This window comes from Mobula birostris, chromosome 15 (genome assembly GCF_030028105.1).
Source record: "Mobula birostris isolate sMobBir1 chromosome 15, sMobBir1.hap1, whole genome shotgun sequence".
In the NCBI taxonomy this organism is placed as follows: Eukaryota; Metazoa; Chordata; class Chondrichthyes; order Myliobatiformes; family Myliobatidae; genus Mobula; species Mobula birostris.
The window spans coordinates 22,769,195-22,872,709 of record NC_092384.1 but is presented as its reverse complement, the minus strand read 5'-3'; the positions used below and the strand labels follow the sequence as shown (position 1 = coordinate 22,872,709).

The following is a 103,515-nucleotide window of genomic DNA, read 5'->3' as shown; positions in this document are numbered from 1 at the left end:
ATTTGATCTTAGTTTTAGACTATTTTACAATGAGAATGATGTGTAAGTACCTAACTCAGAATCACTGAAGGCAGATCTTAAATTGTTAGCAAGTTTTAACTGTGTGTACTAAATGTAGCAGTTTAACTGAAAAATCTTGAAGTTGTATACATAAAATTAATGGTGTGTTCAATTTATTGTGTGTTTGTAAATGAAGGATCAATAATGAAACTTGGTTAAACAGACTTGACAAGTTTGAGCATTAACTTCCTGTGCTACAGGACTACCCTCACAGATGGTGGTCATAACTTGGAATATGCTAGTGAGATCATTTACATCATTAAAAATAAGCAATTGCCCAATTTCAACTCCCTTCCTTTCCCTGGTGCTCAACTTTTCTTCCTTCAACAATGTAAAACACCACAGGAAGAAATGTCAGATTTTTGGCCCTTAAGTGTGAAGTTTTAGAAGTCTGATGTAAGAACAAGATAAGGGAACTTTTATTGAAGGACAAAATTCCTTCACGCTTTCTAGACATGTATATTTGCAGTGGCAGGGTGAGCTCTTGGATTGTGTTAGTATACATTTACCATGTTAACCAGCCTTTAAAGTTATAACATAGATAAAACTGTTCATAGTAAAGCAATTAAAACAAAAAAATGCTGAATGAATTTCAAATAACAAGAAAAATTACAAATGAACTATTAACAAGCTTTCATATAGACAGTATAATAGGTTAAATATCTGAAAAATAAATCTCAATATTGTTTTACTAATCTGTTGTCCAGTTCTAACCATGTTTAGAATAACAGTCATTTTCTTATAAGGAAAAGGTTTTACTAGTTAGAAACAGAAATTTGGTGAGATCAGATTTAAGTTTCATTTGACTTGAACAAGATATAAATTAAGCTGGTGAATAAAAGTTAAGCATATTTTGTAACCTTCTGGAAACTAATGTTTCTACACGCTTTCCTTTCATTCCACAAGATGGGCTAGAATATCATTGGTACTTAAGATCTCCATCTACTGAAGCTGTTTCCTAAGTAAACACCTATCACCAAAAAGACTAATCACATTATTTTTTAAAATAGTTTTAAAATAGTGACAGAAAATCACTGCATACAAGTACAACAAATGTAATAAAATAGATTCATTTCTGTTGCCATTTTCCCCAGATTAGTTCCCTAAAACAGGAAATGAGACTGATTTATAATATCCTTTCTTCAACAATAGTTCCATGCAGTGACTATATTTTCGAGCAAATGGTAAAGTTAACTGGAAAACACAAAGGAAGTTCATTTAATTTTAAAGAACAAACTGGAAGACTAATTATTTTTTATTCCCTTTCAACATGTAATTTTGGTTTCACATGCAAGAAAAGTTTGCATTAATCCTTATAAACATTACTATAATCATTCCTTTCACAAAATATGATTAAAACGCATGCATGGCCATAAAATACTCACACCATTATATCTTCTGACAATTAATATTTAATATAAACAGCTCTCCTTGTAGTTCAGTTATTTAAAATTTATAAATGTTTATCATCAATTCCTTAGCAAAATTTCTTTCTATTTGCATTTCCTTCATATTTCACAAAATCTGCCTAGAAACTGTAATTTCTGATCCTCTTCTAATCTAAGACTTAACTATTAACTAACATTACTTTCAATCTGGCAACAAATAATTACGTGTTATCATGCATTAACATCAGAAATTCTTTGTGCACAGATTTCCATTTTTTTTAATCCAAAAGGTTATCTGCACAAACTCAACCTACTTTTAGCAACTAACTAGAATCACTGAGAAAACTTTAAGATTGGTAAGCTCTGGTAATATTGACAAATATGTTGAAAATATTCCAGTTCTAAAATTTATTTACTATAACTAGAAAAATGATGAATTTCAGTTTGAAATTAGATTCACTAAGCATTTATTTCTATTAAGTAATGGAAGAGGGGTTAGATTGATCTTGGAGTAGGTTAAAAGTTTAGCATTACATTGTGTGCTTGAAGAACCTGTATTGTGCTGTACTGTTCTATGTTCAATGTTCTATTAAAAATACTTTGTTTTAAGTTATAGTCTGTTCCAAACAATTTTGAGAATTACTGAGAAAAGATACGTACTGAAGTAAGATTTTAAGGGTATAGAGAATTCAGTAGCACAAACCTTGCAATGCTGTTGTATACTTGCAAACAATCAGAGACAAAATTAGAAAAGGTAAATAAAAATAAACTATGGAAATGCACACCAAAACAGGAAAGGACAGCTTGGAATGACCACTGTTACTACCATTCATAGTACTGCACAAAGCTACCTTATTTCAGGCAGTTGGCTGGACAATATGATCCACTCTTATATTTATCATGATAATGTGTCAAAAACACCAATCAAGTTCAGGAGCTCAAAATATGTTGATTCTTTACTGTGCTGTCATTTGCAAGGGGATGCAAGACTTGTACTGCAGTTAGTTTATGATAATGATAAACTAATAGCTCAAGGGAGAAATTAGGATTCCAAACCAAACTAAAATGTTCTTTTAATAGTTAGATACCCATTACTTACATTTAGCCATTTAACCAATTTGTCATGTGACTGTTTATGATTCTTGAAGGCCTTTAGGTTCAGCAGTTTTGACACAAATGTTTCTGGTGTTATTTGACCTGTCTTAAAATTAATTTTAAAAAAAATTAAGCATTATATAGATGCATATTAAATGAGAATCATGTTTCTGTTAGTTTGGCAAAACAATATGTGTAAGTCTTACAAAGTTACTGAGATGGAATAAATAGTTGCTAATCAATACATGTTTGGGATGTATAATACAAACTGTATATAGAAACCTGGGACAGAAAGTATAGAAAATCCTTTTTCAAATGACAACAGATTCAAGCTCAACATTCTGATTTATTGCAGGATAGAATAGATTTCACTTATTTTTTTTAAATCAAATTTGTGACAACTTCAGTGTCTCCTAAACTAAAGCCTAATGTGGTGTAAGCAGTCAATTTGCACACTGCAGGCTCCTATAAACAGATAATTTCACTTCTCAAGGATTAAATTTTCGCAATTTGTATATTAGAAGTGCCACTTAACTGACTTCTGTATTTGTATTGCAGTTTAGGTGCATTCATTTTTAAAAAAGCATATACAATAGGATCTCGTTATGTTTTTATGTAGTAGTGAGTTTTGAATACAATTCATTTCTTTCCTTACTTTCAGATTTATTTACAAAATTCTGTCTTTTTAATTCTAGGTCATTCATCTATATTTAATATATTTGTATGATTAGAAGCAGGATTCTATATGTAGCTTATCATGATTGTGTAATGGCTGTCCATTTCTTACCTTATATTCTTTTCTCCCATAAGTTTGGAAATGTTTACTTTCTGTGTATACACTTAATTCCCTCACTAATGAAGCTACAGCTAATATCTTTACAGATAGTTGAGATTATCACAGCCTTTGTGTAAAAAAAAAAAAAAAAAATTCTTACCTCTCATATGTGGTAGTCTTTTTTTTTAATGTGCCCATGCGTCCTCTGCTCATGGTCCCAATGGAAATAGTTCTCCCTCCCCATTTACTTCACCAAATCCTTCTCCTCATCCCCAATGGCATAATGTAGTATAATAAGTAAATGTAATTAATTAACCCATTGGATAATGGACTGATGAGCTTTAAATTTAAAAATAAAATACAAAAACTTAAAAAAACAACCAACGGTGATGGTCTTTTCATATTGCTGTAAAGATACTAATATGCCATACCCAAAGAAAGTTTGTTAAGTGCAGTATTTCCCACGTTGTTTGTTGAGGATCCTTCAATGTGTAAGAGTCCAGAATGATTCCAGTCAAAAAGTGATTACATTCCCTGGCATAAAATATTTCTTCATATGATAAATTAAAGATGAGAGATGCTAAACCTACAACAATATTAAAAAGAGTGTTTCTACATTTTAAATTATTATCAATACAAACATACAGTCAAGCTGTGATAATCTGAAATACAATTATTTAGAAATTCCAATAGTTTGGAATCTGGATCACTAAGTAATGCTTTCCATATTCCCCTTCCAACTCATCAAAGCCCAGGTTTTCACATTTCCTTAAAGCTCACAGGGAAAATTATAATTAATGACATTCCATACTCCAGACATACTGTTAATTTGACACTGCCAAAGTCCTGAATGTGATAGATTATTGGAGTTTTGCTGCCTGTAGAATATTAGACATTAAAATAATCAAGGGATATGGGGTTGGTCTAGGCAAGTGGTGCTGAGGTAGAAAGTCGTTTTTGAACTTTTGAATGGTGAAGCAGACAGCAAAGTACTATTCCTGTGTTATATTGGAATTGCACATTCCAATTATCAAATCACTTATCCATTCTGATGATGCTTTTAGAAATGCAACATCAGTTCCTTATCCCACTACACTTCCTCATCCTAACCATTCTCAAAAATGCAAAATGTCCTCCAGCAAAGAAAGGGCATCTGAAAGGCATCACAGAAGACATTATTAGTCGGGGCAAATGTCACAGCAAAGCTTAGACAGGAGAGACCTAAGGCCTTATCTACTGAAGCTATATTGTTGGAACTGAGGAATAAATAAAGGGATGATTACATTTATGGGACCTTATTATAAGTCATCCAAAGGTGGAATTTAGAGGAATAATTTTGTAGAGATAGCAGACAGTGCAAGAAAAAATAAGGTTGTGATATTAGGGGATTTTAACTTTCCACATATTGACTAGGACTTCCATATTATGAATAGGATAAGGTTTGTCAAATATGTTCAAGAAAGTTTCCTTAATCAATACATAGAGATCCCAACTAGATAGAGTACAACATTGGATCTTCTTTCTATTAGGGAACAAGATAGGGTAGGTGACAGAAGTGTATGTATAGGGGAACACTTTGGATCTAGTGATCATAATTCCATTATTTTCAAGATAATTATGGAGAAGGATAGGGACATTCCTCAAATTGAGATTCTGGATTGGTGAAAGGCCAATTTTGATAGCATCAGAAAAGATCTAGCAAGTGCAGATTGGGTTAAGTTGGTTTATGGCAAATGGCTTAATGTCAACAGTGTGTGTGGAAAGCTGTCAAAACTTACAGCAGGGTCTCAGCCAGCTGAAAACATGGGCTAAAAAATAGCGGATGGAAGTTAATGCATTCAAGGATAAGGTGTTGCACTTTGGGAGATCAAACCAGGATAGGTCATAGTAGGTCATACACAGTGAACAACAGGACACCAAGGGATCTGGGATACTGATCAGTAATACCCTGAAAGTGGTGTCACAGGTAGATAAGGTCGTAAAGAGAACTTTCAACATATTTGCCTTCAGGCTAGGGTTAAATCAGGGGTTCCTTGGTGGCACAGTTCGAAGGGCCAGAAGAGCCTATTCTGTACTGTATCTCTAAATAAATAAAAATAAATTAATCAAAGTATTGAGTACAGGATTTGGGATGTTATGATGAAGTTGTATAAGACATTGGTGAGGCCCAATTTGGAGTATTGTGGACAGTTCTGTCACCAAACTACAGAGAAGATGTCAATAACATTGAAAGAGTACAGAGAAAATTTACAAGCATCTTGCCGGGACTTGAGAGCCAAATTATAGGGAAAGGTCGAATGGTTAGTACTTTATCTTTGGAGCACAGGGGAACGTGGAGAGATTTGATAGGGGAAAGGCAAAATATTTAAGAAGAACTACACTTAGATGTTGGTGTGAGTGTGGAAGGAGCTGTCAGAAGAAGTGGTAGATGTGAATTCAGTTTCAACATTTAAGAGAAGCTTGGATAGTTGCATCGATGGGAAAGATATGGAAGGCGGGTGTGGTCCAGCTGCAGGTCGATTGGAGTAGGCAAAGTAACATTTAGGCATGAATTAAAAGGGTCTATTTTTGTGCTTTAGTACTCTATGATTCTTGTGATGGTCAAATTAAAGCTATTTAGTTATGACTTTCAGGTGTTCAACTACAGTCAGTTTATGGCATAAATTAATCTGGGATCCAGGAGGAAACAATGCTTTCACAAACTTTACAAGACAAAAGTAGAGTTTTTTTATAACTACTTCATAAAATAAAATGGAATATCCAAAAATTACTTCAGGTGAACAAGGTTAAGGTTTTTTATGGAATAAATGAGAAGTACCTGTGATTTCACTCTTTTCTGAGTGACCGAAATGTGCATCAGCTGTGAAGAAATACGGAAACTGGTAAATTGTGCAAAGACAAACTCCCAATTTAATGTAGAATACTCTTAGTTTAAAACAGTATAATTGTGAATGCAAATAAATTAGATAATACAGTAAGATGGTGAAACAATATCATTAGGTACAATATATATCTACATCAACAGATGTAGCAGAGCAATTTAAAATATTCCTTTATACAAGAGAATGTCCTGTTAAGTATTCTTTCCTAGAAAGTTTATTTAAAGAGCACAGAAAGAGCCAGATAGCACATTATTTAGTTCTTTGATCCTATTTAATTATAGTTTTCAAATCTTTTCTGGAGGTATTACAATATTTTCCTCTTCAAACTATTAATCCAATTCTCTTCTGTATGTTTACTGACTTCATCAGCGCCACACTTTAAAGTAAGTGCATTAGATTGTTGCCTGGTATGACCTATGCTGCCATTCAATAAAATAGCTGATTCTCTACTTCAAGTCACCTTTCCTCATTCAAACTACAAATCCCTTGTTATCCTGAGTGTTTAAAACAGTGCATGTCATCTCTAGCAACACACATCAAAGATGCTGGTGAACGCAGCAGGCCAGGCAGCATCTCTAGGAAGAGGTACAGTCGATGTCTCAGGCCGAGACCCTTCGAAGGGTCTCGGCCTGAGACATCGACTGTACCTCTTCCTAGAGATGCTGCCTGGCCTGCTGCGTTCACCAGCAACTTTGGTGTGTGTTGCTTGAATTTCCAGCATCTGCAGAATTCCTGTTGTTTGTATGTTATCTCTAGTTAGTTTGCCAGTTATCTTAAAACCTTGTCCTTTTATTACTGACCCTTCCTCTGTTGGAAAGTTTTAAATTAACTTTCTCTTATCAAAACTTCAGATTTGAACATATCTATTTTTAATCAAAGCCAAATACTTTAATACAGTAAAAGAAGATTTTAAGAGCTAGACAATTAGCTTTATCATGCTAATACAAAGTCAGGAATGCTAAAGTATCCAACAGTGTAATTCACCAGACCAAAAATGGCAACTTTACCATAATTGATGTATACAAAATGAGAGCTCTTTGTACCTATGTCCGTGGTATAGTTCATATATAACACACTATCTGTATAAAACTCCGAGTAGCCATCATTTCCCAGGAGGAGAGGATGGTGGACTTTTATTATGAATCCAGTGTCGTGTGGCCAACCATCTAAATAATTACAATCCATTGATTTATCAACTTGTTTACCTGTGACAAACAGATCAAAATTTATTACAAATTGCTATGTCTACATTTCACATTTACTTCTATTATAACAAGTTACAATATCCTTCCGAAGATACATTCTGATTTCATGAACTTAAATACCCAACAGTTGCAATGATTTGCAACACACTGACACACTCAAAATTATCCCAAGGGCCTGTAAATGCTATTTATTCTTTAATTTCTAAACTCACCATGTTGTGTATTTAACATTTCAGTAATATTGTAAAAGTATTGTTTGATTAAGCATTCTTGTTGTTTACAAAATGCTTTGTGGGTTATCTGTAAAAGTATGTAAATGGCATTCGGCATCACACCACCATGTGACATGTGTGTGTCTCGCTTCCTGCAGTCTCAGAATCAACTCCTACAACCAACACAGAGGAGGCTGTTTCACATCCACAAGTCCCACCTGCCAAGCAGAATGAGCCCCTTGTCAGGAAAGACATTATCCCACAAGAGTAAGAAAGCCTCCATAGCAATTAAATCTTTAGACCTGAATGGTACAATTTAAAATTGACTATTCTGTGAATGTCTATATATTAGTTGTATTGTAGTATATTGTATATTGAGTTAGAGTTTATAGATAAGCAGAGAGGAGCGTTGTGCATTTAATATTTTAAGTAATATTTGAATAATATTGTAAATATATTGTTTAATTAAGCCTTGTTGTCTACATAATGCATTGCAGGTTATCGGTAAAAGTACATAAATGACATACATCGTTACGCCATCACGTGACACATGCACCACACATACAGTAAAAAGTGAAGTTAGACTCATATTCCTGACTCTTTATTTCCTGTAAATAAGTTTTAGGTTTTGAAGTTACAAGACTTAACACACCACACATATCCAAAAACACCTTTTATAGAAACTTTTGTGAGCTACAATTTTTCTGTTATACAATCTCATTTCTCACTGGATGGGAGAGCTGAAATAAGGAAGTCAGCCATGCACAAGTGAACAAACATTCATAATTTGTTTTACAATCTGCAGCAAAATTGTCAGTAAGTATTATCTGTTTAGAGTTTTTGTAACAAGAGCGTATGTTAGAAACTGTGTTCATTCGTAATATGACATAATGTACCAAAACTTTCCTGAGATATAGGAGGGAAAGGCTCCTTTATAAATACAGTATGTATGTGACCTTTCCTGCAGTCTGGACAACACCAAGTGGGCAATTTCCAGAGAACCCAGCACATTCTTGTTCAGTAGTGATTTTCTCAGATAACACCGCCAGGAGGAAACTTACCCACCAGTTGTGGCAAACAAGTGTTTGCCGTTAATGGATGGAAAATAATGTGCAGCTCCAATAATTTCAAAACGAGAAGTCAACAGAACTCAGTCAACTCAGCTACACCATAGCTTTAAATTTTCTCATAAACCAATAATGTATTTTCCTTGATGGATATTCCTGTGACTTATGCATATGGTCTTAGAAAAATACTGTCAGAAACAGGCCCTTCGGCCCACCTAGTCCATAGTGAACCATGTAAACTGCCTAGTCCCATTTACCTGCACCTGGACTGTAGCCATCCCATTCATGTGTGTATCCATACTTCTATTGAACATTGAAATCAAAATCGTATGCACCACTTGTGCTGGCAGCTTTTCCCACAACCCTCTAAGTGAAGAAGTTTCCCCTCATGTTCCCCTTAAACATTTCACCTTTCACCTTTATTCAATTATCTCTAGTTGTAGTCACACCCAACCTCAGTGGAAAAAGCCTACTTGCATTCATCCTATCTATACCTCTCAATTTTTTTTTTACCTTTATCAAATCTGCCCTCAATCTTCCATAATTCCAAGGAATAAAGTCCTAACTGATTCAAACTTTCCTTTCAACTCAGGTCCTCCAGTCCTGGCAATATCCTTGTAAATTTTCTCTGTATTCTTTCAACTTTATTTATATCTTCTGTAGGCAGGTGATTAAAACTGCATACAATACTACCAAATCAGGCCTCACCAACATCTTATACAACATCAACACAGCATCCCATCTCCTGTACTCATTTATGAAGGCCAATATGCTAAAAGCTTTCTTTTGACCCTGTCTACCTGCACCACCACTTTCAACGAATTATGGACCTGGATTCCCAGAACCTTTTGTTTTCCCACGCTCCTCAGTATCTTACATTTACTCTGTAAGACCTACACTGGTTGCTCCTACCAAAGTGCAACACCTTGCACTTGCCTGTATTAAATTCCATCTTCCATTTTTAAGTCAATTTTTTGAGCTGGTCCAGATCCCACTGCAAGTTTTGATAGTCTTCCTTGCTGTCCACTACATCCCCAATCTTGCTGGTCCAATTAAGAACATTATTATCCATCATTGATATAGATGACAAACAACTACAGACCCAGCACCAATCTACAAAACACAGGCCTCCAGTCAGAGAGACAACCGTTTCCCACCACTCTGGCCTCTCCCGATGTCCAATCCTGTTTACTGTTTCATCTTGAATGCCAAGTGACTGAACCTTCCTGAACAATTTCCCATGCTAGATCTTGTCAAATGCCTTGCTAAAAGTTCATGTAGACATCATATACTGCCTTGCCTTCATCACCTTTCCTGGTAACTTCCTCAAAAAACTCTTAGGATTAGTTAGACACGACCTACCATGAACAAAGCTATGCTGACTATCCCTAATCATCATTTAGTGTCATGTCATATGATGTGGGCGATCATGGTCTGACATCTGTTATGACTATGAATGTTGTTGGAAATTTTTTGACAGAAGTGGTGTGCCATTGAATTCTTCTGGGCAGTCCATTTACAAGATAGGTGACCCCAGCCTTTATCAACACAAGTGGTCTATGGTCACAGAACCAGGATGTGTAAAGTCCAGCTGCTCATACAACCATCACCACCTGCTCCCATGACTTCATGTGACCCTGATCAGGGTGCTAAACAAGTGCTACACCTCGTCCAAGGGTGACCCGCAGGCTAGTGGAGGGAAGAAGCACCTTAACACCTCCTTTGGTGGAGACATATCTCCATCCCGTCACCCTTATCCCTAATCAGTCTATCCAAATACTCATATATCCAGTCCCTTAGAATATCTTCCAATAACTTTCCCACTATTGCTGTCAGGCTCACCAGCCTATAATTTCCTGGTTTTAGAGCCTTTCTAATCAGCTGAACAACATTAGCTATCCTCCAATTCTCCAGTACCTCATCTGTTGTTAAGGGTGACTTGAACATATCCTCCAGGGAGCCTGCGATTTCTGCTCTTGCCTCCCACATGGACCAACTGAACACCTCATCAGGCCCTGGGAATTTATCCACCCTGATTTACATCAAGATAGCAAAACATCTGCTCCTCTGTAATCTATATACGGTCCATGACCTCACAGCTGCTTTACCTCACTTCTATATCCCATATCCCAAGTAAATACAGATGTAAAAAAAAAATGCATTTACGGCCTCCCCCATCTCTTTTAGCTCCAGGTGACCAATTTTGTCCCTTTCAATCCTCTTGCTCTTAACACATCTGTGGCATCCCTTAGGATACTCTTTCACCTTGTCTGCTAGGGAATCCTCAATCCTTCTTTTACCCTCCGGATTTCTTTCTTAAACGTTCTCTTGCACTTCTTATATTCCATAAATACCTCATTTGTTCCTACTTGCCTATACCTGCTATGCACTTTCTTTTCCATAATCAGGGACTTAATATCTCTTGACACCACGGTTCCATGAACCTGTCAGCTTTATTTTTTATTCTGACAGGCACATTCAACATATGTACTCTCAAAATTTAACTTTTGGAAGGCCTCCCACCTACCAAGTACACCTTTGCCAGAATGTCCCAATCCACACTTGCCAGATCCTTTCTGATACAGTACTGTCAAAATTGCCTTTCCTCCAATTCAGAATCTCAAACAATATATAAAATCTATCTTTTTTCTATATTTCCTTGAAACTAGTGGCATTATGATCACTAGATGCAAAGTGTTCCCCTACACAAACTTCTGTCACCTGCCCTGTCTCAGTCCCTAATAGATCACATACCACACACTCTCTCACAGGGACTTCTATGTACTGATTAAGGAAACTTCCCTGAACACATTTAACAAACTCTATCCCATCTAGTCCTTTTACAGTTTTAGAGTCACGGACAATATGTGGAAAGTTAGAATTACCTACTACCACAACCTTGTGTTTCTTGTAACAGTCTGCGATTTTTCTGCAGATTTGTTCTCCTAAATCCTGCGGACTTTTGGATGGTCTATAATATAGCCCCATTAATGTGTTCATACCTTTCTTATTCCTCAGTTTCACCTACAAAGCCTCACTAGATGATTTCTTAAGTCTGTCCTGATGGAGCACTGTTGTGACATTTTCCCTGAAGTAATGCCACCCCTCCCCCTTTAACCCTTCCTGTTCTGTCGAGCCTAAAACAATGAAACCCTGGAATATTGAGCTGCCAGTCCTGCCCATCCTGCAAACAAATCTCACCAATGGTACAATATCTTAATTCCATGTGTTGGATCCATATCCTGAGCTCATCTGCCTTTCCTACACGATTTCTTGCTTGAAATACATGCAGCTCAGAACATTGGTCACACCATGCTCAACCTTTTGGTTCCTGACTTTGTCTGAGTTCTTACCAACATCTTTCTTGACATCCACTCCACTATCTGTTCTGGCACTCTGGTTCCCATCCCCCGTAACTTTCGTTTAAATCCCTCCATGCAGCACTAGCAAACCATCTCTTCTGTAGAGGTCCCACCTTTCCTGGAAGAGAGCCCAATAACCCAAAAATCTGATGCCCTACCTCCTACACCAATCGCTTATCCACATGTTAAACTGTAAAATCTTCCTAGTTCTGACCTCACTAGCACATAGCATGGGTAACATCCCCGAGGTCATAACCCTGGAGGTCTTGTCTTTTAACTTAGACCTAACTCTGAATTCACTTTGCAGAACCTCGTCACTCTTCCATCGTCACTATGCCATTGTTACCTACATGGACTACGACCTCTGGCTGCTTCTCTTGCACTTAAGAATGCTGAGGACTCGATCTGAGATGATCCTCAGATCTTGGCACTGAGGAGGCAACATATTATCTGGGAATCTCGTCCTCATCCACAGAAACACCTTTCTCTTCCCTTAATTAACAAATTCCCAATCACCACAGCTCACCTCTTCTCCTCCCCCCCCCAACTTCCCCTAAGTCGCAGAGCCAGACTCAGCGCCAAAGACCTGACCACTGTGATTTTCCACTGCAACATTGGTATACCTGTTGTTGGGGGGAGGGGAAATGGCCACAGGAGTACTTTGCATCAGCTGTTTAACCCCTTTTCCCTTCCTGACTGTCATCTAGTCTCATGTATCCTGCACTTCTACCTCTTGATATGTCCTATCTATCCCCATCCTCAGCCTTTAGAGTTCATCAAGTTCCACCTCCAATTCCTTTGAAAACTATATTTTAAACAGTTAATAATTTGGTGGGAAAGAACTGGTCTTGAGAATAGACATTGGGAGTTGTAAGCAGCGGAAGGTGCAGACCTTCTCACTACTGCACAGACGAGTTCCAGCACTGGCATCATTAAGTATCCCAGAACTGGAAAAAACAGAGCTGAAGAATATCTATGTGGCAAATGTAAATTACCCATCGTGTAGGCAATTAGTAGGGGATTTGCAAGGGGATGGGGTTGGTAAATTTATGTAAGAGAGAAACAAGGGGAATAGAATTGATTGAGGATTAATACAACATTGTGAACTTAAGGCTGGATTAATGTTTGTACTGCATGACATTTATCTCCATTAAACAGAATTATTGCACACTGTAAATCTTTACCTGTTAATAACTTTTCCATTCAGCCTAGAAATATCCTCTTAGTATACATGCAGTTGTATAAGTTACACTATGAGATGTTTGTTTTTGTTCATATCTATTTTAGTACAAAAGACAAACTGCAATAAAGGAAACACATTCACAAAAGACTCCATTAAAATAAATCTTTTTACAGAGTTGAATTCTGCAATTTCTGGGAAGGAAGCAAATTTTTAAAAACCTGATCTTCTGCTTCAGTTGGTTCATGAAAAAGTAAATACCATGCATTTTACTTCGAACCAAATGCAAAGTCTGCATCAGTTCTACTGCCTGATTTTCTAAAAGTATGTCAGAGGAATCTAAGTGGGACTTGAGCTACTCAATATTACTTGGGTCTTCCTCTAGATTACAAATGCCCAATTTGTGTACAACCCGTACATTTCAAGGAACATTTGGGAGACTGGCGGGTTGGGTTTGCTGGCTTCTGCGGGGCTGCAGACATCTTCAGCTGCCTGGGAACTTGGTTCATGGTAACATTTCCAACCTGCTGATTGTCTAGTTTAAAAATAGTTCACAGCAACAGAACTCAGCCATAACCTGGGAGGACCTGTATAAGGCAAACCATTTAAATTAAAGCAGGCTATACTGAAGATGTAACAGATCATATTCCTGAGCTGCACCCAATGCCACCAAGCACCTTGTACTCCCTTTATTGTCATGTTAAATATGAATAATGAATAAGTTCAGTGAGCGTTTTGCTCCCATTACATTTTTCACAAGGTACTTCTTGAGTTAACATCCCTCCACATTGAAAATAACCTATTTATTCCAGCTCTTGATATTCTACATGAGCTTTCAAACCATGCCAAAGTTCCTCTATTATTCTCTTCATGCACCAGTTTCTTTTGTGGTACTCCCAAGGTGAATGCAGCTCCTTTCAAACATGCCCTTGATTTTAGCCTGCTGCTGGACTGAATTTTTGAAGAAGGATGATGGAAATGCTTTAAAACTTTTCATCACTATTAAATTACTCTCTAAATATTATGTTTCTAAACTGGGAGAACCAATCCTCTTTGTCATTCCTTTCCCAAGGAGGATCATGTATAAAATATAAAGCCAACCTGAACCCATTCTGAGGACTTCTTATGTTTGATATCTCGCCCAATACACAGTTGCATTCTGTTGGGTTCAAGTGAGACATGCAGGCACTAAGTAACGCTTTTGAGCTGAAAATCCTGAGGATTTAGAACTTTATGATCCTTCAACTCATAGGCCAGTTGGGCTTCAGTACAGATTCCAGGCTCCAAAAAATTAAATTATTAAATGTGGCTGTAGTGTTTTACCTTTAGAACCAGCACTAGACAAAAATCCAGCCTTCTCTGTGTCATTGTGCTTTGATCCATTAGCGAACAAAATTAATTTATCCACGAACACCACTGATTCTCTCTGTCCATTACGATGTGGTTTGACTGTTCGTTTTTGAGGTGGACTTACTGAATCATCCAAACATACTTCATTGTCTGGAGCACAGGAATCCTCACTAACTTGCTTCCCTCCAACAAGAAATGTATTTAATTTACTTTTTTTTGCTTTACGAGGTGAAGAAGCTGGACTGTGGCTCTTAGCAGCTCTATTCACGGTCACAACTTTTGTCTGAGTTGTCTTATTACACCAGGTCACATTGATCATTCTGCATTGATCTATTTCAGTATTGTTGTTGCAATGGTACTCCTGAGAGAAGTTTAAAAAAAAGGTTATTTAATCACTTTTGACAAGAAATTTAGTACTTACTATATATAATTGTAATATAACACAAACTTAATTAAATATGTGTGATGACTCAAATTGGATCGTAAAAGCACCCTTTTAAGATCCACATAAACAGAATCAGAAGGGTTACACTGGGGAGACAGGTCATTCAGCACATCAGGACTGCCAGCCCTATACAATTACAATTTAACTAGTCCTCTTTCCATTTGCTCTCCCTCACTATTTTCCACGAATAGAAAAAGTTTCATTCTGTATTCTCAAGACCCATCATGATTTTCAATACCTCTGATTATGTTCTGATCATTCTCTTCCAACAGGTACAACCTATCTTTCCCAATTTATCCAGGAAGAATAAGTAAGTCCTTCATCCCTGGAATCATTCCATTAAACCTTTCTTGTACCCACTGCAGGGTGTTCAGTAATTTTATTTTTGAGGTGGGGTGCCTGAAATTGAGCACAGTTGTGGATAACCAGTGTTTTATTAAGATTCATTATGACCTCCTTGACTGTATGCCTGTATTTATAAAGTTCAGAGTACCAGGCTTTTATTTTAAACTACATTCATTATCTGTTCTGCCACTTTAAATGATTTATACACTACACTCCTTTATCACTACTTCTCTATTGTGCTTTCAAAATTGTGCTCTTTTTATTGCATTTCCTATTGAAATTTACACTACAATTTTCTGGATTAAATTTAATCCAGCACATATCATCCCATTTCTCCAAATCGTCTACATTCCCTTGAAGTCTATTATCATGCTTCCAAATTTTGACTACAAATTTGGAAACTGCTCCCTGTGCAAAATCTGTTAATTAAAAAAATAAAATCAAGAACAATTCAAGGACAATGTGCAAGGCTGTAGAAAACTGTTTAATTCAGAATCAAATTTATCACATGACATGAAATTAGTTGTTTAGCAGCGCAGTGCAAAGACAAAATTACTAAAAATTACAATGATATATAAATAGTGCAAAAAAAAGCAAAAAATTATTTAGTGGTCACAAGTTCATGGACCGTTCTGATATCTGATGATGGAGGGGCAAAAGCTGTTCCTAAAATGCTGCATGAGGTCTTCAGGCCTCCTCCCCAACGATGATGAAGGTCCTGAAGCACCACCTCTTGAAGATGTTCTCAATGGCAGGGAGGATTGTGTCTATGATGGAACTGTCTGAGTCTTAAACTCTTTACAATCTCTTGGATACTGGGTATTGGAGCCCCTGTACCAAGCTGCGGTGCAACCAGTCGGAATTCTCATCCACCATACATCTATACATTAAGGCAGCATGGTAATGTAGTAATTAGCGCAACATTTTACAGTACCAGTGACACAGGTTCATTTCCCCAGGCTGTCTGTAAGGAGCTTGTACATTCTGTCCTTGATCGCGTGGGGTTCCTCCCATATTTCAAAGATATCCCAATTGGGAAGTCATCTGGTCATTATAAATTGTCTCGTGATTAGTCTCAGGTTAACCATAAAACAATTACAGCACGGAAACAGGCCATCTCGGCCCTTCTAGTCTGTGCCAAACTCTTACTCTCTCCTAGTTCCACTGACTTGCACTCAACCCATAACCCTCCATTCCTTTCCTGTCCATATATCTATCCAAATTAAATTTAAACAACAACATAGAACCTGATTCAACCACTTCTGCTGGAAGCTCGTTCCACACAGCTACCACTCTCTAAGTAAAGAAGTTCCTCCTCATGTTACCCCTAAACTTTTGTCCTCTAACTCTCAACTCATGACCTCTTGTTTGAATCTTCCCCACTCTCAATGGAAAAAGCCTAACCACATCAACTCTTATCAATCCCCCTCATAATTTTAAACATCTCTATCAAGTCCCCCCTCAACCTTCTACGCTCCAAAGAATAAAGATCTAACTTGTTCAACCTTTCTCTGTAACTTAGGAGATGAAACCCAGGCAACATTTTAGTAAACCTCCTCTGTACTCTGTCAATTTTACAACATCTTTCCTATAATTGGGAGTTGCTGGGTGGCACGGTTTGAAGGATCAAAAGGCCCTATTCTGCACTGTGTCTTAATAATAAATAATCAGTACAGTGTAAAAGTCTTAGGCATCTAGATTTTTAATATAGTTTCAGATGTATAGCCTCCTGATCTTGACATCATTGATGCTGTCTGGGATTACCTAGAGAGACAGAAGCAAGCAAGCTGCCGCCAGTTCTCCAAAATGCTTGGAACAGCCTACCAGCTGGTTTTAAAAGTGTATGAGTGTACCTAAGAGAATTGATGCAGTTTTAGAGGCAAAGGGTGATCACACCCAATATGGATTTGATTTAGTTTTTTACTCTACTATTCTTCATAGTAATTTTTTGGTATTTAGAAACTTCTAATTTATTAATTTTGAAAGCATCTTTGCTTTATAGAATTTTTCTTTAGTGTGCTAAGACATTTGCACAGTTCTGTAGCAACTTGTAAGAATCCTTAATGATATACTACTAAATCTCCTCAAATACCCAATACAGAGCTGCTAGCGTGCCGCCTTTATGGTTGCATCAATGTGTAGGGCTCAGGATAGATCCTCTGAGATGTTGACACCCAGGAACTTGAAGTTGCTCACCGTTTCCGTTGCTGAACACTCAAAGAGGGCTGATGTGAGTTCTCCTAGTTTTTCTTTACTCAAGTCCACAATCAGTTTTTTGGTCTTGCTGATGTTGGGTTTGAGGCTGTTGTTGCAACAACATTCCACCTGCCAATCTATCTCATTCCTGCATGCCTCTGTTGCCATCTGACTACCAACAACAGTTTTCCTTTATTTTTCTCATTTGTATCAAAGGCATAGAATGTTCTGTGGATTGAGGAAACTTTTGAAATTGTATCTCTAGTATATTAGACTCTATGCTGGGTCAGAATAATAAATATTTCAATTCAATTCAATTTTAATTGTCATTCAACCATACATGACTACTCATGAATACAGACAAATGAAACAGCATTACTCTGGGGTCAAGGTGCATAACACAGTGCCAACAGTCACACAGCACAAAGCACACATAGCACAGAAAAATAGAAAGATACAGCCACTCAATAACGAAGACCAAACTCAAGCCATCCAATGCCACTGAAATCTGCAGCCAACTACAACGGAGCTTGCCTTCTGCCAGGTAAATACTGGGATTTGGGGTGGGAGGAGGGCAGCACCAACTCCAACCTGGACACCTACCGTACCACCACCCCTCCGATGGAGCACACCGGTTTTGACGCCTCTCCCTGGCGACTGTAAACAGACAACACCATAGCTTGAGGCTTAGTCCTCACACATACAAGGTAGCAAGTACATATAGGATATCACTAAATACAATCACACAAAATATATGCATATATAGTCCAGACCCTGAATCCATTGTTCTGCCGAGCAAACACTGGTGGGGGTGGAGGTGGGGGGGCAGGGGTGGTGGCAGCACCAACTTCAGCCCGAATGCTGCACCACACCGCAGTCCCCAGGACAGCACACTAGCTCCATGTTTCTCTCCCAGTGGCTGTAAACAGGCAACACCGTGGATTGAGGCTCTGAGTCCAACTGAATACAACCAAAACCTGCAATTGACCACAATACAGCTTGTGTTCTGCCGAGTGAACACTGGGGGGGGGGGGGCACCAGCACCAACTCCAGCATGGACTCTCCACCACCCCTATCTGCCTGGAGGAGCACTGCTCTCCTAGTGGCTGTAGAGGGGCAACGCCACGGCTTGAGGCATAGTCCTCGCTACAACCAAGGCCACACAGCTCCCCGACCATCCGACCCTGCTCGCCATCAATAAAACACGTGATATTCCACATTAACAATGACCAAAAGGGTCTTGCGGTCACAAGGAAAACAACCAAGATGGTGACTCGCCATTAGACTGTGAGTTTCCTTTAACTCAGGCAACAACAAATTGCACAGCTCCTTCATCTTCTCTGCCAGTAAGTAACTTGCTGATGGGGATTCTTAATATTCAGCAGGATCTTGTGACAAAAATATGTTTAAGTTCAACTGTAGCACCTTTTGTTTACCCTACAGAAGCCGCCATAACTATGCACCACCATCTTACCAGAAGATTTCCAAGCATTTATGATTCATAACAATTGTGGGCAATTATATTTTAAAAGTCCTGAATGAGCAGTGCAATATATTAGTACTGGCAGATGGCACAATTCTTAAACTAAATCCTTAAGAGTTGTTTGTATCTTTCCATTTTTAAACAGCCACTAGTAACTCAATTTCTAATCAATTCCCTGTCTCAAGATGAAGTTATTTTTTTCATTTAAAGCTCATTATATTCATTGAACTGATTAAACTAAATTTCCCCGAACTATATTTTCCCTCCTCTAACAAGTTATTTCATTACACCTGCATTAAGGAAAATCATTGAAAATAAATGATCAACACAACTGCAACAAAACAAATGATAATAAAACTTTAATACAGATAAGTCTTCTAAAACAAAAGGAGAAAAGTTATTTTGAGCTACAAGCATGACGATGTAGAATCCTTATGGTGGAGTTAAGAAACTGCAAGGGTATAGAGACCCTGATAAGACCATAAAACATAGGGGGCACAAATAGGCCATTTGGCCTACCAAGTCTGCTCCACCATTTCATCATGGCTGATTCAATTTTTCTCTCAGTCCCAATCTCCTGCCCTGACTGATCAAGAATCTATCAACCTCTGCCCTAAATACACATAAAGATTTGTCCTCCACAGCCGCCTGGGGCAATGAATTCCACAGATTCATCACTCTCCGCTAAAGAAATTCCTCCACATCTGCGTTCTAAAAGGATGCTCCTCTATTCAGAGGCTATGTCCTCCGGTCTTAGACACTCCCACCATAGGAAACGTCTTCTCCACATTCACACTATCAGGGCCTTTCATCATTTGATAGATTTCAATGAGGTCACCCCTCATTCAACTAAATTCCAGTGAATACAGGCACAGAGCCATCAAACGCTCATCATATGACAAGCAGTTTTATTCTGCAATCATTTTCGTGAACCTCATTTGAACCCGCTCCAGTTTCAGCACATCCTTTTCTAAGGTAAGGGGCCCAAACCTGCTCATAAGCCTCACCAGTGTTTTACAAACTTTCAACATTACATCCTTGCTTTTATATTCTAGTCCTCTTGAAATGAATTGCATTTGCCTTCCTCACCACAGACTCAACCTGCAAATTAACCATTAGGGAATCTTGCACAAGGACTCCCAAGTCCCTTTGTGCCTCAGATTTTTATATTGTGGCTCTATTCAGAAAATAGTCAACCCTATTATTTCTTCCACCAAAGCGCATGACTATACACTTCCTGACACAGTATTTCATCTACTTCTTTGCCCACTCTCCTAATCTGTACATGTCCTTCTGTAGCCCATCTATTTCCTCAAAACCACCTGCCCTTCCACTTATCTTCGTATCATCAGCAAACTTTGCAACAAAGCCATCAATTCCATTATCCAAATCATTGACATATAACGTAAAAAGAATCTGTCTCCACAGACTCATGTGGAACACTATTAGTCAACATAGCCAACCAGAAAAGGCTCAAGAGGCTCCCTTTATTCCCATTCTTTGCCTTCTGCCAACCAGCCACTGCTTTATCCTGTAATACCATGGTCTCGTAGCTTATTAAGCAGCCTCATGTGTGCCTCCTTGTCATAGGCCTTCTGAAAATCCAAGTACACAACATGAACCGATTCTCCTTGTCTATCCTGTTTGTTACTTCTTCAAAGAATTCCAACAGATTTCTCAGACAAGATTTTCCCTTGAGGAAACCAGTTGATCATGGCCTATTTTAGAAATATAGAAAACCGACAGCACAATACAGGCCCTTAGGCCCACAAAACTGTGCTGAACATGTCCCTACCTTAGAAATTACCTAGGGTTACCCATAGCCCTCTATTTTTCTAAGCTCCATATACCCATCCAGGAGTCTCTTAAAAGACCCTATCCTTTCCGCCTCGACCACCGTCGCCGGCAGCCCATTCCACACACTCACCACTCTCTGCGTAAAACAAAATTATCCTTGACATCTCCTCTGTACCCACTTCCAAGCACCTTAAAACTGTGCCCTCTCGTGCTAGCCATTTCAGCCCTGGGAAAAAGCCTCTGACTATCTACACGATCAATGCCTCTCATCATCTTATACATCCCTATCAGGTTACCTCTCATCCTCTGTTGCTCCAAGGAGAAAAGGCCGGGTTCACTCAACCTATTCTCATAAGGTATGCCCCCATATCCAGGCAATTATGTGCATGCAAGTACCCTGAGATTCATCCTTAATAATCAATGTCTTCCCAGCCACTGAGGTCAGACTAATTGGCATATAGTTTCCTTTCTTCTGCTTCTCCCTCTCTCTTTTTGAAGAGTGGAGTGACATTTGCAATTTTCCTGTCTTCCAGAGCCATTCCAGATCCTAATAATTCTTGAAATATCATTACCAATGCCTCCACAATCTCTTCAGCCACCTCTTTCAGAACTGTGGGATGTGCACCATCTGGTCCAGGTGACTTATCTACCCTTAGACCTTCCTGTTTTACAATAACCTTCTCTTTAGTAATGGTAACTTCACACACTTCATGATCCCAGGCACCTGGAACTTCCACCATACTGCTGGTGTCTTCCACAGAGAAGAATGATGCAAAATATTTATTCAGTTCATCCACTATTGCTACCTCTCCAGCAGTCTGATATCCACTCTTGCCTCTTTTCCACTATGTATCTGAAGAAACTTTTGGCACCCCCCTTAAAATTATTGACTAGCTTACTTTCGTATTCCCCTTTTGCAATCAGGTTACTAACCTGATTTTCCCAATTTACCTGCATATTGAAAATCCTCATGATTATTGTTACATTTGATGGGAGAACATACAGGCCTCTGAACAGTAGCTAGGATGTGAGATATAAATTACAACAGGAAACAGAAAATGCATGTAATAAGTGTAATGTTATGATGGTCATGGGGGATTTCAATATGCAGGTGGATTCAGGAAATAAGTTTGGTGCTCGATCCTAAAAGAAGGAATTTGTAGAATGCTTACAAGATGGCTTTTTAGAGCAGCTTGTGGATGAGTCCAGCAGGGGAAAGGCAATTCTGGACTCGGTGTTGTGTAATGAACCAGATTTAATTCAGAAATTTAAGGTAACGGAACCTTTTTTCCATGGCTCAAGTGCATTAAGTGTCAGGGTCTGAGCCCAAGCCCTACTGAAGGTCAGGAGAGAGAGCAAAAAAAGAGCAACTTTGGGTAAGGCCGGTTTTTTAGCTGCACAGGTGTGGTAAATGTTGGTGTCAGAGGCCAAAACTCACAGCAAATAAAAGAAGGTAGGGTCAAGTGGAGCAGTCATTGTCAGAGTGTACCAGTGATAGATTGCGAAGGCTTTGACTTACCAGGCTTCGGCAAAAACAGGCAGACGCATAGATAAGAAGAGGTAAGCTTTTTTAGTACAGAGTAATCAGGATGGAATGCTCCTCCTGCCAGATGTGGGCATTCATAAGAACATAAGAAATAGGAGCAGGAGTAGGCAATCCAGCCCATCAAGCCTGCCCTGCCATTCAATAAGATCATGGCTGATCTGTCCGTAAACTCAACTCCATCTACCTGCCTTTTCCCCATAACCTTTAATTCCCTTACTATGTAAAAACCTATCTAACTGTTTCTTAAATATATTTAGTGAAGAAGCTTCAACTGCTTCCCTGGGCAGAGAATTCAACAGATTCACAACTCTCTGGAAAAAAAAAATTCTCCCCTGAACCTTGAGGCAATATCCCCTAGTTCTAGTCTCACCTACCAATAGAAACAATTTTCCTACTTCTATCTTATCTATCCTTTTCAAAATTTTGTATGTTTCTGTAAGAGCCCCGCTCATTCTTCTGAACTCCAGAGAGTATAGTCCCAGGCGACTCAATCTCTCCTCATAGGTTAACCCCTTCATCCTTGGAATCAACCTGGAATCAGGATACCTGACGGTTTCCCTGATGACTACATCTGCAGGAAGTGCACCCAATTTCAGCTCCTGACTGATTTTGGGTCAAGGAGTTGGAGCTGGAGTTAGATGTACTCAAGATCATCCAGGAGGCTGAAGACATTATAGATGAGAATTTTGAAAGTGGTCACACCCAGAGTACAGGCTGCATGATGGGTAACCACCAGGAGAAGTAAGGGGATTAAGAAGTCAGTACAGAGTCCTCTGGGAAAAGGGCCTAAGTAAAGAGTATATAGAATTAGGAAAGAGGTGGAAGAGAAGGAGCTCCAAGGTAGGAATCTCCAGATTATTCTTTGTGCCACAGGCTAGGGCAGGTAGGAATGGTATGATTGCACAAATGAATAAATGGCTGAGGACATGGTTCAGGGGACAGTTTTAATCTCTGGGATCATTGGAACCTTTTCTGGGGAAGGGGTGACCTGTACAAGAGGGACAGGTTGCACCTGAACTGGAGGAGAACCAATACCCTGGTTGGAAGGTTTGCTAATGCCATTCAGGAGAATTTAAACTAGTTTTGCAGGGGACAGGAAACCGGAGCACCATGTGGATTAAGTAAAGGATCAGACAGGTAGAAATACGCCAGGGAAAATTTTGAAAGGCAAAATCCAAATAACAGGTATGATGGGTCAGATAGATTGAAGCACGTGTATTTTAGTGCTAGAAGTATTATGGGTAAAGGTGATGAACTTAGTGCATGGATCAGTACATGGAATTTGGTTGAGAAAGGGGCAGCAGTGGGTAATTAATGTATCAGGTTTTGTAAGTTTTAGAAACGATAGAGAAGGATTAAGAAAGCTGGGGCTAGGTGGGGAGTGGGTGAAATTGCACTACTAATCAGGGACAATATCACAACTGCACTCAGGGGAGACATATTGGAGGGTTCAGACACTGAGTCCATTTGCATAGAATTCAGGAATAAAAAGATGCAATCACACTGATGGGATTGTACTACAGATCTCCTGATAGCCACCAGGAGATTGAGGAACAGGTATGTAAACAGTTAAGGAAATATGGAAAAATAATGGGGTTGTTGAAATATGGGATTTCAAATTCCCCATTATAAACTGGGACCTTCTTAGTGCAAGAAGTTTAGATGGGACAGAATTTGTTAAGCATATCCATGAGGGTTTATTAAATCTATATGTGAACAATCCAATGAGAGGAGAGGCAGTACCGGACCTGGTGTTGGGTAATGAGCCTGGCCAGGTGACTGACCTTTCAGTGGGTGAGCACTGACCACAACTCCTTAACTTTCAGGATAGCTATATATAAGGATAGGTATCGTCCTTGTGGGAGAAATTTAAATTGGAGTAGAGTAAATTACGAGGACATTAGGCAGGAACTAAGAAGAGTTAACGGGGAACACCTGTTTTTTTGGCAAGCTCACATCTGACTTATGGAAGGTGTTTAAAGATCAATTGCACAGAGTATAAGAAAGGTATGTTTTTGTTAGAAGGCAGAACAAGGATGAAAAGATTAGAGAACTTTGGATATCCAGAGAGGTAATGAACTTGGTCAAGAAGAAAAATGAAAAGTACGTAAAACTTAGGAAGTAAAGATCAAATGCAGAATACAAGGATTATAAAGAAGTCAGAAAAGAACTAAAGAAGGGAATTAGGAAAGCCAGAAGGGGCCATGAAAAGTCCTTGGCAAGTAGGATTAGGGTGAATCGCAAGGCATCTGGATCAGATGGACTACACTCCAGGATTCTGAAAGAAATAGCTGAAGAGATTGTAGAAGCATTAGTAATTATCTTTCAAAAATCACTAAATTCTGAGATGGTTTCGGAGGACTGAAATACTGCAAATGACACTCAAATCTTTAAGAAGGAAGGAAGGCAGAAGAAAGGAAATTAAAGGCCAGTTAGCCTGACTTCAGTGGTTGGAAAGATATTAGAATCCATCATTAAGAGGTTTCAGGGTACTTGAAGGCACATGATAAAGTTGGAATGTGAATATGTCCTTCAGGGGAAATGTCGCCTGACAAGTCTGTTGGAATTCTTTTAGGAAATAACCAGCAGGACAGACAAAGGGGAATCAGTTTACGTTATTTACTTGGATATTCAGAAGGCCTTTGACAATATGTCACACATGAGGCTGCTTAACAAGATAAGAGCCTATGGTATTACAATAAAGATACCAAGATGGATGGAAGATTGACTGACTAGCTGCCACTAAGTAGTGGTGTTCTGCAGGGCTCTGTATAGAAACCGCTTCTTTTCACTGTATATATCAATGATTTGGATGCCAGAATTGATGGCTTTGTGGCCAAGTTTGCAGATGAAACAAAGATAGCCAGAGGGGCAGGTAGTGTTGAGGAAGCAGGTAGTCTGCAGAAGGACTTTGACAGATTGAGAGAATGGGCAAAGAAGTGGCAGGTGGAATGTAATGTAGAGAAGTACATGGTCATACACAGAAGGACTAAAGGTGTAGACTATTTTCTAAATGGGGAGAAAGGGGACTTGTGTGTGGTCCTTGTGCAGGATCCCCTACAAAAGGAGGAGTCAGTGGTAAGGAAGGAAAATGCAATGTTAGCATTCATTTCAGGAGAATTTGAATATAAGAGAAGGATGTGACCTTGAAAATTTATAAGGTATTGGTCAGACTGCATTTGCAGTATTATGAGCAGTTTGGAGGCCCATTATCTGGGAAAAGTTCTGCTGGCACTGGATGGGTCCAGAGGAGTCTTGGAATGAAAGGGAATGAAACACACGAGGAGAGTGTGGTGGCTCCATGTCTGTACTCGCTGGAGTTTAGAAGAACGAGGGGAGAGCACATTCAAACCTATCAAATACTGAAAGGCCTGGATAGAGTGGATTTGACGAGAATGTTTCCTTTTATGGGTGAGTCTAAGACCAGATGGCATAGCCTCAGAAAGAGGAATGTCCACTTAGAATCAGAATTAGGTTTATTATCACTGGCGTATATCATGAAATTTGTTAACTTAACAGCAGCAGTACAATTCAATTCATGATAACATAGAAAGAAAAAAATAAAGAAATCAATTATAGTAAGTATATGTAATATACTTAATAACTTTCTGAGGCAGCAGTCCTTGAAGTTGTCTTGGATACCTTGGAGGCTAGTACTCAAGATGGAGCTGACTAATTTTACAACGTTCTGTAGCTTCTTTCAGTCCTGTGCAGTAGCCTGTCAGAATGCTCTCCATGGTACGTTTATAGAAGTTTTCGAATGTTTTAGGTGACAAACCAAATATCTTCAAACTCCTAATGAAATACGGCTGCTGACTTGCCTTCTTTATAGCAGTATCAATATGTTAGACCCAGTTTAGATCCTCAGAGATCTTGACACCCAGGAACTTGAAGCTGCTCACTCACCACTTCTGATCCCCCTATGAGGATTGGTTTGTGTTTCCTCGTCTTACCCTTCTCGAAGTCCACAATCAACTCTTTCATCTTACTGACATTGTGTGCAAGGTTGCTGCTCGACTAGCCAGAATATCTCGCTCCTGAACGCCCTCTCATCTCCATTTGAGCTTCTACCAACAATGGTTGTATCATTAGCAAATTTATAAATGGCATTGAACTATGCTGACCCACACAGTCATGGGTATAGAGAGAGTAGAGCAGTGGGTTAAGCACATACCCCTGAGGTGTGCCAGTGTTGATCGTCAGTGAGGAGGAGCTAGTATCACCAATCCACATCGATTGTGGTCTTCTGGTTAGAAAGTCAAGGATCCAATTGCAGAGGGAGATACAGAGGCCCAGGTTCTGTAGCTTATTGATCAGGACAGTGAAAATGATGGTGTTAAACACCAAGCTGTAGTCAACAAAACAGTATCCTAATATAGGTGTTGTATTGTCCGGGTGATCTAGGGCCATGTGAAGAGCCATTGAGATTGCATCTGCCATAGACCTATTGTGCCAATATGCAAATTGCAGTGGGTCCAGGTCCTTGCAGAGGCACAAATTCATTCTAGCCATGACCAACCTCTCAAAGCATTTCATCACCATAGATTTGAGTGCTACTGGGCAACAGTTATTAAGGCAGCTCACACTACTCTTCTGAGGCACAGGTATAATTGTTGCCTTTTTGAAGAAGATGGGAACTTCAGACCGTAGCAGCGAGAGGTTGAAAATGTCCTTGAATACTCCTGCCAGTTTGTTGGCACAAGTTTTCAGAGCTTTGTTCGGTACCTTTTTGGGGCCTGCTGCCTTGTGAAGGTTCACCCTCCTCAAAGACAGCCTGACATCGGTCTCCGAGATATAGAACACAGGGTCACTGGGTGCAGCAGAGATCTTCACAGCTGTAGTTATATTCTCCCTTTCAAAGCGAGCATAGAAGGTGCTAGCTCATCTGGTAGTGAAGCATTGCTGCTATTCATTCTGTTGGGTTTCTCTTTGTAGGAATTAATGCCCTGCGAATCCTGCCAGAGTTGACGTGCATCCGATGACCTCCAACCTCGCTTGGAACTGTTTCTTCAATCTTGAAGCAGTCCTCCGCAAGACATACCTTCTTTTCTGGTACAGACCTGATTGCCAGAATTAAATGCCGCAGACCTAGCCCTCAGCAGATGATGAAACTCCTGGTTCATCTATGGCTTTTGGCTTGGGAATGTAAAGCAATACTACAGCATACTCATCCAGATTCGAAGACGAATCCTTGAATACAGTCTAGCTCATCGATTCAAAGGAGCCCTGTAGGCGCTTCTGTGCTTCCCTTATCCATACCACCATGGTCCTTACTACTGGTGCTTCAGTACTCAGGAAGTAGAACTACAGTCAGGTGATCAGACTTTCTAAAGAATTTTGAACAGAAATGAGGAAGAATTTGTTTAGCAGACAGTGATAATTCTGTGGAATTCATTGCCACAATTGGCTCTGTAGAGGCCCAGTTATTGAGTATAAAAGCAGAGATTGAAAGGATCTCGATTAGTCAGGGCATCAAAGGTTACGGGGAGAAGGCAGGAGAATGGGATTGAGATGAATAATAAATCAGCCGTGATAGAATGGCAGAGCAGACAAGATTTACTGAATGGCCTAATTCTGCTCCTATGTTTCATGGTGTTACTATATTTCCTCTATCAGGGAAGACTTTACCGATGCCAAATGTTGGGATATAAATAAATGGATAATTGATACCTTTTGTATAAAATTACTTAACACATTTCCCTTTTCTGCTAAGCTTCCATGCAGGTCCATGGATGAAATTGACTTTGATGTTTCTACAGGAACATTAACTGTTTCTGCTGTAATTGTCTTCTTATTCTCTGCATACCAAATTCTATAAATAACAATGTAACATAATGTTAGCATTGAAGCGTAATTCAGAAGAGAGCAAATACAATGCGATAAATGTTGCATTATCATTTGTCAGCAAAACACCAAAATAAATCGAAATACTTCTCAAAGCTGTTTTCTTTTTGGTAATGCCACATCTAACAGGCATTAGTTGTACATAACATAGCTGTGACTCCAAGTCTAGCTCTCATTTCTATTATATGGTCATTTTCATTTTTATTGTCCAAGTACATTTTGCTTATCTTCTGTCAATAATAAGGGCCAGAATAAATGTCCATGAATTAATTATATAAAACTGTGAAATATGCTGATCAAGAGAACTTATATGTTTTTAACAGATTTTCAAAGAGTAATATTACAACAATCTCAGCAAAATTCATGAAATTCTTTTCCATTATTTATACCTGTATTGTTCACTATCTTGCAAGGCTTCAGTAAGTGCAGGAATCTTACAATCTTCTATTTCTTGACAAAGTAAAGGCCATTCTCTGTGATGTTTAAGAGTACAAAAACAAACAGCAAAAGCATTGTTATTAATATAAGCAACTGATGTATTTTGCAATGACGACAACACAAGGAAATCTGCAGATGCTGGAAATTCAAGAAACACACACAAAATGCTGGTGGAACGCAGTTGGCCAGGCAGCATCTTTAGGAAGAGGTACAGTCGACGTTTCAGGCTCAGATCCCTTCATCAGGACTAACTGAAAGAACAGCTAGTAGGATATTTGAAAGTGAGAGGGGGAGGGGGAGATCCGAAATGATAGGCGAAGACAGGAGGGGGAGCGATAGAGCTAGGAGCTGGACAGTTGATTGGCAAAAGGGATACAAGGCTGGAGAAGGGAGAGTTTTGCAATGAGTTACATTTATAGATTTAAGATAAAACTATGCAAACCCATTTCGTATTATAGGCTCCACATTATACTGTATTAGTATAATAACCAATTTAAGCTCCTCTATCTTACTGTGCTAATCAAATGAAAGTAGTCATTTGGGCTTCGGAGGTTAGGTCAGTGGTTGCTTCTTCTATAGGGTGTGGGAGAATGGGGACACTTCCATTGAATACACCTGCAAGATGCATGTACAGCTGCTGTGCCTGGCAGACAGCCTCGAGCAGTTAGTAAGTGGTCACTCAGCAGGTACAGAAAGAGATAGGTGACTGCCAGGAAGGGTACTCAGGAATGCAGGACTCTCCTATGGTCATTCCCCATATTAACAGGTATGCCACATTGGATACTGTTGGGTTGGAGGATATCACTTACCGGGGAAAACAGTAGCAACAGCATAGTTCAAGGTACCATGGTGGAGGTTGCTGTACAAAACAAAGGAAGGAATGAATAGGACTAAGAAAACAATAGTGGCAAGGGATTCTAGCTTGGTATTTGTGGGTGAAGGTACAGAGTGCCAGATAGATATTGTATGGTCGCTAATGAGGCTCGAGTTTGCTATGTTGCTTCCTGGGTACAGGGGTCAAGGATGTTTCAGAGCAGCTGAAGGACATTGTGAAAGGGGAATGTGAACTACCAGAGGTCATGGTATGTGTACTGCAGTTAACGGTGACACAGGTAAGAGGAGGGATAAGGTCCTGCAACACCAGTTTCAGGAGCCAAGTAGACATTTAAAGAGTCACAGGCTAGTGAATATAGGGATAGAAGTATGGTTGAAGGGATGGTGCAGGAATTTGGGTGTTAGGTTCTTGGATTATTGACACTGTTTCTAGGGTATACAGGACCTGGACAACCAGGAGAGGTAATGTCGCCTATAGGAGAAATAGTTAAAAAGTCCATTAAGCTGAAAAAGTAAGTTTGTGAACATCAAGGGAATTAAATGCTAAATTGTATTTATTTTATCAGAAGGAGTAAAACTAAAAATGAACTCAAAACTTTAATACAGGGGTCTATGATATTGTGCCTCACTGAGACATAGTTGAAAGAAGGTAACTCAATGTCCCAAGATATAGAATTTTCAGGCAAGTTAGAGGTAGCAATGAGAGGGGAGGAAGTTAGTCAAAGTCTGCATTACTGAGTGAGGATATATTGGAAGGTTCCTCACAAGGGCTATATAAATCAAAGTCAGAAAGAAAAAGGATGCCTTCAACTTGGCTGGGGATTTATTACAGACTTGTCAACAGACAGTAGAGGAATAACAAGAGATACATTAAAATAGGGTTAATGTATTGGGGTTTCCAATTTCCAAATTCAGTGGATTCCGCTTAGCCATTGGTTATTCAGTGCAGCCAATTATTTGGGACAACTCTTAAAGGACAAAAACAAATCAAGAAAATGGCCAGGATTCCCTTTGTTTATGTGGGACAAAATGCTACTTAATTAGGGCAGGAGACTATTGCCAATCCTTCTCTAACTAGTGTCAGTCTTGTGCACATCATGTGGTTGTTAGACACTACACCATGCTTAGAGCAAAGAGTTTTTAAATAGTGCCAGTTAAGTGTTTTGTGTGTTCAAAAATCCATGATTTTTGTCACTATTTGCTGACAAATATGCAGTAAGAAAATTCAGGACTGTTTTGTTCACTGAGATTTCAAGCATTCACTCTTGGAAATGCCAGAAATGGCTGGGAATGAAACTATTTCAACAAGTTAACAACACTAAAGAATTTGAAGGTATCAACAATCATCTTGAATGTTACCTTTGGTCCCCACCAGACACTAAGCTGTCACTTGTGGCTCCAAGTAGCTGCTTTCATGTACACAGCTTCGACAGGCAGGCTAAACCAGATGAAAGCACTGGCCAGATGAGATCTACCATGAGATTCAACTGCCAGGAAGGTGGTTCTAATACTTCATGGAGAGCGAAGATTATGGCGAGGCACAGAGAAGTCATAGTTATCCACAGCAACCAGGTAAGACCCCAGTTGAAATGATGACTCCTCCCACCAGACCTGGACTTCCAAGGTCGGGAGAGTGGAACTGCCCCAGCACAATGGTTTTTCCACTTTAAAAACTCATGTCAGACAAAATCTGCATCAAGCTTTTGCACTAGAAACATATGAACTAGATAGTTTCTAATGAGAAAGGTCAATGTAAATTTTGCAGTAACAGCACAGCAAACCAATTTCCTGTTTGCAAACCAATATCATGGAGTATATATTGAATCTAATCAAGGAATCTTTAAACTGTATTAACTGAAATTGCAAGAGTGAGAACAGTGACATGCTGCGTTGGCAATTCACTTGTTTCTTTATGAGATGGTCCATCCAAGATTGGACTAGTTCTGATAAGTATTCTACTGTAAGGGTACTGACCAAGAAGAACAAATGGGTCATCAACAGAAGAGTACGGTGGCCATAGAACTGCATAAAGGTAGGCATAACCATTACGAAGCTTGAAGCCAATAATTGAAAAACTCTCAATTTAATTCCCTGACCAAAGCCTTTTGTGATTTTGCATCCCATCTAAGCAGAAGCAAGTATAAAACAAAACCAATCAGGAGGGGCAGACTATGGGAGTATAAATGCCCAGGCCTGTTGAGGATAGCGGAGATTGTCATCGAAATGTCAGTTATAATTGATATCTTTATCTGGCTGAGAAGTATTTATTCATCAGAACCAAGTATAGTGTTGGCAAGTAAGTGTGAATATGTAATGCTTCCTAAGACAATGATGAGATTACTACTTTATTTTAAGATTCCCAAAATCTCTGTGCCATATCAATAGAATTTTGTCAAAATTGCATGTATTATTGTAGCAATTCCTTAAAATCTATGTGAAGAACTCTGTTGTTGGAATAATGAGTAGAAACTCTTGCTAAAGATTAATAGATGGACACTACTCTTTGGTCACCTCTTTGGTAACAGCTCTCCTTTCCCCTGGTTAGTGCTTATCACTTCAATTAGAAACATAGAAAACCTACAGCACAATACAGGCCCTTTGGCCCACAAAGCTGTGCTGAACATGTCCTTACCTTAGAAATTACCTAGGGTTACCCATAGCCTTCTATTTTTTAGGCTCCATGTACCCATCCAGGAGTCTCTTAAAAGACCCTACCATATCTGCCTCCACCATCATCGCCGGCAGCCCATTCCATGCACTCACCACTCTCTGCATAAAAATTTGCCCCTGACACCTCCTCTGTACCAACTTCCAAGCACCTTAAAATTGTGCCCTCTCATGTTAGCAATTTCAGCCCTGGAAAAAAGCCTCTGACTATCCACACGATCAATACCTCTCATCATCTTTTACACCTCTATCAGGTCACTTCTCATCCTCCATTGCTCTAAGGAGAAAAGGCCGAGTTCACTCAACCTATTCTCATAAGGCATGCCCTCCAATCCAGGCAACATCCTTGTAAGTCTCCTCTGCACCCTTTCTATAGTTTAGATTAGATTAGATTATGAGGACACACAGTCCTCTTTTATTGTCATTTAGTAATGCATGCATTAAGAAATGATACAATGTTCCTCCAGAATGATATCACAGAAACACAAGACAGACCAAGACTAAAAAAACTGACAAAAACCACATAATTATAACATATAGTTACAATAGTGCAAAGCAATACCGTAATTTGATAAAGAACAGACCATGGGCATGGTAAAAAAAAGTCTCAAAGTCTCTCGAAAGTCCCATCAACTCACGCAGACGGTAGAAGGAAGAGAAACTCTCTTCCTACCATGAACCTCCAGCGTCGCAAACTTGCCAATGCAGCACCCTGGAAGCACCCAACCACAGTCCGAAAGCTTCGAGCCTCCGACAAGCCCTCCAACACTGAGCACCGAGCACTATCTCTGCCAAGCGCTTTGACTCCGGCCCCAGCAACAGGCAATAGGCAAAGATGAGGACTTGGGGCCTTCCCCTTCGGAGATTCTCGATCACGCAATAGTAACGGCAGTGAAGCAGGCATTTCAGAAGTTCCTCCAGATGTTCCTCCATGCTTCTCACATCTGTCTCCATCAAATCAGGATTGTGCATGGTACTTAGTTAACAAATATGATATCATTTTGGAGCGGCTGCGCGCGCTGCGACGTGCCGCCATCTTCTCCTCCCTACCCCATCCTTCCACATGTTTCCACATCTTTCCTGTAGTGAGGTGACCAGAACTGAGCACAATACTCCAAGTGGGGTCTGACCAGGGTCCTACATATCTGCAACATTACCTCTCGGTTTCTAAATTCAATTCTACATGATTGATGAAGGCCAATGCACCGTATGCCTTCTTAACCACACAGTCAAACTGCGCAGCAGTTTGAGTGTCCTATGAACTCAGACCTCAAGATCCCTCTGATCCTCCACACTGCCAAGAGTCTTACCATTAATACTATATTCTGCCATCATACTTGACCTATCAAAATGAACCACCTCACACTTAACTGGGTTGAACTCCATCTGCCACTTCTTAGCCCAGTTTTGCATCCTATCAATGTCCCACTGTAACCTCTGACAACCCTCTACACTATCCACAACACCCTCAACCTTTGTGTCATCAGCAAATTTACTAACCCATCCCTCCACTTCCTCATCCAGGTCATTTATAAAAATCACGAAGAGTAGAGGTTCCAGAACAAGTCCCTGAGGCACACCAATTGTTCTCTCCAAAAAATATTTACTGTTTAACAAAGCACTTTCAATACTATCTCATTATCATATCCCAAAATGGACACTTCCAAATGGGGCTTGTTGTAGTGTTTTTGAAAAACTAAACAGCTTTTTGGTACTAGTTGCATTTTGTTAGAAGCATTGCTTAGTATGTATATGGTAACAAGACTAATATGGTATATCACAGCAGAGTTGATGTGGTGTGATGTAGGTCACTAAGTACATGATCTTGAAGAAACCTGGTTGAATTGGAATGAAACTCCCAGATTCTCCTGCCCTTCAACTCACTACACCCCAATTATTTAGAAGACATGTTTTTAAAGCTGGAAATAAAACGGAGGTACTTTTCTGGAAGATGCAAGCATGTTTCCTAGAAAAATGCTGCCAGAATTAGGATATAATAGAAGATGCAGTCCTACATAAAAGCCAATTCACAAGTAAAACATAAATGTGACGTAAATCATATACTCTTCTTATAAGAAAACAAAAACAAATGCAAAATCCATTTTAGAACAAAGTGATCGGAGTGGTCATAGTGTTGCTAAACTGAAGTGGTGATTAGCGTTTTGCCAGTTGGTTTAAGAGTGAAATGGTTGAAGAAAAGAGGCTGCCTTGGTAGTGTGCGACTTCAGGCTTCTGTACTTCATGCCCAATGGTAGCTAAGAAAAGATGGCATGGCCCAGATTATGTGGATCTTTGATGATGGATGTTGCCTTCCTGAGATAAAAGTCTCCTGTAGATACTACCTATGACGGGGAAGGATATCCCTGTTACGTATTGGGCACAGACCACTACTTTCTTCATCTTTTTGCTTTCCTGCTACCTTACCAAACCATGATTCAACCATTCAGGGTACTTCCAACAGTACATCTGTAAAAGCTTGTTAGTGGTCAGTGATGAGCTAATTCTCCTTAAACTCCCAAGGAAGTAAAGATACTGGCATACTTTCCTTATGATTGCATTTAATATGTTGGGCCCAGGACTGGTTATCTGATATGCTAACACCCAGGAATACTGACTCCCTAGTGAAAGTTAGGATTAAGTGATCCTTTTTAAGGTGCTTCTTAGAATAAGAAAAATGTTCTTCTATAATCTACACATCAGAACTGTTGAACACCTGTCAACAAAACAAAAATCACTGCCAAGTATGCAGCTTGCATTGTGTTAAGAAGCAAACAATCTGCTGAAACTCAGCAGGACCTGACCCTAAATACCAACAATTCCTTTTCCTCACCACAGATGCCCCTGGACTTGGCAGTTCCTCCAGCAGACTGTTTGCTACTTCAACTTACAGAATCTTCTGTCTATTGACTTTGTACTACCAGATAAAGCAATCCATATAGCATCAGTTGTCAATTTTTCAGTTTGACTACTTTCCTCTAAGTGATATCAGTAATTTCAAGATCAGTGCAGTTTTATATTTTGGAAGTCAGAATTTAACTTGTAGTCTACAAATGGACAAAATGTTCATCTTATTAAACTAGTTGGATTTAAATATTTTGACGTATGTAACTCTTTAAATATTAGAAAATCTATATGAATTGTTTGACATTCAAATGGCTAAAATATGAAGTATTGCACTCACTTGAATCCTGATGGAATACACAGTTTGTCGAATCTCAGGAAGTTGATAATATGCCTAAACATCTGACCATCTCCAATGATGAAAAGTGTCTTGCCATATGTGATCCATTGTGCTTTGTTGCGATTAAACAGCAGTTCAGGATACTAACAGACATGAATCTTGTCAAAAAGGCTACATTGTTTATTTAATTATAGTCACTCAAGAAATTATAATCATTGCCTTAAAGACTCGTAAGAACGTATATTATCACATTAGAATTAATTTGTTAATTTTTTTTCATATCATATGCAAATTTGGTGAAATAATTCACCAGAAGAAAGTCACATCACAGTTTACCACAGCAAATCACTGGTCCTTTGAACTAAACAGATATCATTTTGCATCACTTTAGCATATTTCTTTCCTCCCATGTACTAATCTAGTTTTCCTTAAATATATCAATGATATCTGTCTTAACCACTCCATGAGGTATAGAGTTTGTCACTTCTTGAGAAAGAAAGTGGTGCACAGTATATTCAGAACTTCCAATCACAACACAATTCATTAGAATACAAGCATTTATAAAGTTGTCCTTTTAAGTTTTACAAAGCAGACTGACATAATTCTAGATATATTCGAGATTAATTTACCAGCAGTATAACAGTAATAAAACAAGAAACTATTTAATTGGGCAATGTGTTACTTTACTAGACTATTCAATTTCTAGTCAAAGCTGAATCAGAAAATTCATGAGCTGTAGCTCTAACGAAATCTGGCATAAGACCATAAGACACAGTGGTTTCAGTCCGGAACTATTCTAGAATTTCTTCAGCTACCTCTTTCAGAACCCGGGGTGTAAATCATCTGATTCAGGTGACTTCACTCAACTTTGCCCCCTGACACTCTCAAACTTCTGGCATACTACTAGCAACTTCTACAGTGAAGACTGACACAAAATACCATTTCTTTGTCCACCATACTACCTCTCCAGCATCATTTTCCAGTGGCCCAATATCCACCTTCTCCCTTCTTTTACTCTTCACAGATCTGCAAAAAACCTTTGGTACTCTTGCATATTATTGGCTAGCTTATCTTCATATTTCATATTTTCTTTCCTAATTTCCAACTAATTTTTGCTACATTATATGCCGTCTCTTGCTTTAATGCTGTCTTTGACTTCCCTTGTCAGCTACAGTTCCCTCATCCTCCCTTTAGAGTACTTCTTCACCTTCGGGAGGTACCTACCTTGCGCCTTCCAAATTGACCCCAGGATCAACAGCCAATGCTGTTCTGCCATCATCTATACTAGTTTTCCCTTCCAATCAGCTTTGGTCAGCTCCTCTCATATGCCTCTGTAATTCTCTTTACTCCACTGTAATACTGATACATCAAACATTATCTTCTCCCTCTCAAACTGCAAAGTGAATTGTATCACATTATGATTACTGCCTCTGAAGAGTTCTTTTACCTCAGGCTCTGTTAGAGAAGTGGCTGGAGTCGCTTAACACTTTAGTGCAAGCGTGTTTATTAGGTGCGTCAAAAATCAAATTTACAAAATTAGAGAAAATAGTGGAAAAAAAACTGCCAATATTTTCCTAAGGATATCTACTAGAAAACACACTAATAGCTCCATACTATTTTTGTCCACTGTTAAGACCTTGCAGCCATGATCTCTCTCCAACTGATGATAAAAGCTCAGTTTATTAGGCACCAGGGCATACCATCTTTAATTACCCACAAAGTTAACTTAAGACTTGATGCATCCCACAATGTAGTTACAATCATATTACAAAATAAATGGAAGAATTTCCCTTAAATACAGTATACAAACAATATATACATATTTACACATCCCCATTACTACAGAAAATGAATATTTCACTGTGTATGGTGGGAGGGCACCATCCAGCCAATACAAGTTCATCAGCTTGGTTTTGGACCCATTATGAGAATATACCGGGGAAGACATTTAAATGTGTCCACTCAGCACAACGACATCAGAATGACAAGGCAATGACTGTGTGTCTGTAAATGCACATGTATAAGGAGTGTGTTTACTGAGTGCTCTCCATCACATTTCCACCCTCCTCTCCTGCTGCACCAACACACAGCAGCCAAGACAGGTAGTCTGCAGTGACTTTCCCTTTCCCTGCTTTATGGTGGATGCAGGATTTGAAAGGTTGAAGCTCCAGATACCACTGTGTCACTCTAGTACTACGGTCCTCTGCTGTTTGAATCCATGACATCACTCTGTGGTCTGTGCAGAGGTCAAACTCCCCACCAAGAAGGTAGTACTGAAGGCTGCCAAGGGCCAGACACTCCTTTTCAATGAAGAAATACCTGGTTTCCCTTGGGAGGAGTTTTTGGCTCAGGCAAAAAGGTAGGTCGCTCTTCTCCAGGTTCTTCAGACCCGCATTGCTCCAGTGACTACTCCTGAAGCAGCCATCCACCTGGACAAGAGACCATTAGTCAAGGTCTGAGCTCTGAAGTACAGATGAAGAACACATGTGAGCTTTAAGGACTGGAAAAGTGTTTTCACACTCACTTGTCCACGACACTGGGTGACTTACAAGTTTCCCAGGAAGATGAGTCAAAGGTGCAGCCAGAGTGGCGAATTGGGGAATGAACCCGTGATGCCACCCTACCAGAGCCAGGAAGGACTTCACTTTGTCCACTTGGGCTCAGATTTTTCCATGTCCCAGCTGACAGCCAAGGTATCTGGATTTCCTTTTTGCCCACTCACATTTTTGTAGATTGAGGGTGGAACCATCAGCATATTTTCCAGGATCCTGTGCAGATGGTCCCAGTGCTCTGACCACATCTGGCTGTAGGCAAGCACGTCATTTAGGTAGGCCACACTACAGTCCTCAGCCTTGTAACACCTGGTTCACCAGTTGCTGGAAGATTGCCAGTGCACTATGAAGACCAGAGGACATCATGGTGAATTGAAACAGAACCAGGGTTGGAAGGCTATGAGGGGTTTTGATTGGTCATCCAGGTGAACCTACCAGTAGCCTTTACAAAGGTCCAGTCTAGTAATGTCATTTTCCCGTCCAATTCTTTCTAATAGGTCATCAATGCGGGACATAGGATAAGCATTGAAAAATGAAATAGAATTCAACTTCTGGAAGTCATCGAATATCTTCAGGGTACCATCCCCCTTGGGGCCAATAACGATAGGACCACTCCACTCACCATTTGAAGGCTTGATGACTCCCAGTGCCAACATGGTCAGCATCTCATGCTTCAGGGCCCCCACAAACCGCTCTGACACTCCGTAGCAGAGTGTTGAACTTAACTCTGGTCATGTTTGATCCTGATGGGATGTCTTAAGACCTTTGTCAGCCCTGGTCTCTTCTGGAACAGCTGTGGAAAATAAGCAAACACCCTCTGCAGCTCCACTGGTTGGCAGCCATCAAGATGGGAGAGGTCAATCCTCCAGGCCTCCATAGCCCCTTCAGAATCATCATCATCAAATGGGTACACCATCTATACAATTATCAACAGAGGCAGGAGAACCAGCATATTTCTCACGGTGCTGTTGCCAACCTAATTTTCTAGGCCTTTTGATTCCTTCCTCCCATTGACTAGCATTCAGGTCAGGCAGAGATTGTAACCCGGCCATTGGTTTGGTTTGCACAGGTCATGCCAAAATACAAACCAGCACTATCTACTCATGGAGTAACAGATGAGTGTGATTGGCTATTTTCCTTCCTCAGTAACTCATGAAACACAGGCAAATTTCTTCCCGATTCATGTTAACTGGCAGTTTCTCAGCACACTTACATTCATTAAATACTTTGTGGTCATCCAAATCAACAGTGAGTTCTACCAGCGACTCAGACTTCCAGTCACCATGGACATACTGGACAGGTGTTTGCTGACTGTAGGCAACACCAAAGGCAGGGGCATGACTTTTCTTAATAAATGATAGTGAACCAGAAGAACCTAAAAGAGCTTTAATAGGTTTTGACTATTACAAACATGAGCTCTTTTTCCTCACATTCTGCTTGATTTCCTTACCATATTATCATCGTCAATATCATAATCATCACCACATTCTCCCTGTCTTGGTAGAGAGTACATACCTGATAATTTGGACTTCTTGACAGGATACACAGAGGACTTACGATCTGGCTGCTGACAATGTTATCAAATTCAAGTCTTAGAAACAACTACCAAAGGTTCTTTGCCCTCTTTTCTCCTGCACTTACTGACTTTACCCTTCCCTGTTGAGCCTCAGAGCCGGCTATGGTGGCCTGGCCTAGCTGCTGCTGCACCCTGATAGGTCATCCCCACTACAGTCTGCAAAGGAGTATACTTGTTGCTGAGAGAAATGGCCACAGGGGAACCTGCACTGAGTGCTTACTCCCCTTAATTCACATATGAGATGGTTGACCACCAGGAGAAGCCTACGCTCCAGGTATGCCCATTTTAGTAAAAGTCTCAGCCTCCTGGTTGGTCCCAAGTGCATCCAGCTTCAGCTCCAGCTCCTTAAACCTATCAAGTCAGGAGCTGAAATTGGCTGCACTTCCTGTAAATATAGTTATCAGAAAGACCATTCGATATCCTGAAATCCCACATCTCACAGGAGGAGCTTTTCATCATGCCCACACTTATTATACCTTTAGCTCTCACTTCTTCTGCTTAAATCCTACAATCAACTAAATGACTCCAAAAGCTCAGCGTCTTTAGCCTACACCCGATCTTGCTGAAGCCTGTTGAGCCAAAGCCTGCCTGCATCAACAATGGGCCGCTCAAATAATACTCACTCCTGACAAGACTTGATGTTTTCAAATGGCTCCTATCTTGCAGCATGTCAATCTCTCACTTGCTACCTAAAGCAATGACTTACTCCTGAATAGACTTGCCTTTATCAAATGGCTCCTGCCCTACAAGATGTCACTCTCTCACATGCTTCTTCAAACAATAACTCAATCCTGTTGAGAGTTGTTGATTTCAAATGGCTTCCACCCTGAAAAAAGTCACTCTCATTCACATCTTTTTATCAGGAACCAGCCCCAGTATTCTTTAATGCTGATCAATATTTAATGGATTCTGCCACATGGACGTTGATGAAAATAAAACAGGACTAATCTGTAATGCTCCTTTATTGTCAAATATATTATCATCATGCACATTTTGGGTTTGCATGTTTATAAAAGTTATATTTCAATAAAGGATTCCAGGTCTGGTTGGACATATTCTGGCAGTTCCATCACAATATGAATGGATGAAATTGTTTTAAAGCAGTAACAGAAAATATGAAATAACAAATTAGCAACTTCTTCTGTGTCCATCATAATTCTCTTTTACTTTGAAGTCAATGGGAGAGAAAATTAACTGGGGTAAAGCCTCTATCATATTGCTATTTCTCATTTTACAAGTTATGTAGAGCCTGCACAGAAAAAGACCAAATCAGTCCACTAATGACAGTGATGTTCAATTCAAGCTCTTTCCTATTCTCCTTCAAGGACATAATCTTCAGTTGACTATTCTCCCAGTAAACGGTGCTATTGAAATGAGATACCAAAGGCTTTATTGCCATGAAATCATCATTGACTATAAATAATAGGACCAGATAATACAATAAGGGTTCGAGAGGAAATAGGTCTAGAAAAACAGGGATTTGTATTTTACTGGATTGAAAATTTTGCTGGATTCCAATATAGCCATTGCTTAGTGGAAAAGCTTTTATAATTTGCCTTAAAAGAGGAAACAAAAAAACAGTAGTAAATGCTTGTGTTTTTTTCAGATGTTGTTCCCAAAATGTCAATGTTGGGATCATTTCAAAATATATATAATAAAACTAATTTGGCTGAGACTTTAAAACTCCAGGGTGAACCCAAGGTTCTACCTCTGCCCTAACTTTGTATGTGGTAAATTACTGCATTCTTAGTCTAATAGAATGTGGAATTTATCATATACTAAACCAGGACAGAGGTGGAATCTTAGGCTGTGTTATCACCTTCCTTAAGTAGCTGGTTAATTAGCAGGACCATCTAATACATACCGGTTAGCTAACATCGGTGGTGGGGAAAATGCTAGAGCCAGTTATCAAAGATGTGATAACAGCATATTTGGAAAACGGTGAAATCATCGGACAAAGTCAGCATGGATTTGTGAAAGGAAAATCATGTCTGACGAATCTCATAGAATTTTTTGAGTATGTCAGTAGTAGAGTGCATAGGGGAGAACCAGTGGATGTGGTATATTTGGATTTTCAAAAGGCTTTTGACAAGGTCCCACACAGGAGATTGGTGTGCAGACTTAAAGAACACTGTATTGGGGGTATGGTATTGATGTGGATAGAGAATTGGTTGGCAGACAGGAAGCAAAGAGTGGGAATAAACGGGACCTTTTCAGAATGGCAGGCAGTGACTAGCGGGGTACCGCAAGGCTCAGTGCTGGGAGCCCAGTTGTTTACAATATATATTAATGACTTAGACAAGGAAATTAAATGCAGCATCTCCAAGTTTGCAGATGACACAAAGCTGGGCGGCAGTGTTAGCTGTAAGGAGGATGCTAAAAGGATGCAGGGTAACTTGGATAGGTTAGGGTAAGTGGGCAAATTCATGGCAGATGCAATTTAATGTGGATAAATGTGAGGTTATCCACTTTGGTGGCAAGAACAGGAAAACAGATTATTATCTGAATGGTGGCCGATTAGGAAAAGGGGAGGTGCAAAGAGATCTGGGTGTCATTGTACACCAGTCATTGAAAGTGGGCATGCAGGTACAGCAGGTGGTGAAAAAGGCGAATGGTATGCTGGCATTCATAGCAAGAGGATTCGAGTACAGGAGCAGGGAGCTACTACTGCAGTTGTATAAGGCCTTGGTGAGACCACACCTAGAGTATTGTGTGCAGTTTTGGTCCCCTAATCTGAGGAAAGACATTCTTGCCGTAGAGGGAGTACAAAGAACGTTCAACAGATTGATTCCTGGGATGGCAGGACTTTCATATGATGAAAGACTGGATCGACTAGGCTTATACTCATTGGAATTTAGAAGATTGAGGGGGGATCTTATTGAAACATATAAAATTCTAAAGGGATTGGACAGGCTAGATGCAGGAAGATTGTTCCCGATATTGGGGAAGTCCAGAACGAGGGGTCACAGTTTAAGGATAAAGGGGAAGCCTTTTAGGACCGAGATGAGGAAAAACTTCTTCACACAGAGAGTGGTGAATCTGTGGAATTCTCTGCCACAGGAAACAGTTGAGGCCAGTTCATTGGCTATACTTAAGAGGGAGTTAGATATGGTCTTTGTGGCTAAAGGGATCAGGGGATATGGAGAGAAGGCAGGTGCAGGGTTCTGAGTTGGATGATCAGCCATGATCATACTGAATGGCGGTGCAGGCTTGAAGGGCCGAATGACCTACTCCTGCACCTATTTGCTATGTTTCTATACTTGCAGTATATGGGACAGAGACATCTTGAACACACTCCACCCTAAATTCTATCACAGATTCCTGACCTATTTAGGGATTATTATATCATAATGACATCAGTTTGTTTTAGAACTACAGGTCATGAGAATAACTAGCTCAGATATTTTTGTCACATTACACTTTTTTTTCCTGTTTCATCAATTACAATATCAATAATGCCAGTAATATATTTATTACATCTCAAAAAAACATCAAAATAACTATTTTGGACAACGTTCATAGAACTGGTATATATGCTGATGAATAAGTTATCTACAAAGCAGATGACAGAAAAATAAATTAGCTTACCTTCAGGAAGGTATTCAGGTAAGTGGCGTACCAATAATTTCCTACATAAACTTTCACAATCTGAAGAAGAGTATGGCTGTTGACAGCAGCAGTCCAACTATCATTTGAGGTACCTCAAACCAATTAAATAATTTAAAGTTGCAAATTACTGCAGATAGAAAATGATACATGCAAATAAAATTTTAAAGTCTTGGTTTCATTAAAAGTACAGAAAATTTAAAAAAACAGAAGGGAACCATTTAGTCCATATATTTTATCTTTCCCTCACAAGAATCTAATCAGTTCCATTCCCCACCTTTTTCCCAGAAGTCTGCAAATTAATTTCCTTCAGCTAGTTCCAATTAGCCCCAATTAGCTCTCTTTTCACCACCCTTACAAAAAGTTCTACGTCGGAACCCACAGTGTAAAAAGGGTTTCCTTGCATCATTTGACAATCACTTTGAATTTGTGTGTTCAAGACATTCAACCATCTACTTATAGGAACAGATGTTTCCCCTGTATAGTCTATCTAAAGTCTTCCTGTTCATGTCAAACTAAATGATTACCCTCATTTAATCTAGGAATTCTTCTTTCATTTGAACCTTATAGCTGAATTCCTCACTATTTGAGCTATTCATGTATATGCTTTCTGTGCTCTTTCTAAATTGACATTCTTCCTAAAACACAATATGAATTGACCACAAAACTCCAGTTGTGGCATAATGAATGCCTTGTAAAAGTACCTTCTGCATTAAGATCTCTGCTTCTACTTAGGAAACCCACAAACTCATTTGCTTTACTAACAGCTCTTTCAACATTGCCTGCCACTTTCAAATTTGCTGCATTTTAGATGAACATACTTATCTGCAACCTTGATTCAAGCGACTCCTTTCTTCTTTTCTGGAGATAAAGTTGCATGGCATCCTTAATTGGCTGATACAGGCTGTCGTGTCCGTCCAGATAAACACAAACTGCACACATTTGAGACATATCTTCAGTGAAAGGTAAACGACATGTCCCTAACCAGCTTCTGGAGACACAAATAATATCAACCTTTTGCAGTTAGGATACAAAGTAAAAGCAGGAATGAAAGAAAACAGTGATAATTTATGGACACAACACAGTAAATGAGAACAAACTATGACTTAATTATCATTAACTTTAACTTGCCATCAGCTTTATTACAGAATCAGAGAACACTGCCAAATAGTCAACATCATGCTCTCTATTTTCTGAAAACATACCAACTATCAAAAAATTACAGCAACATGAGATTATGAACTTTCCACTTGATAAATTGATTTCATTATTGCCAAGTGTTCCACGGTACAGTGAAAATTTTGCTTACATACTGTTCAAACAGATCAATTCATTATAGCATTGTACCAAGGTAGCCCAAGGGAGAAAAAGAACAATCACAGAATAAAGTGCTACCGTTACAGTAAAAGTGCAGTTCAGGTTAATAAGGTGCAAGGTCATAACAAGGTGAATTGTGAGGTCAAGAGTCCCTCTTATTGGACAAGGGAACCGTCCAACAGTCTTATAGCAGGAGAATAGAAGCCTTCCTTGAGCCTGGTGGCACATGCTTTCAAGCTTTTGTTTTTTCTGCCCATTGTTGAAGGGGTTGGGGTGGGGGGGGTGGAGAGAGGTAGATGGCATCTTTGATCACGTTAGGATCTTCACTAAGGCAATGACAAATATAGACAGACTACATGGAGGAAGACTGCTTTCAGTTATGTGCTGTGTCCACAACTCTTTGCAGTTCTTTGGCAGTTAAAAGCAAAGCAATTGCCATACTATGCTGCGTTGCATCCAGACGGAATCAAAAAGGACATGCCGAATTTCTTTAGCTTCCTGAGAAAGCAGAGGCAATGGTAAGCTTTCTTGGCCATAGTGTCAATGAGCTTGGACCTGGTGATGTTTACTGCTATAAACTTGAAGCTTCAGCACTGTTGATGTAGACAGGAGCAGATGCACTGACTGCCATCGCCCCCTTTGGAAGTCAATGACCAAGCTCTTTCATTTCACTGATGATGAGGAAAAGGTTGTGGTCATAACACCATTCCAGTAGGCTCTCTACCAACTTCCTATACTCCAATTCTTCACTATTTGAGATTCAGCCCACTACAGTAGTATCAGCTGCAAACTTTTGGATGGAATTAAAGCAAAATCTGGCCAAGTATTCGTGAGAGTTTGGGGAGCAGAGCAGGGGTTGAGGATGCAGCCTTTTGGGGCAGCAGGGTTGGCGATAGTCACAGATGAGGTGTTGTTGCCTGTTGGTCAGGAAGTCAAGGATCTAGTTGCAAAGACAGGTGTTGAGTTCCAGCTCTGAGTTTAGAAATGAGTTTGCTTGGAATTAAGAGTACTAAAGGCGGAGCTATAGTCTAATATAGGTATCTTTACTATCAATGATAAATCAAAAATGATTAACAAAACAAACTCCAAAAATGCTACTATCCTCAGTGATGTAGGACCCAGCATGAGAGTGTAAAAACAGCATGATGAAGCAAACACAACACCAATCAGTGAGAAATGTTCAGTGGACATCTTAGTGTGGATTTACAAGTTTCTTTCCCTCACCTGTTTCCGTGGATTTCTGGAATCATCTGGATTGCCATTTCTGGGACTGTGTTTGAGTAAGATTTAAGAAGAACTGTTCTCAAACCTGACACCGTTTGTGAGCTACAAATGCAGAGCACTGTTAATTTTTGTTTAGGGGAGTAATTTGTTTAGTTGTCTGTACTTTGGGTAGATACTGAAAATGTAGTTGTTTAACATTAAAAACTGAGTCTGTGGCCTATTGCTGCTGGCACATAACACAAGCATGTATTTAATTACTTTGAGAAATGAAATGTTCAATATTATGTGAAAGTTATGAAAACAAATTTATATAAATTATACTTGATATCAATCAACAATTAGAATCAATCATATTCAATATCAAATCTAATACAAAGTACCTGACATGTTTGAAAAGAACTCCATTGCCAAAAATATATAGTTTCATCCCATCAAGGCTGCTTTCAATACAAAGCTGTCCTAGTGCTGAATCTGGGTACTTCACTAATAATTCCAGGACAAGGACATATAATGGTTTGCTTGCCATGGTGCCTACAGCCTCACAACCCACTTCAGAATGATTTACAGAACTGCCAGGGATAGAGACATCTTTGGAATTACCTGCAATAATAAAGTGAGAAGTATGTTACTCAAAATTGCAATTGATAATGAAGTGTAATAGCATTGATTTTCAACTTGCTGTTAGGGTGGATAATTATAATTATGGACCAGTGATTAAGTTTCAAATCTATTTTAATCTTTAAAGAATATTTTTATAGCTGAGTAGTCAATTCAAAATCTGCCCATCTTACTTTGTAAAGAGATTTGCACTGAATGTTTCCCATAAAGCTGCTGCAAACATTATACAATAACCTTTCTTATATTATAATAGCGGATTACTGTTCTACCAGTAAAAAACTGATAATTCAGCATCCAAGGTTCAGAAATCTTGATAATTTAAGCATTTGAATCACTCATTGATACACCAAGTTCTCTCTATCTGTGGACTGTCAGCCATGTATAACAAGCTGTAACTGACTTATTTCTGTTTTCCATGCTCCCTATGTGTGTTCCATGTAAAGAAAATGGAAGTTTTGGAAATAGTGCAAGTACCATCTGATGGTCAAGAAGATCTGACACATTGGCAAAAGTAAAATCCCAAGGGTGCCAAATTATCAGACTTTTATTGTATTTAGTTGTCTGCAGAAAATCTTTGGGACATTCAAATATTATGAAAACACTTTATCAACATCGTTCTTTTTCCTATCCAATCTGACAGCAGTTTATATACTCTGTGGGTGTTACTGCAAAGAAAAAGTAGCACTATCCTTTCAAAAAAAATTTGAGTCTAGGAGGTATAAACAATTATGGACACAATCACCCAAAACAAGTTGAGTTCAGAAGTGAGAAGCAAAGCAAGTATTCTAAAAGAAAATTAACGTTCTTACAAATCTTTAAAATCGTTTTTTAAGCTTTTATATTTTCCATTCTGGATATTAAGGTAGACATGTTAATCGGTTCTGTCTCAACTATGTATGCTGAAAAGTTTCCATGACATTTGTAAACTAATTCAAAAAAAACTGTGCACAAATAATCTTCCCGATAGGCAGTTACTGTTAAATATTCATCAATTGTCTAAAACAAAAAGACCACCAAAATCAACATTTCTTTTTTTTGATCTATAAAAGGATATTGCCAAATAACTCACACAAAATGCTGCAGGAACTCAGCAGGCCAGACAGTATCTATGGAAATGAGTACAGTCGTTTTCTCGGGCTGAGACACGTGTGTTGTGTGTGCTGCTTGGATTTTCAGCATCTGCAGATTTTCTCTTGTTTATGATGGCCAAATAACTCAATAGTTTTTAATTTGTTATCTTATACAGCTTTGTCATGTTTTCATCCTAAAAGTAGGACATTTTACTTCAAAAGGTGCTTTGGGAACACAAGAACTTACCTCTGTCTCTCCTGTATGATTTCACAGCTTTGATGAGCTCTGGAATTTGAAGCAACTCCATTTCATTCAGAAGAACTTCAGTTTCTGAAGGTTTGTCAGGAAGAATAAGTTTGCCAGTCAGAAGGAAGTTTGCTGCAAAATTGGAATGATCATGTTGACTTCAATGTTCAACATAATTGATTTAAATTCCATCAACATTGCCCAATAAATAACAAATGGTTTTATAATTTGCTTTTGCATTGCATGCTTAAGACAGAAAAAGGAGATGGAAAAGATAGTCAAAACAGCTTCAGGGCAGGGACAGAAAATGCTTTCTGTGCTAAACTGAAAAAAGTGATACCTATCAATTTAACAACATAAAAGCTTGTTTATAGGAATTGCATTGACATATAGATTATGATTGACTTGTAGGTCATTTCACTAAGGAATTGTGTACAGGAGTGAGGAGGAAAATGGACCCAAAAATGGATTTCTGGGAATCACTAGGCATATATGCATTAGATAAAAATAGTTGTCAGATATTGGCTGAAAGCATTCACACAAAATTTGTTGTAGAAAACTGTAGGTAGGATGTTCTCTAACTACATGCTGTAAAATGGTTGAAAAGAACCAGAACTAAGTGTAGTGTATTTCTGGTTCTCCAGAAAGATCAGAGAAATGTGTGTACAGTTTTTACTAAGATGAAGGAAGCACAAAAAAGCAATGGAATGCCCATCTGATAAGGGTTTACCAGGGATAATCAGGGGGATAGAACTAATTCAAAAGCTTTATGAAAGTACAATGAATAATTGAAGTCTGTTGCACAATTCTGGTTAGGAAACAGAAAATAGGCTAGGTACTTTTGTGTAGTGTCCTTACCTGAAATACAGTTCTTGGACGTTGATGCCAATAAAGAAAACATTTTCTTTTACATATCTTAATTCTGGGAACATTTTATAAAATTATTGAAATTGACATACATATTTTGAGAAATAAAATTACTTTACATTTACATTTTAAATTAATTTAAAAATCATAATTTGCTTCCTTATTCCAAAGACCAAGAATCCTCATTGAAAAGCATCTGCAATTTGACACTAGATTAGACCTGGAGATCTGAATCAGAATATCAGCCTGCAAATACCATGCTCATCGAATAAAACCAAAGGTCTGACATGCAATCTTCATCTTGGAAACAGCAGTATAAAACTTTCTATTTTGTTTACTGCAACTTGTTTAGACGATCTGTTCTGTAATGTAATATTATACACAAGATTATGGTTTATATTTCGGAATGTCTATTATCTTCAGTGAAGTAAGTACCATAAGGACACATAACCTGCATCTCCTATAAGGTGTACATAACCAATAGACAAGATATTCTGCAGATGCTGGAAATCCAGAGCAACACACACAAAATGCTCTAGGAACTCAGCAGGCCAGGTAGCATCTGTGAAAGTCAACATTTGGGCCAAGAACCTTCACTAAGACTGGAAAGGAAGGGGGAAGGTACCAAAATAAAAAGGGGGTGGGGGAAGAGGAGGAAAAGCTTGAAGGTGATAGGTGAAGCCAGATGGGTTGGAAAGGTAAAAGGCTGGAGAAGGAATCTAATTGGTGAGGAGACTGGACCATGGGAGAAAGCAAAGGAGGGACGCCAGTGGGAGGTAATAGACCGTTGAGAAGAGGTAAGAGGCCAGATTAGGGAACGGTAAAAGAAGGAAGGGGATGGAGAAAAGAAAAAGAGAAAAAAAGTTACCCGAAGGAGAAATCAATGTTCAACGCCATCAGCCTGAATATAATCTAGATAGAATATGATGCTGCTCCTCCACCCTGAGAGTGGCCTCATAGCAGAAGAATAGGCCATGGACTGAATAGACCATGCTGGAACAGGTATGGGGATAGGAATTAAAATAGTTGGCCACTGGGAAATTCTGCCTTTGACAGATGGAGCGGAGGTGCTCAACAAAACAGTCCCCCAATTTACACTGAGTCTCACCAATGTAAAGGTGGCTGCATCAGGAGCACCAGATACAATAGACAACCCCAGATTTGCAGGTGAAATGTTGCCTCTGCTATAAAGATTGTTTGTGGTCCTGTATGGAGGTGAGGGAGGAGATGAATGGGTAAGCGTGTAGTCTCTTGCTTGCAGATATACGTGTCAGGAGGGAGATTAGTGGGAAGGATGAATGGACAAGTGAATCTCAGAGGGAGAAATCACTGTGGAAAGCAGAGAGTGTGTGGGGGGGCAGGGGGTGGAAGTAAAGATGTATTTTTGAACAACCACTCCCCTACTCCCTTTCTAAAGGTGGAAACAATCACTTTCATTTGTTTGTATTTTTCCTTAAATAAATGATTCAGTTATTGTACAGAAAACACCAAGGACAACGATCAGTTGATAATTGTAACACAAGGTGACACTGCAGGAAGTGTAGGTTATTTCTGGTTCTCCAGTAAAAAGATGCTCATGATATGCTGGGAATCCCAGCACAAATGGAGTACAGATAGCATATTAATACTTGTGTAACCCTCAGGTTCGGCCAGCATGCATTTGTCTAGGGAAAGACAGACTGTCCCAGCCAAACTGAGAAATCTCGTTTGTGTGGATGCTGTGTGATGTGTTGCCTGGTTACAAATCTGTACCGCAAAATATTAGACAGCACACCATATGCAAAGAGACAATTGAGCTTTATAATTCTTAATCTGACTATAGGGTTAGTAAAGAACATAAAAAGACAAAGGACCCATTTTAATGAAACAGTCTAAAATGCACGTTGGAGCTCATGGTTCCATCCATTCGTTCCCCATCGACCTCCTCTGAGCATTGACTCCTGGACCCTCGGTCCAAGTCTACTCCACCCTGCGGTCTACCAACTCTCTCCACTTGCGTCTTCTCTCTTCACCTCTCACGACAAAAGACCACGAATACCTTCTCTCAGACCCACAAGAAAGAAACAACAGGCCTCTCATTGGATAGCGCACATTCCAAAGCCCCCGTTACCTCTAGTCATAACCCAAACATTGCTGCTACAGAGAAACCATTATATTAGCAGTGAAACATTACAGAGAGGCCATCACATTAGCAGTGAATCCTTACAGTGAATTCTTAATTTTAGCAACAAAACTTAAATGACTGTGAGAAAGTTAACAGGGTTTATATTTGTAATGTAGTATCAATATAATTGCAGGTTAATTACCTATATATCGAAAATTACTCCAGCCAATTTCTATTAGGACAACTCTCTCACACAACCACAGCAAATTATCTTCATTGATTAAAGTAGGGTATTTCTTCACAAGATCTAAAGGAAGAAAATACCAGTGCACCTCTTCTTCAGTATCCAACAGGGGCGTATCTATCAATCCTAATGGAGCTTTATCAGTTAAACCTAAAGCAAAACAAAAAGAAGGTCTCAATCGCCTTCAAAAACATTTCCCCTCAACAGTTATCACATTTCAAAATATAAAATTTAGAAGTCAATTTCTCCAAGGATTTAATAGTTGATTTGAGATTAAACAACAGAGGGCAGCAAAGTCTCATTTTGGAGCTCATGTTTTGCTGAGTTTGTATCGCACCTTTGATTTGCTTTTCCTTATAAGGTCACCAAAATATTTCTAACTGATGAATTAGTGAATGCAGACTATCAGCAAGCACACAAGATTAATGAAATACCAATGTGAATTATTACAGCATTTTAAATGCTTAGTCAGAATGACCCTAATGCTTATGTTGTTTCATGTCATGGAACTGACATTGCAAATTACAGCAATTATGTTTGAACTCAAGTAGAAACAAATGTTAATATTAGTTAAGTGCCAATTTGCTAAGGAGTACAGAGCTTTGTACTCTGTCCTCTTTTTCAGATTGAGAGATAGAGTTTGACAATGTTTAATGATTATTTTTGTATTAATAAACAGACCTCAGGTGAAAAATAATTAGCATCAAGTTCTCAAACTCATCCAAGTAATTTCAGAATTTTGCTATTATTTCAGATTTTAAACACTTATTTTATCACTTTCCCCACACAAAACATTCAACAATGTTTTGATTTTCAAATACAGCTGGATACATTGTTATCAGAAGATCTGTCTGGCGGGATCCATCGAAAGATAGATATTGTGATTGAAGATCCTTTCCAAAATATTTCTACTGAAAGGAGAAGGGGCAAAGGCAGGTCAGTGGTGCCTTAAAACCAGTTGCTTCGGACAGATGGGGTTCATCAGCCATGGTTGGCAGCTCATCTGGAAGGAAATTCTGATCTCAAGCCTCCTCTGCTTTGCGCCTCTACCCACTCATGGGGATGACTTCAGAGTAAACCCTGTGGGAAAAATCCAGAGCTAGAGATGCTGAAACAGTCCTTCTTTGAGTTCAACATTGACTGGCAACTCCTACAACGCTAATGGTACCAAACTGTATCGGTCTCCGCCGTTCCTTTAGGTTCATCAGATGGTGGAGGGGCAATAGCTTACTCCCCATATTGTACTGCCCTGGGGCGCATATTTGGACAGTAGGACTCAATATCCATAGTTAACTCTGACCGATGGAGGCCTCATCATGGGAATGGTAGGATGTTTCAGCTTCTCAACTTGGCTCATATCCCCTTTGAAAACTGATGACTAAATGGCACCTACAGAAGGATAGTCCTGCTGGGCTGCTGCCAATTCTGCAGGATTCAAGGCAGGCAACTGCTTTGTATTCAGAACAGTCAAATTGCAATAAGCTTCAGGAATGGCATGACTAGAAGCCCCCACATGATCCATAGCTCTCTCAGGCCATAGCCTTGCCTCTGATTTCCCCACTGTGGAAAACTGGCACATTGCTTAAACACCAGAGGCAGGAACGCCCTCCCACTCTCCATCCATTTCCAGCACCTCATGCGAATGCCGGAACAACGCAACCACATCAATGTTCCAACTCCCCAGCCGATATTGAAGGTTGAAATCATACACAGTCAACGCTGCCAACCAGCGATAACCTGTGGCATCCAATTTCACCAAGGTCAGGATACAAGTCAGTAGATTGTTGTTGATCCTTGCCTGAAACTTGGCACCGTATAGATACCTTAACTTATCCACCACTGCCCATTTCATTGCCAGAAACTCCAATTTGTGCATAGGACAGTTTCAACCAGACACTGACATACTCTGGTGAACAAAAGCAAAAGTCTTGATAAAGAACACTGCTTAAACCCTCACGCCTGGTGTCTGTATGCAGTACCAAGTAAAGCTCTGGCATAAATACCCTCTTGATGTGTCCATCCTCTCCACGGTTGTAACAGAAAATACTGGTCGTTTCCCTCATTAAAAGACTCCTTTCAGCACCACTCCTTTGTTTTGCACGTCCTACGGTTGGGTCAGGTTTCCTGTCGGACTTGTCACACTTGGTTGCAGCATTAGCTGACATCAGCCGCGATACCTTGATTTGCAGGTTTTTCCACTTCATCTTACAAAATCTCCACTTGTGTGGCATCAGGAGTTGCTTCAGCAACAGGGGCTACCACTGAGGACATTGCCCGACTAGTGGAGGCCTTCCACTCCTCCAACATATTGTCCTCCTCTTTTACTTTTCTGAACAGTTCAACAAACAAGGGAGGGGGCGCATCTTATGGGATATTTGAATACTTAAAGCAATCACCTCATGTGACTGTGCACCCTTCACAACTTGCTCCATCCTTAATTGATTTATCTCAGCCAGTTGCATGGCCCCCTTTACAGCACAAGCAATGCAGCTGAATCTCTAACCTGAAAAGATAGGTGAAGGTTTCTCTCCTTTCTCCTGGAACGTGTGCCTAAACCTCATCATAAGATCAGTTGGGCCGTCGTGCCAAAAACATTTTCTAATGCATGCATGTAGTCCACAGACGTGGCCAACAAGTTTTCTGTTTTAAGGACCTCACCACCTCAGCAGCTTAACTTTTTAAACTCTTTACAGTCATTGTTTTTTCGTATTAACTGAGCACCATCACTCATCCAGTAACTGAGTTGTCTGCTCCGCCAAAGCCTCATATTCTTCTTCCTGTACAGAACACTCTCAGACTTCAATAAGTTTGGCTCTCCGCAGGTACACTTTGGCATTTATCAACTGGTGATATAGTAGCTGAAATCAGCTCAGAATTTAAATCAATCGCTGAAGGACTCTAGATCTTTCACATCAGACAATTCTTTTCCCTGACTTCACAGAAACAAGAACACTTCACTTTAAATTCTTCACCCTCAGCTATTCCCCTCCCCTTTTAAAAAATATAGACTTCCCATGGCCCTGCCCATCTATCAGACAGCACAACTTTCAGTCATATCATGGGTAGCCTGGACTAACATGACATTCTCACCAGCTGATTGGTCAAAACATTGTTCAACAAGGGTAACTTTCCTCAAAACTTTTACAGAATTCAGCACTCTAAGTAGCAGTTCGTCAAGTGTTCAAATACCCACCCCACTCACAACACAAGCATTACTTATGGATAACCTCTTTGAATCGTACCAAACCTTTATCCCTGCAGCACTCATAATGAAGTACCTTAATTACAACATACTTTACCTTCCATAAACACTAGTTTAAACTTTGACTTAAATAAACACACAAATAAAGTACTTAATGAATCCTTATAAAGCATTCACACAGCATCCAAAACCTGAATGACCACCCCACCAATGCAACTCTCTCACCGGACTCATATACAAACTTGGCTCATTAACTAATTCTGCTAACAGCCACGTGACTCAGTGGTGAGAAGGCCACCTTTCATAAACAATATATGTCTAGGGTTGGTATGATTTGGGGTTCAACCAAATAGGAAAGTTAGGATGAACATTGTAGCAAATGCTGTGCAAATACTGCTCACACACAATTATCCGTTGCCAAGAAATGACAGATTGTACAGCAGTATAAAATTATAAAGAAAAATATATTCACCAATTTTTCAACTTTACCAAACGGTTAACAGGAAAAGAAAAAAAAGGTAAAAGGGCCCATGGCAATTAAACCAGTCTAAATGTGCACATAAACATTGCAGCTCATTTCCATAGAAGATAGGTGTATCGCTTTACTCACGGCGCTGAATTCCCATCACCAACCACAGGTAGAACTTCCTTTCTTGGAATCCTTCGATTCTCAAAGCACTTCTTACATTATGGTGTCCCCTTTGCATAGGATCCTCCAGGCATCTTCCCTGGTGTTCTCTACATCCCCCACCCAAAAAATACCCACACCAGACTACTGTCCTTCAGAAATCTCATCCCACCCAGTTCTCTAGAATCTTCTCTCACATCCCACTGGGCAGAAGGTTACAACATGTACACCGACAGTCCTAATTGGCTGACACAACATTCTTAAGTTGAGCAACATGGCTCCTTATGCTTAGCCGAAGCCAAAACACTCTTTTAAAGCAAGACACACTGCTTTTAAAGAAAACTGCTAAAATAAAAATACCTCACAGCATAGTAGTAGAAATCTTACCCAGGGCATTACAAATAATTTTCTTTACAATGATCAAAAATCAACAATAATCTAACTGTTGACAACAAATATCTTGAAAAATGTACTAGTTTTATCTACCTGTGAATGCTGGACTTTTAATTTGAAAGTCTGAAGGTTTACTGTTACATCTTGTTCTCCAGTAATTCCTATAGGCTCTTTGAGTGACTGGTACATCTTCAAGTCGTACACGCAAATGATGTTTACTTTCTTTCAAATTATCCAAAGCCTATTAATATATTTGCAAATCAGTACATCTTATACAAGTTGCTATTTGTAACAGATATTTCTATACATTCTCAGAACACTTTTCCCTGCAATAAAACCTTGCAAATTAACAGTTAACATTTTTCCTTCTACAAAGAGGAGAAAATCTGCAGATGCTGGGAATCCCAGCAACACACACAAAATGCTGGAGGAACTCAGCAGGCTAGGCAGCGTCTATGGAAAAGATTACAGTTGACGTTTCGGGCCGAAACTGTCCTGCTGAAGGGTCTCAGCCCAAAACATCAACTGTACTCTTTTCCAGAGATGCTGCCTGGCATGCTGAGTTCCTCCAGCATTTTGTGTGAACATTTTTCCTGCTTTGGCTTTTTCAACCAATTACATCATTCTTGAGCCAAGAAATCAAGCAAGTGATTGATTCTAGTAACACCATACAGTGCTTGCTGCTTAGTAATCAAACTAAAATTATGCAAGTAGCACAAAACAAATTAGTTAGCTCTTTCTTTCATTACTAAAAATTGTGGATTAGAATTTTTGCTAGCTAGGTGTCCCTCTATGGCCTGATATTTCAATATTATTGAAAGCAGTGGATTACTTTTATCTGCAAAACAGTCTGCTTGGTGAGGATGATTACCACTGAGGTATTTCTGAGTACTTGCTGGACACTAGGCAGATTACTCATACATAAATGCAAGATAAATAAACTGTGGGCAGTATGCTCAGTTTTCCAATATATACTACCAGTATATGAAGCCAGTGCACTGCATTGCCAGATCCCTCTGGAAATGCCAAGTCACATTTAAACACTAGTATTAGAAGCATGAGGGTGGTGGGGTGAAGATACATCTCAAAAGAGGTGCAAGGTGCTCCTTCCATCTACTAGCCTGCAGGTCACCCTTGGACAAAATGTAGCAGCTGTTTTGCCCCTCCCCCGATCAGGGTTATATGAAGCTATGGGAAGAGATTTTGGCTGGTCGCATGAGCAGCTGGTGTATACCATAAGTTCCAGTTATGCAACGACTGACATGAAGCAAGCAATCGCTGAAGACTATTGATAATGACTGGGTTACTTTGTTTTGTAAACATAGTCCACAGAAGAAGGCAATGGCAAACCACTTCTGTAAAAAGATTTGCCAAGAACAATCATGGCCATGGAAAGACCATGATAATCCACATCATACAATGTGGCACATAATAAGACCATAAGACATAGGAGCAGAATTAGGCCATCTGGTCTATCAAGTCTGCTCCACCATTCAATCATGCCTGATCCCCTTTTTTATCTCCTCCTCAACCCCAGTTCCCGACCTTCTTCTCGTGCCATGTCCAATCAAGAACCCATCAATCTCTGCCTTAAATACATCCAATGACCTGGCCTCCACAGCTACACATGGCAACAAATTCCACAAATTCACCACCCTTTAGCTAAAGAAATTTTCAGCATCTCTGTTTAGAAAGGACGCCCCTCTGTCCTGAGGCTGTGCCCTGTTGTCCTGGACTCTCCCACCATGGGAAACATCCTTTCCTATCCTGTCTTGGATTTTCAACATTCGAAAGATTTCAATGAGATCCCCCCTCATACTTCTGAATTCCAGTGAGTACAGACCCAGAGCCATCAAATGTTTCTCGTATGATAACCCTTTCGTTCCTGGAATCATCTTTGTGAATCTCCTCTGGACCCTCACCAATGCCAACACATCTTTTCTAAGATGAGGGGGCCAAAACTGTTCACAGTACTCAAGGTGAGGCCTCAGCAGTGCCTTATAAAGCCTCAATATCACATTGTATTCTAGACCTCTTGAAATGAATGCTAACATGGCATTTGCCTTCCTCACCACCAACTCAACCTGCAGGTTAACCTTCCGGGAGGCACAATGAATTGAGGCATGAACACAGGTTCTTCTACAGTTTTCAAAAACCGGTCTGTTTCCATTTATACTGCAATGAAAGCCAAATCCTTCCTCACAGCAACTGTATGATTTGCTCATCTGCAAGTGTTGAAAAAGACCAGCCAACACTTACACTGTGTAAAGCCAGTTATAAATTTGGAGCTGGATCATCCATGCTTCTTGTCACAGAGGCTCAATACTACAGCATACATCTTGTGTGCACTTACTAGGCTTGTGCTTTTGGCTCCTCCACTGAAGCCCTCATTCAGGTGTTCAGCAGTAAAACACATTGCAACTTCAGCTTTCTGGGGAGCTAGTAACTTGGCATACATTTTCTTCCTGATCTGGTAACAAATGACTAATACCAAGTGACACATGTAAGGCTCATCCTTAAAGCAACATCTAAAATATATGGTTGGGCACAGGAGTACATTCAGCCAGAGACTCATTCCACCAAGATGCAACATTGAGCGTCATAGAAAGTCATTCCTGCCTGTGGCCATCAAACTTTACAACTCCTCCTTTGGAGGGTCAGACGCCCTGAGCCAATAGGCCGGTCCTGGACTTATTTCCTGGCATAATTTACATATTACTATTTAATTATTTATGGTTTTATATTGCTATAAAACCATAAATATAATTGTATGGTCTGACACCAGTAGAGAAGTGGTTATTGGTGAACTCACAGTCCCCTGGGAAGACAACATCGATGAAGCCCATGAGCGCAAGTTAACCAAGTATGCAGAATTAAGATCAGAGTGTAGAGACAGAGGGTGGAAGGTCTCATGCTATCCATTCGAAGTAGGCTGCCGTGGGTTTATTGTGTTCACTTTCCAGAAGTGGCTGCGTGACCTTGGCTTCACTAGAAGAAACATAGAAACATAGAAAATAGGTGCAGGAGTAAGCCATTCAGCCCTTCGAGCCTGCACCGCCATTTATTATGATCATGGCTGATCATCCAACTCAGAACCCCGCCCCAGCCTTCCCTCCATACCCCCTGACCCCCATAGCCACAAGGGCCATATCTAACTCAACAAGGGCCATATCTAACTCTGTTAGACTGTTGAGGAATACAGCTCTATAGCTGCTCTATTTAATTAGATCATCCACTCTCCCTCCACAATCCCACCCCGCTCAGGCATTTTCCATTCCCTGAGGATTAAAGTCAATGGAAGGACTTACACCCTAAGTGGGCATGGCCGAATGAACACTCACCCAGCAGGGTGAATCGCAAAGAGAGATCAAGTGAACCAGCAGGGCTGTAGCTGAGGCAGCAGAGAAAGGATCAGCATGGGTGTGGACCAAGTATGTCCAGAGGGGCAGATAGCCAGACAGTGTATACATATCTTGCAAACCCTTCAGTAGATGCATAGACACCTGAACAGCAGACTCTCTGTTGGATGGAAGTGACTGATAGAGGCAGATGCCAAGTTTTTAAGCTCACGAGTGGGAGGTGGTGCTTTAGCACTGCTAGCCCACCACCTCGAAGGAGTCTTGATCATGAGTGGGCCAAAACTCTTGAAGACAGGTGGCAGATCAACTGATGATCCCACTGGTGATAGCACAGGACAGTTAACATTTTAGTCCAAGTGTATTTTTAACTCTATTTATACCCTATTCTTGATTGGTGCAACTGTAACGAAAACCAATTTCCCTCGGGATCAATAAAGTATGACTATGTCTATGACTATATGACAAACAAGAGAAACATCTGCAGATGTTGGAAATCCAAAGCAAAACACATAAAATGCTGAAGGACATCAGCAGGTCAGGCAGTATCAATAGAAAAGAGTAAACAGTTGACTTTTGGGCCGAGACCCTTCATCAGGACTACAATATGTGAAATCTTAATACCTGAGCACTTCGAGTGCCAATTTAAAGAACACACCTTGACACTCAGCTGCTATGTATTAGCATACATAGTTCTGCTAATGTCCATTTCTATAATGCAAATTAGTTGTAAGGTGATTGATGGATTTGGGACCACTGTTACAGCATTATGTGGGACTAAATTGATTACAGCACCATCATGATTGGGAAAACCAGTTTAAAGTTTGTGCTTTGTTCTGCCTATAACCTGAATTTCTGTAATACAAAGTTTCTTTGGAAAAAAATTCTCGCATTATAACAGAACTACTTGCAATTTGATGTGTTACCACATATTTACAGATATTTTCATACAAGGTTGTTAATCTTTAATAACAGTAAAGCTAATTTTTATAGCTTTTGCTGCATTGTTGTATAGTTTTCTGCTTGTCAAAATATATCACCAAAAATACACTAGTAGTTGAGAAAATAGGAAAAATTGGAAATATACTTTGCAAAACACAATTTCTAAATGTCAAATGTAAATGTTATCTTTTTGTACTTTTTTCTCACATTCACATTATTTCAAAGGTAATTTTATTATCAAAGTACGTACATGTCACTATATACAACCCTGAGATTCATTTTTTATGGGCATATTCAACAATCTATAGAATATTAACTATAACAGGATCAACAAAAGATTGAGCAGAGTGCAGAAGACAACAAACTCTGCAAATATAAATATAAATAAATAGCAAAAAATAATGAGAACATGAGATGAACAGTCCTTGAAAGTGAGTTCATTGGCTGTGGGAACATTTCAATGCTCTGGCAAGTGAAGTTGAGTGTCATTATCTCCTTTTGTTCAAGAGCCTGATGGTTGAGGGGTAGTAACTATTCTTGAACTTGTTGGTGTAAGTCATGAGGCTCTTGTACCTTCTTCCCGATGGCAGCAGTGCAAGGAGAGCATGACCTGGGTGGTGGGGATCTCTGATGATAAATGCTGTTTTCCTGTGACAGCCTTTCAAGTCAATGTGCTCAATGGTTTGGAAGGCTTTACTTATAATGTACTGGGCCAAATCCACAAGTTTTTGTAGCATCTTCTGTTCAAAGGCACTGTTGTTTCCATACCAGGCTGTGATGCAGCCAATCAATATACTCACCACTACACAGATACAGAAGTTTATCAAAGTTTTAAATGTCAGCCCGAAATCTTTACAAAATCCTAAGGAAGTGGAGGCACTGCTGTGCTTTGTTCACAATTGCACTTATGTGCCGGGCACAGGATAAGTCCTCTGAAATAGTAACACCCAGGAATTTAAAGTTGTTAACCCTCTCCACTTCTGCTTCTCTGATGAGGACTGGTTCATGGACCTCTGGTTTCCTTCTCCTGGAGTCTACAATCAGTTCCTTGGTCTGACATTGAGTGAGAGGTCGTTGTGATGATTCCATTCAGCCAGATTTTCAATCTCCCATCTATATGCTTATTCATCACTACTTTTGATTTAACCAATAGTGGTGTTCTCAGCGAATTTGGAATATGGCATTGGAGCTGTACTTGGCCACACTGTCATATGTGTAAATCCAGTAGAGTAGGGGGTCAAGCAAACAGCCTTAGGCATACTTGTGCTGATGGAGAATATAGAGGCTATGTTATTGTCAATTCGAAGAGACTGGGATCTACAGGTGAGGAAATCCAGGATCCAATTGCTCAAGGGGGTATTGACGTCAAGTCTTGGAGCTTATTGATTCATTTTGAGGATAATGGCATTGAATGCTGAGCTGTAGTCAATAAAGAGCATCCTGATGTATGCATCTTTGCTGACCAAATGTTCCAGGATTCAATGAGGAACCAAGGAGATGGTATCTTATGTGGACCTGTTACTCCGGTAGACAATTTGGAGTAGACCTAAGTTGCCTCTCAGGCAAAACACTTCATCACCGTGTATGTAAATGCAACTGGGCGATAGTTGTTAAGGCAGGTCACAACACTCATCTTGGGCACCAGCATAATTGAAGCTTGCTTCAAGCAGGTGGATACCACACACTGATAAAATGCGAAGTTAAATATCTCAGTGAATACACCAGCCATTTGATCAGAATGTCTGTATTACTTGGCCAGGTACTCCATCCAGCCTGGATGCTTTCCGTAGACGGACCTTCCTGAAGGCAGCTCGCACGTCAGCTTCAGACACTGAAATCATGAGATCATCAGGGGATGTGGGAGATTGTGATGGTTCTTCCATGTTCTACAGTCAGACTGTTATTTCTACAAGAATGGCATATTCTATGTTAGGCAACAACATATCCAGAGTTCGGGCACAAGTAAACATTTCTGCTGATTTTCAAGGTGAGGTAAATCAGACCTCACTGTTTACTTAAAATACATTACAACTATGAATCAGGAACTCTTTATGAATTTCAGAGGCTTACATACTTTGAATATACAATTTGCAGTTGCCCATGAGAATACTTGAGTGTTTTGTGGACAAAGGCTTCTTTCTTGCCATCCACCTCCAATCCATGTTAATGAGAGTGCCATTTTAATTATTGCAAAGGGATCACCAAAGGTCCAACAAGAGAACACTATCGGCATCCTCAGGATGAAATTCTATGAGCTGCACAAACCTGTGATACTTTATGAAAACAATGATATTCATAATTCTCTCAATCTCACTACTGACAAAGCCAGGGAAGTTACAATTCTGTGACCCAGATCTACTGTACAACAGATTCTGCAGTTGACAACAAACAACAGGAATTCTGCAGATGCTGGAAATTCAAGCAACACACATTAAAGTTGCTGGTGAACGCAGCAGGCCAGGCAGCATCTCTAGGAAGAGGTACAGTCGACGTTTCAGGCCGAGACCCTTCGTCAGGACTAACTGAAGGAAGAGTGAGTAAGGGGTTTGAAAATTGGAGTGGGAGGGGGAGATCCAAAATGATAGGAGAAGACAGGAGGGGGAGGGACAGAGCCAAGAGCTGGACAGGTGATTGGCAAAAGGGATATGAGAGGATCATGGGACAGGAGGTCCGGGAAGAAAGACAAGGTGGGGGGGAATCCAGAGGATGGGCAAGGGGTATATTCAGAGGGAGAAAAAAGGAGAGTGAGAGAAAGAATGTGTGTATAAAAATAAATAACAGATGGGGTACGAGGGGGAGGTGGGGCATTAGCGGAAGTTAGAGAAGTCGATGTTCATGCCATCAGATTGGAGGCTACCCGGACGGAATATAAGGTGTTGTTCCTGCAACCTGAGTGTGGCTTCATCTTTACAGTAGAGGAGGCCGTGGATAGACATGTCAGAATGGGAATGGGATGTGGAATTAAAATGTGTGGCCACTGGGAGATCCTGCTTTCTCTGGCGGACAGAGCGTAGGTGTTCAGCAAAGCGGTCTCCCAGTCTGCGTTGGGTCTCGCCAATATATAAAAGGCCACATCGGGAGCACCGGACACAGTATATCACCCCAGCCAACTCACAGGTGAAGTGTCGCCTCACCTGGAAAGACTGTTTGGGGCCCTGAATGGTGGTAAGGGAGGAAGTGTAAGGATTCTGCAGTTGGATAGCCATTATTAGGTAGGCATCAAGTATTAATTCACACAGTGAGACTCATGAGGAATTTAAAAACCAAAATGCAGATATTTATAAAATATAAAAAAATGCAGAAAGCATGTAGCATGTCAGGTTGCCTGCCACAGAAGTACAAGAATGTACTAATTAGTAAACTTAAAAAATATTTCTGCATGCAATGTTGCTGTAAAAACACCAAGGAGAGCTTAAACCTTGACTTACCAAACGCAGGATATTGACTGCCAGAGAAGAAAGATGGCAGCCTATGCAAAATTTGAGTTTGCCACTGGTTATCATAGAGTTGGATGTGGAGAAGCAGACACAACTCATCTGTACAGACAAGTTGCCAAACTGAACTAATCCTATTTGCCTGCCTTTGGCCTTTATCCCTCTTAAGCCTTTCCGATCTGCGCACCTGTCTAAATGCCTTTTAAATGCTGTAATTGTACCCACCTCTATCATTTTCTCTGGCAGCTTATTTCACACAACACTATCTGTTTTATGCAAAAGCCTTGGGTACATATTTATAGCTAGGGTGCTTAAGACTGTTGCCCAGTACTGTACTTGCACAGGTAAATCGCGAGAGAGCAAAGGACTTTGGGAATGGTGAGAATGAAGCACTGCAGAAGGGGTGCAGGAAAGCTGATAGAGGAGTGCCATCTCAGGGGGTGGTGCAGGTGCAGTTACACCCGGCCCTGAGACACCAGGCCAAACAATTGGTATATTGATTATTACAGAATGTCTCTCTGGTGCCTCCCACCACTCCCCACTCCCTTCTCCTTTTCCCAACTGTGATTCCCCTCTCCCTGCTCATTTCCCACTCTCAGTCCACAATAGAGACCCATATCAGAATCAGATTTATCGTCACTCACACATCATGACATTTGCTTCTTTTTCCGACAGCAGTGCATTGAAATACATTAAATTACTGCAGTGTGTGGTGCGTGGCCAAGTGGTTAGGGCGTTGGACTAGTGATCTGAAGGTCGTGGGTTCGAACCTTGGCCGAGGTATCGTGTGTCTCCTTGAGCAAGGCACTTCCACACAATGCTTCAGTCTACCCAGCTGTGAATGGGTACCGGCAAAAATGCTGGGTGTTAACCTCGTGATAGAGTGGCGTCCTATCCGGGGGCGGGGGGGAAGAGTATCGTACTTTCAGTCACTTCACGCTACGGAAACCGGCATAAGCACTGGCCTGATGGGCCACAAGGCTCGTGACAGACTTTAATCTTTAAAAATTACTGCAGTACTGTGCAGAGGTTTTAGGCATTCTATATGTAAACGTACCTAAAACTTTTATACCGTATGGTACTTTCTTACTCCAGGGAAAAGATTTTGGCTATTCACCTTATCAACACCCTTAATGACTTTATGAACTTCCGTTTGGTCACCCCTCAGTCTTCCACACTCCAGAGGAAACAGCCTGAGCCTATCCAGACTCTTCTTATAAACCCAAGCCTTCCAGTCCCAGAAACATCCTGTTTATACCCTCTCCAGTTTAATGACATCCTTCCTATAACAGGTGACCACAAATGCATATAGACTCCAAATGTGGCCTTACCAATGTCTTGTACAGCTGCAACACCATGTCCCAACTCCTGTACTCAATATTCTGACTCATTCATTTGTTATATACCATCTTGTATGACATAGGTGATCATGGTCTTTTCATGATCATGATTGTTCTTGTCAAATTTTTCCAAAGGTTATTTTTGGGCATCATCTTCTTCTGGGCAGTGCTTTTACAAGACAGGCGGCCCAGCTATTATCAATACACTTCAGAGATCACCTGGCATCAGTGGGTCACATAACCAGGACTTCTGATATGCTCCAGCTACTCATATAACCATCCACCACCTGCTCCCATGGCTTTACATGAACATGATCAGGTGGCTAAGCAGCTGCTGCACCCCCCCAAAGGCGACCTGCAGGCCAGCGGAGGGAATGAGCACCTTACACCTCCTTTGGTAGAGATGAATCTCCACCCTGCCACCCCAATATTTTCACTGGAAAAGCAAACTTTCATCCCTCTGTCCAGCTGTGTTGCTACTTTCAAGTAACTATGTACTGTGCTCAGTTCTGGTCACCTCACTACAGAAAGGTTGTGGAAACTATAGAAAGGGTGCAGAGAAATTTACAAGGACGTAGCCTGGATTAGGGAGCATGTCTTGAGTAAACTTGGCCTTTTCTCCTTGGCGCAACTGAGGATTAGAGGTGACCTGATAGAGGTGTATAAGATGATGAGAGGCATTGATTGTGTGAATAGTCAGAGACTTCTCCCAGGGCTGAGATGGCTAACACGAGAGGGCACAGTTTTAAGGTACTTGGAAGTAGGTACAGAGGACATATCAGGGTTAAGTTTGTTTTTCAATGCAGAGAGTGGTGAGTGCATGGAATGGGCTGCTGGTGACGGTGATGGAGGTGGATACAATAGGGTCTTTTAAGAGGCTTAGAAACATAGAGCGCTATAGGTAACCCCAAGTAATTTCTAAAGTAAGTACATGTTCGGCACAGCATTGTGGGCCAAAGGGGCTATATTGTGCTGTAGGTTTTCTATGTTTCTATGTAACCGCATTGTATTTGAAATCAGTATAAATATGGCGCAGGTTCAAAATGTTGTAGCACTTAACTTGGCATATCTTGGAAAATCATGGAATTTCTTGAGCCATTACTCTAAAATTCCAGAGGACACTTCAGCAGAAATTCTCTGCCACCTCCTTTTCAATTCTGTTTTGGTAAAGAGGATAAATAATTTGTGCTCCAACACATCCCTGTTAAGGAGGTCCATGTGAAGGAAAGTGTGTATATTCTCTTCCCTGCAAGTATTCTCACCACAGTAGAGTATTGATTTTGAGGGCTGGAGCTCCAATGTCAAGTAACTGAGCAAAGTGCTAGCAGCTGTACTAAGTTACAATGCAAATTATCAAGGGTACCACCAAACACTGCAAATACCCATCCTTTTACAAAGGATCTCAGGCAGTTTTCTTTCATCCAGGTGCACTGGTATGATTTGATGCAGCTAAACCACAATGTGCAGGACTACCTCTTATTTAGTACATCTTATCACAAACTGATTGAATCTTTTTGTAAAAAAAAACACACAAAATTGTACGATTCACCATTTGTTCCAGGAAACTAGGCATGGCAATGAACTCAATGTCCCTGTTACCAAACATGAGAATGTTATTTTAAAAATAAATAAAATGGTGCTGACTAACGTGAATTATTAATGAATGTGAAAATTACACCATTCAACCCTATCACTTTTCATTGTACGTGGAACGTATAAACAGCTGATTTTTAATGTTAATCTGAACAATAAGATCTAAACTCCTGAAATTTGTGGAGTTCACATGTTTGTAGGGCCATGTTGTTTATTATAAAATACCTGTTGCTCCCAAGCAAATCCAAAGAAACTAAGCCAGCCTTTCCATTTCTAAGGCATTTTTAGTAATTAAATCCAAATTCAGATTGAACATATTTCTATGACAAATCAATTAATATCACTATAAATCTTGCTAAATTTTTGGACCATCTTTGTTTGTTCAAATCCAACCTTTGTACTACATCTACAGACTTGTATATGAATGATTTCAGAATTACCATATTTTAGTTGCTCACCATATTGATGGGAATATTAGATGTCTGACAAACACACTTAACTATTTTTTGACCATGCCTTCTGCAACAAAGCACAATACAAGATGTCCCCAGGTAACAAACAGGTTCCATTTTTAACCAATTTCGTTCATGTCAGAAAATGCACAAAAAAAATTCATTATAACCATAGCTCTACAGTATTGTAATGAATGGCATGAAAAGCACATGACTGTTGAGAAAACAATTTCTAAGAGTGGAAAGAAATGGGAAATAACAGCAGTTTTGGCTCTCATAGGAACAAATGTACATACGCAAGTCAGACTTTTAAACTTAATATCATTGGATCTCACTTGAGTGCAAGGGAACCTGTAAGTTGGGAGTTCTTAACCCAGGGATGACCTTTACAGGGTAGAGATATTACTGTCCACAAGGATACAAACATTGTTCTATTGGGCTTGCAATCATGCACTGCTCTACATATTATCTGTTACTAATACCTGTTGCAAAGGTGTTAGACACATTGCTGTAGCTTGTTCATACAACAAACCAATTTCAGAAAGGCAAGAAAAAGACAGCTTTGATGTATGCAAATAATAGTGAACATGGCGGAAAGTATATCCATCTTGGTCAATAAAAAGTCTGGCATCTTCAGAATGAAGAAGGCTGGAAGCTTCTTGCCACAATACTGAGTCACGGAACTGTAAAAGTTTTGACTTTAGAATTGAAAAGAACCAGCCTCCTACATTGAAATATACAGAATCTTCTTCCTGATAGTCTCCTGGTGCCATTATATTTCTTCCCTTTTGTGGAACTGCTTTAAAATTAAACAGAAAATAATGTTGAGTTATTCTTCTGAAGCACATTACAGTTAGCTCCTGTATCAAATTATTTAAGTACTTTGTACCACATATACTCTAGATTAAACAAACAGAACTTAGAAACAGTTTACTCATGATAGGCAGATGAATATTTGTTTAGAATTGGAATTGGGTTACTATCGTCATGTACTGAGGTATAGTGCAAAACTTGTCCTGCGTACGATTCATAGAGACCAACTATATAGAGCACTGAGATAGCACAAGATAAAAACAATTACAGAATACAGAATAAAGTGCAACAGCTACAGAGAAAGTGCAGTGCAGATAGACAATAAGATGCAAAATCAAAATTAAGTAGATTATAAGGTCAAGAGTTCATCTTATTGCACTAAGAACCATTCAAATGTCTTATAGCCCCTTGTCCCTTCAGCACAAAATACCTAAACATAATCAAGATTGCTCCCACATAATGCAGGGATGTTAATGCTTTAATTCTCCAGTAGCAGGTAATTTAAAAACAAATCAAAACCACTCAGCGATTAAGCATGGGGGGGCGGGGGGGTTGACACTGTATGATGCGCTCTAATAACAAAATTCTAACTTGAAGAAATTAGGCTCATTTCTTTAACAAGAAACCAGCAAAAACAAATTGTCTTGTAACGATAACACTAATGATATAACAAAATAAACATTCTAAGTTTCTTCAAATGTACTTAAGCATTCTTAAACATAATTAAATGATAAGCAGTCAACAAAAAAATTGTAATTCCCCCAACTTACTCCCTACTCTAACCAGACTAAAACTGAAAGACAAAGCACAAATATGTAACTATACTTTTCACTCAAAAAATGTGCAATACAAAATACAATATGGACAGACAGAAAATAGATACATGGATCCTATACCCTAGTCCTTAATTACACAGGGCAACAAACATTTTTGAAAGTGTTGCTGCATCAGATTTTTGTTTTTTGTTTATGATAGACTGCTTGGAGCTGAACACAAATATAATTTCAGACTACTTATATCATATAGGAATTTGGAGAAAGAATAAATTAACTTTTAATGAATATAATGTGTTTAATTGCATAATGTTGCTGATGCTTTGCAATAGTTCAACTAAAGTAAAAATGTTTTGTTGATGATTTTTATTTGTATTCAGTGTCTGAGGCTTCTCACTTAAGTGTCCAACAATAATCTGCCAGCACTCTTGGAATCCAGATGCCCTGATACTGCTTCTACATGATCGCAATCTCCTGGTGAAACCTTTCACCATGCTCATCACTGACAGCATCAAGATTTGCAGGGAAGGAGTCTAAATGGAATACAGAAAATTAATTTTTAGTGACATGTTGCACTTCATGGTTTTGTATGTTTGAAGCAAATTGTCAGCCAGCTACACGTAGTTTGGTGCTCTGTCATTGTCAAGAAAATTTTCAACAACATCCTTGAATGCCTTCCATAAGATTTTCTCCAGTCCCACTAGAAGTTCTTTGAATTGCCTGTCACTGATGACCTGTTTGATTTGTGGACCAACAAAAAATCCTTCCTTAATCTTAGCATTAGTTATTCTGATATACATAAGTCATAAATAAAATCCTTCATGGAGATTTTTGTGCCTGGTAACAGCAGATTCCATCCCTGCAGTCTTGAACCCAGTAATTCTGCTTTTGCCATTGAAAAACTCAAGTTTCTGACCAGGTCACTTAACTCAGATTAAGTTATCTGAGAATCGCTCGACATTCAAAATGTCAGTTTCCATTGCTTGTTCAAGCATCCTGGCATCTTCGTCTGCCTCCTCTTGACTCCATGTCCTGTTTTTTAAAACCTGCCCTAACATGCAGCATACATCCTGCCTAAACTTTTCAGCTTACATTGTAGGCAACAATTTAATTCATTTGCATTATTAATTGAAATAACATACATAGACAATTTCAAAACAATGGTGCGCAAAAGGGAAATTTCATGGTGATTTTCATGATCAGCAGCCCCAAATCAATAAGATACACCCAAAGGCATACAGGAAGCAAAATCTTTGTTGTTTAGTTTTACTAAACTATAATAATTCCAACTATATACTACTGCAAAATAGGAGACATGAAATGTTAACATTCATACAAGTGTCCTCTTTCTTCTTCCAGATGAGTCATGCAACAGTCATCCAGGCCAGATGGTACCAGTATTTAGCCCAGTACAGAGTGATTTTTACTCTGTCAAGTCAGTAAGTCAAATCAAAATTACGAAGCTTCCAGAACTGTAGCTCCTCAAACCTCTGCCTTTTGGTTACTTGGTTATTCCTTGACCCACCATTTCCAAAACAAGTGTAACGCCCTGGGAAAGGTTTCACTGCTATGTAAGGGTTGTTCTGTAGCAGCAGTGTTTGGGTTATGATTAGAGATAACAGGGGTTGTGGAATGTTCTGCCATCCAATGAAGGGAGTGTTTTTTTTTCTTGTTGTGTGCCTCAGAGCGAGTTGTTCGAGATCTTTTGTTCAGCAGAAGATGCCAGAACTGAGAGGTTGTAAACAGCAGAAAGGAGTGGACTTGGAATGGGGTCGGGAGTCAACAACGTTCAAAGGAAATCGATGGAGAACTAACGGATGGGAAAACCATGAGCTCCAACATGAACAATAGACTGTTCCATTAAAATGGGCCCCTTTTTCTTTCTGTTTTCTTTACTAATCCTATTACAAATTATCAAGTTCAATCGTTTAATTGCATATATCTGATATTTCGTGGTACTGATTTGTATCAGGGTAACACATCACGCAGCATCCAAACAAACGAGATTTCACAAGTTTGGCGGGGCCAGAGACTGTCTTCCCCTAGACTAACGCCGCTAGCTGAACCTGAAGGTTACCCAAGTTTGATATATATTGGACTTGCTTTCGTCTACAAAGAATATAAACATTTTCCTTTTGGAAATCTCGTGGTGGTAAGGACGATGAAGTCTTCAGAAGCAACAGATGGTTGGGCATTAATGCTTTCCGATGACTAGGATCGAAGGACCATTGATAATAGCCTGCACTTCACAAAGAGCTGTGTGGAAATTCTGTATATTCATGGTAGAATTGAGGAGCTTTCTCACCCCCTTTGTAAACTCGAGAATTCATCTGAAAATCTTTCTTTGCCAAAAGTCAGTGATCTCTTCTTCAAAAATCTCCTTCTTAAGCTCATCCTCGGTCACCTCCAGTTTAAGTTCCATGCGGAATATTTTGGAGGATCAAGAACCAAGAACCAACCTCCATTTCAGCTTTTCGGAGCTCCTCCACTGAGACACGATCTCAACTAATCTCTCTCCCTAAAGAATATCCTTGTTTAAGCCCGGGTTGGAATGGACAAAAATAGTTTTGTAGAATCTTGGTTCTTGATCCTCCAATATATTCCGCATGGAATTTAAACTGGAGGTGGCGGAGGGTAGGCTTAAGGAGATTTTTGAATCATTCACTACCAGACAAGGTGTTAATCAGCAGTGCCTAAAACAACACTTTTATATCATGCTAGTCGCACCTTGGTCCGCTATTTTACCTCAGTCTCCGGTTACTTCAGCATCGCAGCCCGAATCAATTCACGTCCCATGTCCGTTTGATTTTCCCCTCCCGCGACCCCTCCAAACATTTTGAACAAAACCATCCCGAAGACACGCGCGCACTCTCGACACAGCGAGCTCCCGCCCTGCGCGCGCACCCTCGACCCACCGAGCTCCCGCCCTGCGCGCGCACCCTCGACCCACCGAGCTCCCGCCCTGTGCGCGCACCCCTGACCCACCGAGCTCCAGCCCTGTGCGCAAACCCTTGACCCACTGGCCTCCCGCCCTGCGCGCACACCCTTGACCCACTGGCCTCCCGCCCTGCGCGCACACCCTTGACCCACTGAGCTCCCACCCTGCGCGCAAACCCTTGACCCACTGGCCTCCCGCCCTGCGCGCACACCCTTAACCCACTGGCCTCCCGCCCTCCGTGCGCACCCTTGACACACCGAGCTCCAGCCCTGTGCGCATCCTCGACCCACCGAGCTCCCGCCCTGCGCGCGAACCCTTGACCCACTGAACTCCCGCCCTGCGTGCGCACCCTTGACACACCGAGCTCCCGCCCTGTGCACATACTCTTGACACACCGAGCTCCCGCCCTGTGCACATACTCTTGACACACCGAGCTCCCGCCCTGCGCGCACTCTAGACCCACCCCCGAGGTCCCGCTGTGCGCGCAAACCCTTGACCCACTGGCCTCCCGCCCTCCGTGCGCACCCTTGACACACCGAGCTCCAGCCCTGTGCGCATCCTCGACCCACCGAGCTCCCGCCCTGCGCGCGAACCCTTGACCCACTGAACTCCCGCCCTGCGTGCGCACCCTTGACACACCGAGCTCCCGCCCTGTGCACATACTCTTGACACACCGAGCTCCCGCCCTGCGCGCGCACCCTTGACACATTGAGCTCCCACCCTGTGCGCGTACCCTTGACCTACTGGCCTTCTGCCCTACGTGCACACCCTTCACCTACCGGACTCCCGCTCTGCGCGTGCACCTTGGAATACCGGCCTCTCTCGCTACATGCGTGCATCAGGGATGCATCTCACCCTAACCATGGACTTTTTACTCTCCTCCCATCCGGTAGGCTCTACAGGAGCCTCCGCTCCCACACCAGCAGGCACAGGAAGGGCTTCTTCCCTGAGGCTGTGACACTGCTGAACCTCTCATCACAGAGCTAAGCAGTATTGCATCCGTATTGTACTGTCTCAGTACTTTTATATTTGTGTGCTGTAGCACTTTTTTTACTCGCAGTTATTTTGTAGATAACACTATTCTAGCATTTCTAGTCAGATGCTAAATGCATTTCATTGGCTTTGTATCTGTACTCCGCACAATGACAAAGTTGAATCTGATCTAATCTAATCTACGCAATGGCCGCCCCTGAGTTGCGCGCGCTGTTCCTTGCGACCGCTTTCCACTCCTGACGCTCGTGCGATCAGGAGCCCCAGTTCTGCCCTCACGCCTGCCCCTGCCCCCCTCCCCTCCCCTACCCTCCCCTCCCCTACTAATTCACCTCCAACTCAGAATGAAATATAGCTGCTGCCTTGCCGTCTTTATAACTGCATCATTATGTTGGGATCAGGTTAAACCCTCAGAGATATTGACACTCAGGAACTTGAAGTTGCTCACTCTCTCCACTTCTGATCCCTCTTTGGGGATTGGTTCGTGTTCCGTTGTCTTACCCTTCCTGAAGTCCACAATCAGCTCTTTGGTCTTGCTGACGTTGAGTGCCAGGTTGTTGCTGCAACAGCGCTCAATAGCTGGTATATTGATAGGTAAATATACCAGCTATTGAGACAGGTGGAGGGGCCGGTAGTGCTGAGGGAACGGAGAGTCTGCGGAGAGACTTGGATAGATTGGAAGAATGGGCAAAGAAGTGGCAAATGAAGTACAATGTTGGAAAGTGTATGGTTATGCACTTTGGCAGAAGTAATAAACGGGCAGACTATTACTTAAATGGGGAAAGAATTCAAAGTTCTGAGATGCAATGGGACTTGGGAGTCCTTGTACGGGATACCCTTAAGGTTAACCTTCAGGTTGAGTCGGTAGTGAAGAAGGCGAATGCAATGTTGGCATTCATTTCTAGAGGAATAGGGTATAGGAGCAGGGATGTGATGTTGAGGCTCTATAAGGCGCTGGTGAGACCTCACTTGGAGTACTGTGGGCAGTTTTGGTCTCCTTATTTAAGAAAGGATGTGCTGACGTTGGAGAAGGTACAGAGGAGATTCACTAGGATGATTCTGGGAATGAGAGGGTTAACATATGAGGAACGTTTGTCCACTCTTGGACTGTACTCCTTGGAGTTTAGAAGAATGAGGAGAGACCTCATAGAAACATTTTGAATGTTGAAAGGCATGGACAGAGTGGATGCGGCAAAGTTGTTTCCCATGATGGGGGGAGTCTAGTACGAGAGGGCATGACTTAAGGATTGAAGGGCGCCCATTCAGAACAGAAATGCAAAGAAATTTTTTCTAGCCAGAGGGTGGTGAATCTATGGAATTTGTTGCCACAGGCGGCAGTGGAGGCCAAGTCATTAAGGCAGAGATTGATAGGTATCTGAGTAGCCAGGGCATCAAAGGTTATGGTGAAAAGGCGGGGGAGTGGGACTAAATGGGAGAATGGATCAGCTCATAATAAAATGGCAGAGCAGACTCGATGGGCCGAATGGCCGACTTCTGCTCCTTTGTCTTATGGTCTTATATCTCGCTCCCGTATGCCCTCTCGTCACCATCAGAAATTCTGCCAACAATGATTGCATCGTCAGCAAATTTATAGATGGCATTTTAGCTATGCCTAGCCACACAGTCATGGTTATAGAAAGAGTCGACCAGTGGGTTAAGCACACATCCCTGAGGTGCACCAGTGTTGATTGTTAGCGAGGAGGCGATGTTATACCAGTCGCACAGATAGTGGTCTTACAGTTAGGAAGTCGAGGATCCAACTGCAGAGGCCCAGCTGCTGGAGCTTTTCGATCAGGACTGCAGGAGTAATGGTGTTGAACACTGAGCTTATAGTCAAAGAACAGCACTCAGACATAGGTGTTTCCATGATCTAAGGCCGCACAGAGGGCCATTGAGATTGTGTCTGCTGTAGACCTATTGTGGTGCTAGGCAAACTGCAGTGGATTCAGGTCTTTGCTGAGGGAGGAGTTGATTCTAGCCAGGACCAACCTCTCAAAGCATTTCATCATCATAGATATGAGTGCAACTGGATGATAGTCATGAAGGCAGCTCCCACTGCTTTTCTTGGGCACTGGTATAACTGTTGCCTGAAGGGCCATGGGTTAAGAATAGGGCAAATGGATGTTACTGTAGAGTTTGCATGGCATGGCAAAATAAGTTCCCTCTTATGCTGAATATTCCCTTTTTCGCTGAATATTCCAATTCCTGAGTAGGTGGTTGACAAAACCAAATGGGATATCTGGATTTATACAAAAGATCATCAAAATACAGGGATGTAATATGTAAGTTCTGCCAGCTGGTGGCGTGGTGGCGCCAGCCTTCGAAGCGAAGGCTCCCGAGTTCGAATCCAGCCAGCTCCCTTGCTCACTTTCCATCCATGCTGGGTTGAGCGTCGAGATAGCAACTCAGCCTCGTAAAAATAAGAAAGCCTGCCAAAAAAAAAACGCCATCATGACGGCATCCCGATAACTCCACTGAGAGTTAAGGGCTTTCTTCTTCTTCTAATATGTAAGTTGGCAAACTTTTGCAAGTGAAACATTGCCGATGTTAGAAAGCTGAAATAAAAACAGAATAGAAAAATCTGCTTGTATGAAACATCTGTGGAAGGTGGGAAAAGAGTAAATATTTCAACAAATCAGGTAATCACCTGTAAGTTTAACTTGTTTTACCTCCAGAGATGGAACCTGACTTGCTGCATATTTTCACCATTTTCTGATTTTATTACAACACAAACTGTTAGAATATCAACTTTGCATAATTGAATAATCTCTTAATATTCAATCTTCATGCTCTTCCATCGCGCACCTATCATGTGATGGTGTGAAGATGTATGCCATTTACGTACTCTTACTGATAATTTGCAATGCATTATGTAAACGACAAAATGCTTAATTAAACAATATATGTACAATATTACTCAAATCTTAATGTAATTTTAAATAAGCAACACATATCACCTGCATCAAATGTATTTTATGCTGCATAGAAAGGCAGGTGGTGAGAATAATTTGTGTGATAGGATGGAGACCTGCCTTCAACCTCTTACAACTTGCCAACAATGCCAATTGAAAGCTTTAAAAACAAATCATACCACCTTGCAACTTGGTATATTGCAACCTTAGGATTAACACTGAATTCAAAAGAGAATTTTTCATTACTAGTCATCAAATGGAATCATTCATTCTGTGTACAACCATAAACCCTCCACAAATACTATCTGAGTGATGTGTATTTGCGGCATTGTTTTCCTCAAATGTCCTTCACTTTTCCTCATGTTCCATTGTTACTGGAATATTTATTGTCCTGCAGCCAGATCTGTTATTAATGAGTTTTTACTGCCTTTTCTCATATGACATCACCAATAATTGTGTCACTTCAGACACTTTCCATCTCCACCCAATCACAAACACTTCCTTTAGCTCCACCCATTCATTTGCTCCACAACTTAAAACATATGATTCCACAATTTTCCAATTTTATGATGGATCATTAGCCAGTATGACTCTTTCTCTCTATCCATTGAAGCTGCTTAACTTGCTGAGATATTTCCTGTTTTTTCTATTTTCATTTCATAACGCATCTACAGAAACATGTTAAGAAGAAACCTACCGTTACGTTGTTGATGTCCAGCACAATTCACAGGTTCTAAACTCTTTAACTGAGAGTGCAGCTTGTTGTTTTCCTCTATCGGTTTCTCAAACTTTCCATTTAAAGATTCCTTCAAAAGGTATTAAAACAAGATGTCACCATTCCCTTCGTCAACAGCAAATGTCAAATCAATCTTTAGAATTTTTTCTAATGTGATTGGACAAGCTTGAGATGTGATAGGAAACATACCTTTTTGCAGTGCAGAAAAATACATATTTTCATTCTTCTCAATGACATACATATTCTATCAATATTTTAAACATCAAATAGATTTTTTTTTATTAAGTGCAATTGTGAACAATAGCCAGATCAGAAATGCTGATCAAGTCAACTAGTTCCCAAAGAGAACTCTGATAGGCCAATCAGATGGTTCACTGCTGCTCAACGATAGAACACAGAACAGGCACAAGGGTTGCTAGCCCCTGTACCCCAGAAACACACCTGAGCCTGTAAGCGCTTGACATCAGACCAAAAGCTTGGTAAAAAGGTAGATTTTAGAGAATGTGGTTACGAAAGAAATAAAAAGTTAAAGGTGCTGACAAGCTTGAGGGAATTTCTGCATTTTTGCAACAGGGAGCTGAAAACTACTAATGGAATGAATGAAGAAGATATCGCACAAGGGTCAGAATTGCCACAACACAGGGATCTCCGTGTGGAGAAAGAGCTGAAGAATTTTAGAGGTTGACTGAAAAATCTCCCCCCAATAATTATCCATTGTTTTTTTCTGCAGAAACACTCTTGGATTTAGTGCACATTTGTTTTAAATAAGATGAGTTAACAGGTTTCTGTAACATCAGATTATATTTTACAAATTGATTTGTGGCAGTGGAAGTGGTGGACACAAGATTAAATGATGCTCACCAAATCACCACCTTTCTGAGTCAATTGATGTTTAATATGAAAGAACTCTGCAGAGTCTGGGCCAGACACTGTTCTAGTCAGCAGAGATCTGTTCTCTTCTGATAATAATTTAACCTTTTCTTCCAGGCTTTTAATTTTTGTAACGGCCATTGTGTCCAGCGCATTGAAGAACAGTTCGTCAACAGAATCTATAGGAGAGTTTGTTGCAACAAAGAAAAAATGAATCACTGGTCCAACATAAATTTGCGGCGATTTGGAAGTTCTAAGATAGCACTTCAGTTGTCATTCAATACATCCAGTATCTTTTAAAATTAGCTGATAAACAAGATATGGAGTAGCATTATAAATGTTACTTAGTTGTATCGATGAGGCAAGACAATTGTAACTCTAACCCTAAACCTAGCATTTTCATTTTTTCTCCTTTTGTAAGTTCTTCAAAAAACAACTGCGAACAAACTTTTGGTCATCTCTGGTTTCTCCTTATCATCTGCTTACTTAGTTTTAGTTTGCTGAATGAAATTTACAAGCTATTTTTATTCAAATATTCAATAAAAATTTGTTGCCTCAAAATCAGGCTTCATGTAAGGTCTAATCAATATTACCCAGAATTGATAACTTGTGGATTTTATCTCTTGATCTCAACCTGGGGGATTACCTCACAGTTCATTAAGGAAGACAACTGACTAAGAAACCTCTGGTTTGTGTGGTGTGAATTTGAACCACTCCAGTGTCGGTCCACTAGATCAAGTAAATTCTGCAAGTGGGGGGAAATGTTTGCAGAGCTGCCAGATCTGAGCCCCAATGGAATTCGAGGATGATAATCACCACATTGATCTACTTCAAGCAATTTATCCAAAGTTGCCTGCTGGTAAAAGGAGAAATATAGTTACAATGTGTTTGTATGTGCAAAAGATTCAGAGTTCATTTAAAACTCACCATTTTTAATATATGTTAGATCATTTGGACACTTTTTTGCAAATGTGAGGAATGACCACAGCTGATAAGCCTGTCAACTGATGGAAATTACCCACTCAAATCAAAATAATAACACTGCGAGTGGTTTTCACAAAATAGATCAAGTATACTTAGTTTGCCAGATACTTTCAAATAATATCAGTTTTGAAACATGGCAAATTTTAATTTGTATGACGACTGTGAAGAAAAGTCTATCTTTAGTAACAATATCAAATATTCACTTTGTTCCCATGAACTCATGCACAGTAAGATATTTTAAAAGGGGGCAAATCTAGCACAATATGGACTCTTGGGATTTATGTCAACAGATCAAACATTGTTTACCTCCTGAACCAATCACTCTGAAAAAATAGTTAAATAAACATCTCAGGAAGAGTAAGTCAGAATAGTGAAGTCATTGCAAAATCAAGTACAGAATGGATTCAGAAAAGGAAAGGAAATACATTTTCAGTTGATTTTTAAAATTCTCCAAAATGAGTAAGAAAAGAATTTCTACATGAACTATTAAATTTTAAGCAAGACGCAGTCTGTTTGACATATACTGTCACACAGCCACACAGCATGGAAATAAGCCCCTTCACTCATCATGTCTATGTCAGTCATTACTTTCCCATCTTTACTAAACCCATTTCCTAGCATCCAGCCCGTACCATTCAGTGCCATGATGGCTCAAGTGCCTATCAAAATACCTCTTATACGCTATGATTGTACTTGCCTCTATCATCCTCTCAGGTGGTGTGTTCCAGATTTCGGGTAAAAGTTCTTCATCAAATTTGTTATCCTTGTTCCTAAATCAATGCCCTCACACCTCTCCAAAGATTAAAAGTTCTTCATACGAGCTATAGTCCTTTAATTTTGTATGCACTTACCAGCAACCTACTCCTTCAGCCCAGCCCTTGCCCTCTTAAGAAAGCAAATCTAGCCTATTTTGTCTGACAATATCCCAATGAATCTCCTTTGCACCTTCTCCAGTACAATCACATCCTTCCTTAGTTGTGGGAATCAGACCCATGTACAGTAATCCAGTAAAGCTTCACACAGAGGTTCCACATGTCGCAAATCAATTTAACTGACTTCAGACACGAGCCTTCAGATTTTAATATAAATTAAGAATTAAGTCTAAAATGCAGCTCTGAACAATGGGTTCCTAAGAATTGTGAACCAAGTTAATTGGAAGAACAGACATGCGAATTTAAATTTGTGACTGATGTGCATTTGGGTGTGTGTAATACAGTTGTGAGCAGGGAGTATGTTGGTGGGAAGATCCAGGCATTTGAAACACTTTTGTCAAATAAAGCGACTGCTTCATACCGACCAGTACTTCCCTCTGGTGACTTAATCCACGCAAAAACATTTGGTGTCAGGAGAGGGATTCCTTCTTGCGACTCATCGTGTGGACCAGCAATCTCTGCAGTTGATGTGGGTGAGTATTTTTAAAACTGGCATTCACACTTGGACCTGTTCAGGTCAGTGGTTAGGTATCATGAACACGCCGAAAAGGTGAACTGGTAGATATTAAAGTAATGTTTGAGTGTGTGCTTGTGTGTTAATGTAAGAGACTAAAATTTGTGTGGTAATTTGGTAAGGTGGGACCACCAGTTACGGAGGGTGGTTTCTGAAGGTTCAGGAGGCTACTGGGGTTGTGTATATTCAATCCAAGAACTATAATTTAGCATACGCGTTTGCGAGTGTGTGTGCCTTAGTGTAACAGTTAGAGGCAAAGGAATACAGCAGGCATTATGAGCTTAGATGCACATTGCATTGTACTTACTCTGCGGTTTTAAGTGTGTACTGCTTAACTTGTATCCGTCACTTATGTTTTATGTTGCGTGGGAATTAGAGAGGAGATATTTCAGGGTGAGGTTTTACAGATATGTATCTCTCCGGAGAGCAGCTGTTGAGGTCAGGCAACATCAGGTCATGAACCCTGGAGACCCAAGCCAATCCTCAACCGTGACTACAACCATTCATGAACCCATCACCCCTGGGGAGAAATAGCACATTTTGTCAAAAGTTGCACTCACTGGAAGTTGCATGTGGCAATTCAGAGAGAAGAAGCAACAGAAATTACAAGTGTACAGAAAGCTGTGAAAAGCATGTTAAAGTGTAATCGGATCAGTACCCTGTAATGAAGGCTGTTCGCTGAAGTCAGTTAAAGTTCTTTAGCACATGTGCTAACCCCAGACATCACTCTAACAAGCCCTCTGCCTTTCATATACAAATAAAGTGCTTGAGGATCTCACCTATGAATGACATTTCATGGCCTCTTCTTACCCTCTGTTTCCTTTATGAAACCCCCAATACTTTTCTTCTTCTTTGAAAAGCCTCCCATTTTTAGTTCTCTATACGTGCCACAGACTTTCTTCCTATTGCCATTTACCACCACAGGTTCAACTTCACAAGATCAACATTTAACTCTTCCTTCCCTTTCTGAGTCTTTCTGTCTCAATTTCTGGAGAAAAACCATCTACTAACATCAATCAGAAGCCTCCTGACTCCAACAGCTACTTTAATGATTCTTCACCTACCCCGTCTCCTTTAAGGACTATAATCCATTCTCCCAGTTCCACAGGATCCATCATATTTGCTCTGGTGATGTCATGTGAATTTTCAACATTTCTTGTTTTCACAAAAGGGAGTTTAAGGAATTTTTCATGACATCAGAAAGTGCCAATGAATATCAGCCAATCAAGTTTTTGCCTAAAATCACCTTTGAAGTTCTGTTGAAAACAAAAATCACTAGAATCAGTCCGACCTGGGGCTTTGGTTATGTGATGTACACAGGTTACCTCCTAGTTTCAAAAACTCTCCAAGTTATTGTAAAAACATGATGAGAAGTGTAGTGCCTCACACAGTCAGAATTGAGGGGGTGGGGTATGAACATGAATACAATCAAATAATTTCTTACAGTATTCTCATTTACACAATACCACATCAGTCTTCTAATGTTGAAGACAACCTTATTGTCTAATATAGGCTGAAGACAACCGGACTTTCGAAAAATTAACTTTGTTAAGTAAACTGTGTTTGTTACCTTTCAATTATGACTTGGCTGTAAGGAATTTAAACTGCTTGTTTTTGTCACTTCTAATTTATAGTCAATATATTCCTTGTGGCTCTGGTTAATTTTGATTGTCTTTCTGAATTCTTATTCCCCATAATTTCTGTATTGATGTGCTCAGTACAGCCAGCTGATGCTATGTTATGTTGGTCACAAGATGATGTTTCTTGGTGCGGCATTTGGCTGGTGGAAGGCATTCTCAATCTGTGACAGCTGGCACTATCGTCTTCAGGGATACGTCTAAGTAGGTTAATTGAATATTCATTTTTAATAATGTCTTTAAAAATGTAACTGAAACTGCACAGGAATATTGTGTTTAAGTATAAAACTTCGTCACTTTTTCTGATTAAGGATCATCACAAGCATAACGTGTAACTTGTTATGTATTTAATATCTCAATAATATTTCAGTAACCTTGTATATACTGTTTAATTAAGTATTCCTGTTTATTTAAGTAATTAATTTATATGAAAAATATGCAGACCTCATCACGCTGCATGATATACACACGCCTCACTCAAAGTAAACTCAAAGTGACACCCGTATTTTCGGATTCCATGTTTTTCCTTCAAAATGAGTTTAATGTTTCAAAGTTAGAATAGAGTAACTTCCCTTTGGACTTGGAGACTTTTCAATGCAACAGAACTGAAGCGAAGTGAGGCAGTGGGCCGATCACCGAGGGCAAGGAAGGACTGAAGTTCGATTGATTTAAGCTCTGTGCCAAATCGGAAAGGTCAGGTACTGGCCTCACCAAGGTGGCCGGATATCGGATCCTGGATTCAGGTTCCGGAGCAACAGAACCTGACGTTTGGATGATGATTGAAAAGGTCAGGGTGCAGGACCGGAGACAAGGGACGGGCCGGTTCAGCTCACTGTTCTGCTCTGTGTTGAACGAAGGCTCTTGTTGTGGACTTCAGTTCAGATCACTATTTGCTCACATTTACCGTTTGCATGATTTTCTTTCATCTCTGTACAGTGTTTGACAGTCTTAAGATTTTTTTGAGGGATTTCTTTCCTTTCATGGCTGCCTGTTAAAACATGAATCTCAAGGTTGAATAGAGTATATATGCTTTGACAGTGCAAATATACCTAATATATAGTCAGAGCCACATGGACATTCAATTAAAACAATTGGAAGTGATACTATTCTTGTACTATTTAATCAGACCCTTCATTACTTTCACATTTCATGCTGATGGGGGCAGAGGATGGATACTCAGTTATAACGGATCTTGTGCTTTACAGGCCTGAACTTTGGGACTCCAAGTATTACAGAGGTTCTTTTTCATTAGCGAGGTGCAGCTTCGACATTTATCATTCCACATCCATTTGTTTCTGTTAATGAGGATAACACTACTTTGTTTATACATTCACATTCAAGAAGAGATAATCTTGAATTCATATTTCTGGATGATGTATTTGGCACATCATCAGTGGCCGTGGACTGAATTTGTGGAACCCTTATTCAGTGAAGTGGAAAAAATACTTGAGGTGCAGGAATTAAAAACACTTCCCAAAGTGAGCAGAAAGATCCTCGCTACCACTTGCTTTGTTCTTCATGTTTCTTCCTCTCCTCCTCCTCATCCTTTCCCAGGAGTTGTTGTGTGGCAATGCTCCATGGAGTTTGCGCTGGCTCTAGTGAAGAAACATCTGACAGCGCTTTGATGGTTGCTTCCATAATTGCCAAGAGGCTTTGATTTAAACGTGTCCTTTAGACTTTCAGTAGAGAAGAGTTATGAATTCAGTGACAGCATTTGTCTGCAAGGAGCCATATGCTGTTTCAGTATGGTGACTGAAATATGACAGCACAGGACTATTTCTGAATGAATGGGGTTTGAAAACACAGTGCAAGGTTTTGCCAGGGAGGATATGTTATAAGCATATTTTCTGGTTGTTGGTGAAATGACATCAGCACTGGACCGCTAGCACGGTTTCCATCCCTATTGTGTTGAATGTCCAGCTAGCAATTTGGCCTCGTAAAAAGACGACAAGTGCTGAGGAAACAGCAAACAATGTTACCCAATGTGCCACAAGGCGTAAAAAGGAACCACCACAACAACATATGCATATTTGCAAATGCAGGAGAATTTTTTGGGAGATGTTAGGTATTATTTGTAGATGCAGAAACGGACAGCAGTTTTAGTAATTTAGCTCCCGGTTTACACATTGTCAGTGGCACACTCCAGGCATAAACATTTGACCTGCAACAGACAGGCAGATCTCAGTGACCATTTCTTTATTGAAAATCTTTGCCTCCAGTGTGCTTCATATCTCGGCTGAATGAAGAAAGGAACATTGCTCCTGGGTGTTGCTGCGGAGTTAACCCTCCAGCTGCCAATTAGAATTCAAGCTGTACCAATACTAATGTACATACATTTTTAAATATAAATCCAGAAGGCTTTACCTTCACTGAGATGAATGTGATTTTGTTCACTTCTCAAATGTTTAGTTTCCTACAGGAAATGATAATTTTATTATAAGGATACTGTTCCAATATCGCAAGTTAAGAAAGAACATCTGACAAGTGTATAAAAATTAGTAATGTTCCCAGTTTTAAATAAACACAAATAGTCCCAGTTACACTGTATGTTGGCTTGATTCACATAGCCCCAGACAATCATCATTCAAAATTTAGTCTGCTTGAATGCGTTCATGTAATTTCTAAATGTAGAGGTAGATGCAAGTAAAACAGACTAATTAATATTTATAAGTTAAGATCTAAGTTGTTTTAATAAATTAATTAAATTGAATAGAAAACACAATTGATAGGAAACATGAACCTGAGAGGGAGCAATAACCTTAAGGACAGCTGGGATTAACTAACTTGACAGGAGGATGGGAACCAGTCATAGGGCTGAGGATGGGGCAGTCAGTTTACAAACAAAGGCAGTGTGCAGTGAGACTGCTAGGAAGGAGAGCTTGAGGATGGGGCAAAATTACAGGTTATGGAATGATTTTCAATGTCAAAGGAGGCCAAAATCAAAATGGATGATCAATACAGGACTGAAGGTGATGGCACACATTATTCTGAATAAGGTAGATGAACTTGCAGCACAGTTATAGATTGGCGTGTATGCCATTGTGGGCATCACTGATTTGTGGCTGAAAGAAGGTTATAACTGGGAGCTTAATGTCCAAGGATACACATTGCATTGAAAGGACAGGCCTGCAGGCCGAGGGTCCGGGTGGGGGGGGGGGTGCTATGTTGGGGGAAAAAAAAAATCAAATCATGAGAAAGAAGTGACAAAGGATTGTAAGGTGTAGAATCATGGGTAGAGCGAAAAATCTGCAAATGCTTTTAAAAACCAACAGAAAGTGACTAAAAAAATGATAAAGAAAGAAAAGATGGCATACAAAAGTAAGCTAACCAATTATATTAAAGAGGACCAAACAAAGTTCCTTCAGTTATTTTATGTGTAAGACGGGCAAGAGAATAATTTGGACCGCTGCAAAGTGATGCAGGAGAGTTGGTAATCGGACACAAGGAAATGGCAGATGAACTGATTAAGCATTTCGCATCAGGCTTCACTATGGAAGGTATTAGTAGTCTGCCAGAACTTAGGGTTTGTCAAGCGGCGGAAGTATGAATTTGCCATTATCAATGAGAAAGTGCTTGAGAAACTGAAAGGTCTGAAGGAAGACAAGTCACCTGGAGAAAGGATCTGCATCCCAGGGTTCTGAAAGAGGTGGCTGGAGAGACTGTGGAGACATTACCAATGAGCAATGTATTCTGGCATGGTTCCAGAGGAATGGAAAATTGCAAATGTCATTCCACTCTTCAAGATGGGAGAGAAGAAGAAGAAAGTAAGTTATACGGCAGCTAGTCTGACTTAAGTCGTTGGGAAGATAAAATTAAAAATTGACATAAAATTAAAAAACCTTTGGTACATAGGACTTGAGAGTCCCTTCATAGGATTTCCGAAAGGTTCACTTACAAGTTGAGCAGCTGGTGAGGAAGGCCAATGTGATGTTAGCGTTCTGTTCAAGAGTACTAGAATACAAAAGCAAGGATGTAATGCTGAGGCTCTATAAGACACTGGTGACGCCTCACTTGGAGTACGGTGAGCAGCTGTGCTGACATTGGCGAGGGTTCAAAGGAGGTCACAATAATGATTCTAGGATTGAAATGGTTATCAAATGAGGAGTGCTTGATGGCTCTGTGCCTGTACTCATTGGAATTCAAAAGAAATGAGGGTAAATCTTATAGAAAACTCAAATATTGAAGGAGCTTGATAGAGTGGATGTGGAGAGGATGTTTCCTGTGGTAGGAGAATTTAAGACCAGAGAGAGGACACAGCATCAGAATAGAAGGATGTCCATTTAGAACGGAGATGAGGAGGAATTTTTTTAGCCATAGTGTGGTGAATTAGTGGAATTCTTTGCCAAGTCATTGCGTGTATTTAAAACAGATATTGGCAGATTCTTGATTAGTCAGGGTATGAAAGGATATAGAGAGAGGACATGAGATCAGTGCTGAGAGGGAATTGAATTAGCTTTTATGAAATGGCGGAACAGACTCAATGGGCCAAATGGCCTAATTCTGTCCCTATATTTGATGGTCTTGTGATTTGCTTGAAGTTTTCAAGATATTAAGACAATCTAATCTGCAGGGTTTATTAAGGAACTATTTCCACTCAGGACAGGGATTGAAAATTAGAATTTGTGATTTCAGACCAAGATAAGTAAATATTTCTCAGATGGTTGAGATCTGGAACAATCTTCCACATAGAAGATTTTTTCAGGTCAATGTTTAACACATTTTCGTTAACCAGAGTTAATAAGGGATACTGGTCAAGAGCACGTATATACAGTAGAGTTAGTTCACAGATCAGCTAAAATATCATTAAATGGTGAACAACACTGTCAGACTGAATGGCCATTTCCTCCTCCTGTGTTTCTATATTAAACTCCTTTAATTGTGTCTCCTTACTCAGGCTTTCATCCACCTTTCTCTTTACTCTTGTCAGCATTATATTCCTTTAAAACACCTTTGACTCTGTTAAAATTGTCATAAAAATCCAAGTTATTCTTGCATGCAAGTATACACACAGTGGCTACTTTAATTGGTATATCTTGTACTGAAGAAATGGCCACTGACTGTATGTTTGTGGTCTTGTGCTGTTGTAGCCCGTCCACTTGAAAGTATAGCATCTTGTGCATTCAAAGTGCACTTCTGCATGCCACTGCTCTAATGCGTGGTTATTTTAGTTACTGTCACCTTCCTGTCAGACTGAAGCAGTCAGGCCCTACTCCTCTGACCTCTCTCATTTTTGAGCACAGTATTGCCGCTCACTAGAGGTTGCCAAAAGCTTGATCAGAGGGATGGGATTAAGCAGTTTTATGCTGATCATCCCTTTCACTGTCCACTCCAGAGAATACTGTGCATGAAAATCCCAGGAGATCATCAGTTTCTGAGATATTTGAACCATTCAGTCTGGCAACAACAATCACTCCAAGGTCATCTAAGTCGCATTTCTTGCCCATTCTGATGTTAAACTAAAGAAAAACTGAATGTGTGCATGATTTTATGCACAGAATTGCAGCCACATGATCGGCTGATTAGATATTTGCATTTGCGAGCAGCTGTACAGGTTCACCTGATAAAGTGGCCACCAAATGTATTTTTAAAATCAAGCTGATTTCTGTGACCTGGAATATACTGTATGAAAGGACGATAAGAGTCCATTAAAAATAAAAGTTTGATTAAATCTCCTTAATTGAACCCCACTGCCTAATTTCACCATGTTACAAACTACATAAATGAGGAGATACTAAGCTCGATGTGAGGAAAAGTTTTCAGAGATTGAAAGTACAGTTATTATGAAAGATTATAGAAATTATACACCTTCAAATTAATAACAGCCACAAAAGAAGAAATTTGAACAACCCAACCAAAAAGACCAAAAACCACTATGCAGAGAAAAAGGGATAAAAATCACATTGAGCAAACAGAAGAAAATCGAAGCAGTAGGAAAAAATAAAAGCTTGCAGCATATTTATCCTTAAAGTCAGTTGGCATATAGTGTTGATATGTTTAACTTCAGTAATCAGTTATTTTAATCAGTAATGAAAAATTGCATCCACCTAACATATTCTCATTTCGCAATCATAAACTCTTTAAATCACTGGCAGAAGGATATCTTGGTCGTTTCCTGTTAAATCATTGCATCCGTGGTGCATTCAAAATAATAATGAATCTGCTGTAAACAATAGTCAGAAGAACTCCTCACTTCAAGATACTAAAACACCCCTTTCCCTTGTTCTAACATCAAACATAATTTTGACTACTTACATGCTCACAAAATATAAATTTTACCGGAACAGCAAACATTTTAAGTGAAGTACAATACATTCAATAAGAATGATTCAATATCAATATAAAGTAACAAACTGATGCATAAAATTCATGGTTGAAAACTGACCTAGCTCAGCAATGGGTTTTGTAGAACTGAAAACAAAATGATAACATATACTCTTCTATGGCTGTTCTGTGAACTTCCAATATCCCCTGTTTTCACAAAAGGGAGTTAAAGGAAATTGTCATGATGTCAAAATGTGCCAATGAATATCAGCCAATCAATTTTTTTGCCTGAGTTCACCTTTGACGCTTTATTGAAAACGTAAATCACTAGAATCATTCTTATATGGGGATTCGTTTCTTTGATGTACGCAGGTTATCTTCTGGAGGCCAAACCTCCATGTTGTTGTGAAGTCATGGTGAGAAATGTAGTGCCTCATGTAGGTTCGATTGAGGGGGTGAGGTATGTTTAAGAATACAATCAACCAATATTTGTAAAATATTTCCCATATACACAATACCACATCAGTCTCCCAATACTGCAGACAACCTGATTATATAGTATAGGCTGTAGACAACTGCACATTGGCAAAAATTAACTTAGTTATATGAACAGTGTTTATTACCTTTCTGTCAGTAAAGCTTCTCTTTGAACAAGTTGAATGAAGGGATGTTAAAGAGTTGCTGGGTGTAATAATTGTTGTCGATCAACAAGGCGGTGAGCAGATGATGTTCCATAATATGGCATTTGACTGGTAGAAAGCATTCTTAATCTGTGAAAGCTGGTACCGTCATCCTCATAGATCCTTCCACAGCTTCTGTATTTGGTATTTGATTTACATCTGACAGATTAAGAAAATGAAAAATGGGAAATCATCAGTACTTTTGCATAAACAGGTAATTTTATCATTCCGCCTTTACAATAGAATATTCAGTTTATGTTAATCAACATCACAGCTCTCAGTTACCCTTTTTTAAATATATACCAATGGTGAGAATATTTGCTTTTATTTGCTGGATATTGAAATTTCCTCTGCCATAACAAAACCCGTGAGAATCCAGATTCAGCTCATTGTTTTTCATCTAAATTCTGTCTGAAACTGTTACTCTCAATCTTTCACTGGAATAATTGTAAACGCACTTCCCAACAGAATGCAAAGAGGACCAGACTACTGATTAAAGTGATCGCAACACAGACTCCTGTGGAATACCACGAGTCGCCGGCAGCCAACCAGAAAAGGCTCCCTTTAGTCCCACTTTGCCTATTCCCAATCAGCCACTGCTTTATTCATGGTAGGAATCTTTCCTGTAATATCACGGGCTCTGAATTTGTTAAGCAGCCTCATGTGTGACACCTTGTCAAAGGCCTTCTGAAAATCCATCTAGACAACATTAACTGATTCTCCTTTGTCAAGCCTGCTTGTTATTTCTTCGAAGAATTCCAACAGGTTTGTCAGGCAAGATTTACTCTTGAGAGAATCATGCTGAATATGGTCCACTTGATTATGTACCTCCAAGTACCCTGAAAACACATCCTTAACAATCAACTCAAACAACCTCCCAACCACTGAGGTCTGACGAACTGCCCCGTAATTTCCTCTCTTCTTCCTTGCTCCACTATTTTCCAGTCTTCTGGAACTATTCCAGGATCATTACTGATGCCTCCACAGTCTCTTCAGCCGCCTCTTTCAAAAGACTGGGGTGTACACCATCAGGTCCAGGTGGCACAGGATCTACCTTCGGACCTTTCAGTTTCCTAACACCTTCGCTCCAGTAATGGCAACATCACACACTTTGGACCACTGACACTTTTGAACTTCCACCATACTGCGAGTATCTTCCACAGGGAAGATTGATGCAAAATACTTACAGCATACAGTTCATCTGCCATTTCCTTGCTCCCTGTTACTACTTCTCCAGCAGTTTTCCTGCTCTCCAATATCTACTGTCACCTCTCTATTACACTTAATGTATCTGAAGGAGCTTCTGGTATCCTCTTTCATATAATTGGCTAGCTTACTTTCCTATTTCACCTTTAACTGTTCACTGACTTTTTAGTTGCCTTCTGTTGGTTTTTAAAAGCTTCCCAATCATCTAATTTCCCACTAATTTTTGATCTATTATCTGCCCCCTCTTTGACTTTCATGTTGGCTTTGAATTCTCTTGTTAGCCATGGTTGTATCATGTTGCCTTTAGAATACTTCTTCTTCTCTGGGATGTATATATCCTGTGCTTTCCTAATTGCTTCCAGAAATTACAGCCATTGATGCTCTACCATCATCCCTGCCAGTGTTCTTTCTCATCAATTTTGACCAGCTCCTTTCTCATGCCTCTGTAATTCCCTTTTCTCCACTGTAATACTGATATATTTGAGGAACTGCTGCCTTCTCACATTTCATGTTGAATTTGATCACGTTACCATCACTTTCCATCAGAGCTCTTTTACCTTCAGCTCTCTAATCAATTCTAGTTCATTGCACAACATCCAGTCCAGAGCAGCTGATCTCTAATGGGCTCAAACATGAACTGCTCTGAAAAGCCATCTCCGAGACATTCTAGAAAATCCCCCTCTTGGGATCCCACACCTTCCTGCTTTTCCCAATCTGCCTCACTATTGTAAATTGCCCTTTTGGCATGTATTTTCTATTTCCAATTTTAATTTGTGGGCCACATCCTTACTACTAGTTGGTGGTCTGTGTAATACTCCTTTTATGTCTTTTTACCCTTGCAGTTCCATAGCTCTACCCCCAATAATTCAACACCTTTTGACCTGTGGTCACTTCTTTCTGATTACCTGATTTCAGTTTTACCAACAGAACCATACCACAGCTTCTGCCTTCCCGTCAATCCTTTCGATACAATGTGTATCCTTGGATGTTAAGCTCGCAGCTATAATCTTCTTTCAGCCAGAACTCAGTGAGGTCATACATGCCAACCTATAACAATGCTACAAGCTCATCTACATTGTTCCGCATACTGCGTGCATTCAAGTATAACATCTTCAGTCCTGTATTCATCACCCTTTTCAATTCTAGCTGCCTTTTACATTGCATCTCATCCTGTTGACTGCAATTTTGCCCTATCATTAGTTCCTTCTAGTAAGGAGTCTCACTACACACTGCCTTTGTTTGTAAATCAACTACCTCATCCTCAGCACTCTCATTCTAGTTACCATCCCCATGCCAAATTAGTTTAATTCGTCCCGAACAACACTAGCAAACTTGCCCACAAGGATATCGGTCCCCCTAGGGTTCAGGTGTAACCCCTCCCTATTGTACACATCAAACCTTCCCCAGAAGCGATCCCAGTGATCCAAAACTTTGAAGCCTCGCCCCCAGCAGCAGTTCCTCAGCTTCGCATTCACCTGCTGAATCATTCTATTCTTCCCATCACCTGTGTATGGCACAGGCAGCATCCAGAGATTACTACCTTGGAGGTCCTCTTTTTAGCATTTTACCTTGATCCCCAAAACCTCCATTCAGGGCCGCCTCACCTCGTCTACTCATGTCATTGCTGCCAATATATACCAAGAATTTTGTAATCTATGTAACCTATAGATTATACTGACAATCATAGCATAATTTGAGTACTATATTTCATTCACAGTGAATAGCTGATTGGTTGCCTGCATATTTGTTGTTACAATCTGTCATCAATATTGATAAACATGCCAGTTGAGAGTCCACACGATATTCAGCATGGACCTGCAAGGCACCATGCCAACATAATCTGGTCACAAGGGCTGCCAGACCACAGTCTGCCTAAGAAGCACCTTAGAAAACCTTTGACTGTCAAAGCTGTGAATGCAAATTTTAAGAAATAGGAGCAGGAGTTACATCAAGCCTCCTCTTCTACCTAGTAAACATTTTCCTGCTTTATTCCTGTTTCTTCTGGTTTCCTGGATATCTAGAAATCTATCAATTTTGAATGAACCAAGAAGTGAGGCACCAGGGCTCTTTCAGATGCAGAATTCCAACAATTCATCCTCCTACATGTGAAGAATTCTTTTCTCATCTGGTCTTAAATGCTCTACCCTTTATCCTAAGATTCTAACCCCTGATTCTAGACTCCTCAGCAAGATGGGATGGTTTGCATCTCATGCATCGAGCCGGTCCACAGAAGATTATTGGTTTATTATTGTCACTGAGGTACCCAGAAAAAAATGTTTTGCAAGCCATCCAGACGGATAATTTCATCACATCAGTAGACTGAAATAAAACAAGGAATTAAACAATAATGGAATGCAGAGTAAATTATTATAGTTGCAGTGACAGTACAGTGCAGGGTGACAATAAGGTACAAGGCCAAAAATGACGTAGATTGTGAGGTTGCGAGCCCATCATGTTGTACTGGGGGCCATTCAGCAATGGGATAGAAGCTGTCCTTGAGCCTGGTGACTATGTGCTTTCCGGATTCTGTATCTTCTGTCCTTTCGGAGGAAGTAGAAGAGAAAATGTCCATGGTGGGTGGTGCCTTCGATCAAATCAAATTTGGTTTGGTTAGTTGGCCCAGAGAGGCCACTGCGTCCAAACATGTCACCATCTTATGTTATCTGCTTTATCCAGGCACCTTTACTGAATACAGTTGACTCCATCTCTCTGCATACAGCAAACCCAGCATCCCTGGTAGCAGTCCAGTGGATCATATCCCTCAAGGGAAAGTTCAGTTATTCATGGCTAAGGTGACTATGAGGTTTCAAAGGTACATTTAATATCAGAGAAATGTATAACAATATACATCCTGAAATGCTTTGCAACCATCCACAAAAACAGAGGAGTACCCCCAAAGAATGAATGCCAGTGAAATTTTAGAACCCCAACCTACTCCCCAGCTCCCCTCCCTCCCGTAAGCAGCAATTCCACCTCCCCCCACCAGCAAAAAATGCATCGGCACTCTCTTAAGGGAGAGAGAGACTGTATGACCATAAAAATGCAACGTAACACATCAGCACTGAAGCATGAGCAAAGCAACAGCAAAGACACAGACTTGCAGTTACCTCAAAGACCACTTGTTCAGCCGGTCTTCGTCATACCACAAGCTCTCTTAAGGGAGAAAGAGGTGTCTCCGTTTCACGGGGGGCGGGGGGGAGAGAGAGACTGTATGACCATGCTGTTATAAAATACATTTTTTAACGAAGCTTAATTTAGAAACACTCAAAAAATGTCATATATCCCACAAACAATTAAACACTTACCAAAATGAAGTTCTGAACAAAATTAACATATTTAAATAAATAAACTGATTTCCTCAAATTAAATTATTAATAAAATGCACAATTCCACCTGTGCCTTCCATTCTTCCTGGCAGCCATAAAGCTTTCATTTGATATCCTGTGCTAGCTTAACACTGGCATTGATCTCCCAAATGATTGTCCAGAATTTCAAGCAATTTCCTGTTCCAATGTCCAGTAGAAATTAGTCAATACGTTCTGGAATTCCACATTTCTGAGGTGGCGTTTATGCTGGGAAGTAGCAGTAAGGAACTTCTCAACTTCTCAAGGAATTTCTCAACAAATTCGCTCAAGTAACTTACAAAAAATGAGTTGATTACACAGAAAGATCTGAGGCAGTCAGGTTTGATGGTCAAATGTGAATCGCATCACCTACCACTCTCATTATTAGAAGCTCCATCCCACTTGCACATCTGTGCTCGATTCACGTAATTCTGCTCATCTGTGTCATAACTGAAGACCTTCTTCATCTGCTGACTGAAATTATTAGTGAAACAGGAAGCTAAATCAGCTTCATTGTAATCTCAAGTATAATAAACATTCATACAAAAGCAAACAAATAAAAAATAGATAATTTTGGAACAACACAGTTTAGATAGCATTTGCAGAGGATTGTTTGTTTCACACTTCTGTACAATTAATCCTTCACCGATGCTTTTAAAAACGTCATCTTCAAACAACTATCAGTGGATTGAAAGATAACTTCTCTGATACATAAAGGTTAAAATATGAAATAAAAACAAAGAACATCAATAAAAATACCTTATTCTAGTTACATTCTTCCATAAGTGTATATTACAGAACAGAACTGTTTCCTGACCTCTCCTCCCTTTTATCTACTTCTGATGTCTCATATTGTTCTTGTGAAATGAAGTCAAATTTTGCAGGATTTCTCTCAGTTTCACAGACAGGTCTGAGATCTGTTGATGACAAATCATTATTGAGATAGCACAATTAATAAAAATGCAACGTAACACATCAGTATTTGAATGGACTAACTGTTAATGAGTCCATCAAATAAAGAATTCTGAGGAATAATCAGCAATGCAACATATAGACATACCAAACTAACAATTAGTACATCAGCAAATTATCAGCTGTGTATGATTTAGCAATTTGCAAGAGCTGCTTCAGTTAACTCAGCAGGATGTTCGGCAGTTATTTAACTGTGACCCGAAAGAATAAACGAGATCACTAATCGACATATGAAAAACCGGCTAAACTGAGGAAGAACAATTTAACTATATTGTAGAAAGTTTAATAAAGTTCCTCCCACACCTCATTGAGTGCATCAGGCAGATACTGTAAAAACATGAGAGAAAAATGACTCAAGATAATTTTACACAGGCATGCTTCTTTTGGAATATAAAGAATTACTTTCAAGGGTCACTGCCTGATTTGAAAAGGACAATGCAGAGCTGAAGTTGCTTGAGCTGATCTTGCAATATATCAAACAGATTTCCGTAGCTTTAAACTACTTCTTCCTCCCCATTCCCACACCATTCTCTAATGCAACTTTATCTATTGCATATCCACATAAAAACAGACAATATCTTTACATGTCATTTGGAGGGAGATTTCAAAAATAAATCATAAGAAACAAACATTGTGCAGAATGTGCACCAGTTGTTTTAAACATTTTGCATATCCAACAGGATACAAACAATTATGGTTGCATAAATACATTGATGATGACTTGGCACATTGGTAAATACTGGATACTCTGTACAGATGGAATATCAGTAGCTTCAGACTCTACCTATAGATTCTTCCAGAGGTCACAGTCATAGTTACTCCATTGTTCCATATTGACAAATTCAAAAAGAAAGCACTTACAGTAAAACTCCAATTGTCTACCACACTCGGCCCTTTGGTGGTGCCATACTAACTGAATTTCTGGATGTCTATTATCTAGACGGCTATGGGGTAACACTATGGAATTTCTAAAGTAAGGACATGTTCGGCACAGCATTGTGGGATGAAGGGTCTATATTGTGCTGTAGATTTTCTATGTTTCTAAGAATCATCACCACGCAGATCATGCTCTCTTCTCGACACAGGAAGTACAGAAAACTGAAATCCCCACATCCCAAGGTTCAGGAACAGCTACTTTCCTACAACCATTAGCTGCTTGAACTGTCTTGCAGTACCCTAACCCTACCTTAGCAATTGAACAATTGACAACCTCTTGCACTACCATTGATGTGTGTCTGATTGTGTGAAACATGACATGTAAAATAAAGCAAAGTCACTTTCTTCATTGTTTGTATAAATTACACTCAGTCTGTTCATGGCCTTTTGCTGCTGTAGCATATCCACTTCAAGGCTCAGAAATGATCATATTGTGCATTCAGAGATGCTCTTCTGCATACCACTGCTGTAATGTGTGGTCACTTGGGTTTCTGTTGCATTTCCATCAGCTTGAAATAGTTGGGCAGTTCTCCTCTGACCTCTCTCATTTACAAGATGCTTCTGCACACTGAACTGCTGCACTAGATTTTTTTTTGTTTTTCCACACAATTCTCTGTAAACTCTTGACACTTCTCCCCCTCTCCACCTTAACAGTGATAGAGTTACTCTTATCCCCACCTACCACCCGATGATCTTACATATCCATCACGACACCATCCGCACTACCGCCTCTCCAAAAGCATCCTACCACTGAAGGCATTTTGCCAATTCCCCACCCGATTTTTCACAGGGATCACGTACTCCGCAGTCTCCTTGTCCATTCATCCCACCCCACTGATCCCCTAAGTGCTACAGCTCCCCACTCACCTCCTTCTCCTCCATTCAGAGTCCCAAACAATCCTTCCAGGTGAGGCAATATTTCACCTGTGAGTCTGCTGGAGTCATCTATTGTGTCTGATACTCCCAATGCGGCCTCCTCTATATTGGTAATGAAACACACTGGTTTCCTTGGCTGTGTAAGTTTCGGGAAGAACTGTCAAGTCCCGCCAAACTCGTGAGATTGTGGTGGCTCATCCCACCCCAAACACTGGTTTGTGTGGATGCAGTGTAATTTTTTTTTTAGATTACGAGGACACACAGTCCTCTTTGACTGTCATTTAGTAATGCATGCATTAAGAAATGATACAATGTTTTTCCAGAATGGTATCACAGAAACACATGACAAACAGACTTAAAAACTAACAAAAACCACATAATTATAATATATAGTTACAACAGTGCAAAGCAAAACCGTAATTTGTTGAGAACAGACCATGGCACGGTAAAAGTCTCAAAGTCTCTCGAAAGTCCCATCATCTCACGCAGACGGTGAACCTCCAGCGCCGCAAAATTGCCGATGCAGATCCTGGAAGCATCTGACCACAGTCTGACTCCGAGTCCGTGCAAAAACTCCGAGCCTCTGAACAGCTCTCCGTCACTGAGCACTGAGCACCATCTCTGCTGAGCGCATCGACCCCGGCCCCAGCAACAGGCAATAGGCAAAGCCGAGGATTTGGGGCCTTCCCCTCCGGAGATTCTCAATCGCACAGTAGCAGCGGCAGCGAAGCGGGCATTTCAGAAGTTACTCCAGGTGTTCCTCCGTGCTTCTCACGGCTGTCTCCATCAAATCCGGATTGTGCACGGCCCTCTAGTTAACACATACGATATTCACTCGGAATGGCCGCGTGCGCTGCGTCGCGCCGCCATCTTCTAATTTGCTCTTCCCTCCTAATTTGCTACCCTGTTACAAACTAGCACCACAAATTAAGACAGTATACTGCATACGATTAAAGGAATTGTATTTATGACTCTTAACTTAACGAAAGGGATAGTGAAGAGTAACAAAGAGAAAAGGTCCCAATTTAAATAAACAGTCAAATGTACACAAGCAGGAGCTCATCTTGAACTTCTCTGTCACTCATGTGTTGGGCCCTCGGTCAGAGTGCACTCACACCACCTTCCGAAAGTCACTCGCAATCCATTTCGAACAAACCGGTCTCCCACCAGATCGTTTACTACGACCGGTTCTCCCCAGGAGAGCTGGTTCTCTCACCATCTCCCACCGAACACAAGCCCAAGGCCAATCTTATTGTCCCTCACCAAGAAAACCTCCTGCAAATAGAACGGCACACATTCCATATCATCCCTCATCTTCAACAATAATCCAAACAGGCTGAAAGTAGAACAAACTGCCCTTACAGATCTGCTAAATGAAATACCTACAGCATAACAGTGAAGATGTGAACCAGGACATTACAATGAGACCCGTCGTAAACTGGGGGACCACATCGTCATGCACCTCTGCTCCATCCGCAGAAAGTGCTATTTCCCAGGGGAAAAGCATTTTGATTATGATTCCTATCACATTCCAACATGTTGCTCCATGGCCTCTTCTTCTGCCAAGATGAGGCCACCCTCAAGGTGGTGGACTAGTACTTTAAATTCTGTCTGGGTAGCCTCCAATATGATGCAATAAATACTGATTTCTCCTTCTGGTAATAAAAAATTGCCTTCTCCTCCCCTCTAATTCTTTTCCCCATTCTGGCCTTCTACCTCCTCTCACCTGCCTATTACTTTGCCGCACATGCCCAATGCCCTTCCCCTGAGGCCCCAGGGCCCATTTATCCTATCGACCACTCTCCTCTCCTGGCAGATTCCTTCATCTCCAGCTCTTAACCTTCCCAAGCACCTGGCTTCACCTCACAACTTCTAGCTAGCTTATTCCCCTCACCCCCACCTTTTTATTCTGACATCTACCCCCTTCCTTTTCAGTCCTGAAAAAGGGTTTCAGCCTGAAACATCAACTGTTTTTCATTTCCATTTATGCTGCCAGATTTCCTGAGTTCCTTCAGCATTTCCTGTGTGTAACTCTAGAGACTGTTGTGCATGAAAATCCCAGGAGATCAGTAGTTTCTGAGATACTCGGACCATGCTATCTGGCACCAACAACCATTCCATGGTTAAAGTCAATAGAACCTCTTGACCAGATCTGCATGCTTTTCTGCAGAGTGCTGCCATGATTGGCTGATTAGATATTTGCATTAACGAGCAGGCACATATGTGTACCTAATAAATTAGCCACTGAGTGTATGATCTGCATGTTGGGCGGCTGTTGTAAACTTTTTATTGTTCCTGTACTTCACGGTATCTGTGCATCTGAAAATAAACTTGACTTGATTCAATTAATATCAGCATTTTTACAAATTCAGTTTCATTAAGAAATTGCACTGTATTATAAATTTCCTGGTAACAAGTTCAAATCTTTTATCAGACAATTTGATGTTAAATAACTCATGCTAATCCAGTTTCATCAAATTTGTAAACAGGCGAATTACATACTGTCTATAATTCTCCTCCGTCCTTGTAGCTGGATTTAGCCGTAAATCTAGCTCAGTTAAATGGATCAGATGGCACAAGCTAGATATTTCTTTCAATGTTTGAATGCTATTAAAATACAGGCTTAATTTTTCCAGAGACTGTAAACACTTCAAACCCTACACAAGGAAAGAAATATAGTTATTCATGAAACAAATGACACTTTTGAATTTAATATTGTACTTTCAAATTTTTTCCCAAGAGATAATATCAACATTTTAGAACCAACTGTGATAACACATTATGTTACTAATCTGTCAGCATCAATAGAACTGAAACTGAAGATTCAATCAGCTTTAGTTGTAAGAAATGTTTAATAACTTATACCCAAGAGACCAAAACGTACAAAGCAGTTTTCTATCAGGCACATAAACTGAACCAACGTATCGAATTTTCATACATTTCAGGAGTTTGAACACAGATGACTGTTTCCGATATCCCAAAGCATTCAAAATACTATGAAGATTCATTGAGGGATAAAAATCTCAAAAAGTTTTCAAATTATGAAAGAAAATTGAAATAAGGCAATGGAAATGCCTGAAATTTTTTGAGACCTTTTAAGTGCACTCAGCATTATCCTCTCACAGCTTGGGAAAATCCTGGAAAAAGTGGTGCCTTCAAGTTCAGTAACTTGCATGAGAAAAGCACATCTACCAAGAAATAATGAATCAGAATCAGGTTTATTATCACTGGCAAATGTAGTGAAATTTTTAAACTTAGCGATAGCAGTACAAAGCAATACAAGATAAACACTGAAAAACACAAATAAATCAATTACAGTCAGTATATAACATATATGAAATAGGTCAATTAAAAATGGTGCAAAAACAAAATAAATGAAGTGTGGTAGTGTTCATGGGTTCAATATCCATTCAGAACTTGGGTAGTGGGGGAGAAGCTGTTCCTGAATCATTGAGTGTGTGCATTTCGGCTTCTGTGCCTCCTTCCTGATAGTAATAACGAGAAGAGGGCACGTCCTGGGTGAAGGGAGCTCATTAATAATGAATGGTGTCTTTCTAAGACACCATTTCGTGAAGACGTCTTGGATACTACGGAGGATCGAATCCTTGATGGAGCTGACTAATTATAACTCTCAGTAGCTTCTTCAATCCTGAGCAGTAGACAACACTGCCACCAGACAGTGAAGCAGCCTGTTAGAATGCTTTCCACGGTACAATCTCAGCAATTCAGAATCAGCTCGCTTACATTTCCTATCAAGTTTTGGCCCAGTGGATTCAATCATCAAGGTGAAATTGACTTGTGAGTTGTATTATTATGCAAAGTCACTGGTTAGCTTTAATACATGTATTCACTGCCCAGTTCGCATCACCATTCTAGATCTTTAAAGCTACACTTCCACTTGTTTATCTCAACTCAAACTAACACCCTGAACCCTCTTTCTTAAAATGAAAAATGATGCTGATGGATTCCGGTGGATACCCAAATTAAAGTTTAACCAAGAATTTTTACTGCAGGGGTTTCTCTCCAAACTCAAATTGCAAAATATAGAACACAACAAAACACATCAATAAATACCAATAAAGATTTCTCACCTGTTCACTGAATAATGTTTGACAACCTTATTTAGGTAAATGGGAACAATGGCTACACCTGCTGTGGCTCATATAACTGGCTTCTCAGCACAGTACCTATCATCCTTGGACTTAATGCATGGAAATTTGCAACCTGCTGAAGTGCAGTTCTCTTATAGAACTGCTGGTTAGCTTTCAACATGATATAGCCCATCAAAGGTTCACGGATTTCAGTGGAAATAACTTCCTTACATTATTTTCTGCATGTTTTGGGCATTAATATGACGCTATTAAGCAGAAAATGATTGCAGATCCATATAAAACTGCACCTCACCCATGTTTCTGTCTGCACTCCATTAATCATTTAAATTAAGATAATAAATACTGAAGAACCCACATTCAGATACAAAGTTGGAAGACATTACTTATCAAGAACAGTAGACTTACCTCCGGATTGACAACTGAATTTCTCGACAAGTCCAATCACTTCTGTCTCTTGAAATTCAAAAGGACATCACCTCGAGTGACAATTTCCTCATGTAGCATCCATGCAGTGACAGAGTCCCCACATCATCTGAGGAGAAGGCAAGTAATTTAAATGCATCTCTCCTTTACTCCTTCAGAATGGCATACAATTTGTATTCGTTTCTTCCTTGTCTGTGTAAACATCACAATTGCAATTTGATGAAAACATTCAAGAGGATTATGAAATGTATTCTAAAAGATTGTCCTGAGAAAATATAACTTGCAGAATTTTTGGGAAAAATAAAAGGTGTCCGTGAACAACATACATGTTGTTAATTGCAAATTAACTACCAAACAACTGTCAAGGAAAAGATATCTCTCATATGGAAAATGACGACAGGTCATGCAATGATTGGTGACACTCCACTGGCAGAATTTTAAAATATGATCTGTGCCCTTAATTTCCTTGTGAATCTCCTCGTTGCACTTTTAGCTTTCCACAGACTATCTCCTTTCTCTTGTGGACATTGAGGAAGAGATTATTTGCCTGGCACCAGGCCTCAGCTTCTTCCACCTCCCCTCTCTTGGCCATATTATCATTGTTGGTGAGGAGCCTCACCACAGTCATGGCATCGGCACACTTGACAGTGTAATTACTCCTGTGTTTTCACGTGCAGAATGTACAGAGTGGCCACAGCACAGCACCCGTGTTGAGGATGATGGAGGGGAGGAGCAATTATTTATCGTATCTACCCAAAGGCTATCGGTTAGAAAGTCCAACTCCTAGTGAATAAATAATGAAAAAAATCATGAACATAGAAAAAACACACTGGGATCTTGAGATCAAAGCAATTAATGAGCACCAGTTTATATATGGACATCATAAATATCACCAGGGCACTGCCCATCTTCAATTTCTACCCAAAAAATTGTAATATTCCTTTCAATAAATTGCATTCTTTCAAAGCCTCATGTCTCCTGGAAACGAATCAGATTTACCTCTCTTTCATAATCCAAGCTTACCTTCCCCTGTTACAGGATAGTTATCTACTGCTCTGTTGTAAACGTGGAGGTAGCTGGCTTGTCCCTTCCAAAGGGTCCCTTGTTTTACGTGTAACAATATACTGTGTTGTATACCACCAAATAAATAAGTGCTGCCTGGCCTGCTGAGTTCCTCCAGCATTTTGTGTGTATTAAATGTATAAAAATTCAGTAGAATGGATTATATGGGCTTATTTCCACTTTAGAGGATATCAGTGCAGTGTATACAGATGCAATATTCTCCCAAGGACTGACCTTGGTACCTGGTATGATTCTGATACATTAACTGTAATATAGTGTTCTGTTCATAATTATTGGCTTCAACAAAAGATGTTCGGTTTACATTCTCTCAGCCTGATTGCCTATGTTTGCACCAACACAAATGACATCCAAAGTCATTAAATAAATCAAATGTCATGTTAACTGACTTCTTCAGACAATAAACATGATTAAAGTCATATTTCATCAGCAAAATAAAAGCATCGTTGAGAAGTGAAAAGGTGTGGAAACCCAAAGGAGTAATCTGAGAGGCTCAAAACTAACTTTCTTTTAGCCATTGGAGATAATACACTGCAGCAAATATCAAGAGTATAGGTATAAGACATAAAAATTTAAAACATGAAGTTACATTACTGTCATATATGCCAAAGTGCAATGAAATTCCAGGCTCACTTAGACCTCACGACTCAACAATAGACACGTTGGTGATGCAAATTCTCAAAAACTGCAAACACTTCTCTGAAATAAAATCAGAAAATGCACTAAGGACACAAAAGATCAGGCGAGGCAACATCAATGGAAGTGGAAACTGTTTACACTTCATATCCACAATCCTACATCAGGTCACTGATCTGAAACATCATCTCTGACTCTCTTCCTACAGAACTTCTGATAATTACACCCCTTCACCATTCCCATTCCTGTTTCCTTCTCTCACCTCATCTCCTTACCTGCCCATCACCTCCCACTGGTGCTGGTCTCTGTTGCCTTTCTTCCACCCTCCCGAGCAGATTCCCCTTTCTCCTTTATCACTTTCACCTATCCGCTTCCCAGCTCTTTGCTTCACCCCTCCTCCCCACTCCCAGTTTCACCATCATCTACCAGCTTGTGTATCGTCCTCCACGTTCCCAACTTATAGCTCTGTTGTCTCATTATTTTTCCCCAGTCCTGATGAAAGGTCTCGGCTGAAAGGTCAAAAGTTCGACTGTTTACACTTTACCAGAAATGCTGCCTGGCTTGCTGAGTTTCTCCAGCATTTTGTGTGTGTCCAGAGGAGCATTTCAGTTACCGCGCAGCAGCTCAGAGGGAACAGTGCTCCTGACTTGGAGTCAAGGCAAACATCCCACCCAGCCACCAACCACCTCTACTTTATAAAATGTCACCTGCCCTTCGAAGATGCAACAGGGCATCAGTTGGAAGGCCCATGTTGGGATACGGCTATAGTAGAGCTGTTACGTACGTGGGTTTTGACCCAAAGAAAGAAAAGGCCGGAGTGTTTATTCGGCGAGGATACATAACAACAGCTCCATACTTGGTTCAGTGTTAACTCCTGGCTCTCTCTCTCACACTCCCTGTCTGTCTGCTACTGACAGTGATCCACCATGTTCTTCTGGGCACCAGCAAATCCCATCTCTAATTCCCCACAGCTACCTTAAGGCAGCATATGATTCAGAATTTAGACAATAGACAATAGGTGCAGGAGTAGGCCATTCGGCCCTTCAAGCCAGCACCACCATTCACTGTGATCATGGCTGATCATCTACAATCAGTATCCAGTTCCTGTCTTATCCCCATAACCTTTGATTCCACTATCTTTAAGAGCTCTATCCATCTCTTTTTTGAAAGCATCCAGAGACTTGGCCTCCACAGCCTTCTGGGGCAGAGCATTCCATAATATCCACCACTCTCTGGTGAAGAAGTTTTTCCTCAACTCCGTTCTAAATTTGATGCACTCCACAATGTACTTACAAGCATATTATAAAATCAACAGAAGTACCTCCATTATAAGCAGTATAGAAACCATATAGACACGTTTTCACGTCCCAATAACTAAAGAAATGGAACATTCTACAGTGTATGGCAGGAAGGCATCAAAACACCAACTGATTACAAGAATATACCAGGGGACGATATTGAAAACTGCAGTCAGCACAACGACAGCAGAATGTCAAGGCCAAGAGTGAGCGTGAGCGTGTGTGTACACGGAGCGCGATTACTGAGCACTCTCCATCACAACGATAACAGTAACTGCCCATGAAGATGTGACAGCTACTCCTTTATCTTGACCACTGTCCACTCCAGCCACCGGAGCCCAGGTGGAGACCCGCACCCACAGCCCCAGCCTCTTACCTGATCTGAGGTTGCTCAGCTGTGCCTCGTCCCTGATCCATTCTTCAGTTGCTACCACCTGCACTGCCCTCATTCTCATCTCTCTGAACACCCTTACTCTCTCACGAATCGCCTTTCTTCCTCCTGGTCTCTGAACACTTTCCCTCGCCGTGACAACGAAGCTGCGCATGCGCTCGCTGACCGGCTGCGAACTGAACCACGTGACCACCCTGTGCATTCCCGCGGAAATCGGCACAAGAAACTCCGCGACCTCCTTCCTCGGCAAAGGACGGCGCACAGAGTGGCCGGGCTTTTGCAAATTTGCTAAACCACTTGTATAACTATGGCGCCAATAAAGGAAAACCTGATATTTCATGTACAGCGAAACAATGCTTTACACGCAGTTGTCGCAGGGACAGCCCCGCGTTGAAGGAGACCAGTGGGAGCGTGCATTAATAAATATATATTTATATTTCAAATTTACCCTGTTGTCTGAGAAAAGAAGTATTCCCGTAACTCTCATTTGTTTCTATTTGTATGACTGGGTGAAAATAATGAGCTTAATCAGCAGCAGTGATGAGCTGCATTGATCCTCAGCCACCCGACCCCTTGTGAGCTCTAAACTTCACAACTTCAAAAGCCAGAGTGTTCTTGAATGTTTTGGTTTCTATACCACCAGGAACTGAAAATCACTCTGAAGCGCTTTGCTCCCCTCAGCCAGGCTGAAGGTCCTGCTTTCTTTGGACGGTTTAATTCTGATGAAAGGACTATTTGGGAGTCAGTCTCATCCAAAACAATGGTTGATTTGTCCCGCCGGTGGGAATGTGGAGACAGGATTCCAGTCTGGGATGGAGTCTCCAATGCACCGGATGCAAGGGGCTGCAGAGGCTTTTAGACTCAGCCAGTTCCATCATGGCCACAGTCTCCCCACCAGCAAGGAGACCTTCCGGAGGCGGTGTGGTGTCTTTAATATTTCAGTAATCTGTCAGATATCTTGTAAATATGCCGTTGATTGAGCATTCTGGTTCTGTTAAATAATTAACTAGGGGTAAAATATTTTAAAACCGTTATTTTACGTTATCGCGCTACCACGTGACCCGCGCCTCGTTAAAAGTCAAAG

General features: G+C 40.2%; 1 protein-coding gene across 1 annotated transcript; it reads right to left on the bottom strand.

Moving 5' to 3' along the window:
- Positions 1-14,517: 14,517 nt before the first annotated feature.
- Positions 14,518-75,266, bottom strand: LOC140210450 (BTB/POZ domain-containing protein KCTD19-like). The gene is made up of 13 exons (XM_072279419.1): positions 75,241-75,266; positions 66,600-66,916; positions 55,094-55,241; positions 50,736-50,927; positions 47,563-47,694; positions 46,008-46,227; positions 43,925-44,077; positions 43,069-43,180; positions 35,353-35,495; positions 28,622-28,705; positions 28,076-28,200; positions 15,652-15,785; positions 14,518-14,937 (listed from the first exon to the last, which is right to left on the bottom strand). The coding sequence occupies exons 2-13, from the start codon at positions 66,888-66,890 to the stop codon at positions 14,518-14,520; spliced, it is 2,154 nt and encodes a 717-aa protein (XP_072135520.1). The 5' UTR covers positions 66,891-66,916; positions 75,241-75,266.
- Between the last annotated feature and the right edge of the window lie 28,249 nt (positions 75,267-103,515).

Bases quoted from the DNA above. Each gene is read 5' to 3' on its own strand.
- LOC140210450 (XM_072279419.1), bottom strand. From the start codon at position 66,890: ATGGCACCAGGAGACTATCAGGAAGAAGATTCTGTATATTTCAATGTA. The intron at 44,078-46,007 runs GTACTTTGTATT...TTGTGTCTCCAG, and splicing joins GTTCTTTTCAAACATGTCAG to AAGCTGGTTAGGGACATGTC. The intron at 28,706-35,352 runs GTGAGTGCAATA...TAAACATCACAG, and splicing joins TGTATTCCATCAGGATTCAA to AGAATGGCCTTTACTTTGTC.